The 144,179-nt window shown below is 36.4% G+C and overlaps 1 protein-coding gene across 2 annotated transcripts; it reads right to left on the reverse strand.

The window, feature by feature from the left end:
- Positions 1-16,419: 16,419 nt before the first annotated feature.
- UGT8 (UDP glycosyltransferase 8) lies at positions 16,420-102,175 on the reverse strand. 2 transcript variants are annotated; one of them, XM_003899114.3, is made up of 6 exons: positions 101,609-102,175; positions 72,806-73,629; positions 32,008-32,150; positions 30,410-30,486; positions 27,612-27,831; positions 16,420-19,064 (listed from the first exon to the last, which is right to left on the reverse strand). In XM_003899114.3, the coding sequence occupies exons 2-6, from the start codon at positions 73,625-73,627 to the stop codon at positions 18,701-18,703; spliced, it is 1,626 nt and encodes a 541-aa protein (XP_003899163.1). In that variant the 5' UTR covers positions 73,628-73,629; positions 101,609-102,175; the 3' UTR covers positions 16,420-18,700. The 2 variants fall into 2 exon arrangements, with proteins under 2 accessions (XP_003899163.1, XP_017814497.1); XM_017959008.2 differs by having other exon boundaries at positions 72,785-73,629.
- Positions 102,176-144,179: the final 42,004 nt, after the last annotated feature.

Below are 144,179 nucleotides of genomic sequence, written 5' to 3' on the forward strand. Positions count from 1 at the left end.
AAAGTGCTGGGATTACAGGCTTGAGCCACCGCACCCGGCCTAATAATCTATTTTTATTGGGTAGAGTAAGTAGGTTGATGTTCATCTGAATTGGCATACTTCCAAACTGAAAGAGATCAGGAAGGGAAAATTCATAATAGAATAAATAATTAATACATTCTCTTCAATATAGACTTTTTCTTTATAATGTGCTATCAAATATCACTTTGGGTATTAAATATTTTCCCTAAATGTGCTTTGTAGTATCTTTTTTTTTCAAGATAAAATGTAATATAATTGGAACCATTTTGATTAAGCATTTTTATTCTTCTTTTGAACACTCATTAATTATACTTTGCTTTCTAGGACCTGAATGATGTTTTTATTGCAAATTTCCCAACTTAATCTCTATGTTTTGGAGAATACGTGGACTATGACCAGGATGGAACATTTAAAGTCATATACTCAATCACTAACTCAATCCTTCCAAGAAAAATAAAAGAAATCATATATTCCAAGGCTGTCATATATAATGCCGACTCAAAATTATGATATTTCTGATAGGTTGATCATTGGTTATACTCATAATTTGCTTTAGTATGATATTCAGAAAAGGGTGGTCATGGTATATATTTAGGTCACTGCATATCTTCAGGTATATTTCCTGGCACACATTAGATATTCTGTATGTATCTGTTGAAGAAATGAATAAATGCATGAATAATACGTGGCAGTTTCATGAGAAGAGAGACTCTGGCTTTTTCTATACTAATCTCTAATTCTGCAAGTAATACCTATGCCATTTGAAATACTAATGATAGTAATATATTGGCAAATTTTAACATAGGGACATACCTTATTTTTGCAGCTTATACTTGCAGGTAAGCAGAGATTATTATAAACAATTCAGGAGTGAAGAAAATAAGACAGTTGACCAACTAGTCACAGCAACCTGAGATAAATTGAGAAAATAAGTTACTGTTTTTAACAAACCTTTCTTAGAAACTTTAATATGATATTCCATGTTCCTTATAACCCCAATATTTTATAGTATTCAAGTCCATGTTGACAAAATGTAGGGGTTGACAGAAATTGTCATACTTTTATATTGTTAACTTATATTTAAGGAAAGGATATCTATAAAATTCAGTTTTACCAACTAAGAGGATATATGAATTGCCCTGGGTTGCTCTCACACTTTATTGGGAATATCTCTTCTTAAACATTTACTTATTCAACAATATTTATTTAGCAAGTACCATGTGCCAGGCATTGCTCTGGTCACTGAGGACTCAGCATTTAAAGAAGATCTCTGCCTTCATGGAGATTGCCTTCTCATTGAGAGAAGTAAACATAAAAAAAGTAAAGAAAGAAATACAAAAGTAACATGATTTTAGGTAATAGTGAGAGTTATTAAGAAACGGCGATCCAATCATAAACCACTGGAGAAGGCCAATTTAAGTTGGTTAATCAGGAAAGGCTTCTCTGAAAAGGCATTTAGACAGGCTTGAAGGAGAAGAAAGGGCATCCACATGAAAATCTGAAGAAAACGTATTCCAGGAAAAGTGAACAGCACTGCAAAGGCCCCTCAAAGGAAACTGGCTCCACATATTTGAGAAAGAAAAAAGGTGCAGTAAGGCTGAAGTTTAGTGAGTAAAGAGAAATGTGGTAGAATATCAGATTGAAAATACAGGCAGTGGCAAGAACAGGTAGACACCAGTAGGCCTCGGTGGGATGCTTAGAAAACCCAAGCGTTTTGAGAGGGAAGTGAAATGACAGGTTATATGGTTTTTGAAGAGGGCTCTGGTTGTTGAGTAGAAACTTAATATTAGAAAGCCAAGGATAGAAGGTGGGAGATCCTCCAGGAGCTTTGTGCAGTAGGCCAGGCAAGAGATGAGCATCACTGGGGGTGGCAAGAGATGAAGTGTTTTAGGAAAACTTATAGTGGTAAAACCAACAGGACCTAAATATTTTATTGTATGTGACGACTGAGAAAAATACAGCAGTCGAAGTGTATAAGTAACTGGATAAATATTGGTATCATTTACAACATGGAAAAATCTTGGGGGAAATTATGGATTCTATTATGGTATTTTAAAGTTAAAATCCTTATTAGACTTAAAATAGAGATGACAAGTAGTCAAGTTGCGAGCTTGAGAGATACATGAGAGGTAGAGATATAAATTTGGGATGTTAATGTCCATATAATAATCAAAGACATGAGGCTCTATGAGATTATACGGGGAGGAAATTAAGACAGCCAAGAGAAGAGGGCCCAGCCCTGAGTCCTGCTTTATTTATAGGTCAGGCAGCAGAGTCACAGCGAGAAATCAAAACCGAAACAGTCATTGAAATAGGAGGGGGAACAGGAGAGTACCGCTTTTAAAAACAGTAACAGCTTTCATTTTTTGAGAAATATCATGCGCTAGGTACATTTAATACTGTTTATGTAGTAGTATTAACTCTTCCATCCTCACAACAGCCACATGATGTAGGTAAACATAGGTACTTATCTCCTTTTGTAGAAGAGGAGTCAAAGACAGAAAAATTAAGAAAAGCATTTTAAGAAAGAGGAAACTATGTCAAATATGCTGCAAGGTTGAGCTTGACTAAGATTAAAGACATAAAAGTGAATGTTTTATTTGGTAAGAGAGAGGACATTGGTGATTTCAGAAAAAAACAGGCTCAATAGGATGAATGTGAGAGTTCCACAAAAGTGTGCTTTATAAAAAATAGTAGTACCTTTCTGAGAAGTTTGCTATAAAAGAGAAAGAGAAAACATAAATTTGTTGGAAGGAGACACTATATTAATAATTTGTTTTCAAGATATGAGAGATACCAAGAAATATTTTTATTCTTCTGGCTATTATTCTATATATGGAAATAAATTACATAGGAAAAATAGTGATTAATTACTGTAGCAAAACCTTGAAAAACCAGAATGTGATCCAAACTATAAATGGAGAGGAACTAACTTTTTGTGGGTACTGAGATTGTGTATTTTAACAGGAATCTGGGCAAAAAGAATACAGATACTGAAGCAGGAAAGGTGGGTAGGTTTGATGGTGAGTATATGAGGATTTTCATGACTATTTCTATTGTCTGAAAGTAATATGATGGTCATCATTTGAGTATGAGAGGGAAGAGTACAGAAAGATTAATGGAAAAGGTTGGGTGCAGTGGCTCACACCTGTTATCTCAGCACTTTGTGAGGCTGAGGTGGAAGAATTGCTTGAGGACAGCAGTTTAAGATCAGCCTAAGCAACATGAGACCCTCATCTCTAAAAATGGTTAAAAAAAAAGAATTTGGGCATGGCGACACATGCTGGTAGTACCAGCTATTCAGGAGGCTGAAGCAGGAGGATCACTTGAGATCAGGAGGTTAAGGCTGCAGTGTACTATGACTGGACCACTTTATTCCAGCCTGGGTGACAGAGTAAGACTCTGTCTCAACAACAACAATTTAAAAAAAGATTAATGAATTAATGAAGATAATTTAAAAATATAAAATCTATTAAGAAAGGGTAAAGAGATGGATAGCAGTGTTGAGAGGCCATTTAAGATTGCAGTCACAGGTATAATGAGAAAACCAGTCAGCACTGTGGTGTTCTCTAGCAATATTCAGCTGTTCTGGTGCAGTGTGCAGTAGGCAGATAGCTGAGTTTTCCCAGGGAATTTTGATGAAGAACCACACCTGGGAGTTAGTGCAGTGATTAACCCAATATATACCATCTAGAAGTGTGCCTTTGCTGAACTAAAGCAAGATTTTCTTGTCTTCACTACCTGATTCTGAGCAGGAAAAAATACATTTTGTATGTATGATGCTTATAGAGCCATGACTCTCCCAAAGTCTGGTGATAGAATAGTGTTGTACTTAGCAAAGTCTGGGATTTCAATTTTAACTCATATTACATGAAATGAACCACAGCAAATTGTTCTTTCTAATTCTCTACCACGCTTAAAACTCCAGGGGGTCTTCCATTCTTCTGGCCTTCCATTTCCTTCACGCCACATGGTATTTTATATTTAGTCAAAATTTATCTTAGGGTTCTCAAATGATTACCTGTTGTTTGATTTCTTGAGCACTTAAAGTAATTCTTTTTATGTTTTTCATTGTTACCATGGCTCTTTTATCAAAGAGTTGGATTAAACAACCTTTGAGAATATTATTTGTACTAGAAATCTCAGCCTGGGCATTTTTCACACATCACACCTTCAAAAACCTCTTGTTGTCATACTTATCATTAGACAGTAGGGTCTTTGTGCCAAAGACCATGTCTTTTTCAGCTTGGTCTCCCACAACACATAGTCCTGTGCCTAGCACAGAGTGGGTGCTCAGTACATGTTTCTCTGAATGAACAAATAAATGTATTATCCTGCTGAGGAGTCTAAATAACATACACAGACAAACACTAAGCAAGAAGAGAGAAGAAAATGAAACATTAACATGTGAAAATAGGTAGGTTTTTAATTGTGTTTACAACAGAAAGAGCATGGAATTAAACATTCTGTTCCAGATTACTTGGTGAGATGACTATAAAGTGATAATTTAGACCTACAATTGTTTGCATGGACATACTATACCAAGAATGTGACTATTCATTTTCTCACATCTCTTAGACCAGGATTACTGATTGTGTTGTTTTCTTTGTAAAAGCTGTTCCAGGACCAGCATCAAAAGATACTAAAGACAGATTCTGCAATATTGAAAGAGAAATACAAGATAATTGTTTCATTCATAAAGAATCTTACAGGTAAGTTTCATGATTTAATAACAAAGTGGAATGTCCAAGCATATCATCTGAAAATAATGTAATAAGTATAAAGTAGTGTCTCCACATGACTTGCCTTATTCTAAATAATATTGATCCTTTAAATATTATCAAATACTATTATATAATTACTATATGACTGTATGTTGCCTGCTTTTGACAGGGATACAAGTTATTATTTTGAGCTTTCTCTACTGCGTTAAAATAACATATTTGTATGTGTTTCTGGTTTGGTTTTTTAAAATAACATCCTTGTTGAGCTCGAATTCACATCCCATATATTTTAACACATAGGTTGTATATGTCATATAAAATTAGTGAATTTATGCTTTAATTTGTAAGGGCAACAAGAAAGAAAGGCACTACTTAACAAATATTCAGAAACAAGTTTGCCTATGAAGGATCGAGAACAATTATTCCACTAGACTTTCTCCAGAAGATAATCAATTACTTAGTAAATCTCACAACCTCTATTGAAAATATCCTGTGCCAGACACTGAGGATAGGTCACTGAGCCTGACCGATGTGGTTCCTGATGTGGAAGAATTTAAAGCCCAGAAGGGGAGGGGGGAAATATATGTATATGCTTAGTACTCAGAGAAAGCTAGCAAGGGGGTCTTATTTGAGTCAGAGTGGCCAAGAGTTACAGGTAAATATATTTTGTCTCATCTTACACAAATTTAGCTTTATTTCTACCACAAATTCTCATCCTAAATTCTAACATATACAGATATAGAAGCAATAGGATAAATAATGAACCAAAATGCTTCTTCAGTTCATTCAGCAAACATTTTATGTGTGCTTCCCATGTCTTAGGTCTCTACTAGGTGCTGGGAATGAAAATTAAAAAGTCACTGACATGGTTTCTGCAGTGGAGAAACTAATATGTGAGCAATTATAATAAGGAGCCATGAGCACAGAAAACCAGAAGAAAATTTGGGAGCAGGGAGAATAACTCAGACTGAGAAGTCTTTCTCTAAAAGATAATACTAGGGTTATGATTTTAAGAGGAAACATTTGGTCAAGGAAAGGGTGAGGAGAGAAGTGGGAAGAGGAGAGGAAAAAGATGGTATGTAGTGGGAACTCAAGAAAGAAGCAGAGATACTAAAGCTTATGTTTATTAAAAATAGCATAATACATATGAGAAATTGCAAATGACTATATCGAGCAGGTAGGAAGTGTAGAAAGTAAAAAGAAATGAGTTTAGAGATGCAATTAAGCACCAAATAACGAAGGGTGTTATGTGCCAGTGTAGGTTTTATCTTACTGTGACTAGGGAACTACTTAAAGACCTTGAGTAATTATAAATAGAATGACCACATTTGCATGTGTACACAGATAATTCAATAAGTGGAAGGAAAATAGGTTGCAGGAAAGACAGCCTAGAAGCAGAGCAAATACTTAGGGAACAGTGGCAATAAGCCAGGAAAAACACGCTAACCAGCTGCATGAAGGCAACGGCAATAGAGCAGATACTCAAAAGAGACCAGGGAGGTAAACTAACAAAACTTTGTTACTGGTTGAAGATGGTGGGTGTGGAAGGCATCTAAGGTGACACAAGGATTTATTGGCTTGAGTGGTGGTATTAATTCTGGTGTCACTATTTAAGAGAGGAAATGAGGAAGAGGATGAGATTAGGGAAACAGAGACAAGAATAGACTGATATTATTCAGTGTATTATATGTGCCAGCCACTGTTCTTCTGCTACAGTTTTAATTCATCTTTATTTGCTGCTGAATTTCAAACATGAATCTCCAACCAGGCTTGCTTTTTTGAGTTCCAGATTTGTATATAAAAATGTCTCCTAGATATTTTCACTTGGATAGCTTGACAAAGAACTGCAGAGTAGAATCTGAAAAATGAGATTAGATTTAGGCACTAGAAGAGAAAGTGTGTGTGTCGTTAACTTTTTGCTATATTTTTTTTCACTGAAACTATAGAAAATAAGAAAAATAGGGGTATGGACACAAATAAGTTAGAAGTGGCAGCAAGATGAAGAAACACTTGCTTTGGGAATTACTTCTTTCAGTAAGTAGAAAAAGATAATCTGCTGAAATCAATGGAGGTAAATTGGCAAATTTAAAAAAAACTGAGGGGAAAATGGTGAAGGTTTGAAATAGCTATGGATAATAAGAGAGGGAGTCAAAATGGAAATATAAAATGGTGTGCAGGTATCATTGACAGTTCAACTAAGATGAGGACTTTGATCTGTGGGATTTCAATTTTAGTAGCACCAATCCACGTGGCTATTTGATTTCTGTAAAATTTCTTGAGTCCAGGTACAGGAATGGAGAACACAGGTGGTTGGGTTTATCCAGGATTAGACTTTTGCTTTGTGAGTGTAGCAGGAAAGTAGAGTCAAGTTTTGTGGGTGCAGACAATAGAATTATTTAAGTTAGAGATCAAAGGCCCAGAGCGATTATTAAATAGAATGTATCCAGGAGGAATCTTTTAGATTGACAGGGAAAAAAGGAGCAGTTATGAGCTGAACACCAATAGAGAATAATGGGAATGGGAACTGGGATATTAAGAGGCTAAGAACAGAGGGGAAATCTTAAGAGCAGAGTATTTCAGAAGTGGGGAGACCCTGGGTGATGCAAAGCCCCAGGTTTGGAATGGAGTTGCTCATTGAAGAGGGAAGGAAAAAGTCAAAGGCTTGGACAAAACCAAGGGAATCTGCTATTAATTTGTCAGATGGCCCACCCAGTGTTGGAAGGACTTTCAAGGCCACTAGTCCAGCCTCCTTAAACAGAAAAGTGTATTACATTGTGACCTTCAATAAATGTTGACCAAGGAGCAGGCATCCTGAGCATGAAATAGTCACCCATCATAGAACACCCTATGCAAATGATTGAGCTTAAGTTCTCTAAAGCAAGTATAAAATAAGTCAGTGATAACTTTGTTTTTTAATTTAAATATTTGCATACAGTAGTTTGTATTTCTTACTTTTGTTTTTAGAAGAAAATGGTTCACAGGATTTGAAGGGAAGGAGCTTTTGATTCCCTCTTGGACAAAAGAACTTCAGCAAAAGTCCTAGAGGGAGAAACAATACGGGATGTAACAAATGTTCTCTTAGAGTTGACATCTAAATGACTTTTCATTGTAGAGGCATGGAACCAATCTAAATTCTCCCACTTCATCTTGTGTTGCCTATCAGACAGTTAAATCTTATTGTTTTAATCTGCCTATAAATGTAGCTCTGGGCTTAATATGGAAACATTTTTTGAATATGGATTTTTAAAAAATCAATGTTTGCAGATTTTAATTTATTTGATTATACCATCATCTGCCTCTAGTGGAAGAAAATTCAAGGCTGTTTGCTTTCCTGGCCTCCTTTTCCCACTTTCTCTCCAAAACGAATCAGGATAAAGGAAGAAAAATCATTTTCTTTCATCCCTAAGGAGGAGGAGTATTGGTTATTGCCAGCTCCTAGGATATAATAGATTCAATGAGCTAGAATAATCTAATCAAATCTTTGTTAAAGGGGTTAGAAGGTACTGTATCTGCAGGAGCTCCACACACAAACCTGAAACTTTTCCTAATTCTATTACTTTACAGTCTGTGTTCTTTACCTGTTGACAGAGAAAATATATTGAATCTGAGAAGAGAGCTATTAAATTAATAGTCAAAATTACTTATTTTACCACACTTCATTATTGCTCTCAGTTCCTTCAGTCATACAGAAGTTTGGTTTACATATCCCTTTCGTTTTAAACATCTGGGAAGCTTTAGAAACCAAATTTGTTATAATTCTGGGATGTGGGTTTGGTATTTGGCATGTATAATTTTGCAAAATGGAGATTAATAAAAATAGAGTAATAACTACTCAAGCAAAACCAAAAATTGCAGGAAGAAGCAAGTGCTAATTGAATAATGTGTGTGGCTGCAGTTAAAATCCCTAAAAAATATAATATATGACATTTGGTTATTATATTTCTTATATAGTAACTTCTTAATGTAGTAATTTCTCTTTCTATACCAAAGACTCAACATTATATAGTAACCCATGCCATGCACACCTATGTAATTCATGACTGCCTAGATAATTGTAATATTATACTTACTCTGTCACTGTTATTTATTTTTCTTTTTTTTTTTTTTTTCTTTTTGAGATAGACTCTCACTTTGTTGCCCAGGCTGGAGTGCAGTGACACGATCCCAGCTCACCGCAACCTCTGCCTCCCAGGTTCAAGCGATTCTCCTGTCTCAGCCTCCCAAGTAGCTGGGATCACAGGCACCCACTGCCATACCCGGCTAATTTTGCATTTTTAGTACAGACGGGGTTTCACCATGTTGGCCAGGCTTGTCTTGAACTCCTCACCTCAGGTGATCAGCCCACTTTGACCTCCCAAAGTGCTGGGATTACAGGTGTGAACCACTGCACCCGGCCTGTCACTATTATCTTGAACACGCTGTCAGTCAGTACTCCTAGTCATTTATATTTATTTACTATGTTAAGTAAAAAATGTTTTATAAATTGTTGCAATTGCTGGATTCTTTTATTACCAGATCATATTCCTTTGCATATTTTAAGATGAAAAAATTCTCGTTTCTCTTCTGCAAACTAGCTAAGAAGAAGCTGTACACACTAAAACTGTTTGACAGATTTCCTAAGCCAAGCACAAGTAAGCTTGAGTGCTATCCTTTTGTCTATCTACAATTTAGCTTGAATAGAGAGCCTTTACGTTACATCAAATCATCTGTAACACAAGAAGCTTAACACCAGCTGTTTTGAAAGTTGTGCCATATGACCAGGTATCAAACATTCAGGAACACAAACAGGTATCTTGGGGAAAGTTACTGAATAGCTAATGCAAAGCAGATTGTGTTACAGTAATAAACTAAAGAGCCAAAAGTAAGACTGAGGTCAGTTAGAAAAGTTTTTTGTTGGTTTGTTTGTTTTTGTTTAGCATAGTGGTCACATCTGTTCATCATGTATACTCCTAGCAGAGCAAACTACCTGCAGTTCCCCAATGTGCCACACTCTTCCATAACTCAATGCCTTTGACCATAGGGTCATGCCTTCCAAAAATTACCTCTATCTATTTGTTTACCTGGTGAGCTTCTATTTTTTCTTTTTGACTCAACTGAAACAATCCCCACGTGGAAACTTCTCTCACTCTCCTCTGTTTCAATAGTACATTGTCTGTACCCATATTACAAAATATATTCCTTTGCTTATTGAAACTGCTTACTTGCTGGTTTTGTCCCCTGGAGGTCAGAAACTATCACTTCTTCATCCCTGCATTTCCAGTATCACATACAGAGCCTGGCACTTTGGAAACAGAAAACAATGTTTGTTTGTGTTTTAATAAAGGCAGTACTTAGAGCAGTGAGATCAAGAGAATAGTAAGAATACTGACAAAGGAATAGTATTTGGTGGTGTTATAAATGAAGAAACATATGATTTTGTATAAATTAATAAATTTTACTAACTTACGAGTGTAAGAAATATCAGTATGTTCAGAATTTTTAGCAACATAAGTAGGCATCTTTTGATATAATATTAAGAAATATTAGACAGAAGGTAGCAAATGAATGTAAACAAGGGAAGTGCAAAGACTGTGATAAAAAGGCCATTAAAATGTAGCCAGATGGAAGTTTTTTATAACAGTTTTAGGAGAGAAAGAAGATGCAACGAATATATAAAAAACTACACTACCAGCGAAGAAGAATATTCCATTATAGTGCTTATGTTAAGGAATGAGGCAAACAGAAAATGAAAACACTAGTTTATGATTAGATATAAAACATCATGAGAATACAGATCACAGAAGAAAAATTATTGAAGTAAATTATCAGATAATTCAAGTAGAATGAAGAAAAGAGGTAAACTGGATGTTGAAAGAAAGGAAAGGAACAACTGAAGTGGTAAAGGGATGTGCAATGAAAGTCAAGGTGGAAGCAAAGAATGATCTAGGAATGTTTGAGGACCAGAAAGAAGACCAGCCCCAGGAGGACAAAATGCTGTTCTTAAAGGTGTAGATGTTTGGGTTAACATTGAAAATTTGAGTTGAAATATAGCAAACTTTTTATTTTCATAGACCGTCAAGTCTTTTTCCATAGGCTGACAACAAAGCAAATGGATATCTAACTTACAATGAAATCCAGAGCCTTCTAGGAGCAGAGACACCAGAACAAGAACAACTGGAGCTATCTGATGCTGATAATAACAAGATGTGCTCCTACCTGTAACTAATAAGAGCATTTGGGCTGACTGGTAAGAGGATTCAAGGGCCGGAATATCAATAATGGTCAAGTGACAAGTAGTCTTGAACAGTGTTCTGTATTACAGCCCAAAATTAACAGGCAACCCACATTTTCAGTTATTAGTTTATAATTGAAATCTAAAACAAAAGTTTACAGAAAAACCTGAAAAGTAGCAATAAACATAGCATCTCAAGCCATACACAAGGAAAATTAGAGTTTAAAAAACTGACAGTCATTGCTTAATTGCACAAATAAATGGGTTATTTGCAGGCTATGGAAAGGCATATTGTTTAGTCTCCTTTTGTACTTGATAATAGGATTTTAGGATGACACTCTTAATACTGTTAAACTTTTTTTTTTTTTTTTTTTTTTTTGAGACAGAGTCTTGCTCTGTTGCCCAGGCTGGAGTGCAGTGGTGCGATCTCGGCTCACCGCAAACTCCACCTCCTAGGTACATGTCATTCTCCCACCTCAGCCTCCCAAGTAGCTGGGACTACAGGCACCTGCCACCACACCCGACTAATTTCTTTTTGTATTTTTTTTTAGTAGAGACGGGGTTTCACCATGTTAGCCAGGATGGTCTCGATCTCCTGACCTCACGTTCTGCCCGCCTCGGCCTCCCAAAGTACTGGGATTACAGGCGTGAGCCACCGCGTCCAACCAATACTGTTAAACTTTAAAGCCTGAGTATTCTAAAGTGGTGATGTAAGGCTACTACTCATTTAACAGAAATAAGAAATTAAAGCAACAGAAATAAGAAATTAAAGCAACATAACTTGCATGAAATTTTAAGGAATCTAAAATACCTTTTTAAATTGTACTATTTCCCCCATCTGCTTCTTTTCTATTTAGTTTTCACAGAATTTTTTGTGTAATTTGAACAGATTTACTGTGTATATCTATGGGCAGTTTCTTAACCAGTGAGGAAGAGCAAACATACTAGACCTGGCATCTGAAAGCTGGTAGATGAACAGAACACACGACTATAAAATGCAATTCCATGTCACCTAACGCTAAATGTATTTATGATTGGAGAACAAAAAAAATTAGTTAAATTTCTGTCATTTACCTCTGATATAAGAAATGATAGCCAGCAGAGAGATGTTCTGCACCTTCTGTCTTGATATGCACAAACATGTGAGTTGATGCCACCTACATTCCCAGTGGTATGGCCACATTCTCAGGTAGGACACCCATTCATGTTGAAATTTGCATCACTAGAACATGTATGACATAATACGGTCCATATGCCTATAGATGCCTAGATATTGCCAAAGTCTTGCACTTGCCAAATTCCACTGACATCTTTGGGCCTTACATTCAAGACCTTTAAAGATCTTTGCTTGATTTGTGCTCCTTCCCACCTTATCTCTGATGAAATAATAATTTAAAAAAAAAAGATGGATGACCATTCCAAAATATAGATTGCATAGCTGGGGGACCTACCTATCCAATTCAGATAAGCTTCTCCAGAATATCACTTAAATATACCAGGTGGAATAAAAATCCATTTTGAAAAGTATGAGAGGAATTCTGAGGTAGTTTTTGATCTGTAACCACTCACTGCTGCTTCCTTCCCAGGTTGTCCTTGCCTTTGCTATCCACACCTTTCTGCTCATTGTTATAGGAAAGACAATTACTGCTGCAATCCTAACTTAAGATACATTTTTTAATACCTGCCACCTATCTGTCTTGGGCTTTTCTCATGCTCCAGCAGACAGATGGCTGCAGTTCTAGCACATTTTAACACTGGGGATATGAGTGATGTCAAGTGAGATTTATAGAATCAGAGACAGCACTCTTTTCTGGTACAAAAGGGTCCTGTTAGGAGCACCAAGAATGAATGTTTTAGACAGGCTTCCACAGGGGAAAGCCAACGTCTCTATTTGTACAAGGCAATTGTCTAAAAATTTTAGCTGACCAAGTTGGGGATAAGAAGAGTATATGTGGCTTGATAGTGATCATTGAGCTATGCCCCAAATGGTTCATTCAGTGCCACATCCAGAGTGTTGTGCAGTGCCCTGAGAGAGTGCAAACTCATTCAGTGGTAGCCCTCCTCCCAATACCCATAAGAAGCACCATATGCACATCCATTGTTTTTGATCTTACATCCTAAAAGGCATTAATCTAGTACAGATAAAACTTTAAAAAAAAATGCTAGATATTTTCTTAGCTTACCTTTGTAAATTACAATGTTTGAGTTTATTGTATTTCCTCATTGTTAAAAAACAAAAGCATCTGGCTGGGCATGGTGGCTCACAGTTGTAATCCCAGCACTTTGGGAGGCTGAGGTGGGTAGATCACTGGAGGTGAGGAATTTGAGAAGAGCCTGGGCCTGGCCAACATGGTGAAACCCCATCTCTACTAAAAATACAAAAATTAGCTGGGGTGCGGTGGTGCACGTCTGTAGTCCCAGCTACTCATGAGGCTGAGGCAGGTAAATTGCTTGAACCTGCAGGGAGGAGGCTGCAGTGAGCCGAGATTGTGCCCTCCAGCCTGGGTAACAGAGTAAGACTCTGTCTCAAAAAAAAAAAAAAAAAAAAATCATTAGATACACATTAGATAGACAGGCACAATCTATGCACCATAAACCTGAAAAGGATAGGGCAGCTTGGAAAATACCTAAGGGTAATAGAAAACCCAAGAGAGGAAACTGAAAGCTTAGAAGCATGAAGATGGGAGAGAACAGGTAAGGAAGGTTGTGTCATGTCAGTAGGATGAAATCTGGACCTGGAGTATGGCATATTCAAATTCAAAATTAATTGCGCTTTCTCAAATGGTGCAACTGGTGTATCCATTCTCTTGGATTCATAAAATTTATTCAGAGGTACCCAAAGTAAATTTCTTTCCTGCCTTCATCTTTTGAGATTGCAAATGAGAAGAAATGTTATATATACTATAATCTAAGTGTGGTTTAAATTTGTAAATCTCAAAATGTTTTCCATTTTAGAGTTAGAAGATGGAAGTACAAGAAAGAAGAATACATCAAAGCAGTGACTTGATTTTATTTTGTAACAATTTCTTCCTATTTATTCCTAATATTTTAGCAAGAAGTGTTACAGGGGTAGATCTGGCCAATCTAAAACTTGCTAGTCCTTTTGAATTTTATTTAGTTTTAAAAAGATAGTTTTTGTTTCTTAAAAGACTTCAAAAATTTCATAATACTGTCATTCTTTTAAAAAAATTGAGAGAGCATTTTAAATTTTTTAAAAATCAAATTTCTAAAGAATTGCGAGGATAGTGTAAACGCTACACACATAAATATATGTAAATGGTATTAATAATACATATTTTTGTTCAACCTAATATATGTCTTTAGCATTTGTTTTTTCTGATGACTCAAACTTAATTGTTCACATTGGTATTTTAGGTACTCTTGCCCTGCCTTCTTACTCATAAGTTGAACCTCTCATTATACGTGGAGGGCAGAATCAAGATTGGAAGCAGAATTGAGAATCTTTAATATATCATAGCGTTGGGCTTTTCTGGATGCCTCGTCTCTGCCAGTTCCTTTTATAGACAAAATAAGTTACCCAGAGATATACATCCTTGCTAATTTGAAGTTTAATGTTATGCAATTTATCGAATGCATTTACATTCAAAAGTTTTCATTTTCTGCTAAAAGTAAAGAATATTCATGGCCTTCAGCCAAAGTTCTACAAGGGTAACTAAAGCAAAATTAGCATGAACGTATGAAATTCATCTTTTCAAACACATTAGATACTCTACTGCAGTGCTATGCTAAGTAAGAGTAATAGATCCCTCGATTAAAATATTACCTATTTGTATAACGAATCTCAACAAAACTTTTCTCTCTGCACTGCTTTTTAGTTATTTTTGACTTCAATGAAAATATCTTAATACTACGACTAAGCCTCATGGCTTAGTAGATATTATCTTTTTAAAAATATAGGTATTGGCCGGGCGCAGTGGCTCACACATCTCATCCCAGCACTTCGGAAGGCCGAGGCGGATGGATTACTTGAGGCCAAGAGTTGGAGAAGAGCCTAGCCCACATGGCAAAACCCCGTCTCTACTAAAAATACGACAATTACCCGGGCATGGTAGTGCATGCCTGTAATCCCAGCTAGTCGGGAGACTGAGGCAGGAGAATTGCTTGAACCCGGGAGGCGGAGGTTGCAGTGAGCTGGGATTGCGACACTGCACTCCAGCCTGGGCTACTGAGGGAGGTTCTGTCTCCAAATACATTAAGTAAGTAAGTAACTATTAAATTGGCACAGTGGAACTGAAGTCACCTCTGCTGTCAGGAATATGGAATAATCACTGCACAAAATAGGGTTACTGAAAAGTTAAAACTAATTGTAGATAGAAACTAACAGAAATAAAATACTTTTAATTCTATAAAATTCAGCAAGAACTTCAGGTTTTCCTGGTTAATAAATGAAAAACCTGAGATAATGTATTACCTGAGATTAATGTTGGATTCTATATTACTCTATTGAAAATAAGCTGCTGGTTTTATTTATAATAAGGAAGATCACTAGTCTTGCAGGATACAATATAAATGAATTATCTCTTACATCATGTCTGCCTTACCCAAAAGTGAAGGTATGGGTCATGTAAGTATTTTGTGCCTTTGGTTTCCATATTTTAAAAGCTAGGCGTCTTGGTACCAATACACCTTTCCTGCCCTGCTAACCCCAACTCAGCAACCCAAACACCCAAGTGATCGGGGATTTTTAACACTCTGTAGGACTTGCAGAAAAACGGCAATATAAATACTTTAATTGTGTGGATATCTAAGACCCTTCTAATTAAATTTGTTGGAAAAATGTTTTTGCTGTCAAAAATATCAATAGTATCTTCACATAAAATGCATGTCTTCAAAAGCTGGCTAAAATGTTACCATCTCAGAAGCATGATAAGCAGCTCTTTAATGCACATTTTAGAGAAGTTTCAATAATAGAACTCCTATAATTCTCAAACCTCATCATATGAAATGTAAAATTTTTCTATTTCAGACGTTTTTGATTATATTGATTGCAAATAACCATTCTCTAATGTGATTTTATATTTATAAGCTGGTTGAATTACTTAGAAGCTAGAATGAAATATGAATTATACTATCAGTAAAACAGATTGCTGGATTATCCCTTGAGGTTTTTCTTCAACTTATTTTGGTTCTTTCATTTATAAACCTTTTATTTTTGAAGTGGAGTTGTTCAGTTTTAGCAGTATTTGGGACTGAGAGAGAAGCTGAGTTTTGAAGAGAATCTCTAGCTTCAATCATAAACTATTACTTTAACCCAAACATTAGCTCTTTTCAACCCTGGACACCCAAATCCTGCCCCTATGGTCTATGTGGAGGGATAACAGAAGTTGCTACTATAGAGGAAAAATGTCTTAATTTTCATTTGTGTTTGATATAATGATAACCAGCTATGGGAATATTTTAATAGTTGCAGAAACTCTTTCTAAATAATAAATGAATAAATACTTTCTTGAAAACTTTACTTTATTATACAATCTAGCCCAAGTGTGGAAAATTTAAAAATCACCCTATTTACCAAAGCTATCTAACAACAATCTTGCTAGAAAAAATAAAAACCAACAATGATCAGTAAATACCTACACTTAACATTCTTACTTCTGGAACAGAATTTTAAGATCCATGTCCATGTCCTTGTAAGGTAAATCCCTCTGTTTAACAATTAAAAAAAAAAAGTCTCACATTTAATACATTGTTTGCACACTCATAAATACATACAAAAGCTGGGAGACCTGTCTTAGAAACATGTTTAAAATGAATATATATAATATTATGAAATCTGAATAAAAATTTTATTCCAACAACACTTCTCTATTTTAAATCATGTTTATTATTTAAGTTTTTATCACAGTGGAGATTAACTTATGCTTAATCATCCAATCAGTGCCTATTGTCAACTTAATCCAATTCCAAAAAAGTAAAATCAACTCATTCATACACTCTAAGTCCTCTTACTGTCCCACCATTCATTGCCTGTGTCTTTTTTCCCTTTTAACGGCAACATCGTAATAAGATTGTGAAAAGGTATAACTAATCGGTTTCTATGTATGTGTAATACCATTTCTTCAAGTATTCAGAGAGCAGTACATTTGTCTGCATTGTGCATTAGAAAACTACTTGTGACATTATTTCTAAGTGCAGGAGAGCAGCTCCTGGTGGGAGAGTAATGAAGTTGTTTGTCATAGTGTATGCCAAGGATTTACAGCACTGTAGAATTTTCACAACTCTTCCATGTTAGTGAGTAACATTAGGTAAATGTTGTATTTGCCTACTCTCAGCTATCGGATGTGGGATTTCAAACTACAAACAAATAAAGCATACACTCAACCAACAAGGGTAGTGCAAGTGCTAAGTAAACAGAATGACATGAAAGAAATTCATAGTTGCCAACTAGTGAATGCTTCAGCAGGGAGGCCCTGATTTTATGATGTCTGTGACTTGCATCCCTGTTCTCAAATGAATACTGTCACTGCTCCATGTCAGCCACAATGACCGGAAAAGGCTGCTGAGGTGAGGGTTGAGGGAATGAGGAGGATGATAGGAATTCATTTTCACAAAAAAGTGGTTCAATTTATCTGTCACATCTGTATATAGTGTAAAGTCTGATTTGTTAACAAGATCTCAGACGTCTCCAGACAAAGCAGGTACCAATATGGAAAACTGCAAATGTTTCATTTAAAGGAATTAAATGTTGGCACCTATGTAATATAGCTTGTGTGGCCTGGACAATAAAAGGGATCAGAAGATGGTTTTTTAAAAGTAAAACTTTGGAAATGTAACACCTGAACATTCAAAAGTTACATTATAGAAAAGCCATCAAACAGTTACATAAACATTCAACAATACAGTGGTGCTGTTTAAAAATGCCCTGGAAGCAATAATCTTCAGTACTTTGAATAAAGTCAGAATTTCATTGCTTTGTCTTAATTATGCATTTAACATATTGTTACTCATTAAAATTAAATAGAAAAAAACTATAAAATTCTTCCAGAGGAAAATTATTGGTAGTGGGAAAACAAAAGTAAAATGTGAAAACCAATGTATACATTTACTTAATTACATGTTTTTCCCCCAGAAGTGGACATACTCTATCAGAAAATAAAAACAAGGAAAACAACAACAACAACAAAAATAAAACAAAAATTACAAAAAAACTGTGCCATTTCCTTTTTTTTTTTCTTCCTCTGCATCCAGTTTTGGGGGAAAGTGTTCTTTCATAGTGGTGTTCTGAGTTCACACATATTAAATGGTAGAAAAGAAACATCTGGATCCTGACTATCCTTTTACTTTTTTCTTGAGTGTGTTGTGCCCTCAACAAATGTAACAAGCAGCCAGTAAAAATTCTCTTAATTAGGAGACACACACACACACAGACACACACACACACACAACCTTATTAAGAAAAATGCAACCATTCCTGATCCAGGACACACACATATGAAGATTTAAAACTAAGATCTGACACAGTCACTTAATTGATTTAAATAATTAAGGCTTCTAAAAGGTTCAGTGCCAAAACTCTCTACATCAGTATTTGAATAAAATACATTTTTGCATTTTAGGTTTGTGCTTTTTACAGCCATCTTAATTCCACAGAATTTCATTAGTAGATCTCATAAGGGCATGTTAGAATTGTTTACTGTTTTACTTTTAGTAGCTGTTAGATTAAATAATAGCAATAAAAATTCAATGAGTGAACCAATTTATTTCTATCACCTGGGCTGTTGGCTCATTTCACTTTCTTTTCATGTTTAATATGGCCATTTCTTTTGTACTTGCCATTGAGGATTCCATTGTGGTAATGTCCATTAACTGTGCTATGCTTATTTCTAGACCACAGACTTTTGATTTTTCTGTAGATAAATTTTGTCACCCAAGACAAGAGAAAGTAAAACAAGGCAGCACCAAGCAAAAGCACAAAGGCAATATCCAGTAAAAAATACTGACAAAAAGAGATTTGATGGACAGCGGCACGTAGGTGATGGGCTCCATTGTGACGAATAATATAATCTATCCAATAGATAGTTCGATTGACAGGGTGACCAGGTTGATCCTTGTGAATTTCCGAAAGCTTCTGGGCCCTCTGACGGTAGCTATGGAGAGGGGAACACAGAATGAAGAGGTTAATAATAAAGTTCTATATTTATGCATATCTTCACATAAAAGAGGGAAATAATAAAAACTATACTACTATTCTTTAGTAAGTACTTTGCATGTACAAACACTGTGTTAAGTGCTTTAAGCACATTATCTTATGTTAAACCAATAAAATATATTTTAAATTGGTGAGAAAAGTGAAAATCAGAGAGACTGAGTAACTTGATTATGTTACAAAGCAAGCACTGTGTTAAGTGCTTTAAGCACATTATCTTATGTTAACCCAATCAAATATATTTTAAATTGGTGAGAAAAGTGAAAATCAGAGACACTAAGCAACTTGATTATGTTACAAAGTTGAGACCCAGAATTTCTTGCCTCCAAACCCTTTGCTGTTTCCACACAACATTACATGTAGTTCTTCTCTCTACATACTTTTAAATAATATAAATCAACAAGTCTCAACCAAGATGGAAACTAAATTTATTAGATTCTGAAAGAAAGATGGAGAAAAAGATATAGAACTTCATTCTACCACTTTTTTAAGCAATATTTAATTTTGTCTTAATTTAAAATAACATTAAATATGGGGTGATGATACATTATTAAAGAGATAAAAAAGAGTTGAGAAACACCATGAAGTCAGATTTGATGTTATATGCAGTATTCATATACAGGTAATGTATGCATGTATATATATATATAAAGAAGACACCCTCTTAAATGATTGAAAGACCAAGGAAAATGGGGAATCACAAAGTAGTAAAATATAAGCATTTTATTTTAATCTAAAAACATGTGACTGCACATTCGTGTGCCAGTCTTTGACAAACAGCTAAAGCCCTCTTGCATGAATTCATGACTGAAGTTTGTATTGTTTAGACATAAGAAATAATTTCCACCTCCAGAGATACAAAATCTATCATGGAGGATATAGCACTACTGAGTTGTGCATTATAGAGGAACAAAAGATTGGACACATGTGAAGACTTGATAAAGCCAAGAGAAGAGTGTAAACTAAATCATAAAAGTGGGGGAGTAAGAATACACCCAGAACAAATTCATTTGGAAAAAGTATGAAGTTAAGTTAGAAATTAGATTGGAAGAAGATGAGTCTTCCCCATGGGTGTTCTGAATGACAAGATATAATAGCTTCTTTCTTAGAACCAAGGAGCCATTAGATCAGGGAGACTGGCTGTTAAAGCAGAGGGAAGATATTCGTGATGGAGAGTCCATTAAAAAGACCTCAAAAATGGCCAATGAGAGACTGACTAAAAAAATGGTGGTGGAATTAGACAGATAAAGGGAAATGGTGTAGTAGAAGAGTTTGCAGGAGTTAATAAGAGTGTGGATTAAATGTGAAGGGAAAGAGAGAGATCATATGTAACTGCAATGTTTCCAGCTTGAATGACTCACATGGCAGAGTTAATTAACAGAACACAGTAACACAGAACACAGGACATGCTGCTGTAAATGATTACAGTTTGGGCTATAATGAAAGGAAAGGCCGAGAGAGCCACTAGAAATGTGAGGATGGAGCTATGAGATTACAAAGCCTAATGAAAAATCTACTCAGATATTTGAGTTGATTTGATGAGCCCTTATTTTTTATGATTTCACTCTAGACCTAAACATTAAGTTTTAACAATTATGCAAACAAATTTGAGAGGCAGTGAACCGAATGTTGTTAGGAGTGAAAGAAAAAGCAAATTAACGTTATTACATAAGAATATGTAATTAACAGGCACCTTTTCTCTCTCATCAATGCCTCAGAAGAAAATTATGACCAGATAATAAATCTAGTTGTATTAAAAAGTATAAAAACCTCACCAAATATTAAAAGCCTATCCTCACTTGCTTTGTAATTTATCATAATTTCTAACTGATGGCAAAAGGGAAACTAGAAAGTTTCTACTACTCCATTTTATGAGAAAATGCTTATAGGGCGAAGGAGTATCTTTAAAATACAAAAATGAAACGTGACATCTTAGAAAATAAAATCCAACCTTCTATTTTAACAAAGATGGAAAAGGAGGATAAAAACAATCTTAAGTCTTCAGGTACCTTAATGTCACTGTGTATATAACCCTTTCTCTAGTGATGATTAAACAGATTAAACAGATGGTTTAATGGGAAATCTGATTTCTTGCACTCTTGAATAAATTATTAACTCATATGGAACTCCAATATGTTTACTTCGTCCTAGGTCACTAATTACCAGAAAAGCTCTTGACATCTGACTCAGCTTATCTGAACAGGGACTTTCACCAGTCAGACTCTTAGTCCCACCTAGGAGTAGATTCATAAAGCTGGATTGCTTACTAACCGATTTCATTTTGTATGACTATTCTGTTTAGAATAGGTCCATAGATCAACTGGAAAGGAATATTGGAGAATTCACAGATAAATTTTTGAGGGACAGGTATTTTCCATGCTGAAACTGGCCTCAAATTTAGTGTAGTGGCATTGTCCTATGAACACAGTTTATTTTACAACTCAAAATTCCTTCCAGTAAGTATATGAATATTGCAAAAAAAAAAAAATGGTGTGATTAAAATGGTCACTCCAGACAGCTCTACGTTATTCCAAGGGATCTCTTAGATAAAGCCCCTTTTAATAAAACAATTACCTTGTAAGGGGCTCACATGTACATTAAATTTTACAAAAGTATAAATATTTTCTATTAAAAGTTGACCACAGGTTGGATATGTGCTAAGTTAATAATCATCAACTCTCCATCTTTCTCTCTAATTTATTTTGTAATAATAAAAGCTTCAGATTCAAAATAATCCTCTCAAACAAATGAACAAAAAAGCAATAGGCTTTTATTAAATGAATCCAAAGCATTAGGAAGCAGAGATGTAAGATGTGTAATTTTACTTAAGTTGTGAATTTTTTAAAAAGGAATACTTTTTGGGGTTTTTGTTGTTGTCGTTATTTCTTCTAAAAAAAAGAAAATGGAATACGTGTGCAGAATGTGCAGGTTTGTTACATAGGTATACATGTGCCATGGTGGTTTGCCGCACCTACTGACCCATCCACTAAGTTCCCTCCCCTCACCCTCCACCCTCAACAGGTCCTGGTGTGTGTTCTTCCCCCTCTCTGTGTCCATATGTTTTCATTGTTCAACTCCCACTTACAAGTGAGAACATACGGTATTTGGTTTTCTGTTCCTGTGTTATGTGCTGAGGATGACTTCCAGCTTCATCCATGTCCCTGGAAAGGACATTACCTCTTTCCTTTTTAATGCTGTATAGTATTCCATGGTGTATATGTACCACATTTTCTTTATCCAGTCTATCACTGATGGGCATTTGGGTTGGTTCTATGTCTTTGCTATTATAATTGGACTGCAATAAACATATGTGTGCTTGTGTCTTTATAGCTGAATGATTTACATTCCTTTGAGTATATACCCAGTACTGGGATTGCTGGGTCAAATGGTATTTCTGGTTCTAGATCCCTGAGGAATTGTCATACTGTCTCCCACAATGGTTAAACTAATTTACATTCCCACCAACAGTGTAAAGCGTTCCTATTTCTCCGCAGTCTCACCAGCACCTATTGTTTCCTGACTTTTTAATAATCGCCATTCTGACTGGGCGTGAGATGGTATCTCACTGTGGTTTTGATTTGCATTTCTCTGATGATCAGTGATGTTGAGCTTTTTTACACGTTTTTTGGCCACATAAGTGTCTTCTTTTGAGAAGCCTCTGTTCATATCCTTTGCCCATTTTTTGATGGGGTTGTCTTCGTCTTGTAAATATGTTTAAGTTCCTTGTAAATTCTGGATATTAGACCTTTGTCAGATGGGTAGATTGCAAAAATTTTCTTCCATTCTGTAGGTTGCTTGTTCACCCTGATGACAGTTTCTTTTGCTGTACAGAAGCTTTAGTTTAATGAAATTCCATTTGTCAATTTGGGCTTTTGTTGCCATTGCTTTTGGTGTTTTAGCCATGAAGTCTTTGCCCATGCCTATGTCCTGAATGGTATTGCTTAAGTTGTCTTCTAGGGTTTTTATGGTTTTGGGTTTTACATTTAAGTCTTTAATCCATCTTGAGTTAATTTTTGTATAAGATGTAAGGAAGGGGTCCAGTTTCAGTTTTCTGCATATGGCTAGCCAGTTTTCTCAGCACCATTTACTGAATAGGAGATGCTTTCCCCATTGCTTGTTTTTGGCAAGTTTGTAGATTAGATGGTTGTAGATGTGTGGTGTAGTTTTTGAGGTCTCTGTTCTGCTCGATTGGTCTATATATCTGTTTCGGTACCAGTGCCATGCTATTTTAGTTACTGCAACCTTGTAGTATAGTTTGAAGTCAGGTAGCGTAATGCCTCCAGCTTTGTTTTTTTTGTTTTGTTTTGTTTTGGTTTGGGTTTTTTTTTGGTTGTTTTTGCTTAGGATTTTCTTGACTATATGGGGTCTTCTTTGATTCCATATGAAATTTAAATAGCTTTTTCTAATTCTGTAAATAATGTAAATGGTAGTTTGATGGGAATAGCATTGAATCTATAAATTACTTTGGGCAGTATAGCCATTTTCACAGTATTCATTTTTCCTATTCATGAAGATGGATTATTTTCAATCTGTTTGTGTCCTCGTTTATTTCCTTGAGCAGTGATTTGTAGTTCTCTTTGAAGAGGTCTTTCACATTCCTGGATAGCTGTATTCCTAGGTATTTTATTCTATTTGTAGTGATTGCTGAATGGGAGTTCATTCATGATTTGGCTCTCTGTTTGCCTATTGTTGGTGTAAAGGAATGCTTGTGATTTTTGCACAAGGATTTTGTATTCTAAGACTTTGCTGAAGTTCCTTTCAGTTCAATAAATTTGGGGGCTGAGACGATGGGGTTTTCTAAATATAAAATCATGTCATCTGCAAACAGAGACAATTTGACTTCCTCTCTTCCTATTTGAATCCTCCCTATTTCTTTCTCTTGCTTGATTGCCTTGGCCAGAATTTCCAAAACTATGTTGAATAGGAGTGGTGACAGAGGGCATCTTTGTCTTGTGCTGGTTTCCAAAGGGAATGCTTCCAGCTTTTGCCCATTCAGTATGATATTGGCTGTAGATCTGTCATAAATACCTCTTATTATTTTGAGATAAGTTCCATCAATACCTAGTTTATTAAGAGTTTTTTACATGAAGGGGTACTGAATTTTATCAAAGGCTTTTCTGTGTCTATTGAGATATTCATGTGGTTTTTTGTCTTTGGTTCTGGTTATGTGATAGATTACCTTTATAGATTTATATATGTTGAACCAGCCTTGCATCCCAGGGATAAAGCCAACTTGATCATAGTGGATAAGCTTTTTTTTTGAAGACGGAGTCTTGCTCTGTCGCCCAGGCTGGAGTGCAGTGGTGTAATCTCAGCTCACCGCAAGCTCTGCCTCCCAGGTTCACGCCATTCTCCTGCCTCAGCCTCCTGAGTAGCTGGGACTACAGGCGCCCACCACCACACCCAGTTAATTTTTTGTATTTTTAGTAGAGACGGGGGTTTCACCATGTTAGCCAGGATGGTCTTGATCTCCTGACCTCATGATCTGCCCGCCTCGTGCTGTTGGATTCAGTTTGCCAGGATTTTATTGAAGATTTTCACATTGATGTTCATCAGAGATATTGGCCTGAAGTTTTCTTTTTGTTGTTGTTGTTGTTGTGTCTTTCCAGTTTTCATATCAGGATAATGCTGGCTTCATAAAAGGAATCTTCTTTTACAGTATTAGTTACTTGGTTTAAACTAGAATATCTCGGACACAATATTAGTGAGGCAAACTAATATTTTCAATAATTATCACCTGTTAAATGTGGAATATTATCACATTTGAAACAAAGACAGACAAATGACTTCAGTTTATATAATGACTTTTAGCAAAGGACATGCTACACAAATCACTGGCATTTTTACATTGACTAAGACATCTTTCTATGTACAAAATCCTTTCGGTTAAATGTTTAAGGTTTTCAAGTTACGTAAGATTAACGCATTATCTGATATGCATACTTTTGGGAATGATATAAATTTATTCATGGCATAGAATAATGCTTAAATCAAGCACTTACATCTCTCCAATATTCTATAGCTGGAACCGCCATGTGACCTAAGATCGTAACCTGTTCTTGCTCTGATTCAGCTTGGTTCATGCCTCACAAAACACAGCTGGACTAACTACCTGTGAAAAACCTAGATTTTTGCTCTTTCCTTTTTAACCGACCCAATCTCAGCAGTTCTGCAACTGTTTCCCCATAATTCTACTTAGTGCTGTATTTTACAAACTTTCCTGAAAGGCTGCATGTATACACACACACACATACGTACACACATACATATGATACATATGTGATGTATATGTGTGTGCATATATATATACACATGAAAGAATATCATGTTTTGAAAAGCACGCCTTTAAAGAAAAACTATAGATAACAGAAGAAGGGATCTACTTAGGCAACCCTAGTTATGGAACACACTGCTTCCAACGGCAGAGCTGTATCCGGCACTGGATCCTTTCAGAGTCCAGAGTATGAAGGTCACCTCTGAGCTCACATAAAGGCAGTATAATGAACTTCAGTTGAATTTGGCATTTTATATGCAAGCATAATCCTTTTACATGAAATAATTTTTCTTATTATTGGTCGTTCCTTAGAATGTGGCAGTGTTTCTCAAGCCAATATTAAGCCATATCCCCTGGGCATAAAAAGAAAAAGCTTATACTCTTCTAATCTTTAATCTTTAATGCTATCGCAAATGCAAGATAAATTAAACATCATGTCTACAAATGAAGAAAACTGCTACTTTGTTTTAAAACTACACAGGCCAATTCTTCACCCTTTGAGACTCATTTGTGAACTAACTTAACTCAGGACCTATCAAGAATTTAAAAGCAAACATAAAGATTCTGCTTCATCATTCACCTGTGTAAATAAATCTCCGCATTTCTTTAATACTCAGTGCTAGGGAAACCCAGCAACACCAGGCTTACCATGCAGTACAAAGAGCACTGTCTTGGTAATCAGACAGTCCTGGCTTCTAATTTCGACTATGATTGCTGTTGTAAGCCAAATTACTTAAGTTCTCTGAATATCAAGTGCCTTGCCTATATAATGTGGATAATAAAAACTGTGATACATAGCTGTTATAAATATGAAAATGAAATAAGCACATAACATTTGACACAATGTAGATATCCAAAGATTGTTCACATTGCAGTTTCTCCCTCAGTTTGGAAGATCCTGGTAGAATATTATCTGGTGTCAACATGGCTGGTCAAATGACTGCTGTTTTTATTTTCTAAATTATAGAAAACATGCATAAAGCATTATCACAGGAATCTAAAGGATATTTCCATAACTTCATAATTTATTGACAATCTATTGAAAATAATTGGCTACTGACAATACACTGTGGTGTATATATTCATCAGCTTTAATGTTAATTGAAACTGTGTCCGGAATTGGTGGGTTCTTGGTCTCGCTGAATTCAAGAAAGAAGCCATGGACCCTCGCTGTGAGTGTTACAGTTCTTAAACATGGTGTGTCCGAAGTTTGTTCCTTTGGATGTTCAGATGTGTCCAGAGTTTCTTCCTTCTGGTGGATTTGTGGTCTCGCTGACTTCAGGAGTAAGCTGCAGACCTTCTCAGTGTTACAGCTCTTTAAAGGCAGCACCTCTGGAGTTGTTCATTCCTTCCGGTGGGTTCGTGGTCTCCCTGGCCTCAGGAGTGAAGCTGCAGACCTTTGCGGCGAGTGTTACAGTTCACAAAGGTGGCGCGTCCGGAGTTGTTCGTTCCTCTCGTCCAGAGCTGTTCGTCCCTCCCTGTGTGTTCGTGGTCTCGCTGGTTTCAGGGGCGAAGCTGCAAACCTTCCCGGTGAGTGTTACAGCTCATAAAGGTGGCGCAGACCCAAAGAGTGAGCAGCAGGAAGATTTAGTGTGAAGAGCTAAAGAACAGACCTTACACACACAGCAAAGGGACCCAAGCGGGTTGCCGCAGTTGGCTTGGGCAGCCTGCTTTTATTTCCTTATCTGATTCCGCCCACATCCTGTTGATTGGTCGACTTTACAGAGAGCTGATTGGTCCGTTTCAACAGGTGGCTGATTGATGCGTTTAAAAACCTTTAGCTAGACAAAGAGTCCTGACTGGTGCATTTACAATCCTTTGGCTAGACGGGAAAGTTCCTAAGTCCCCACCTGACCCAGAAGCCCAGACGGCTTGACTTCTCACTGGCACTCGCTGCGGGACATTGCGGGTACTCCGGCAGCCCAGAGGGAGCTCATCTCCGGATCAAGCCCAGCAGGCCTGGCTGCGGAGCCTGGGGCCAGCCCCGGGAGCGCCCTGTGCAGCCCGGGCTCCCGCCCGCACCTCTCCCTCCACACCTCCCCGCGAGCAGAGGGAGTCCGCTCCTGCCTTGGCCAGCCCCAGAGAGGGGCCTCCACAGCACAGCAGAGGGCTTAAGGGCTCCTAGAGTGCTTCAGCCAGAGCAGACACCGAGGCCCAAGAGGTGCCCAGAGCGAGTGAGGGCTGCTAGCACGTTGTCACCTCTCAAAACCTTACCTGGGATTATTGATAACCTTCACCAGTGCTTCATACAGCTCTTTTTCAGTAACTGTCTTCCATTCTAGTAATATTCCCATTCCTTTTGCCTGTACTCTAGTCATAGTATCATAATGGTCTCCAAAGAGTGGAATTCCCACTACAGGCACACCATGATACATAGTTTCAAAAATACTGTTCAAGCCACCATGGCTCAGGAAGGCTTTAATCTTTGAATGCCCTAAAGAAAGATGAAAAAGAAAACAACTTACAACAGTATTACTCTACAGAAGAGATTTTCCCAGAAATGTATTAAAATTGACACCACAGTAAACATGCATTTCAGATAAAGGATTCCTAAAGTGTAATTTCACTGATTCCTGTTCTACACCAATTAACATATTTGTTACATACATAATTGTCAGATTTTGATACATCAATTAAAAGTCATTTTTAGGTAGTTGAAATGTACATTACTATTTTTAACACAAACACTGCATGACTAACATATTTAAATGGCCAATAATTATTACGAAGCCAATGAAAGCAAGAAATGCCAAATACCAGAGTGAAAACATAGACATCTACTTTCTGGCTACTCAAATGTTTATCAACGTTAAAGTCAAAAACACTTTTTTAAACAAATGTAAAGAAAGGCTGGATTCCAGAAGTCAATGAAGAGTTTGTGTGCTTCTCCAAAAAGAAATGTTATAATCACTATTTACAACATTCAAGTTCTATCAGCATTAGTATTTCACAATTTTAGGGTTTAATTTTACATTTATGTGCTCAATCATGTAGAGATAAACATTTATAATCATTTGTAAGACATGAGACATCACATAATGTCTAGTTGTTATAGGAATAAAAGAGATAATTTGTCAAAATTAATGTGGAAATTCAAAACTTAGATTTGTTCTCCTGGTAAATGGCCTACATTTCCATAAAAGAGATCAAAAGTTTGGCATAAGAGTTGTAAAAACAAAACAAAACAAAACAAAAAACATTGTACCTAGGATATATGTTATTGGCCAGAAAGAAATTATACCTAGCTGAAATGTTGATCTTTTAAAATATACATGTGCCAGGTACAAAATTACTGTATGTGGGAACCATGGTCTCAATGGTGCTCCCGGAGTTCTTCCATCCTGAAGTCCAGTGGAACTGGTTAGTCAGTGTCTATAGCCCTTACCCACAGGTGGCTTCTCTGACTCTTAGGTCCAACTAAAGGATCTGCCCTAGAAGTGGATTTCAATCTTTATTTTTAGCAAAGACCCCTCTCTTTGAACAAAACCAACCACCAAGCCCAACAGTAAAAAATAAAGCCGAGCTGCTGTGTAAAGAGGAAGAGCTGGCTACGAGGGGAGGGGAAAGACATTCTCATCCTGGAAGAATCTTTTGATCATAGTTAGAAGCTATTAGAGGACTTACAAGGATCGTACCTATTGTTAAAAAAGATACTAATCTTGAAAAAGAGAGCTGACATTGAGAAGCCTAGAGCAGCTATGGACTTGAGGAGGGTGTTCAGGCATGGACCTTGTAGTAGAGCCTCACGGTCCAAAAAAAAAAAAAAAAGAAAAGAAAAAGAAAAACAAACAAACAAACATAAAACCCACACACAATAAAAGTTTAGATGTTCATACATAACAGTGTCACACTGTCGCACTGAGGTAGCTGATAGCCAGGTTATCTTATTTAAATTTCCTGCTTCTTTCTTATCTTCTAAGGAATCTAAGTCATAACAGTAAAGCCATTAAAGACTTAAAAATAAAAAAATACAAGTATCAAGAAAGGTAAATTGCCTTGTATTCTTTTTTCTTCAGTTTTAGCATTTATAGAATAGCATTATAATAAGCTAAATGAAAAGAAATTATATACATAAATAAAATTCTTTACTGGTTTTTAGTTATACAATTTAATTTGCTGCTTTTTAGGAGAATCACTATAGCTGTATTAAAATATAGTTTCGATGTCTTAAAAGTATAAGTTAAAATTAAAGCCACTTTTACATAACGTTAGGTGTATTATGGAAAAAATGGTGGTCAATATTTTCAAAATCAATCCCATTTTTATAATTTTTGTAATCAATAATATATTCAAGGATACTACGGCATTAACTTTTTCTAAAAATTTAATGAATAAAAATTTGCATTATTATTATCTGTGCTTGTTGAACACAGAGTTAAATTATCTAGATTCAAACACACTTAAAAGACATGCATATAATAATTACTATTTTAATTTTGAGAATCAGAATCCCCAAGATTAAATAATATAAAGTTCTTCAAAACTACCCAGTGATTTAGGACTAAACAGAGCAGATAATCTAATTAAAGTTAAAATAAATTGACTGTTCCTCTTGTCTTCCACTTCTTTTTGGTTTCAGACAAATGAATAACTTCTAATTTCTCTTGGTTCTCAGACCATCTGTAATAAATCTGTAACCTAAATCTACATTCTTATTGTTTTAACTGTTGTACTTTCACCTGATTACTCTAATTAGGTATAATCTTATTCACTATTAATTTATATAGTTTATTAAGTACATAGTTTCCAGATAATTAAAATTGGAGACTGGTCTAAAAATTTTAATATAGATGCCCAAATGTTTACATTTTACACACTCTTTTCTAGTAAATAAAGGTTTAAAATTTTGACCTCAAATTTAAGACTTGAAATACTGGATAAAAAACATAAAACTCTAACATTTACTACACACATACCGTATGAACCTCTCAAGTAAAAAAAAAAAAAAAAAAATCACATTTATGTAATTAAAACCTAACAACCAAGTAAGTAACCACAAATCATTTACTTACCAAGCAGGTCATTCTGTGGTAACCATTCTATGAGTTTAGTGTTGTTTCCTAGATTCTTTGGTTTGGGTCCTGAAAACCTAAAATGTACACCAGAAAATTAATCTTTTAAAAATCAAACCTTACTCATAGTATGTGCTCTCTGATTAAAGTATGAGATTTAAAATAAATGTTTGATGATCTTTTGTTGATATTCTTAAGAATGAAACCATGCTTTGGTAACAACAAATATTTGATTACGTTTCTTTTAAAAAACTTTTACTGGATGGAGGAAAAACAAGAAATAATTGGCTTACATAGAGATCTATTTTCCATTGGCTCCTCATACCTATACACATACAGAGATAGGGAAAAAAAAAAAACAAAAAAACAACCAAATAAACCTACACTAGAAGTCATTCCCCACAAACAGTCAGAAGCTGGAACAAGAAGGGGCAGGGAGGGCTGCCACTGCTATGGCAGTCCATATCCCTAATCCTTAACAACCCAAGCCTGAGGGAAGGCACAAGTGTTGAAAGAAATCAGAACGTCCTCTTCTTTAGCTTCACCAGAAATAAAAGTTTTGTGAGGCAAAGCACATATTATTAAGAGTGTTTTCTGCCTTATGTTAAAAGATAAAACATAAATATGCTTAACAACTAAGAGGGTGACAAAAGAGTCTGAACGGAGTAGACATAAACTGTCCTAAATGAAGCAGAAGTACTTTCTGGGGTTAAGCCTAATAGAGGAAACCCAATGGGACCAGATCTGAAGGGAAAAGTCCTGAAGAGTTAGAATAAAATAAATGTCACTGCATAGCTCAGCAGGGGGAGCTAACCCTTACTCATTTGTTATAAAGGGAAAATCTCTATTACTAAAAGCCTAATTGCAATGGCTTAAGGGGCACTTTCTTCTACTCATGGTAGTAACTATGGGACCAATGTTGTATCCCTAGAGTTCAACAGTGGTAGTATGTGCTCAATAAATACATGCTAAATAAAGTGTTCGTGTCTGAGTTTTCAACATTGGGTTGGAAATTCCAAAGACAGTCATGTGTTGGCAATGCCTTCCAAAAGAAGCTGTGGTCAATCTATGGTTCTGTCTTAAACTGTGTTAAATGGTAAGTGATTGTGTTTTTAAAGGTCAAGTTTGTTAAATAAAATAAATCAAAAATATATGTAAAGGAGACAAAGTGGGAGCCAAAAAGAGTCCATGGTATTTTAGGTATTTGTTAATCCATCATTTTCTTCCTCATTTCAAAACTGATTTGAAGGAGTATGTAAAAAAGCTGCAATTAAAACTAACTTTTAAAATCATAATAAATAATAAAAGAGTAAACGAGGGTGGAACTCTGAGGGAAACATAAATATTCATCTGACACACCGAAAAGTCATTCTGAATAATATCTTCTTTCTGTCCTATAGGTGAGAGGTTTCTTTATCCATCATAGAGCCTTATGAATTAATTCCTAAATTTCAATATGCTAAGAAACAAATGAAAGTCAAGGGCATCTTGCTAATCTTGCCAGAGAAACAATGTGCTGTGCTTTACTGGGACCTGTGGGCTAAACAAGGAGATATTGAATGTCAATAACAAAGAAACAATCTACATTATTACCTTACCTCCAAATCACTTTTTGAGGCAATCTCCCCAGAGCTCCTGCAAGTTTGTTAGCAATGTCTTCTGAGAGATACTTGACACCAGCTCCAAAAGACACCAAGACAAAGCCATGTTCATTAGCACCATTTACCCATCTTTGGAGATCCTGTAAATCAAAACACGGCAGTAAGTTTTACGAAGACCAATCTAGTTTGTAATTGGTGTTATTAACAGCCCAGTTAAAAAAAGAAACTTTTAAAGTAATTTTCTTAAACAATTAGAAAGTAAAGGATATATTTTCTTCTAAATAACTGCTTTTGTTTACAACATTTCATCTGATAATGCTAACCGAAATGAGGACATATAAACCACAACAAAAATAACTTAAAAAATAAGTAGCTAAAGGCTTAAAATCTCAGAAAAAGGGCAAAAATTGGAAATGATGATACATGGTCAGAAAAAAATCTGTATGCAGACACAAGCAAAAGATGTGGATTAAACATATGAAAAATCAATCATACTGGCAAAAATTTGTTAATGCATCGTTTACAAATTTCTGCCAGTATGATTGATTTGCATTGAAAATCAAATCAGTTCATTTTAAGAAATACCACCCTTACTTCATTTTATTGTATAGGCACAAGCTTGTTTTTAATGATGTCATCCCTTTGAATAAATCCTTGCCAAAGACACCCAGCTTTAGTTTCCCACAGGAAAACTAATAAAGCCAGGGCTCGTTGAGGAACACATTAATTCCATTGTAAGAATGATACACTTGCTGTCTATTGATGAGTCCTATGCCAAGTCACGAAAGCAGAAGCCTGACCCATTCTGTGTTCATAATGTGCAGAGTGAGCTGCCACAGTTATACATCATAGACCCCGCAGGTCTCTCACTCAGGAAGAATGAGTTATTGCCATGGTTGTGTCAGCCATGCTTCTGCATTTCGCACCACTTTGTAGCATAACCTTATTTGTAGCTAAGGAGTACTGCACAATAAGAAGTATCATCACGGCCAGGCATGGTGGCTCACGCCTGTAATCCCAGCACTTTGGGAGGCCAAGGCAGGCGCATCACGAGGTCAGGAGATGGAGACAATCCTGGCTAACACGGTGAAACCCCATCTCTACTAAAAATAAAAACAAACAAACAAACAAACAAAAAATAGCTGGGCATGGTGGCGGGTGCCTGTAGTCCCAGCTACTCGGGAGGCTAAGGCAGGAGAACCAGGGAGGTGGAGCTTGCAGTGAGCCAAGATTGTGCCACTGCACTCCAGCCTGAGCGACAGAGTGAGATTCTGTCTCAAAAAAAAAAAAAAAAAGCATCGTCACAATGGCATCACTGCACAGCTTAATTAATTATTTAATGGAACATTAAGCCTAAGTTTTCCTTCCTTTCCCTTTTCTATTCATTTTATCACCTAAAGAAATTTGTATTCTCTATTGTACTCAGCAAGTGATTGACCACATTTTATGTCCCCCAAAAATTAGCGAATAATGTCACTGCATGACCCAGAGTGATGACAGAAAGGAGGTACATCCTTCTAGCTACTGAATGAGTAAAATAGTCTACAATTATTTGGTAGGGAAGAAAATCTTACCAAAACATTGTATTTTCCAGGAAGCTCTATTTATAAATACAGATAATCCTTGACTTTATGATACTGTGAAAGCTATACTCCTTCAGTAGAGACTGTACTTCAAATTTTGAATTTTGATCTTTTCTAAGGCTGGTCATATGCCTGAACAGTGACAGTGAGCTGTAGCTCTTAGTAATGCAATCATGAGGGTGAAAGGCCAACACACAACTGTGTACTGTCTTGGCAGATGATTTTGTCCAAGTGTAGGCTAATGGAAGTGTTCTGAGCACATTTAACGTAGGCTAGGCTATGACGTCGGTATGTTAGGTGTATTAAACACATTTTGACTTAAAATATTTTCAACTTATGATATCCGGACAGAATCCCACTGTAAGTCAAAGAACATATGTATATAAAAGAAATACAGACTATATCAATTTTGAATTAAAACTTTTATATTCTGTTACATTTACCAAGAATATGTAACATGCTGAAAATTTAACAGTGTTATCCATAGATTGAAAGTAATAAACAAGAGCAGAATGATTTAAAATTTTATGTACAGTCCTAAGCTAGATGTACTTAAAATCAATATAAATGCTACACAGTAAAATCGTATGAATACATACGGTATATGTAAGTACCAAATATAAGCCTTTACTGATATGTAAAATAGTAGAAAAATTTATGTTCATCATGTTTCCTTCAGGAAAAAAAACTCAATACTTTTAGAAGACAATATTCCACTTGGCTTAGAAGGAAGAGTGGGAACCAAGGTGACATGCAAACTCCTATTTCCTGAGTTGGAGGAAAAAGGCCAGAACAGAGACAGTGAACAACTGGATGCCTTACTGTCCCTCGATGTAACCCCTCCCCATGATTTCTAATCTTCAGCCTAAATTCACAGAACATTTGGTGTGATGGATGCTCTATGAGAACATTGAAGGGGTTGGGTTTTGGATTCAGTTGGCAAGCAGGTGATTCTGGAGTCATGAACAAATGCAAGAGCCAGATGTGGAAGCGATTTTAAATTTGCTGCTCACGGCAAAACTTTGAAATTGGAACTTCACGAAAAGTATACTGATATCTTCCGGTGGGTTGGGAGGCCTCAGGATATCTTAGCCATATATAAAAATACAGGAATTTTGGAATTTAAGACCCAGTTATAAAAGGCAAATTTATTTAATAACAGCTCTTAGAAAACAAACTTCATGGTAAATGTGTTCAACACACACACACATACACACACACACACATAAATCCTAACTCCAGAAATGTAACATTTTTAGAAGTAAAAGTACTTCTGTTCCTGGTCAAATAACTTCTGCTCCTGGTCAAATACCAAATTTTAAAACTGGACTAAAGAATTCTTTTATAATAGCAACAAAATCCATAAAGACCTAAGAATAAACCTAACAGAAATATACCAAATATACATGAAGAAAACATGAAAACTTTACTAAAGGACAAAGAAGGAAGGAAACCTGAATAAATGGGGACAATGGAACATGATGACAGAGACAATCAGCTATCGACTGAAGAAAAAAATGCGAGGTTCTATCCCTCCTCTAGTAGCAGTCAAAGAGGGATTATAAGTTAAATTGGCTTATAATTTAAAAAAGACATTTTAAAAATCAACAAAATAATTAATAGTCTGACAGAAATATTTACAATACACATAATAAAGGACTAATACTAAAATAAAATAGGGGGAATGAAACCACAAACACCAGAAAACCAGAAAGCACCCAATTCACAGAAGAAAACTAAATGGTATAAACATTAAAAGAACCTTTGTTTCACATGACTAATCAGAGAAACAAATTCAAATTGTTTTCATATTGTCTATATAGTGCTCTGTCGATATGTAATATTTCATTAATATTTAATTCATTTTAAGGAATAGAACCTAGAATTTACCCTTTAAGTATTATTGTTTTGTAATTTTCTTGTAACTGTTTTTGTTTGTTTGCTGGAAGGATAAATGTCTTTTCTTAAATGGCCTCTGGGTTTACTGTTATTAGCAAGCCTTTTCCACTTCAAGATTATCTTTTAAATGGTCCATATTTTCTTTTCATAATTTTACAGTATAATTTCTTTAACGTTTTAATCTTTTAAACAATGAGGATTTATTTTGAAGGAAAGAATAACAATGACATCCATCTTTATTTTTAACCAAATTGTTAGCCAGTCTTCTCAACATTAGTTATTTAATACCTCATCATCTCAATTATTTGAAATGCCACCCTCACAGTCTGTTTCTGAATTATATTCTGTTCCAATGATCTATCCATCTCTGTGCCAGTGCCAAGAATTTTATTTTACATTTTTATATTTGGAATGTTAGATTTTATTACTTTTCATTTTGGGGATTCTGTTAGTTACTCTTATACTTAGTATATTTTTTAAGGACTCATCTTTTTTGTTAACTCATCAATGGTCATTTACTACCAGTACCACTACTTCTTAAGTTATGAATATTTGTGTATAAGGTACAGAATAAGCCTTCCATTTCACTCAATACAGGAATTTAGAAATTGCATCATCTTTTACAGTAGGCCAGCACTGCATGCACGTTTCTCCACTAGATGGCAGGACAGGAAAGGAGCAATGTCTGGGCTCAACCTGCTTACATGCCCAAACCCCGACTACCTATATGGGTATAGGGGAACCTACACCAAGGGGAAAAAGTGACATTTTCAAATTGAAAAGAAAATGATCACAATAAGGGACCAAATACTGAACCAGAAATCAGCAACACTCACAGGCGCTCTCCTCGCTACATTAGAATGAATAATTCCATTCCTATGCAACTTGAGTAACAGATGTCTACCTATACTTAGCTATAAAGTCTATGTTTTTGAAAAGACAACCTCACAATAAAAATAATCATTTTATCTTCTTGTAGGATTAAGTCATCTGTTTTAAGTCTTTTATGGGAAAAGTTAGCATAATAAGGAAATATGGATTAATATACATTCTATTCCCCATAATCAGATGCTATATGTTAAGTATTTGCATTTATTTTAATGATCATGATCTGGATAGACACTGATTTGTTTCTAGTATTGCCAGATTTCTTATCCTAGAGTAATTATATACCAAATGCCTTGACTGGACCACAGGAAGAATGAAGCAGTGAGGGGTGTGTTGTCCTCCCATGTCCCTTCATGTGGTGCTGTCCAGCATAAGCCGGTAAAACAGCCTAGCTCTGTGAGGCTGGAAACAGGGCAGAATAGAAGCTAAGCAATGTACCAGAGTGAGACTCGGGGAGCAACTACTCCCAAAATATAAAATTTTCATTATTTTCAGGTAATGTTTTGATATTAGGGACATCAAAGAATGGAAGATGGTGAAAAAATATTCAAAGAAGTGGAAAGTAAGATCTTGAAACTTTTAGAGAAGACAATCATTGGGTAGTGCCTTCTTAAAAATACACTCTGTAATCCCAGCACTTTGGGAGGCCAAGACGGGCGGATCACAAGGTCAGGAGATCGAAACCATTCTGGCTAATACGGTGAAACCCCGTCTCTACTAAAAAATACAAAAAAACTAGCCAGGCGAGGTGGCAGGCGCCTGTAGTCCCAGCTACTCGGGAAGCTGAGGCAGGAAAATGGCGTAAACCCGGGAGGCGGAGTTTGCAGTGAACTGAAATCTGGCCACTGCACTCCAGCCTGGGCAACAGAACCAGACTCTGCCCCCCCCCAAAAAAAATATATATATGTGTGTGTGTGTGTGTGTGTGTGTGTGTGTGTATATATATATACACACTCATCCCCCTATCCAAAAATAAACAAAAATTTTTTACTCATTGTGGTCAATGTAAAACATATCCCAATGCAAGAAAATCATAAGTAGCTTCTTAAAAATGAGCTTCAGAAACAATGCAAGAATAATTACAAGTTGAACGGTGCAAGCCCACCTCCATCCTTGCTATCCTGGATTATGAGGACATCAGAGTCTTTCAGACCTCTAGAGAGGATAACAGGTCTGAGGTGTGGGGACACACCAGGCTGTCATGTTTGCACTCCAGATCTCTCCTGATACCAGCCTGCAACCCAAACCCACTCCTTTCTCTCCCCCAAGAATGGGAGCCTTGAGAAGGGGCCAGCACAGTGGAGAAACCTATAACACTGCATCCTTTGTTGGCCCCATCCATTCTGAGGAAAAGAATGCCTGGACTGTGAGAGAATCCTACACAGAGATGATAATGGGAGATGAGGGGGGGTGGGTGTTGGAGTTCCTTTTCTTATTCTCAACACCAACATCAATAGGCCTCTTTTCCCATTTAATGTTTCTGATATAAAGAATGTTCTGCTTTAGTCAGGTGGGTTGCAAAGAATTTCATTCTGCTAAATTTAGTAGGTAAAATGATAGTGAACATTTTGATATAAAATGCTTTTTAAAAAAATCTTGGGATATCAAATGTGATCTCTGACTACTGCTAATATAGGTAACCAAGACTTATTAAACAAAACAAAACAAAAAGCACTTACAATATAAAGGTCACCATTCAAAATAAAAATGCACCAATCATTGTTTTCTCTGATTTGTTTGGCAAGAGGCTTGCTTCAAACCCCAATTCCACAATTTGCTGTATGATCTTAATTATGCCACCTGTTCTCTCTGAGGCCCAGCTTCCTCATCTCTAAAGATACTTACGATACTTTACAAGGACACTGCAGAGATTAAATGAGATTAAATATATAAAAGTGCTTTGTCAACTAAAAATTATGCTGTTCTTTTCCCTGGCCATGATATCTGATAAGTAATACACAGATTATGGACTGAAATGATAAACACATTGAGAAAAGGGAAAAAAAGTTCATTCTGCAACAAGATATTTTTTCTCAGTTATATTTGTTCACTATGTTTTAGATTTTTCAGAATAAAGCTGTTTAAAATACATAAATAAGAAGTAGTACAAAAAGTGTTTACATGCAGCATCAAATCTAGTTTTCCGTTTTTCAGAAAACTCAAATGATTTCCCAGATCATCTAGAAGGGTATAAACTACAATTATCCTACAAAAGTGATAAAGATCAATGTCAAGGCAATGGTTCTATTTTTTAAATCTCAAAAGATCCCTTTAACACAGTGAAAATTCAGGAGAATGAAATAAGCAACCAGAAGGGTGTATTCATTTCCACTGAGATTCTGCAGTATCGGTTTTTCTTCATTGTGAGCTTGATTAATTTTGCCAGTACAGTTACAATTAAAATAAGTAAGCAAAATTTGAAACCCTGAGTTGACTTTGAAAAGCTAAATTTTCAAGGTTCTTAAGACCTTCAAGGAGCTGAACACAAGCAGCAGGGACATCCTGAGGATATGATGATGGCAAGGTACTGAGGAGATATGGAAAGTAACCATGAGATAGAAAAAAAAAGACAGAAATAATAAACGGAGGTAAAACTCTCACCAGAAAAAAAAAAAAAATCACTACAGAAATGACATCTAAATCTTTCTTATGTTACAAAAGAAAACTGATGAATGGACTCGGAAACCCACCTAATTTGCTGGGTCACTATTTGATAAATGATTATTTGATAGCCATGACCAGCTGCTATGTGCCATATCTGACACTTGGGACATATCAAAACATAAATAAACAAATGTTCTGTCTTCAGAGAGTTTATATTTTTTAATGAGTCCATACCTAAAGTAAGTAGATATGGGAAAATGAAGAGCAGATAAAGTATTGAAACCTGGCCTCACACTCATCAGGTACCAATATTTTATCTACTCTTCATTCCCCCAAATGCAGCCTGTCATTGGGTACCTGAAACTTCCCCCGCCCCAGCACATCAGAATTATTTACCAAGATCGCAACAAAGTATCTCCTCTATTGTTCTCCCCTGTGTGACCTGTTCTTTCAACAGGGCACCTACCACACTTCTTGTAGCATGTGAGTTTATGCACAAGACTTTTGTTCTCCTAGGTGTGAGATGTAGTAGATGCTCAACACTTATTTATTTTCATAAATCAAGAAAGCTAACAGTAATCTAAATCTTTGAAAGGATAAACAATAAGTACACTGCTTTATTTTGCTGTTCAGTTAATTGGATACATAACACTGTCTTTTCCCTAGAAATTAAAACAATTGAGCACTTTAAAGAAATGTCTCCTTTTAAAAATCAAGCTTAGCTACTAAATTATGTGACCTACATAAACAAAAGAAAGGTAGACTTGCTAGCTAATCTGTCTGCCTTCCTTCTTTCCAGAAAAAAAAAAAAGCAAAAAGAAAACAACCAACATTTTTTTCATAATAATCAGTATTACGCCATAAAGACAGAGATTGATGAGAAATATTTACATAGCTTCCAATTCTGATTACCAAGATAAAATCAGTAATGTGACAGTGAAGAAGTCTTGTACGTAACGCCTGAATCAAATGATCAAAGTGGACATCATCAATAACGAAGCAAATCAAAATCATGTACCAGCTAATCAGATGCCATATGCAGAATATAGCACCCCTTCTGTGATATTCCTGTAAGGATGCATAACCTGAATCCAACTACGAGGAACATATGATAAACCCAAATTGAGGGACATTCTATACAACAGGCCGATATCCTTCAACAACATCACAATAATGAGAATCAAAGAAACACTGAATAAATGTTCAAGAAGAAGGAGCCTAAAGACACATAGCAAATAAAAGCCACAGATAATTCTAAACTGGATCCTTTCCTTATTAAGGACATTATTAGGGGATCTTACAAAATTTCATTGAGGTGTAAGACTTAGATGGTAGTAATATATCATTGTTCATTTCCTTATTTTGATGGTTTGTATTGCGATTATGTAGAAAAATGTCCTCAAGTGCACAAAATGTATATCAATGTTTTGGAGGGTGACAGGGTATCATATAGAAATCTTATTGTCAGATGGTTCTGCTGAAAAAGAACTTTGAACTGAGTTTGCAAATTTCCTGTAGACTTAATATTGTTTTAAAAATAATGTATTGGGGGATTGTTATATTACAAAAGAAAAATTAAATAAAAAGAATACAGCTTTCAATTTAACAATTCCACATGAGAAACATGGTTTACTATCAACAAGCATTACCATCAAGTAACAAATGCCACCACCTAGAATAAGCCCCTGGAATCAATAACCTTTGTTTCAAAACAACTTATGTGGACTCCCTTTTGTCTTTAAAAGCTTCCCCTTACTTCAGACCCCTCAGATGCATCCATGGTCTGCAACAGCATGCATATCCAGCATTGCAGACCCTTGCTATTTCCAAATAAACTGTTTTAGAGAAAACACACACAAAACAAACAAAAACAAATATCCCAGGATTCTGGATGATGCAAACTAAATAAATAAAAGTTTATTGTGGAAAAATCTAGATAATAGATTAATTTTTATTTTTAAATTTAAACTTCCCTCCATCAATTTCAGCATCTGGATAACATAATGAGCTGCAAGTTACTTCAAACAAACAAACAAACAAACAAAAAACCTAGATACCGGGAATTGGTAAGTGGTCTATTTGGTAAAAACAACGTAGAGAAATATAAATTATTAGTCATACTTGAAAATTATAAAGCCATAGAAAAAGACATAGGAATTATATTATGTGTCAGACTGTATGTTCCCATGAACAGCTAAAGTAGTATTTCCAGTCCCACATGTGCTTTCAGAATGTCCCCATCAAGAGGTGCTATGTCCACACTGTATAAACTTGGGCAGCTAAGCCTTGGTTGACTCACAACTTCTCTGTTCAATTGATTACAGAAGAAATAATCCTATGTGACTTCTTAGGTTAGATCATAACAAAAGATACACTTGACATCTACTTCTCTCTCTTGCAACACTCACCTTTCCTTTCCAACCACCATGCTATATCAGTAAAGAAAGCAACATGAAGACAAGAGTAGGTGTTACAGCTAATAGCTCAACTAAGGTCTCAGCCAACAGCTAATCTTAACTGCCAAACATGAGAATGAACAAGCCTGAGGATGATTCCAGCCTCTAGCTCTCAAATGTTCTAGCTGATTCCCCAGACAGTATAGAGCACGGAAAAGTAGTTCCTGCTATTCTGTCTGAATTCCTCACCTCTAGTAGGTATAATAGATGGTTGCTTAAACGTCACCAGGGTAGATTTTACAGCTCTAGGGACTGAAATGTCTCAATGCATCTTCATTTGGTTTCTTTCTCAAGAGTCATAAATGGATCTGAAAAACAGCACTAAGAGATCCACATGAGGTCCCTAACATTTTTTTTTTTCTCATAAAGATCAGGGAGAATAGAACATAACTGAATACCTACTTTGTGACTTTAAACCCATTCAGTTATCTCTTCTAAGACAATATGAGAGTGGATAAAGTTGAGGCCCAATAATAGCAAATAACCTATTTCTAATCCAATAACCTATGGTCCTCAACAACACTTCAACAAAGAAAATGTAATACTTATTGAGTATATTTCCAAAATAATTCTGGTAGCTATATTCCCTTTTGAAGTCCACTGATATTACCAACAAAGACAGAGAGCAGTGCAGATCTTGTTTAACCTGCATGCATATTCATTTAATCAATAATTCAATATCAGTTAACAAACTTTTACTGGTCACCTTCTATGTGCCAGGCACCAGGTGCCAGGAATATAAGAGAGCAAGATATAGTTTCCTCCTCAGAAGTTCATAGTCCATTTCAGATTCATGAGCTTTATTAACAGCACATTAATAATGCCTCTGCCCTATTTCCTAACTGAAGACTGGGGAAATAAAGAGCCTGAAAATAAATAATAAACTTTCCAAAAATGCACTTACATTAAATCTCTGTAAATTATAGCCCAGTTTTATCTTGATTTCAGAGTTGAATTTCTAAAGGAACAGTTTAGTGTTAGGCAATTAAAGGTTGCACACCAACATTTCCAAACCAATTAGAAATACATTTATAATCAGTTAAATTATGCCAAAAATTCATTGGCAACTAAAGAATCCATTCTTAATGAAAATTTCTCTTTTTCTAATGTAATATTGATATTTAGCATCTCTAAATTATACATCTGTATAGAGAAACAGTAAGTGCAGGACTTGGCTAAAACAGGTCAAGTTCACATAATTTCCAGGGTAAAACACTCAAGTAGATCCTTCCAGGTCAATGACAATATCAAAGTATACTTGAGTCAGCTTCTCTCAAATGCCTAATGTAGTATGTATAAAGCTAGACAAAGACTACAATATGCAATAAGGTCATATCCTATGACTATGACCTCATGGATATTTCCATTAGCTCTAGTGTTTCTATCTTATGAGCATAAACAGCATATATGTTCAAGGAAAGAGAAGTCTTTTAACTTTTATGGGGTAAGTGACTATATAGACTAGAAAACTAGGAACTGATCACCCCTTCTCCTCCATCTCACTCCCCACGTTTCATAATCTATTTCTACAACTATTCAGGAAGTAAACTCGTTTGCAACAAAGTCAATGATCCAGAAGGGTATAGGCAATGGTGCATTAATCCCAGGATGAGTGACTTGGTTATCTCAGGGAAAGGTTTTGTACCTTGGGCAGAAACATGTAGAGCCATGGTACAGTGACTGCTAGACTGTGTACTCTCCCATGTACTACCTCATATAAAAACAATTTAAAAATAAATCTTATTCTTTGCCTGCATAAACAATAAGATCAGAATAAGATAAAAATCCTAATTGGACCCAGCAAAGACTCCAACGTTAGAATAAACATCAGTTATCAAACAGAGCTATTTGGGGTTGCTATGACCCTCAGCCTCCCCTAAAGCAGCTGACCTGCCAAGAGCACTCCTTCATCTCATTATATTCTATAGAGCCAATTCTGTGGAACTAAAATTTGGATTTATCTGCTCTTCTAATCCTTCAATACCATGACTTCTTTCCATTAATACAATTTATCACTATTCTCACAGAGAAGTCTGTAATAGAAGTATATCTTCGAATAAGCAGCACAAAATGTACTTTCTCACCAGTTTCTTTTTATCTTAACTCCTAGTCCCTCTCAAAAAAGTTCACTTCCCAATGCCAACCAGTTTAGTTTAAAAGTCCTATTAAAATACTCTCCATTCAATGCCAATGCTCAAGTTCTCTACACTAGCTACTCAAAAAAAAAAATACCCATGAGAAAAATCTTGAAATTTTCATTGGTCCAACTACCATCTGACGTCCAAGGTCCTTCTGTTTCTAACTTTCTACTCTGACCAACACTACACTGTTCTACATTCCCTTAACTTATCCCACCCCGACCACTCTGATGACTTTGTTCACTCTGATTCCGTTTGTTAGAAGTACTTCCATCTACTGAAATTCAACAAGTCCTTCAAGCTCAGCTCAAATGCTACCTTCAACAGAGCCTTCCAGGTCAATTGAAATGCCACTTACTATATCAATTCATGTCTAATTATGCCAAATTTAAGAATTTATCTTATTTGACAGTACTTTATAGCTTCTTTGGTTCTGTTCATATTTGCACATGTGATAAAATTATTTGTATACATATGTCATCTTTTTTTGCAGACTATAAATTCCTTTAATTTCAAGGCATCCAAATAGTGTATTGCCCATAATTTGTGTACACTCAATAGTCATCTGATAGCTTATATTTAATTTTCATTGTTTGCTAAATCAAATCCATAAGAAATTCATCAACTTGTAAGAGTTTATTCAATAATTCATTTGTAAATCTTTTCAGAAATCTATGCACATTTTCCCAAAATGTTATTGCTATACATGATAATTTAGGATAAAGTTACACTTCAGTATTTCAGGTATATTTTGGATTGATGATTACTTCAAAAGACATTTGGAAGATACCTTAAGGTCCTGGGTACCACAAATTAATGTGCTTCTAATCCTGGGTGTCAGAGAATGGCAGACTCTCTGCATATGCTTAACAGTGAACATGTTAAACAGCGTATGAATCTAAGATATGTTTGTAACAGAGAGGGCAGGAGGAAAACCCATATCAGTGTATTTCAGCAAGAGGGCAGAAGTGGTGTATATAAGGAAAACTAGTTTGTTCTTGCTTTTAATCTTGAAATTGCCTTAAATTTCACATAAAATTAAAATGAGATGTGAGACTTCTATATTTACAAAAGAGAAACATGTCTAAAGAAAAAAGCTTAAGTAATAATTTCTAGAAAAGAACACTTGAAGTACTTGAAGTATTCCCAATTGTGGAAAAATGGAAAGAGCCAATCGTAATTTGTCAAGTCTTTTCAAGTCAAACTCTTTGCATATTTTCTTGGTGTAGTTTATTTTACTATGTAACTTCACAGGAAACTTGGTAAGAGATACTACTCACTAGAATGAAAATTGAAAAAAATGGGGAAGTAATTTTTCCCTGCTAAATTAACAGCTACAACGAAAACCTATGCTGGCAAAGATCTCAAATACCTTGTCAAGTTCTAAAAATCTGAGTCTAAGATTAGGCAATTGGAGAACACAAGTAAAGAAGGAATGCTAAGTAAAGTAGAGATCAGATCTTTCCAGGATCAATCAAGTAAGGAGTTTTTGAAAAGGTGAGTTTCAGGTAAGGAAGTCTATATTAGACACAGGAAATGGCAGGATGAAAGAGGACGTTTTGGGCAAAGGAAATGACATGTTCTATGAAAAAAAAAAAGGTGTTGCAGGATAGGAAAAAACTTGCATACCTGCAGAAGCAAAACCTTTGTATGAAAAAGCAAGAAAGGAATATATCAGTGAAAGAGTAGGTGGAAAGATGTTTGTTTGTTTTTTTGTTTTCTTTTGTTGTTGTTGTTTTTTTAACAAAGCCCTGAATTTATGAGTTCATTCTGGATTCCTGTAACCTGAAGCCTGATTCTAATAAACTGAATATGCCACAAAATAGATAAAAAACCAATGACCAAAAGTCAGAAACATCCCCAGGAAAACAATTCTTTCTAAGGAATGGGAAATCATAGTCATAATATTGGACTAAGTATCTCATAAAATATAAGAATACATATATTACACTTTAAATAAAAATTGACAAATTAACTTTAATATATTTGTTAGTTGTAGTAATAGACTGCTTCAGAAGATATGAGGTTTTAAAAAACAGCTCACACCCACTTATGGCTAGTGTTCCATTATTGGAATGCTTAGCATGTGGGAGTTATTTATGTCCTACTGCTCAAGTCATCACCAAGGTCTGATTTTCCACTCATGCAAAAATTCCAAAAATTGCAACCTCCGGTATAAATGGGTTAAATAGATACAAATGTGGAAAAATTCTTTAACAACTGCTATTTGCAAAACATTCCAGGAGGATAACATGCAGATAAGATGCTAGGAAAAGATCTCCAAGCTGGAGCCACTGCAAAAGATTTAGCACCTGAGGAGAGGAGAATCAATGATCCTAATACACTTCAAGTCCTCAGGGCAACTGCAGAATCGCTATGTGAGCTCAGGTTGGGTAAAATCTCTGCATACCAATGAAAGTGATTAAAAAACCCACTGATCCAAAACATTGCTGCTTTTAATTAGCAGGTCACATATAATTTTATATCAATGTTTATTGAATTTAAATAATCATATATAAATCAGTATTTCTCAAAGTGGAAAAACAACAAAGTATAACAAAGAATTAATACTATAAAGACATAAGATGAAATTTTAATTTTAATTCATAAAGTTTAAGGGTTTTTTTTTAACTAATAAAACAAACACAGATAGGTCATTGTGGAAGACACTTCCTCCACTTCCCTAGTAACAACTTCCAACTTTTAGCTGGGCATACTGCAGTCAGCTAAAGGCTACATTTTCTAGTCTTAGCTGAAGGTAAGTGTGGACACATGACTAGTCAATGTTCTGGCCAATGAGATGTAACAAAAATGCACCATCTGATGGCTAGAACACAGCAGCCATCTTGACTGTGGGGTTGAGTGTGGCACAGGGGACAGTAAAACAGAGTGTTGAAGGAGCCTGGGTCCCTACTGATTCTCAGCATTGTCATATCACCCTGGACTGCTTATCTCAGAACTTCCTTTATGTGACACAAAAATAAACTTCCACTGTGTATAGCTACTTACTTTTTTTTCAATTATGTGTGTTAAAACATAATCCTAATTGACGCAACCACAAAGAAGAATACAAAACAGGAGACTTCAAATAAATCAATAAATGTTCACGCTTCTGATTGACTATAATAAGGCTAGCCCAGTATCACTCAGATAGGCACACTGATTCCTCTCTGGTGTGAAGGTTTGAGAAGCACTGTAATGTAAATTATTAGTATAATACTAATTTCTGTGTCATTTGAGTTGCTTTAAAACTAGAATACTCTACCCACTCTACATTGGCACCTCTAGTACCCTAGGGATCAGAAATTGCATATCCAATATGCAATCCAATATTATCCCCAGCATCGTTAATTTTAAAGAAAAGCTAAAATTATATTGTGGTAGTAATTTATTTTCCAGTTGAAGAAATTGAAGCAAGTATTAAGTGCTAGGAAGTAATCAGAAGCAGAGTTAGAATTAAGCTCCAGTTCTATGCTGTAGTTCAGTGCCCTCCATCCCAAAATATCAGCATGGTCTTATACTCTATGAAATAATCTAGGCTATTCAAAGTCCCTCTGAAGGATAAAGTTAATAAATTGAAGCAATTTATAAGTTTTTATAAATTTGCTCAATGGTAAGAAATTATGTTGTATTATATTCCCCAAAGTTACATTTCTTTTTCTTCCCCTATATATTTGAAGGAAGGGACAAACAATGATATACATAAAGAAATCTTAATCAATTTTGCAACTGGTAAACACTTTGTAGTTTCTGGTCATTCTTTTCCTTCCTTTAAAAGAGTGTGTTTTATTGCAAAGGCATTAATCTACCCTAAACTCTGCAACTGAAGTTTTAAAAATATGTAAACAGCTTGTTCTTCATAAATATATTCTTATTTAATTATAATCCATGACAAAATTGAAATAAATCATATATACACCAAATCTAATATTTGTGCCATAATGGCAAGATTTAAAAAATGATGCCTTTCCCCAAAACTATTATAATACAGCCTAAACACCATTTATTAAGTATCCTGAATCTGATTTGACTGAAAAAGTAAATAATAGATTTTCTGTGTGTCAGACATCACATATTAATGATACTACTGAATATACATGCTCATGCTCACACCATTTACAACCCTTCCTTCCTCACCACAGACAAGAAGTGCATACTCTCCATTTCTCATATGCTTTTGAGTATTAATAAAGCACATAAATGTTATCACATACTGATCTGCTCGGAGTAAGCTCAAACATGTTGGAATGGCATTTTATCCTACACAATGAAGAGAAATAAAGGGAATCAAAACAAGGAATCTTTTATTATAGATTTGAAAAGTCAACTAGGCAAAAGACCTCAGAAGGTGGGTTGAATTAAGTGGGTTTTAGAGTCTTCAGGAAATAAGAAAATCTCTCTGGTAAACAGTACACTGAATTCATATCAACTAACCATAAAAATAAGCAAGAACACTACATTGCCCATGAACTGGAATATCTATCTATGTTCATAAAATGTCTTCCACAGTTCTGTCAATTAACAATCAAGAACAAGGACAACGTAATAAAAGGATATAAGGGACAGAGGCATGGTGATGCCTAAGAGCCAGCAGTCTGAGTTCAAATTCTGTCTTCTGCCCCTCACTGGCTGTGTAATATTCGCAAATTCCAGTACCCTAGGGTCACTTAGCCTCCTTCGACCTCATGTTCCTCAACTGAAAATGGAGATACAAGCAGTCCTTACCTTCTAGGGATGTTATGAGGCTTGAAAGAGCTAATTCTGGTGACTCATGCCTGTAATCCCAACACTTTCGGAGGCTGCGGTGGGTGGATCATTTGAGGTCAAGAGTTCGACACCAGTCTGGCCAATGTGGTGAAACCCTACCTCTACTACAAATACAAAAAAAATTAGCTTGGCATGAGGGCAGCTGAGTAGTCCCAGCTACTCAGGAGGCTGAGGCAGGAGAATTGCTTGAAGCTGGGAGACTGAGGTTGCAGTGGGCTGAGACAGCGCCACTGCACTCCAGCCTGGACAACAGAGTGAGACTTTAAAAAAAAAAAAAAAGCTAATTCATGTAAATTGTTTAGAATGGTAACTAGTATGCATTCAATGAGCATTGGCTATTATTATTTAACTGTCATTGTAAGTAATGACATAAAAGAAAATCAGAAATTATTACTATAGACCCTCAGGAAGGAAGCAGTTGACATCTTTTGTAACATCTCAGGCAATACCACTGGAGACTACTTACAAATTAAAGCTACAGTTGATATATTTTATAAAATCTCTACAGGTGTCAATATGACTTTCTAAAAAGAATAAATTATTTAACACTGAAATTGTCAATCTGTTTCTAGTTGCGTATACTTCTACAAACAGAAACAAACTGCTTTAGAATGAGGAGTTCAGACTAAATCCCAGTGATGGTAATACGCTTCTTTCCCTACATGAATAGTCATGGTTCTGAATTCCAAAAGATTTAGTTCTGTCTCAATCTCTGAAACTTCACAAAAGCCTGTCCCCAATGATTGTGGAAGTGCATTTCTGCAATACTGTGACTCCAACATGAAGGTGGCAGTGGCCTCAACAATTTGACCAAATTGAAACAAAAAATATTGTCATTTCTAGGCATATCAAAAAACACTACATCATATTCATGAATTATCAGCATCACATAGCATGGAAATCTATTTCAAGAGACTAGCCAAGATGCTTTCTCATCTCTGGTTTTGTGAGCGAATTAGACCTAATGCCCTATCCAAGGTGTCCATTGTGTTCAATGAATTAACTTCTCTTGAATGCATCTGGAAATGGTACTACCTCTATGTCATCTTTAGAAGAACTGAGAAAACAGTCATTCAGATCGTTTTTTGCAGGGTTTAATTCTCCTATGAAACCCCAGTTGTGAAATGCTACTTCTGGAAAATAATTTTTTCATTAAAACAGAAATTACGTCCATGATACTCTTGATGATTATTATCATAATGATGACAACTTCACTATTTATCACATTGTTTCTATGACATTGAGGCTGAAGTGTTTTAATATGCATATTATATATATATACACACACAGATATATGTATGTGTATATAGATATATATATATGTGTTCATCTGATATACCTTAAATTAGCAGCTTTTTTTCACAGTGAATTTCAAACAAATAAATAGCTGATGTTGCTCTTTTGTTCAAATAAGGATATCTGATTCAGGGTTCTTTTAATTAGCAATGAAAGTAAATGTATAATTTTTTTCTTCCCTGAAAGGCACTTTTGTTTTGTCACTAATCAATCCTCTGGAAGTTTTTCTTTAATTATCATATCACATATAAGTCTTGCAAAACAGTATATTTAAGTATATCCCCTGAGCTAATTCACTTTGAAAGATGAATAAATAGATACTCTGCAGTATTTCTTATTACATATACTACATAATATGGAAAGAGATACTGTGTCTCTGTGCAGTATCTATTTAATTGCTTACATCTGACTTCCTGCTTAAAAATGTACATTATTGTTTCATTCTCTCTTCTGTCCCTCCAGCCTAGACAAGCTCTATCTCATAGTGTGCACTCAATAAACATTTGCTAAATCAACAGTATCCTGAAATGTGTAAAATCTCCCTATTTCACTAATCTATCCCTATACAACTCAGATAAATAGAAGCCGTATATGTGTGTCATATCAAGGCACAAATCTAACAAATCTAGCCTTTGTGAAATTGTCGTTTCCCAGATGACAAGTCACCTTAAGGTCATTGGTATATATTCGATGACCACTTCTTTAGTATACGCAGGTTTTTCTATGATGACCATAAGATATTTTCCTTATTGTCTCTGTTTCTCTTTTCATCTTGTATAAAATATTAGAAATTTTAGTACACAGTTACCATTTGTGGTCTTTTTCTAACAATGTGACATATAAGCACAAAAATATTACGTGTAATATGGCATTATGAAAAAAATTTAATCATGCTGTTTTTGAGAGATCCAGAAAACAGGAAAATACTACTCATCTTCCAATACTTTTGTTTTAATGGTTTAGTCTGTTTTAAAGCCAAATTAACTCTATAGTGTCCAAAAACAGTGGTTAGAAATACAGGCATTCAAAAAGACCTGAGCTTGATATCTTGCTATGTGACTTGAATGAAGTTACTCATCTTCTCTTACCTGATAAGGAAAATTAGGTTGTCAATACTTCTTACACTTCACAGGATATTATGAGGATAAAATGAAATAATGCATATAAAGAACTCAACACTACTCCTCCTCATGGTAAGCACTCACCAACCAATCACCACTGGGATTGTTTCAAAGGGAACCTGGTAGTGAAACTCTTGATGCTTATCCTCATTCAATAAATTTTCCCATGGCTTGCTAACAACTTTTAACCAATATTTAGATTTGTTAATTTTTTTGCTCATTGAATGTTCTTCACCATAAACACAGCCTGAATTCCCCCTCAAAGTTTCCTTATATTTTTCAAACCTTGAAAATGGTTAGGAAGTCTGTCTGTGAATTGCATATGTAGAGTGTTATAATTAATTGTAGTATAAGAATATAGTAGAATTAATTACAGTCGAAGAAGCTGAAAGTAGCTTCAAGGAGCTAATAACCAGATTAGGAATATTAAGACACAAAGATTTGAATGTATAACTACATGTGAAAGTAATGCCTAAGAATTATAACTTAAGAGACAAGTGGACCACTTTCAGCTGTAGAGGGACCATGCAGAGATGCATGTTGACAACTCCATGCTCAACACACCCTGCAGATACGAGGCACTCAATAAGCATTAACTGAAAGAGATGAAGGATAGGTGGGATTTTAATAGGCATAAACCAAGAGATAGAACATTTTAGGCGGCAAAAGGCTTGAAAATGCACAGATCACAAATTATAAATTGTATTAATTCATCCATTCAGTGTATGTTTATGAAAGGACTATAATATACCAGGCTCAGGGAGACAAAGATGATAAAATAAGTGCCTACCTCAAGAGGTCTAAATGAGGGGCCACGAACTCATCCCAGTCCAAGGAGGGAAAGGCGAGTAAAATAATCATTGCAATTCAATGTGATATGCTAAAATAGGTTATAGGATTCAGAAAAAAAAACCAAAACCAAAAACAACAACAACAACAAAATCAAAGGGTCCAGGAAGCTTTCCAAATTAAGTGATGTTAAAAATGGGAAACAGATCAGTTTACCTGAAGTGAATAACTGTGAGGCATAAAATGAGAAGGATATCAATGAACAGGTAGGTCTGACTGCCAGTATCTGATATTCCTCATCTGGTTATTAGCTCCTTAAAGCTACTTTCAGCTTCTTCTATTATAATTAATTCTACTATATTCTTCTGCTATAATAAATTATAACACTCTACACATGCAATTCACAGACAGACACACTTCCTAACCATCTTCAAGGTTTGAAATATATAAAGAAACTTTGAGGGGGAATTCAGGCTGTGTTTAACATTATTTACACATGGGGTCCCAAAAGAATATTTCTCAAGAGAGAAATGACATAACAAGTGCTGTGTTATCTGCAGATTATTCAGTCATTGTTTTCAGTGTAGATTAGATTCAGAGAAGAAAGGCACCGTGGCTGAAGGGTAAAACCTGGAAAACAGGTTAGTAGGCACTGCAATTGTTCACATGTGAGGTCACAGCAATTTCCAGAAAATGAGAGTGGAAATAAAATGGAACAGAAAAATATAGATGACATTTCTAAGGAGGAACGACCAGTATTTGTTGAGACCAGAAAGAAAGAAGCACTGAGAGTTTGAGAAATGTGTATTTCATTTTTGATGTATTGTGCATTTTAAGAGATCTAAATAGAATATTTAAAAAATAATGCCTATGTCAGCCAAAGTGATTCCTTTCTCTAACTTTTATGTAATATGCTTAAAGTCTTAGTTTTTCCACCACCTGAGAAACTGACATAAAAATTACAAATGCATTTATTTGTCCAACAGATTCACTGAGTACCTACTGTGTATAATGCCAAATACATACTATGCTCAGCACTATCAGAAGGAAATACAGTTGGAGTGATTTATCTTTTGTTTGTGAAATATGATCTAAAACAATGCCCTAAAGTTATTTAAAGGCTAACAAGCATTAGCTTCACTCAGAAAAATGTGATAATATAATATTTTTTCTAATCCCCACAAGTTGCTCTTCATCAGTACCAAATGGAAAAGTACAAAACAATAACAACTTCTCCTGGTTACTATATGGCTCAGTGGTATTTTTTAAAGGATATTTCTATTCCTGCCTAAGTGTCCCAACTATAATTCAAGTGGCTTAATGGGGTGCATTATCATTCCCCAAACCTGTGTAACTATTAAAATTTAAACTTCTGTTTATAGTATTTCTTTCTGTTCTCCTGAATATGAGTGCCTAATTACCTAGAAACCACTGCCATTGATCCGCATCCAGACATTGTTTTTATAACTTAATATAAACAAAAAAGTCAGAGAGTATGTGACTGCGCATCTTAAGTCCTGGGCACTACTTACTTTCTTTTTTTTTTTTTTTTTTTTTACCTTGGACCTTCACCTACAATTATACAAACTAAAAAACATTAAAATAATAAGAACCAAAAAAGCCTCTGTTCTTCTTTCAAATATCTAAAAAAAGCTATTTCTCATTGTGGATAAAAATAATCCTTTAAAGGAGTAGTTGTTTCTAATTTTGTTCTGATTGAGGTATGACACTAATCAGAGACCACATAGCTGATCTCAGAGACCCATGGATAATAATTCACAAAATAAAAATACCATATTCTGCATTAAAAAGAATTTTTCTAAAATATTATCATTAAACAATTCCACCCTATTTATTTTCTATCACTTTCCCCTTAAGGGCCTTTAAAACAACAATTTTTTTGAAATACATTTTTCTCATATACCAAAAGAAAGCCAAATGATAAGCAAACAAATCCTATTACTTACAAACTAAAACAGCTACAAAAGAGAAAGACAAAATAAATAAAATGAGCTTTTATTTACTGCAGTGATGAGTGCTAGTTTGTTCAGCTGTCCATGCTGGGTGATTCAATATACAGCTGCTCATTCAAGTGAAAATATAGGAGGAGGATTCAAGAAGCAAAATAGTCACAGCCTGAGAAGTTGGTAAAAAAATATCAGGTTTATCTAAGCAGTCTCATATTGGACGAATACATCGAGAAAACTCTACCCCCCAAAATTGAAATCACATGTTAATCTTGCTACAAACTAAGAAATAGCTACTGCTCATTGAGGGCCTAATATGTGTTGAGCATGGCAGAAAATGGTGCTTTACTCACTTTATTATCCCATTTAAACTGCAAAACATCACTATAAAATAGATCATTTCCCTTAAAAATGAGAAGAGAAGACTCAGAAAGTCCCACTATCTCAAAGATACAAATCGCTTAAAAAACAAAAAGTGAACACAGGTTAATATACATTGAAAAAGTTCATGATCTTTCAGCCACACGTTGCTGCATCTGACCTTACAATTCTATTACATACAAAAGGGTCCTGTTAACAATTTTAACAAAAGGAGGCTGTTACTCAAGCATCTAGGTAGCACTAATTCCCATCTCAACTACTTTAGGATAATAAGCCCCCTTTCCTCTTTTTATTGATATTTATTTATATCCCTTTAATGTAAATTTCCAACTTAAAAACTATTGAATGTCAACTTGTAACATCTCAAATTCACTTTTAAAACTATCAGTCACGTTGATTTTATTTTCAGTACAGAGATATATGAAAAAATATAACGTTTACCAACTTTTCCTTTGTCTGTCAAAGTGTAAAAGGAAATGAGGAGATTAATTCAGGCAATAAAAATATTTTGATCTTATAATTTATTCAAGTTTGTTTCTATTTCAGGTTCCAAAAATCTAATATTTTTTTTTCTGTTCCAGTTTTCTCTCTCGTTTTTCTCCAGTTTACTACTGAGGTTTACTACATGGGTTACTACAGTCACTTTACTACAATGGTAAATTTCTCATTTTATGAATCAATAAATATCATCAATAGACTAGAGGTCTTCATATCACTGTAATCCTTGCCAGATAAACGTATATGAATAAACCTGTGTCTAGCATCCATTAGGGTTTATAGACACCACAGTTTTTTTTAAACTAACATATTATGAAAACTTTCTAGGTCTAACATTTTAAATTATGAAATAACTCTCTTACAGCATCCATGAATTGGAGTCTATGATTGGCTCATTCAGGGCAGTTACCAAACTCAAATTTAATATAATCAAAATTCCAAGTATTGCTCTGATTGTGGGAATAAAAACAAAGTGGAAGCGAACAAAGAGGGACAGATTTCTCCCATAGATGAAAGGGAAGGAGGAAGCTCCTAATGATGCTGTTATTTTAGGGTAACCTTGTCTATAAAGATAGTAATGCCACCAACAGTAGAGCTTTTGTGGTTCTTTTAGCAGCAATTGATTATCAAATGATAAAGATTCATTACAAATTATTAATTCAGACTTTAGCTTTAGCTTTTCTGAAGGCTATTAATTTTAACTATTAAATTTAGATATTGCCTGCCAGGTTTTTTTGAACACAGCACATTCAAAAGTTTAGTAGAACTTCTCCACAGAAATACTCTATGACAGATAACAATGACTAAAATGCCACAAGATCAGAGTTCACATAAGGTAAGACCAGCCTGTCCTTTTGGTGACATTTCCTAAGATAGGTCCTGATATGGTTTGGCTGTGTCCCCACCCAAATCTCATCTTGAATTCTCATGTCTTATGGGAAGGACCCGGTGGGAGGTAATTGAATCATGGGGACAAGTCTTTCCCGTGCTCTTCTCATGATAGTGAATAAGTCTCACAAGATCTGATGATTTTTAAAACAGGAGTTTTTCTGCACAATCTCTCTCTATGCCTGCCACCATTCACGTAAGATGTGACTTGCTCCTCCTTGCCTTCCACCACGGTTGTGAGGCTTCCCCAGCCACGTGGAACCGTTGGTTCTCCATTAAACCACTTTCCTTTGTAAACAGCCTAGTCTCAGGTATGTCTTTATCAGCAGTGTGAAAATGAACTAATACATGTCCTTTGGGGAGATTTCCTAGCATACGTCTTTGAATTAAATAAAATCCAGCTACCTTAGGGTACATCATATGTATTTTTTAACTTTAACACTTAAAAATCGCCTATCTTATTTTGGATGTCAGCTAGGGCCTACTTGAATCAATAGCTATAAATGTATTCCTCCTGAAAAATATAAGTAGAAACCTGAGAAACTTTTCTCTTCTGAAAAGCATATTTTTACATGAAAACTATCAATCTATAAAATCTTAACAGTAAAAAGGGAAATGCATTAAATATGACACTAAACTGAAGTCAACAATTGATGTTTCATGCACCCAATAAGGCATCCATCATCCTGATTCCAGTTCATTGCTTTCATGTGATCCCCTTCTCCTCCAAGCAAGCTCTGTTTCAGGAAGACAATGGTAGGCAACTAAGGAGAAGTAGGTTGACTGTGTGCCAAGTACTTAACACAATTTATTTTGTTTATTGTTTTACAAAAGAACAATTTTTCTCATTTCATGGATAAGTTGAGGTTTTGAGAAATTAAATCACTTTCCCAATGACTTACAACTAGTAATAGTAAACCCAGGATTACAACACAGGTTTGCCTTGTGTGTAAAACCTGTACTCATTCTAGTACCAATCAGCCTCCTTAGGTCATCTCAAACATGGTTTCCAAAAGGCACCCTGCTCAGTTGTTATGGAAAAGTAAAGAGACAATAAAAGAAGAAAAGGCAAAGCAAAGTAATGGGAAAGATTACAAAACACATATTCATTCCAAATTAAAGGCCAGCAAAGCTGCCTTTCATGGCACCACTTTCTAGATACATAATCCCATTCCAACTTTTGGCCTCAACTATGCCTAGGTTTAATGGGAATGTGAATGTCCTTATGTTAAACAAGAGAACCAGGGACATCAGAACACCTAGAAGATGAGGCTTGTAATGGCAGGTTCTTCGAGTATCTGACTGGAATAGGTCCTCATACTGAATACATATTTGCTGAGAGAACTGATGAATGAATGAAATGAGTGAATGGAGTCTGATAATGAGTATGGAAGAGAGCCAGAGACTGCTATTCTTTATTTCCATTTGGGTGTTCTTTCACAGATGGAAAGGACATTGGAATCACAGTGAGCTAGAAAACTTACAGATTGTAATCCCAGCACTTTGGGAGGCCAAGGCGGGCGGATCACAAGGTCAGGAGATCGAGACCATCCTGGCTAACACGGTGAAACCCCATCTTTACTAAAAATACAAAAAAAAATTAGCCGGGCATGGTGTCAGGCACCTGTAGTCCCAGCTACTCGGGAGGCTAAGGCAGGAGAATGGCGTGAACTCGGGAGGCGGAGCTTGCAGTGGGCCGAAATCGCGCCGCTGCCCTCCAGCCTGGGTGACAGAGCGAGACTCCATCTCAAAAAAAAAAAAAAAAAAAAAGAAAAGAAAACTTACAGATTGCCTGGAAGATCTTTGAGGGCTTTCAGGGCTATGGCATTTTATTTTGTATCTCCAGCATCTAATGGAGTCCCCTGCAGTTGATAGGCACTCAATAAATATTTTCCAATAAGTAATAGAATAAGCCAACAATATAGGTATAAAGGGCTGGGCATTTTCTTTTACAAGGATAAAGTAATATTCTCTGCTAAGATCCCCACCATGATAGGAAAGTCTGTGAGAAATCCTCAGTGAGCTTGGAATGGAAGCTAGAAAATCTTCTGCAGTAAGAGATATGTAAAAATACCAGTCAGGCCCAAGTACCAATGGGCCACAGCAGACCTACAAAACTTCGTGGAATCACAAAATGATGTAGGAAATTTATCACCCAAACAAGTAGCCAGTGGGAGGAATTAAACTTTCCAATAAAGCAGAGAACATTCAGCATAATCAAAGATCAGAATGACCTAAAATGTCACTCATGATAGGAGGAAGGAGGTCCTTGCTCTCTGTCACAGGAGATGAGTTTACAAGTGAGACAGTGCACAGTGTCTTTCATGTGGTGACCTTCAATAACTTACTATGGAAAGAAATGAAATGAGCAAAGAAAACAGAGGGAGGGAGGACGGATTGATGCTCCTAAAATTTGCCTCGTCTGGAGTTTTTCTTCCTACTCCTGTCAAGGAGCTTTAGTTACTGGGTTCTCCAGGGGGTCTTGTTGTCAGTTACCTAGTAAGCATTTTCTTAGCACAGATCCAGAAGTCAGGGATGGAAAAACTACAGAGGAACACCCTTGGAACTCTCATGTAAAAAGCGCATAATGACCCTGTTTGTTACTCCCAGGCCCTAATGTCATACTCTTCAGCACCCTATGCTTTCCTTCACAGCACTTCTAAATGTTGAGTAATGGGATTAGTAGTTTAATGAGGGCAAAAATCAAGTGCGTTCTGCTAAATCCTGTCTTCTCAGGAGCTAACACAGTCACTGGATTTAAATGAATACATGATTTACTATTTTTAAGTGTCATTTTTTGGTCTGATCATAATGATAAAAGGGTATTTTTTGCTGTTTTAAGTAAATAAAACAAGCACCACATGTCATTCTAAATGTATATCATATATGCATTCTATGGTAAAGTTAATTTCAAAAAATCTGCCAGAGGTTTAAAATATATTAATCTGGTAGAAAACATGTATGAGGTTACATATTTTAGCCTGTGATTCTGAAGGTTAGTTTAGCCCAAACTCTTTATTTTGCAAATGAATAAACTGGGCCTATCATGATGGATCTCTCTGTTCTGTCAGGTTATTAAATTGTCAGTATTCATTGCTTTCAGCATGCCTGCCTCAAAATGTACTTGCTGTTTTTAACCTTCATAGGCTTGGAAATAAAATAACCAAGCTGTTTAGCAGGTATATAATTGGAATAAATTAACTCTGTCTGATGAAGGCCTAAGGGCAGCTACTGTGAGTCAAGTCAATGTTAGTTCCTGGACATTTGGCATTGATTTTGGTCTCTCAAATGTCTTTGTGACTTTCTTTCTAGCTCTTGGTGTCATTCAGGTAAATGACACTTCCAGAAAAAGTCTGTTTATTACTGGAGTTAATAGAAGAAATGACACCAAAACTCTAGATCTTTGGTTTTCCATTAAATGTTCTCTTAAAAATGCAGTTCATTTTAGAAAATGATGTGTTATATTTTTAAAAATTCATCATATAGAGTTCCTACATAATGTTGCAATAAGCCCTTGGCCTTTGTAGCAATGCTCTGTAATTTATAGATACTTACAAATATTATTTCAATTGATCTTCAATGTTTTGATATGGACAAAAATATTACTTATCTCGTTTTACAAATAAGAAAGCTGCATCTGGAAAGTTCAGGTGACAAGTTCCACGATGCCAAAGTCAGTCAGTGGCTGACATGAGACTCAAACTCCAATCACTTGAATCCCAGAACTCTTCTGTTACCACATGGACAGGTTTGAAAATAATAATCAGCAAAACAGAGCTAGTCTACAAAGGCTAAAACGAAGTGTGTACTTACTGAATTTCAGGAAATCGCAACTTTGTTACTTCCCAAAATGTATATTTCTAAACAAGAACACACACTCAACAAAATATGTACAGTCTAAACAGCAACATGGGATGTGTCCGGCCTATTTTATTCTCAAACCAGAAAAGACATAATTAAACCTCCAGGAGGATGTTAAGCAACATGCCAGGCATTGTAGCATTCACTATTACCTGTGAACTCACAATGACTGTGAGAAGTCAGATGCAGCTGAAAATGCTGCCTTACCTCTTTCCTCAAAGTCTGAGCCATAATCACCTGTAGGAGTGGACCATAAAACTGGTATTAGGGGCATTCATATTGTGTCCTCTTAATCCTCTGGAACCATCACCTCTCTGACTTTTACTAACCAGATTATGCTGCTGGTATTGATTCTTCTGACTAATGCCTCACTGTCACTAGACCTCCAATTTCAGTATAAAATATTCACTACTCCTTGAAAGGTAATACGTTAAATTGCTATCAGTCATTAACATATAGTGCTGAATGAACGTCTTTGCCCTCATTCTTTGCTGCAGCTAAGTGTATCTGAGGTTTAGAAACAAAGTAGTTTAAGTTTAAGAAAATAAAAAGACAGAGAGAGACAGAGAAAGAGAGAGAGAGAGAGAGACAGAGAAGGGAATTTTGGAGCCTGAGCTACAATAAGGCTAACTGAGGATGCTACAGCTGGTTTCTGGCCACAGGGTTCCAATGTGGGGTAAAACAAAGCAGAGAGGAGAGGGCAGCGGGAAGTTTGGGGGAAGGCAGAGGGGGCAACCGAATGCTGAAATGGAGCAGAATAGAAGAAAGTGAAAAATAGAGAAATCAAAGGCTAAATAGAAACTTAATTTTGATAAGGTTGGCCATATTTTACAGACATCACAGATTTCTGTGAAAGGATATCAAGAAATTATTTCTAGTGAGTTAAAACATTTTGTTAAATATTGCGTGCTTTACACATTCAGCACAAATGGTTATTAATGAAATACTAATGCTTAAAGATTATTTATTTATGGTTCTCAAACAGAAATGGTATTGTATCAACTCCACTGGGTACGCTTTGTCCGGTTTGATTTTCTAATTAGCAATTCTTAGCATGATTAAATGCTAAATACACAGCTGTGTAAGGCTTCAGCTGGTAGTAACCAGTAGTGCCTAATACTGACTTTTTAAAGAGAATAACAAAAGTACTCAAATACTGGATATAAACCTTTTGAGGCCTTATTCCCTATTCAGCTGAAAGAAGTAATCAACATAAGCACTGATTGTATACAATACGTGAATAAAGCTGATATCTATGTATTATTTGTCATTTCTGTTAAAAAGTTATGTGGACTAGAGGGAAAATAAGCTTAGCTTAAATAATGTATTCAGTTGAAATCACATATAGAACATATTACATTGATTTCCAGTAAACTGTAATTTTAAAAGACTAAAGTTATTACTAAGCAAGTCTAGAGGGATAAACTATACCATCCATATCAAAACATTATCAGAATCCCATATGTTCTGAAAAATGAGCTTTTTTGTATTCATATGAAAAGTTGTATACAATCTAGTGCATAAATAACTTATCTTTTCATTTTTACATTATTTCTTCTTGTAACATCTAATGCTTCTAAAAATTGGAAACAAATTCTGTCTTCATAACAGGAAACTGACTCAAATTATACATCAGAATAAATTTCTGCTTTTTAAATTCGTAAAGATCTGGTAAACAAGCCTCATTTGAAGTTTTATTTACAAAGCAAGTTACTTAAAACTTAACTGAAATAACTGGATGTTTTTTATGAGGGGGGAAAGCATTTGAACTTTACCAAAATAAATTTGCAAAAGCTTGAAGCATTTTTCTACAATTTCAATTTTTTCCTTAAAATGTTTCTAAAGAAATATTTTACAAAATCTTTTCCACAAATTCTCTATCACAAAAAGCTGAAAGGTATAATTTTTAAAAGGTAAGAATATTATGTATACGGCTTGATGTGTTTCAAAATTCTCTTTAAAATTATAGTTGAAGAAAAAAAGTCTTTCAATAAAAATGGTAATTCAATTTTATTCCTTGGGGGGAAAATGTACTTTCTGTATTGTACAAAATCAAATAATATGGTGGCTTGAATTTATTTATTTTTTTTTTTTGAGACAGAATCTCACTCTGTCACCCAGGCTGGAGTGCAGTGGCATGATCTCAGCTCACTGCAATCTCCGCCTCCGGGCTTCAAGTGATTCTCCTGCCTCAGCCTCCTCAGTAGCTGGTATTACAGGCGTGTGCCACCATGCTCGGCTAATTTTTGTATTTTGAGTAGAGATGGGGTTTCATCTTGATGGCCAGGCTGGTCTCAAACTCCTGACCTCAAGTAATGGTGGCTTGAATTTTTAATCATTGGTTTTTAAAAAATAAATATTACTTGTCTTAAGGCTATTTCTAATTATTGATCATGGTTTACTAAAATAAAATCACAGCTTCACTAATACACAAATTGTAAAATTGATTCTTTTCTATGCCTCTCGCTTGTCCATCCTCTGCAAGATTCCATCTTTATGAATTATCAGAGATCTGCCAACTGTACTAGAAATAAGAACATTTTAAGAATAGAAGTCTGTATTTTAATATATGTATAAGGCTCAAAATGTTCTCTTTCACACCATCACTGAAGTGGAAGACACTTTAAAGACGGTCCAAGCCCTATCACTGACCCACTCACAATTTTGTGATAAAGAAAGATAAAGTGATCTTGCTAAGGACTAGATATTCACCTGGTTCCCAGTGAGTACTCTGTCACCTCTACCAATGGTCTGATGCTACAAATGTAAGTGGATTGTTAAAGGAGAGTATAAGTTTAGTCATTTATTACCATATATCTACTTAGCAACAACTGAAGTTGTCCAGTGACTAAGACCACAGGTATACATACCCACCTAACTCATGGAAACATCCAATTCACCAACGCTGATAATGGATGGACCTATGATACCACTTTTTCTAGTTACCCTTTATCCTTTCCTAGTCATGACTTCTCAGAATTCTTGGAGACTCCTCTTCCTCCTCTTCCTTAGAGAGTCTATAAGCCACTGCATTTATTTCCATGGCTTTCCTATAATCTTTTGGAAGGTAACTCTCACAACTGAATACCCGGCATTCACCTTTCCTATCAATTCCATGCTCACATGTTCAAACATCAATTTGACATTTGAATCCACTCATATACCCACAAGTTTTTCAAATTCAATATGCCCCCAGCTAAACAATGTATTTTTCTAAATAACTTCTTCATCCCTTACTCTTTTGCATTAAGGAAATGCCATCCACCAGTTGCTCAAGCAAGAAAACTGGGTTTTTTAGATCCGCCCGTCACTCAACTTCACCCCATTCAATTCTACCTCCCAAATATACTTGGAATTATACCACTTCTCACCATCTCTGCAGCCATCAATACACCTCTGAGCTACTGCGACATTCACCCAATTGATCCTGCCTGTCTCCTCTCTTCCCCTTTTATTGTTCTTTTTCCACAAAGCAACCCTGATCTTTTTTTTTTAGACAGAGTCTCACTATGTCCTCCAGGCTGGAATGCAGTGGCACCATCTGGGCTCACTGCAACCTCTGCCTCCTGGCTTCAAGCGATTCTCCTGCCTCAGCCTCCCGAGTAGCTGGGATTACAGGCACCCACCACCATGCTTGGCTAATTTTTGTATTTTTAGTAGACATGGGGTTTCACCATGTTGGTCAGGCTGGTCTCAAACTCCTGACTTCTTCATCTGCCCACTTTGGCTTCCCAAAGGGTTAAGATTACAGGTGTGAGCCACCACACCTGGCCCAGAGTGATCCTTTCTAAAAGTAAATCCAATCATATTAAAGCCCATCTACAGCCTCAGAAGGAAATTCAAACCTTGGACAGCACACAAGGCTTTGCATGATATCATCTCTGTTCATCTCTCTAAGGTCACCCCAGTCACTCTACCCTAGCTCCATGCCATCAGCTTCTCAATCCCCACTGATCTTCCTCAGTTCTTCAAAATGTAAAGTCTTTCCCACTTTGGGATGGGTGTTGGTTTCCTGGAATACTCTCCTTCCATCGGCTGTCTCCACCTTCTCAGGAGGCATTACTCTGATCACCTGAGAAGACTACTTATTTTCTATCGCTGCATTCTTTTGGCTTCTGTTACAGCACTTTAGCTTTGGAAATATGCATCCTATTAATTTGTTTACATCTTTATTATTTCCCCTATTAGACTAGAAGCAACACAAAAAAACTATCGATTTCACTTAACATTGCTAGCTCAGTGCCTGGCACATATTAGGTACCCAATAAATCTGCAATGAATGCATAACTAAATGGCCATCTATCCTTTTTAAGTGTGGCTATCTCTTTGTGGTTTGTAAAACCTTTTCAATGTTACACATGTGAAAAAGTTCTAAGAGGACTTTGTAGTGAAAAAAAGTCAAGTCTGTTTATCTGTTTCTCATCATGGCCTGAAAACACTAGTGGAGGAATTTAGTTAGCCTAAAGGTTTTAACAATATTTACCAAGCCAATTAAGTTGCTTTTCACTGATACAAAGTCTGGAAATTTATAGTGTAACAAAACTTTTATTCCATTTTTGCAAAATAAATTAGGCAACTGCATTGGCTTTTGCAACTTTGGATTACATTAATTCAAAACATATGCATTAAAACCTATACTATGTAAGCACTGTAGTAATAGGTATGCAAATGGGTGAGACATAAAAGTTGACTGACCTGAGATGCCTCCTCTCAAAGAGTATTGCTTCCTCCATTATTTGTTTCTGAAAGATTTAAAATTCCTTAGAACCTAATGTTTTCCTTAAAGATCTGTGCAAATCAAATCTTTTTAAATGCTATAAGAAGACCTTTTCTCTAAATCTAATTCAGCATAAAACAATTGAATAGACATTTATTAAGCAGTTACTATATTCAATGAAGTGTAGAACCAAGTCAGCTTACTTTGTAAAGTTTATTTTTACTCTATCACATATCCATGGAGGAAAAAAAGCGGAAGAAAATCCAGGGAAGCCAGGATCCACCTCATGGTCTTAAGTTTCCCCTCCTGCATTTGAACACCATAATTTTTCTGAAAATCTACCTGGTCAAAGGCCACCCTTATGAAATACAACATGTAAATGACCACTTTTATAGGAACTTCTTTGAAGTTTTAGGACAAAGGAAGACATGCTTGTCTGTCTCTTTTTCTCTCTCCTATATAATAGCATTTTCATCTCTCACAGCTCTTTCTAGAATGGATGCTCTGTTAACCAACTAATTAACTCTTTGTTTATATTAATCAGAATTCTTGAATCTTCTTCTAAAAGTGGTTCCTACAAATAGCAATAAATGCTGCTTTACAAAAATATACCCTGACAGAAGGCCAAAAGCGAATGGTGAAGATGAATTAAAACAGGGAAAAGAGTTGAAAGTTATTAGTTCTGAGGCCCTTACCTATTATTGACATGGCTGTACATGGCCATTCTATTTAGATCTATATCTTAAAGCAAGAATGGATCATTCAACAACATCATCTTAGTTTCACAAAATGGAACTGTAAGGTAATGAGCTGTTCAGATCTATGATGTAATCCAGGGCTTTTCTAGTTCTTGAAATCTAGATACATACCCATTTGTTTGGGTGCAATTTACACTAAAAATAACTTTCTAAAACAGAGAAAATATTTAATTACCAGAAAAATTATTCTCATACAAAATGCATTACATAATGCTGTTAAAATTTATGGATCACATGGATTGTGTGAGTTTAAATTAATGGTTCTCAAACAGTGGCTGGTCCTCTGACCAACAGTATCAGCATTACCAGGTAACATGGTACAAATGATTAGACCCACCCCAGATCTACTAAGTGGCCTACAATCATGTACTGACAAGAATTTCATGGAATTCTGATCTAAACAATACTGAGGAGAGTGAAGGAGAATACAAAGAATACAATGGGACATTACTTTTATTTTGTTGTTGTTTTTGTTGAGACGGAGTCTCACTCTGTTGCCCAGGCTAGAGTGCAGTGGCACAATCTCAGGTCACTGTGACCTCTGCCTCACGGGTTCTAGCAATTCTCCTGTTTCAGCCTCCCGAGTAGCTGGCACTAGAGGCATGCTGCACAACAACGCCCTCCTAATTTTTTTTGTATTTTTACTAGAGAAAGGGTTTCATCATGTTGGCCAGGCTGGTCTACAACTCCTGATCTCAGGTGATCCGCCTGCCCCAGCCTCCCAAAGTGCTGGAAATATAGGCATGAGCCACCGAGCCCTGCTGGGATATTACTTTTAATGACAAAAACCACAATTACTTTTGTACCAACCTAATAAATAATATAGGAAGAAGTTAGTATAAATATTGGGGTTGGTTGCTGAGTCTGAACCTTAGATCTTAGAAGAAACTACTAAGCCTTTTTTGGCATTTCTAGGTTACTGAGTCTAGTTCTTCAGGGTCTGATTGTGGAGGAGATTCAGTGTAATGCTGGGCTAGAAGGAAGGCAATCATTTATTTGCCTAGAGTTTTCCCCTAAACTCACTCAAAAATGAGAATCACAGAGTCAGGAGAATGGATAGGTGTGGAGCCAGCAGAATAGGGGACTTCTGTTGAAAAACAACAGTGTCCTACGTAAAGAAGCCAGCATTCTGATGAAGCTCCTCCCTTAATTCTTCTTTCTACCCTAGAGAAGACATATCTATCAATTTCTGTTCATTTCTTAAGAAACTCCAGGTGATCTAAGAACCACGTATGTCATACAATTGTCATCTTCCTTTTACTTCAGTGAGAAAAAGAATGGAAGAAAGAAAAAAAAAATCCCCAAGATGGAAACAGAAGTACCAGTGTCAACTGCCCGAATGAAGAGAGGTGAAACCATAGATACTCTATCCACTCCCCTGAGAACCATTCTTCTCTTCAGCATGTGGAAAATAAGAAGTGATCAGTGATTCCATACTCTTGGCTCACTGTAAGTTACAAGGGTTATTACAGCAATAATGAGAGTAATAACTGCCACAACCAGGTACTGTCGTGGCTCTCATATACCAAAAGTCCTCTGAAGTAAGTACTGACATCCTATCATCATTTTAATTAGGCTGACTCCTTTATCCAAAAGAGTCATATGAAGATAAGACTAAAAGTCAGGGCCATTTGACTAAAAAAGTCCATGTTTTTCCACTTTGGTATTTTGTACAACAAAGAACAATACCTGGAAAGGTGAGATAAAATTTTTCATAAACAAAGCCAGAAAATAGGTAGTTTGTCTTCAGTGCCACTGATTTGTCACAAGCTCTTGCTTACAACATCCTGTCAAAATCTGAGCTCAGAAATAGATCTGATAAACCCTTTGGCAGTAGAAATTTAAATTTCATAAATAGACCTGTTTGGCTTAGAATAAGAGTATTTGTGAAGAATATCATCCCCCAAAACTGGTGTCAACAGTAATTTAATTGAAAAAACTGTCATTTCTAAAAATTATCAGTTAAAAATATTTCCCTTAAAAATATTGCCAGTGTTTGACTTAATACCTAAATGAACAATTCTTTAGGGCTTATTAAAGCTTAAAAACTTAATGTGTGCTGGGGTTAAAATCATGTCAGATCTTGCAATATCAATTCAAAACAAGTTTGTTTGATTCCGTTCATATATTGGATCTCCTATCATATCAGGAAATCCTTATAAGCCCATATGCTTATAGAAGCAGATGATAAGCTACTAAAAGCTACAATGCTGCTTAGAAAATTTCTGTATCAGTGAACTGAACAGTTAAGTCATTGATAGTTTCAACGGTGCTTGATTTATTTACTTCCTGGATAGATTTCTTTAGAAAGGTAATTTGGTTTCTTACTACAAAATAATAACAAAATACATGATTAACCTATAAAGCTTCTGCAAAAACATTTCACATTAATGAGTTCCCTTAGAGAATTTATTTTTTCTGACAAACTATCACTTAACAGTTCATTAAATATTAAACTTTTACTGAGTGCCAACCATTTTTTAGGCATTCAGGCTATAGAGTATCAACCTTCTGAGGTACTCACATTCTAGTTAAGAGAGCCATCTAACAAATAAACAGAAAGTACTATCGTTTCTGAACTCAGAATTAGTAACTGGAATGAAATTATTAGTTTCTTCTAGACATTGTCACCTTCAATTTTCTGACCCCCACATAGCTAACAACATAACATAGTACTACTATACAGATGAAGCTTTACATCTCCAGCTTTAAATTTCATAAGATAACAAATTGCATATGTAATTATTAATAAAATGGCCTTAATTTTCCACAGCTGCTGCAAACCTGATGCAAGTCTTTAAGCCCCAAGGACCCTAGTCCCATATCCAAGCCTAGAGACTTCATTCATTAATGGTGAAATCAGCTTTCAATCACCATATGTAATAAGAAGTAATGGCTTCTATGTTCATCAAGGAATATCAAGTATGGAAAGTCACTATTTTGTTTCTTCGTTTCATTTTTCTTCTCATAAACTCACCTGCTCACAAGTGGCTAATCTAACGACTCTGTTGCTCAATCTCTCATTGTCCCCAAGATCCTTCTCTGAGGGACTTCCAGGAAATGACAAAATGACAAACAGTGAATATCTCCTGGTCCAGTCCTTGGTCCCATGTGTTTTCTTATCTGTTTATCTCTTATGTCTCCCCAAGACTATGCTTTCTTAAATAAAAATGTCTCCACAACTGGTGAAATTAAGATGCCCTTAATACTCCTAATGTGGAAATATAGCATCTCTGAAGAGCATCAAATGAGTGCCATGCTGCCTCAATTCATCTTCCAAGACGGCAATAGCTGGCTTGACTTTCAATACTGTCCCTGTTTATACACATATTTAGAAGACAGAAAAGACTATTTTAGTTTACAATTGGGTAATGTATGGTTATCTTCTTTTCTCACTAATATTACAGTGGCTATTCTAATTCATTAAAATAACTTACTACCAGCTGAGGCAGTGGCTCATACCTGTAATCTCAGCACTTTGATAAGCCAAAGTGGCCGGATCACTTGAGGTCAGGAGTTCAAGACTAGCTGGCCAACATACCGAAACCCTGTCTCTACTAAAAATATAAAAATTAACTAGGTGTGGTGACACACACCTGTAATCCCAGCTACTTGGGAGGGCGAGGCAGGAGAATTGCTTGAACCCAAGAGGCAGAGGCTGCAGTGAGTGGAAATCATGCCACTGCTCTTCAGCCTGGGTGACATTGTGAGACTCCATCTCAAAAAATTAAAAAAAAAATTAGAAAACCAACAACTTAGCACGGATTTTTGGGTTGCTTAATGGCTGGGACAGTATACAGACACAAATTTGGAACAAACAGATGATAGTTATAATATTAATATTATTGCACTAACTCTATCACCTATTTTTGGCAACTATTTCTATTTGATACAGTTCATTAAATATTAAACTTTTATTGAGTACCAACCATTTTTCAGGCACTCGGGTTATAGAGTATCAACCTTCTGAGGTACTCACATTCTAGTTAAGAGAGCCATGTAAAACAAATAAACAACAACAACAAAAACAGTACAACAATAACAAACAGTAGTTAAAGTGCGATCAGGTGCTACGAGAGTTCAGGGCTGCAGAAGTTGAAAAATGGCAGAGAGTAATTGCCTGGCAGCCTAGGCCGTTTCAGCCAATGGGAAATCATCTAAAAAGTATCACTGAAACATTTACTTTTTAATAACTATTAGATTCCCTAAGTAAACATGTACTATTCTTTGGTGGATCATCTGCTAATAAAATTAATAAAAATTAAAATAACTTTCTAATTAGGTGTCATTATTTCATTCACATTTAATATTTAAAGGATCTATGTGGCCAGGAGTAGTGGCTCAGGCCTGTAATCTCAGCCCTTTGGGAGGCCGAGGTGGGCAGATCACAAAGTCACGAGATCGAGACCACCCTGGCTAACATGGTGAAACCCCATCTCTACTAAAAATAGGAAAAATTAGCTGGGTATGGTGGCACCTGCTTGTAGTCCCAGCTACCTTAGAGGCTGAGGCAGGAGAATCACTTGAACATGGCAGGCAGAGGTTGTAGTGAGCCGAGATCATGCCACTGCACTCCAGCCTAGGTGATAAGAGTGAGAGATTCCATCTCAGAAGAAAAAAAAAAAAAAAGAATCTATTCAAATAGGGGCCTGTCTACAGACCTCCTTCTTGATCAAAGCATTTTTATTTTTTGATCTTTGTCCATGTTCTCTACTGGCCTGCAATGATAGAGTAGGTAAACCACTATATGAATGTGATCCAACCCAGAATTCTTCCCCTTAGTCCACCATCGTTTAAAGACTCCTATTAGAGGCAGCCAGGTAGTAGATGATAAGTTGTTTTTCCAGGCAGATTTCTAACATGCATTTTAAAATGATTTCTACTATCAAGGCACACAATTTCTTCACTCTACACTGACACAACATTTTGTAATCAAAAGCATTTGAATTTAGGCTGATTTAGTTTATCAAATCTCTGAAGCATAATTAAGAGTCCATATGGTTTCATTTGACTTGAGTATTAAGCACTGACAATCTTTGAGAGATATAAAACAAATAAGATTCAAAAAACTGCTGTCTCTGCATGGTTTTATACAAAATTATAAGTAAGTAAATGACTAAAATGAGTGACAAGAGATGCAATCACCTTGGAAAAACACCTAATAAACAGCAAAAGAACCCACATTACACCTGACTTTGCCACAGACTATCTGTGTGGTCTTTGATGAAGTCTTTGTACCTACTATGTGAAAAATGGATGGACTATTCACTATCTCTATTCTACCTACTTTAAAGGAAATAATAAATAAAATGAATGGAGCCAAACTATATGCTCTCTACAGGATTTCCTTAGGATCAAACATTGTGAAAGCTTATTTAAAAAGTCCATTATAAATTTTCTCCACCCTTTCATCCCAGGTTGTGAAATTCAGTCCCACTGTCCAATCATTTACAGACATCTGGAAAACCTAATCTATGCTCAGTGTAAGATACCAAGGCAATTAACAATTAAGCTGCTATATGTGAATCATGTGTTCTATGCAGCTACTTTTTGGGCCCTCCTGTGTTATTGTCACAACAATGCCCTGTAAATAATACAAGCATTTGAGAAACTCAATAACTTTTAGAATGAAAAGGTACAGTTTATTATTTCAAATAAATCTAGTAGAAAAATCTCACTGGGAACACACGTTCATAAGCACATAAAACCACACCAGAATAAGGAATACCCGAAAGAGTACTGCACATCATTCTTCAAAATACTCTCAGCTCAAAAACTACAAATAACATTCTGAAATGAAAACAGTCCTTCACAATGATAACCTAAAAGACTTCCTGTAATAATAATACACGTATCTATGTCCACATACTATATATAACACATGCACACATGCCATGTCTGTGCGTGCAACCAAACTAAATGGCACAAAGCAAACTTAGTAAATGAAAAACGCATTTCAAAAGAACCACCACAAATAGCCCAGAGGAAAAACAAGAAAGAAGTCCACAAAGAAAGTCAAGCCAATGTCAAATGAGAAATTATGGCAAATTAAAGGATATTTTGAGTAATACCTTATGTCGAGCACCAAAAACCACTAAAAAGATGCTTTTCATGTAAAACAAAATAGTGACACTAGTAAGGAAATCTGTGTGCAGAGGAATCCACGAGAGAAAAAAATGCTTGGATGGTAGAAAAAAAAAATTCCCACATGCTATGCATCTTTTTGAAAGGTAGAGTATTGAAAATAAAACATATTTTCCTATACTTATACTGCGTCATTCAAGTTGCTGCAACTCGAGACAAATGTACAGCAGGAACTGGAAGGAAAGAAAAGGCAATCAGGACATTCTTTTTCTTTTTTTTACAGGGTCTTACTCTGACAACTAGGCTGGAGTCTAGTGGTGTGATCTCAGCTCACTGTAGCCTCGACCTCCTGAACTCAAGTGATCCTCCCACCTCTGCCTCTTGAGTAGCTGGGACTACCGACATGTGTCACCATACCCAGCTAATTTTTATTTTTTGTAGAGACAAGGTTTCACTATGTTATTGAGGCTGGTCTCAAATTCCTGGACTCAAGTGATCCTCCTGCCTTGGCCTTCCAAAGTGCTGGGATTACAGGCATGAGCCACCATGTCTGGCTCCTTTTCATCATATACTTCTTCAATCAACTGACTGACGAAGAGAGATAGCACCCAGATGAAAACCAAAGGGAGCTGGCAGAAGGGTAGTGTTCTAGTTGGGAAAAGATGACGACCTAGAGAGAACAAGGAAGATTTGTGTAACATTTTAAATGACTCAGTTAAGGAAAAGACACACCTGATTACCAAATTTTTCAGAAGCTGCTTCTAAAATCTGATGTTAGCTACCTTTAGGAAGGTGACTCTGACAGAGAAGGTTTGAGGATTCAAAACGAGCTTGGATAAATTCATGAATGGCTAAGATAAGCTGAGATTAATCCCTATCCTTTACAGTTGACGTCAGAGAGAACAAGTGTGCCCTCATAGCCTACAGTGGCTGCATATATTTGAAATGTTGTGGGTGTACAGGCCATTTCTATGTTTCCATGTTACATGAAATATATCCATATATTATTTATTAAATATAACTCTAATGGCCATATTAGAAAAGCCTACAGGTTGTATATTTCTAATCACCTTATTGCCTCATGACAAAATTCAGTCATGTGATTATCCTCATCTATATTAGAAAATCTGGATTTACTCTTCACCGAGGCCCTGACAGAACTTTTAGTATGTAGTACCAGAGTTAGAAATCAATAATTTAGCAAAATTGTTTTGAGTGGCTATTTCCAGAGGTAGGATTAAAAGTAGTTTGAATAGAGAGAGTCCTGCAACAAGCCCTCCACTTCCTAGTAAATGGGATTTGATGTTGAGGTTAAATTGAGAGATTCAATCTGAGGTTAGAAAACTCACTACGACAATAAATATGTGTATGGCTTCTGCTAGTGTGGGATACTTAATAAAAAACAAGGATGGTGAACAGAATACCAAGGGATTTACTGATGGCTCAACCAATAAAAAGAATTTAAGTTTGACATAGAGAACAGAGTTTCTTAAAGTTCCATTGATTCCATCATTAAAATGAAATTGCAATAGAGCATGCTTTCCTCAAAACCATTACATGTACTTACTAGCTTAAGTTAACCGACTCCCTACTTCGACGGAAGTTACCACCTCACTTTCATTACTGGGCATAAACTAGTGGTAATAACCTCCCAGAGAAGAACCTCTATTCACTTGTTTTATATTTACTTGAGTTCACTAAACCGAAGCTAAACATATATACCTGTAATTGTGCTATTTGGGGTAGAACTGAGGGGATTTTGTGTGTAATTAAAGGTAAAAATCACTTATACTCATTAAAACTAACCAATTCACTATATTCTCCTCACATACTATAATTATTACTTAATCAGAAAACTACTTCCCAGCCAGTCTATTGACTATATGGCAGAGCGGTCTCTTCAGTATTACAGAAATGCTCATTCAAAGCAGAAATGTTTCCCAGGCAAGTGGTGGACCCAAATAAAGGGACTTTGGAGGCCCCATGTCCTAATCACCTTTTAGAGTACTGTATATATACAATAACAAATCGTATCACTTCCAAAAGTCAAAATTTACTTTTACATTAAAAAAGAATTACCAAGGAATTCAGCAAACCTACTTCTGGTAGTGGGCTGGCCGGTTTGGTTAGGATTCCTCCTACATAAACAACATTAGGCAGAGTGGGTCTTGGGAATTCCAGTGCTACATCAGTACACAGCATCCACAGGCTGGACCCATGAACCAAATCATACATGGACTTCTCCGGCAGCAGGTTGTACTTCTGCATTATCCTTTCGTATTTGGGAAGAACCAAAAAGCTGACCCCTAATCTGGAAATGAGGTAAACACCGGTATTTTTCATCCTTTGCAGCAAGTTCATGCGGTCTGTGAGGAGTGAGTTAAACTCTGGGACGTATGCTAATGGAGCAGGAGCACCCACTTCAGCAGGATACCAAAGGCCAGTGGAAAATACAGCATATTTAACTCCTAAAAGATGAGCTATCACAAATCCACACATATCATTAGGGTCCACCAGCAGCAGGTCAAACTTTTCTTTCTTCAGACCCTGGATCAGGGCATGGTTGCCAACCATCATGTCACAGTTCTTAGTATAGTGATCCAGTATGTCAAACAGTTCAATTGCTGTCAATCTCCCAGAGAAAATATTCCGCATCTTGGACTGTAGGAAAGCATCTGAGGTGGTACTGTTAAAGATCCCTGGGTAGCGCTGCAGGCTGTAATGATTAGATGGGGCGATGTCTCTGCCTTCAGAGAGGAGGAACACTGTATGGTGGCCTCTCTCGTGCAAGGCTGAGGCTAGCGTCTTGAAAATGTACATATGGCTTTCAAACATAATTGGCGGCACGATGATGATTTTGGCAGCCTTCACTATCCCAACAGCACTCCACAGGAGCATGAAATATGGAGTGTAAGACTTCATAGCTGTAACAACAACCAGAAAACAACTTAAAACAAAATACAATGCTCACCATTCAAAACAAGCAGTCACAAAGCATTTTTCCCCAAAAACATCTGATCTAATACTTTGTCTAAAAAAAATTCACTATTAAAAATTATCCTGACTATTGTTCTAATTACCGCCTTATTTTTGAAAGATCAATTATGTTTAAGTATAGAATTGAAAGCAAAGTTGACATAAACTGAAATATATTAAAAATGGATCTATTTGGGAAGAAAACTGCATTAGTTAACTGTTTTCAAACATTTGAAATAACATTTTGATAAGGTTGAATAACACATAATATATCTTTTTGGAAGGAGATCTATGAAACATCTATGGAACATCTGTTCATCTTCTAACTGAATGTCATTGTTAATCCCAGGAAGAAGAGCTGACCTTTATAATTTCCAGGTGTATGAGCATGTGCCTCTTATTTAAATCATTTTAATTAAACAGTTACATTTGCAGTTATAATCAAAGCATACCAAAGAAAGATTGTTTTAGAAAATAATTATTTTGAATGGTAGTTTGGTGATTCTGCAGAAAAGACTTTTTTCCAGAAAAAAAAATGATCTTTAACATATATTTTCCCTTTACCTAAATACCATAAGTATTTAGGTAGCAATCTATATTTATGTATCCTAGCAATCTCTATTTATGTAATCTAGGTCAATTTGCTGATACATTTCAGGGCATTATGTAAAAGAGAAACTTATAATAGAAAAACTCAAGAGGGTTAATAGATCTCAGTAAATACTTATTTAAAAAGGACTGATGAATGATTATCTCTCAGATCACACTTGCTATGTTGTACCTTTAACTCAGGTGCAAATGTCAAGTCAGATGATGCCTGTACACTTGAGGGCTGGTACTTCTCCTACTTTTTCATGTTAATAGATATGTGTAATAAAGTTGTCTTCTATTGTTTTTAGAGATAAATATACTATACATGGGGACCATAGAGTGTGCAAATACACCCACTAACCTATTCAATATAATTAATTCTTAGACTCTAAATTAGACTCCCAAATAGATCTAAACAATCACTCAAGCCAACTGGACACATTTCAAAAAACTCAAATTAGATTTATACACACATCACCAAACTGATATCTATTTTTACCCCTTAAAATACATTAACCCTCCTATTTGTATAATTCCTACCATCTAAATGCAATTTTAAAAACTATACCTTCTCAACATTCAAACACTGCAAGCAACCTAAATAAACCAATAGCAGGCAACTAATGGATTCTTCCAATAACAAGTGTGAACTCTAAAATACATATATATCCAGATTTTTTTTCCTCTCCTACTCTAAGGAAAGTTTCAAACTATTTGAAAGTTGAAATTATACCATTAAGAATAAGTAAAAGTAATGCATATTACAAACATATAATATAAATGTCACTTACATTATTATAAGGGCTTAAAAATAATTAACTTTGGAGAAGATACTGATTCTATAGTAAGTTTACTCTACAATTACAAGATCAGTAAAGAAAGAAAATTAAGGGGCCTATCTTAGAAAAACCTTCCAAATCTTTATTCTACTGTACTGCCTCACCTATGTATCTCTCCAATGTTGCCTTCTCAAAAATCTGAAGAAGGAAAAATGAGAGATTTTACAAGGAAATATTATCAACTCCAGGGATGAGACTAATGCCAATACAGGTAGGTGTTCCAGCAGCTACTGCCCACTGCTGTCACTTCTTGCATATTGGAGAGGAGACTACTTGATGACGGAACAATGGTAGAAAACTGCTCTCCCCACTGGGTTCTGGATCTAGCTGAGCAGACCACAGGCATACTCTGTTCAGCTACAGTTAAAACTACTTAATCTATCATAAGTAACTTAAAACAAAAATGATCATAGAGAACAAATCCTTTCACTGTGTTTTTGTTTAATTCTTCCTTTTTAATATTTTATTTCAGTAATTACTAAAAAGTAAAAAGAAATTGCATAATTTTTTAATGAACAACTGCTTATATTTTAGAATAGCACTGTCAAAGAGAACTTTCTGTAATGTCAAATATGTTCTATGTCCTCACTGTCCACTATAGTATCCCCTATCCATGTGTGGCTACTGAACAGTTGAAAATGTGGCTGGTATGACTGAGGAACTGAAACAAATATTATGTAGTTTTGCTATATGTTGCTAGTGGCTACCATACTAGAATAAAGTTTTAAAGTATACAGATTCTAAAAGTTACTGTTCAGAAATACGAATACTTATGTGACAAAATACCATCTAAAAATCATACCTACTAGTTTTTCATACATCTTCATTTAACAATACTGATTACCAAGAGACAGCTATCATTTACACAAGCATGACATTCTACTGTTAAAACACAAAATTAAACAGCACTTTAATCTCATAAATACCACTGTACAGAATGACTAACACAACTAGCAACAAACACTGAGATTCTTGCTAGTCTATAATTACTTGACTATGTCTACTGAAAACATGATTTGCTGACATAATTATTGTATCACATCCTAATTTTAATATTTTGCTTTTAAAACCTTTACAGTTAGGGGTTTCACTTACAAGGTAGGATACCGTACCATAATTTCTTACCAAAATATAAGCACTTACAATATCTGTTCATCAAAATAACCAAATAAGCATTCATTGATTCATACATTGGTACCGAAGTACCTGATGCCACACAAAAATGTTTACAGTTTAATTATGACCTATCATTTTCAATATATGACTTATGGTAGCACTTGACATTTAAAATGCCAACAATATGGATTTTTTAAATAGAAGGTTAAAAAATGCTATGTCTATAGTTTTTTGCATAATAACACCAGGACAGGGTTGAATGAGACTTTAAAGGTTGAATGAGATTTTAAGTGTAGTAACAGCCAAGCAATCAACTAAAGCATGAATCTACTCTTACCAATGCTTGTCAAACCTGAAGGCTAGTGACAACTGAAAATTTCCCCTATTATTTTTATTATTTAACATACTTCTCAATGTAATAAGAAATAAAGGAGGTGTAAAGATAAGAAATCAGGAAACAAGACTTACTGAGTATTAAAAGATTTTCTTCACAGGAAACTCTAAAGAATTAACAAGGCAAACTAGTAAGAAAGGTCAAGATTCCCAGTTACCACATACGCCTCCCCCAACAGCTTTGATCACCAGAAATAAGTATTTATATGTTAATCTATTTATTTTTCAGAAAGACACTGGGAGTTATTCAAAAATAATACCCCAAATGACAGAAATCTTTATTTTTATGAAGCTTGCATTCTATTGGAAAGAGAGAGAAAATAAAGAAAATAAACAAAAGTACCTACTATATAGCCATTTGAAAAATATTACCAAAATAAAAAGACCTTCTATATCCATTTCTTAAATATAAAAATTTTAGCTGTTGATTTTAATTAACTTAAGAATCTGAATGTTCTATTTGGTTTGAGACTATAAAAAAATTAAGGAAGTATTTATCGGTATTTTAATGTGGTGATGTTGTTGTTGTTGTTGTTGTTGTAGAACAGATTTCTTTTTTAATATAATGACTGTGTACATGGGCAACTGAAAATACGGAAAACCCCCAAATTAATGTTTTAACAAATTACAAGCTGTTACTAAAGACCATATGCCTGGATTAAAAAAAAATAGTCCAATAGATGAAGTCTCTCATTCAACCTAGCAGTTTAACCAATTTCTCTTTTCATAAAAGTTGCACATTACAGTGGTATAAATTTATCTTTTTTAACACTTCACATAAAAACATGTGCACCCTCTCCTTCTACATTTAATCATTAGTAGTCTCTAAAATGGTAAAATAAAATTGAATTTATATTAGCAAATGAAAGTGCAAGTTTGTACAGGTAGGCTCAGCAGCAAAAGTGAAGAAGAAGAATGAAAGATGAAAAGCTGACAGATGCCATGCAGAGCAAGGACTTCCATGAAGGTCCATGTCCTGTGTGCCAAACACAGTCAACATTCCATCATTTTCTCATCGCTCTTAAATGAGCAAAACCAAATTCTTTTTCTATTGAAAGAAATATTAAATCTTTATTTTCCCCAACATAATTTGTGATCAGGTAAGGCAAAGATAAGTCCACCATCACTGGGGATAGCACCAACATACAGACTTCAGAAATAGCCCTGAATCATCAGTGACATTCTCTCGTGGTAACATCAGAAGGAATGCAGCTAACAAATTAAATCTGTAATGTTGCCACATTGTTCTAATTTATTTGATTAGTTTATCTGGAAAAACTTTATAAATACATTATGTAAGAGAGCAGTAAATTATTTTCTTGCTTTGAAAAAAAAGATTTTTCATATTTTAAAACATTTTAGTCTGCTTTTGCAAAAGGAGTTGCAAGAAAAACGTGACAGCTGGGTTTGCAGAATGTCCATGTACAAGTTGTATTTATAAGAACCTGGTAATCTGCCTATAATTTGCTTCTACAAATAGAGCTCTTTGCAATAATATTTAAACAAACGGGCTTAAACTCTTCCCCTATTCATTCTACTTGTAGAGCAAAGAGGTACTTATTTTTCAAGTATTATAAAACGTAAAAATTTTTTTGCCAATTTTACATTTTAAGCTTTCAAGACCAAAAAAATCATGCCTAGTCAGCCCATTTCTTTTATAATCAAATTCTCTTGTCTTTTAAAGAATGCAGAAAAATATTGATTGCAAAGAAGGAGCACACTGGAAAAAGCCATTTTAAAGTATTGAAGAATGAGACGTATTTCTTTTTTCCTATTGATGAAAATTATTAGAAAAGCTATCCAGTCTGTCGTCTTTAGCTAGTTTTAACAAATATTTTCAAAATGACGACCAAGAACTCTTTAAAATACAGAAATAAATGTTGAATTTCATCAACAGTGTAACTGTTTTCTGCACCTAAAGTTTACACGTTTGTTCAGAAGGAAATACAAAGAATGTTAAAGGGAATCAATATTATACTCATTATTTAATCATTCGTTATTTTGAACTTGTTCAGTAACTTACTATGTAAGAATTATAAAACTTCTGAGAAACCAAAGAAAACATGACTAAGAACTGTGTATAATATAGACATAAAATGTTCTCAAATATAGTACAGACCTAAAACTATCATGAACTCCTAGTAACAAATCCCTTCAAAGGTAACAAAATGATTCTCAAGTCTATCTGAAAAACGAAATTGTAAACAAGCAAGAAAACATGGGAAACTGAGGAATAATCAGTAGGCTTGCATTTTCAGTTACTAAAATATACTACAATGTTACATTAAAATAAGGTTAAATCAAAATAATCTAGTGATGGTAGAAGAAGAAAGTTGGACCAATGCCAAAAAGAAGGCCCCAAATATGTACATATGTTTGTGATGTTTGCATATAGTATGTATTGTACATGAATATATATTACAGTAAACATTGACATTTCAAATCAGTGGAGAATGAGCAAATCATTCCAATAACTGGATTGCTCACTTTTTAAAACTTTGAAAAGAAGTTAGGAACTTATTTCAAACCATGAAACAAAACAAATTTCAGACCAGTTCAAGAGTTAAATAAAATAAATAAATAAATCTACAAAATAATAGAAAAGTTAGTGAAAATGTGTAGTACTTAAGCAAGGAAGAGTTTTCTAAATCAAAATCTCAAACAACAATCTAAATGTAGACACTGACAGACTTGAATACATTAAAAATGTAGGGACATCAAGAGAAGGAGAAGACAAGCCACAGATTAGGAGAAGTTATTTGGAAAAAGGTATGTCTGATAAAGGAGTGTTATCCAAAATACACGAAGAGCTCTTAAAACTCAACAATTTTTTAAAAACCCAATTTTTAAAAAATGGATCAAAGGCCTTCACTGACACCACACCACAAAATGTAGACAGGTGGCAAATAAGGATATGCTCTATAACATATCTCATTAAAGAAATGCAAATTACAACTATGAAATACCATTATACACCATTAAAATGGTCAAAATCCAGAAAGCTGACATATTGCTGACAAGGATCTGGAGCAACAGGAACTCTCATTCATTGTTAGTGGAAATGCAAAATGGTACAGCCACTTTGGAAGACAGTGTGGTTGTCATACAAAACTAAACATATTCTTATCACACTCCTACAATCATGCTCCTCGGTATTTACCCAAAGAAGATAAAAAATGTCCACATTAAAACCTGCACACAGATATTTATAGCAGCATTACCAAATTGACAAAACTTGGAAACAACCAAGTAGGTGAATGAATTAATAAACTGGTATAGCAGACAATAGATTATGTTTAGCGCTAAAAATGAAATGGGCTATTAAGCCATGAAAAGACATGGAGGAACCTTAAATGCATATTACTAAGTAAAAGAAGTCAATCCGAAATAGCTACATACTATTATGTTGGCACAAAAGTAATTGTAGTTTTTGCCATTACTTTTAATGCTTTTTGCCCAATCTAATACATAATTTTACACCAACCTAATATATGATTCCAACTATGAAGACATTCTGGAAAAGGCAAAAATATAGAGCTCACAACAAGATTAGTGGTTGCCAAGGGTTAGCGGGTAAGGGAGAGACACACAGAAGAGCACAGAGGATTTTTTAGGGCAGTGAAACTGCTATGTATGATACTATAATGGTGGATATATGTCATTATACATGCATCCAACCCCATTAAATGTACAACACCAAGAACGGACCCTAATATAAACTATGGACTTTGGATGATAACAATGGGTCAGTGTAGGTTCATTGACTGTAATAAATGTACCACTCCAGTGCAGAATATCCATATTGCAGGAGTTTGTGCATGTGAAAAAAGGGAGTACTTGGAAAATCTCTGTATTTTCTACTCAATTTTTCTGTGAACCAAAAACTACTCTAAAATTAAAGTTAATTAATTGTTTTAAAAGGCTTTCATGCAAGCAGCCCATAATATTTATCTTGGAGTTTTATATAATTATATAAGTATCTTATTTTCATTATATAATTTATTATAATTAGAAAAGGTAATATAATTATCTTATATTTTAATACAATTATGTTATTATAACAGCCTACATTATTTATATTAAAGCAACCTGAAAAATATTCAATAGAAAGAAAACTAAGCAATACAAATAAAATATGAAGACATATCAAATGCACCATAAACAAATATAATGACAAATGATATCCTAGAAATACAACCTGTAACATACATAATAGATACTTAACTTCCTTAAGTATTCTCCTGAATTCATTTAGTGCAGGAGAGGATTATTACCATCTGCAAATCTTGAAGATATGTTAAATTCTCAACAACTGGGATTGATTAAATAGATTGTCATTCATTCATATAATGCAGCCACTAAAATAATCTTATAAAAAGAATACGGCATAACATATTCAAGATTTAATGTTGACTGAAAATTAGGATACTAAACATTATACATATCATGTAGCACTTTGCAAAATATATACATGTGTACATATATGGGAATAGTACTTGCCAAAATAGTATGATTTTTCTCTGGATAGTGTGAATTACAAGGGTTTTAACTTTTTCCTTCTATGTATTCACAAAGGAATTCACAGTGGGCATGTGTTACTCTTATTGAAATAAAAATACTATTTTAAAGTAACATATGATAAAAAATACCTCATTCACAATAACAATAAAGGGTACAACATACCTTTTACATTACCAATATAGACTATTTGTTGGCTATAACATGGCCAGACTTCCCCTGAAGATAGATACACAGGAATATTTTCTAAATGTATAGAAACACTTTTGTTTTCATGAAAGAAAATATTCTAAAATAGTTCATCTTTCCCATGTTATAAATAGACTGATGGGTTTCCTTCAGATCCTACTGGATGATTTGTTGTGTTTTGTTCGGAATTTAATCAAAATTATACCTATGTTCACTGGAAAAATATAAAAACGAGAGAATACATTTTTTAAAAAGAAACAGTAATGATTTGGAATATTCATCTAAATCTTAAAACATATTTTTAAAACCCAGTAATTAAAAACTGGAACTAGTCCAAAAATTCTACATGAAATCAATGGATCAGTGTAGGAAGCCTATTGGAATTCCCTGAATAAATATAAACATAATATATGATGAAGGAAGTACCACATATAGGTGAGGAAAGAATAACTTATTCGACAGTGTTAAAAATTTGCTTTATATTTGAAACATAAAATCACTACATGTTTTACCTTAAACTTTCCTTAAAGTAAATTGAATAGCATAGTGTTAAAAGTTTTTTAGATAAATCCATTAAAAATGTTTAGTTTTAAAGAATTATCTGGAAAGAGAAAAAAATTAAGAATAAAGCAAAGAAAACAATCGCTTTTACAAATAATAGTTTTAATTGCATACTCATTAATATTTATGGAATGTTTAGAACATCTGGAGCAGTCAGAGGTTTCCAGTTTAAAACGGCAGATTAAAAAAGGTGTTTCCTTTCCTTTTCTCCCAAAGCTCCATTGCAAATTTGAGTGAAGAATATAAAAGAAAATAAATACACACTAGTTCTGAGAAGTGGTATCAGGCATTGACAGGGTTACAGCGGAATGATTGAACAAATGAACAAATTAGACTTGTCTCTTATAAAACCGGCAAGGATGTTATTTTTAGTGATAATGCTCAACTCTTGCAAAGGCACAGTGTAGTCTTAAGAAGTTGGTGAGGCCAGGTGCGGTGGCTCAAGCCTGTAATCCCAGCACTTTGGAAGGCCGAGACCGGCGGATCACGAGGTCAGGAGAGCGAGACCATCCTGGCTAACACAGTGAAACCCCGTCTCTACTAAAAATACAAAAAACTAGCTGGGCGAGGTGGCGGGCGCCTGTAGACCCAGCTACTCGGGAGGCTGAGGCAGGAGAATGGCGTGAACCCGGGAGGCGGAGCTTGCAGTGAGCTGAGATCGGTCACTGCACTCCAGCCTGGGCGACAGAGCGAGACTCTGTCTCAAGGGGGAAAAGAAAAAAAAAAAAAAAGTTGTTGGTGAAAATGTAAACTCGTGTAAATGTTCTGAAATGCAACTGACATATTATTTTATAACACTACAGAAATACCAATACTTATGTACAAAAATGTCCATTGCATTCATAGCCAACAGCAAACAGCCAGAAATCACTATAAAGCCAGCAGTAGATTAATTTAATTACAGTATGTTTTTTCATGACGGAAAATCATAGAACTATGAAAAATCATGTTTGAAAATAATTTTAATATCAGAAAATACTTGTAACATAACACTAAGATCAGAAATAAAATTATGTATATGATATATACATATTGTATATATAAAGAGATTATAATGACAACGAAGTAAAGATGAAACTGATAACAGTTTAAGGTTGTGGACTTGAGCAATTTTCTTTCCTTTTCTTACGTTTTTCAGGAGTTTCAAAGATTTCTACCAAAAGTAGATAATTCTTATAACAGCTATCAGCTGGCACATCCCTGGAGCTGGAGCCTTACTCTCATCCTCCCTTTGGAGTTAAGCATCTTAAAACATCACTCTCTATTTGCTGGTCTCCACTTACTCCTCAAATGTTTACAGTCAGCCTTTGAATCCTCCACAATTCTAACCAAATTCTTATTGTTAAGAGCACTAACGCTTCCCAATATTCACACAAATGCCCATTTTCCACTTATCTGTTCGGACTTCCCTTTAACACTAGCCACTAGTGATTCTCTCTTCCTCTAAATTCTCTCTTGGCTTCTGGGATACTACTACTACTTGACTACAAGATTCTGGCAGTGGAGTAATATACTGCCAGAATCTTGAAGAAAATCCAAAATTCAAAGAATGTACACAAATTTGAAGACTATACACAAGCTGCATATCAGTCTACCCTTTTTTCTTTTTTCTTTTTTTTTTTTTTTTGTTTGAGAGGGAGTCTCGCGCTGTCGCCCAGGCTGGAGTGCAGTGGCCGGATCTCAGCTCACTGCAAGCCCCGCCTCCCGGGTTTGCGCCATTCTCCTGCCTCAGCCTCCCAAGTCGCAGGGACTGCAGGCGCCCGCCACCTCGCGAGGCTAGTTTTTTGTATTTTTTAGTAGAGACGGGGTTTCACTGTGTTAGCCAGGATGGTCTCGATCTCCTGAGCTCATGATCCGCCCGTCTTGGCCTCCCAAAGTGCTGGGATTACAGGCTTGAGCCACTGCGCCCGGCCCCCTTTTATCTTCCTATTAAAAATTATTTCTATGCTTGCTTTCAAGACAGAACGCCAAAAGTATTTTAATAGGTATGTCTACCACTCACCATAGGGAAGCCATTTAACATTTCAGTATGAATTAATTTGGGCAAAACAGTAAGAATATCAGGATACTGGTGGTACTATACTTAAATGTCGTACATTCAAAATGTTCATCTGTAAAAGTGATTTCTCCAAGGCCAAAGGAAGGGCTTCTTTGTTTGTTTGTTTTGTTTGAGACGGAGTCTTGCTCTGTCACCCAAGCTGGAGTACAATGGCACAATCTCGGCTCACTACAACCTTCACCTCCCGGGTTCAAGCAATTCTCCTGCCTGCCTCAGCTTCCTAAGTAGCTGGGATTACAGGTGCACACCACCATGCTCAACTAATTTTTGTATTTTTTTTTAGTGGAGACAGGGTTTCACCATGTTAGCCAGGCTGGTCTCGAACTCCTGACCTTGTGATCTCCCTGCCTCAGCCTCCCAAAGTGCTGAGATTACAGGCATGAGCCACCACGCGTGGCCTAAAGGAAAGGTTTTAAACCATTAGTGCTCCAGAAAACAAGTTAGATTAGCTACAATGCTCCTGTGCCTAGGTATCAATGGTTCATATATGCTGAAATTTGATAAAGGAACACCCTAATATACTATTGATATATTTTAAAGATGAAAATAGACTTTTATAAAGCCCCTGTATTTCCCATTTTTCCAAAGAGACTAAAGCTAAAATACCAGAGTTTAATACCATATGTGACTCCGGTAACATTACTTTCTTTTTTTTTGGAATACAGTAACTCTCTTTATTTTGTATTTTTATTTTTAACTCTTAAGTTCAGGGGTACATATGCAGGTTTGTTACATAGGTAAACTTGTGTCACGGGGATTTGTTGTACAGATTATTTCATCACCTAGGTATTAAGCCGAGTAGTCAACTATTTTTCCTGATCCTCCCCCACCTCCCATCCTCCACCCTTGCTATTTAAAAAAAAGTGGGGAATCACCTTTTTCTACCACTTGAAAGAATCATTCCTCTCGTTTCTGCAATTTAAGAGCTGCTCATTGTTAATAACTCTGAACTGGAAAGCATTAATGTGTATGAACCATTGAACCATATAAGAAAAAAATGACAAGCACATAAACTACATGAAATAAGTTGATTTTTGAGAGTCTGTCATCCCAGCGTCTCAGCAATTCATTATTTTAAACAAGAATTAATCAAAGTATCTTTGCATTAAAGGAAAAACAAAATAAGTGCTTATGGAAAATATAAAATCATTTCTATATATGGTGAATTATATTTAGAAAAATGAAGGGGGTGATTTAGTTTAAAGCAGATAATGTAATCTGAAAGGGCTGAGGTTCTCAGTACTTTTAAGTTTCCCTGGCATTTACTATTATGTAGACTGCAATAATGTGAGCAAATGCACCAATCAATTGCCACAAGAGGTCAAACTTTGTACTATATAGAATATTGTAAGAGAAACCTCATCTCTCTTCAAAGCACCTCCTACAAGTAAGCCTTGGAAAATGCCATCCAGCAAAATAAAAATAAATAAATATGGATTCAGTTAAATAAATATTCATTGAGTATCATTACTGGTGCTTTTAAATAAATATAAATTTTATTTTAAAAATATTTTTTTCTGCCTTTCCCTAGTATGACTTAAGCTCCATAAAGGTAGGGATTTTAGTTAAACTTGGTAATTGCTTTATTCTCATTGCCTAACTAAGTAGTAAGCACTCAACATTTATTTACTGAGTAAATGACTGCAATTATTATTTTGAAACAGGATATATAGATGAACCACATGCATCTCCACTATCAGCCCCACTTTTTTCTTTAATTGTAAATAAATGAACCTTCTAATTATATGAATTTTCTTACTTTTGAACAAAATTCTGAATCAAAAGCTTTTGCTTGAGGTACTAAAGTTATTTACATAACTCAACTACAGAGAAAATTTCTGGGCTAATGTGTACTACAGGTGGAAGAAGAAAGTAGCAAATAAAAGTACTGATTTCACTACAGCTTTTCCTTGAATCTGGGGTCTTTCATTTTACACATTCACAGTAGCGTTATAAATGACCAACAGAACTGCCTTTACCTTTAGTAATAACAAAAAGTATGAAAGGAAACTAGAATTTAAATGCTAGGCATAGGCACATGAAAGACAGCTGTGGCCTTTGTTGTTTCTTCCAGTAATGGAATCCACCCTACTTTAGTTTGGCTTAAGCCAAAAAGGCAAAAGACAATTTTTCTCTACCTCTGTAATAGCTGGTTTTAGTTACATAAATAAGTTCTACTCAATGAGAGTGAAATGGAAGCAGAATTGCTATGTGCAATTTCTAATGTATGCCCTTGGAGTTTCACTTTTCACTTGCCTGCCAGCTGGAATGAGACATGGTAATGATTAACATCCTGGACCATACAGACAGAATTATAAACCAGAAAAGGTTTAACAACAAAGACACTTGGGTCCTGAGACTGTGAAACCATAAAACCAGCCCTGCCTGCTTATGCCCAAATTATTGTGTGTGAAGTAACTGAGCTACCTTTTCTAAGTCACTGAAGCCCTAGGGGAACTCAGGATCCTGGTTTGCCTAGAACTGGGGGTGGGGGGGGGGTAGTTTCCCAGGATGTGGGACTTTCAGTGCTAAAACTGGGAAAGTCTTGGGCACACGGGGACAAGCTGGTCACCCTATAGCTTTGACTTAACATACAAGTATCAATAAACAGCAGATGTTTTTAATTGCTACATGCCTTCCCTGCATTACCAGCTTTCTAAACATTAACTCACTTCATACTGAGATCACATGAAGGCAAGAAAGTGGCCCCCACTTTACAGATAATAAGACTGAGAGGATGAAAACTTGACAAAGATCTAGTATCTAGTAAACTAATGTACTCATATCCCACTACGTGAAGGGAGAAAGAAAAGAAAGCTTAAAAAAAAATTGTTAACTGTGGACCAACTGCGGAAAAATCCAGCTTTATATCTACTTGGTTGTTAAATAGCCCAGGTTTTAAACATGTATCTTTCATCTGTAGGCAATTCTTGTTAATCTTAAGTTACTTATGGTGACTATTAGCAAGTAAACTACTAAAAGCAAAGAATCTCTTAAAATAACATTGTAGAATGGGAACATGTTGATTTCAGGTAGGAGAAGAAATAATTCAGAAAATTGAGGCCACCTGTTGTTGGTTAAAAGTGCCTCCTGCCCAAACAACAAACAAACAAACAAACAAACAAACAAAAAAAAGGTCGGGCACCTTGAGAGTACAATCTGGGTAAAAACCTCACACTGACAGAACTCAGTTTGGCTGTCAGTAGTTAATAAATATAGGTAGCTCTAGATTTTCAAAACCCTCCACATTACTAAATATTTTTCATTCCATCAGAAAAAGTAAAGAAATTTATGTGTATAGAAGCCCACAGCTTAACTGCAGAAATAAAACTGAAAAATGCTGAATGCAAAGGAAAAAGGAATTTGGTTCCATTTCACAAACTTAATGAAATAAATTAATCCAAAGTTCCCTGTCAGAAGTTTTTGATAAAAATTTCTAACACTATCACTTTTGCTTTTAAAATATTGCTTTGCCTGATAACAAAAGCAATATTTTAAAAGAGCATAATGAAAAATATTGTATTACTATTCCATTCCTTACACTAGTATGTCATCTTATGAAAAATAAGATGAATAGAAATCTCTACAAGTATTACAGAGACAGACCTTTCTTTACACACATGAAATACTGAACGGAAGAGACCATTAGGAATACCACTCAAAAAATTCAATTTTGCACCTGGAACATTCATAAGTGCCAAGAGGAATACAAAAGAACTTCTTATGAAGGAGAGGTTATAAAGAAAGTTGTTGTTGCTGTTGTACCATTCCAAGCTAGGTGCACTTAACACTTCTTCAACACAAGTATCTGCAGTTATCTCTTTTCAGACATCTACAGTACAGGTGGTGAAGCTGTAATGAGAAACTCAACCCTATTCGCTTATCAGTGATAGCTGGCTTAGGCCCACCTGGGGAGTTTCTCTGCAAGCACTAAACAGGAAGGTAAGATAAAAACAAAAATATAGTGAGAAAATAAAAATAAGATAATACGAATATCAACAGACTGCACTCAGTACCTTGTACATAGTATGTATCCAATTAATGCTTGATGATGGTGATTAAATTTAACTATTTAGAACACAAACATATAATCACATAATGAAGTTGTTTTCAAATTCTGGCATCCAGAAGAATCACTTCAAGTACTTACTAAAAATACAGGTTCCAAAGTCACCTCAGCAAATAAGCTGTTATGGAGTCTAGGGAAAAACCCAAGAATCTGCATATTTAGTAAGCAGCTGGGGATATTTGTGCAATTCTCCACTGGATTGACAGATAAGGATCTACTACTCGCTACTTATGTGCAATAAGAGAAATATAGCTAATACAATGAAAGTAATGTGGATCCAACTATCAAGACCTGAATTAAAGCTCAATTATCTTGGGAATTTAGAAAAGCATAATGCACACAGCCCCAGATTCCCAGGAACTCAGAATAAACAATTCCAAACAACTTTCTGTTTAAATTTCTGAATACAAAGTACCAGCAGTCTCTCAGGAGCACATGAATAGTTTTAGTACTTAATAAGTAGTAAAGACATATAGTAGTTCCTTTCATTTTTATTTTGTTTAATAGTCAACTTCCCCATTATTACTTAATTAATTAAATTCTAAACTAATTTGAAGTAGTGTGTTAGTAAAGTATTATCAAGATCGATTTAGATAGATAATTAAAATAATTGCTAATGCATATATAAAATGTTGGGGTTTTTTGGACATATATGGTACTTGGTAACCTAAGACTATCTTTTCAGTTAGCTCACAGTTCAATTAGTTTAAATTATAAAGATATCATTTTAAGTGACATATAATGAAAAGAAAAATAAAATGATTGCAGCATGCAGCTATGGTTCCGCAAATCAGTAGCCTTTGTCATTTAGGCCAAGTCATTTAATTTAGGTCCCTAATTTTCTTCACCTGTCTGGTGGGGCTATGAAATTAATTTAAAATATTCCTTACTATTCTAAAACTTACTGGGAAAAAAAGGGTTTAATAATAGGTTTAATGAGATTGATATCTTTGGTTCATCAAAAGTAGTTAAGGTCAAATCAATAAATTCTAAGAAACAAAATGAAAGGAAAAAGAATTTACCTTGATTTTAAATTTTAAGTTATAGAGAATCATTAATGTAAGACACACTTTATAGGGATACTATTAAAATATAAATTGTGATTCAGTACATGTAGGGTGGGGCCCCATCATACCTATTTATGAAACAAGCTCTCTAGTGATATGGGACTACTGGTGCTTGGAGTGCATTTTGAATAAGCAAAGATTTACAGCAAAACCATGAGGCTGAATAAAGAGTAATGAAATGATCAATAACATGGTTAAGCAAATCAACAATACCAATAACCTATTGGAAAAGAATATTTTTAAATTAAACATACATGAAAGGACAATTTGCTTAAAATAATAAAAGAACCTAATAGATCTAATGGGCAATTTTTTAAATGAACCGATATGTGGTAGATGCGCCAATCTTTGAACATATGGCTATAGTCCAACTGCACATAATAATCACCTGGGAAGCTTTGGAAAAATAGAGATGCCTGAAAACCTGCCATCTACAACGAAGTTCAATCAAATAAGAATTTCTGGGGATGAGGCCTAGGACTAAAGGTTTTGGACTTTTTTCAATCCTCTTCCCCTTTATTCCCTGTGATTAAAAATTAAGAAAATCTAGGCTACACTTACACAATGTCATAGCAAAGTATACCAAAATAAACAACTAATTCAATCCTGTTTTTTTTTTAATAAACTGAGAAATGTATAGGTTTATCTCAACTAAAAATATTTGTTGATGCCTCAATAACCAATTAGTAAGTAAAATAAGATACGAGTTTAGTTTATAAAACTAACCCGGAAAGCATTTTAAAATCTAAACTTAATTTTTCTTTTGTCCTTAAGATGATCAGAATTTTTTCGTTTTGTGAGAAAAGTGAATTCACGAGATATCTATAAGAGGGTCTAAAACTTCAGCACGCCTCACAATCACCTGGGGGGCTTGTTAAAACACACACTGTGGGGCCTGCCCTCATGGTTTCTGATTTTACAGATCTGGGATGAGTCCAAGAATTTCCATTTCTAACAAGTTACCAGGCAACACTGATGTTTCTGTTCCAGAAACCAAATTTAGACAATAAGGATAAAAGTTTGTAATTTTTTAAAAATGCAATTTTCCTTTTTAATAAAGAAAACAGTGGTATTAAAACACTTATGTCTTGATCACATACCTCATTTTAAAATATATATATATGTGTATATATATATCTATATATGTAAATATGTGTCTTCTAAGTATCTATGATTATACAGGTAAGAATGTATAGTTTTGTGTCTTCTAATATCTATGTGTATATACATATACGTATTTATATCCATATATATGTGTATCCTAAAGAATAAGATATGGTTTTCTTTTTTTTTTTTTTTTTTTTTTTTTTTTTTTTTTTTGGAGACGGAGTCTCGCTCTGTCGCCCAGGCTGGAGTGCAGTGGCCGGATCTCAGCTCACTGCAAGCTCCGCCTCCTGGGTTTACGCCATTCTCCTGCCTCAGCCTCCCGAGTAGCTGGGACTATAGGCGCCCGCCACCTCGCCCGGCTAGTTTTTTGTATTTTTTTAGTAGAGATGGGGTTTCACCGTGTTAGCCAGGATGGTCTCGATCTCCTGACCTCGTGATCCGCCCCTCTCGGCCTCCCAAAGTGCTGGGATTACAGGCTTGAGCCACCGCGCCCGGCCCTAAGATATGGTTTTCTATTTCTACAATTCCCCAAGACTAGACTGGTACAGTTATCTCCACGCATCTGCATCATGTGATAAACATTCAGCAAACAATATGGAAATTCTTTGTTTTGATTCTGATCCCACCTTTACACAAGTGAGAAAAGTTTCATAAATCATACAACTGAGATTATCTGAGGCTTTACAGTCTAACATGTATACATTTTCTTTTAAAAAATACAAAAACAATGATTGATGTTTTAAAATGTTTGTCAGTACTCTTCATAATTCTCTTTTATTGGGATTTTAATTAGAATACAGCAAGTGAATCTGGTGAATATCCAGATCAAATTTTCATCTTCTCCTGCAATGAAACATATTCACATGTAGGAGAAACAGCTTCAACACAACATTACTAGAGATTCTTAAGGCTACAGTAATGTAGAATCACAAAAGATCATGGGATTCTTTCCGCCACTAATGAAGATATCCTTTCTTTACTATCACTAGTTTAAATGTATTTTTAACATTATTAAGAGTCACAAAATAAATTTTCATGTAATGTATCAAACATGTTTTCAGGACAAAACTGGCCAAATATAAACAAGCAAATTAGAACAAGAAACAAAATTCTAGGTATTTTCCTATTCAATTATTTGAACATCTTCACAGGTGAACAAATAACAAACTTCCCTATTTTATAAAATTCTACCATCATCACTAGGACAAGGTTGTATTAGATAGGTTGAGTATTAGATAAAAAACAGCAGTTTTATTATTCCCCAGAAGTGGAAAAATGTTGGTAGTTTCTGCAGAAAAACAGAATGAATTTATCTAATGTTCCTTTACTAACAGGTAAGAATGTACAGTTTTGCGTCTTCTAAGTATCTATGATTATAACAGATATTCACCACAATGAGGCAAGTCCAGAGAAAGTCTTTTGCATATCATTGCCATTGTCTTGTGAAAATTAGATAAATATACTTAAACATTGACACGATATATTTGTGCCAAAATGATACTAAAATTTCAAAAGCCAAACTATTATCTGACATATGGCAGTGACAATTTTGGAGAATGTTTATATGGTACAGATAGAAGATGCTGGATTAGGACCTAGGAAATCTGAATGCTAGTTCCGACTCTGCCAGCGAATAATTGAACTAGCTGTGTAATGCGAGACAACCACCCCATAAAGACTTTGCCCCTTTCACTACAAATGAGGGGTTTGAAATCACCTACCTTTAGTTTTTAAATTGTGACTCATTTATTTTTTTAATGAAAATATGTTTTTTGACAAACTAAAGATACCATTCAACCATGTCTGAATATCTTACCTCTGATCAATAGTGTTTGTCCAAGGTGCATGAGGAGACAAGAGACTGCACCCTCTAAGAGTTCATACTCTCCTTAGAGGCAGAATGAAACCTAATTGTTAACATGAATATATGTACAAATCAAAGTCACAGAAAAGTGACAGAGACTGGGAAGCCACAGTCTAAGGTGGGACTTGAGTGTCAAAACCTTGGGTGAGAATTTAGAAGTGCAGAAGAAAAAAAAGGCAGGACATCTCAAGAGGGGGGATATCCTGAAATGAATGCCCCAGTGGGTAAATAGAATAGAATCCTATTGAGGAGTATGAGCAAATAAATAAGTCTGATCAGAAAGCAGCTAGACAATAGAAAGCCTCGAAAGCCAGGCTAAAAATTTTAGATCTCCATGTGAAAATAAACGCATAGTCAAATCACACTCGAAGGCAAGTGGGTCAGTAAGGACAAGTGACTGATGGTTATGGGCAGTGGGAGGTGATGGAAGGTCAAGGTAATGGTGAAAAACAGTCATTTAACACCAACGGTGAAGAAGTGATGCAGAACTACACCAAGACATCAGGAGGTGAATGGAAAGTCTCAGGCATGGGAAGAAGGTCTTCATGAAGGACATAGCGATCAAATTAGAAATAGATTAGCTATAAAGGGTAAAAAAGAGTGAATTCCACAACACCAAAATCTGTCTTTGAAGACTGAGACAAATGGGGATGTCAGATCTGAGTTAGGAAGTTGAGCTGGGAACTCTAAGCTCTTGAGAGTATAGAAGAAATCACAATTAGAAGTACGGATTTGTGAATCATCTATATATAAGTAAAAATCCAATCTATGAGCATCAAGAACTACACCAAAAGACTGAGATCAGAGAAGAGGAGAGGTGCTGGGACAAAAGATGTTATTAAAAATGCCAGGAAGGAAGAAGAGGCACAACCAAAGATCAGATGGGGAGTCTCACCATTACAGATGAGAAAGGGGAAGGGACTCTCAAGGAGCAGGAAAGAAGCATGGAGCAGAGGAGGAGATTACTGAGGACTACAGTGAAATTACTTAAAGGTAATTTCAGTGGGATCAAGGTTCAGCATCCCCAGAACACGAGGCAGGTGGTGAGCTGTAGTTCAAGAACTTGCTCTAGGCAAGAAGCTTTAGTTTTAACACCAAATTCCCCGGACTAGATTGTCATTTTGACTCAAACGGTTACTTGGGACTCTATCAAGTTATGAGCTGTAAAATGCTACTACCTATAGGGCAATGCTCCAGGAGCAGAATGAGGACTAAACAGTAGAAATATATGTGTAAGAGATTTGCAAACTACAATAATGCTGTATGAATCTAACACTTTACTAGGGGAAACCAAGTAGTATCTCTAATATAAGATTAGTGTCAGAGATGGTTAACTGTAACAGTTTCCCACCAATATTCCTAGCAAACTTCAGCCCTGCCCTGGCAAGGTGTTCCCTATTTTGGATGTTGAGGACCACAGGCATGTGGGGGGTTTTGTCAGTTTTAATTAAATTCATTCTCAGATCAATACCATGGTTTCCTGCTATAACACACTCAGTTTACATAAAGCCCAAATATGACACTGAAACACTATTCTTTTCTTCTTGAGTTTTTTTTCTCCAATATTTTTCCCTTCCTTCTCCCCATCTTGTCCTTATCCCCTGCTTCTAACTTACTTCCCCTTACAGTTTCTCTGACTCTCACTTTATCTCCATTAAGATACATTCTCACAAATGTCTACAAAGTATTTTCAAAACAGGAGAAAATAAAGTCAGTGATCAGCATGAACATTCCTTAAAACAGTTTTATTCTTGGCCTTTATCCATACATTTCACCATTTTTCCCTCCTTTTGAATAGACAGGTAAACCTGTTTGACTAGTTTTCCCCTAAGAGCTGCTCCCCAGATTGGCTTGGTGAGAACAACTCAATAGGGACACCAGCACAAATGCAAAATCTATGTAAAACACAAGGGCCTTCTTCATGAAAAGAACCCAGAGGAAGGGCCTGCTGCGGAGCACTAACGGCCTAGTCTTAGGACAGCTCTCTCAAAGCAGGAAGACACCACCACTGAATCACTCATTCCGTTGCTAGTAAAAACAATTTTTTAAATTAAAATTTAATTCTTCCTGTTGATGCCTCTGAATAATGGATATTATGAGAATGAGGTAGAATCAGATTAAGACTTAAGTGTAGAAGTTTAACAAATTCCAACAGATGAGACTATATTCAAGATGTGTTATAGAAGTGTGTCCAAGTTTGTTGTTGTTGTTGTGTGTGTGTGTGTGTGTCTGCTTAATTAAGCCCTTTAAAAAATTTGAATTTGCAAAACAGGTATTAATAATCAAAATAGGATTTTTTTCTATGGTAAATTGTATGTTGCTATTCCTCTAAATAGCAAAGTCCCTGGGTATATTTAATATATAATGTGCTTTAATGTCACTATCCACAATTTTTTTTCTGTAAACTATTTCTAACATACAGAAAAATATAAAGATGAACATAACAAACATCTGTATGCCCATCACTTAACATTTAAGAAATGTTAAATGTTTGCCCTATTTTCTTAAATTCTATAAATATGACTCCATTTATAAAAGCTGAATTTATATACAGCTTTTCAGGAACCTATTAGAGAACATACAGCATGTTTACGCACTTGATTCTACTTTGTAAATTCATTTAAACTTAATGTTTCACTTGGAAGAAAATTAGCCCCATAGTTTTTACTTATTAAAGCAAGTTATAGCTAATGTAATAACTAAAAAGTCATGATTTGGTGTCTTGAAGTATTTTGAATATTAAATTTCTTCAAAACAATTAAAAAGCACAAAATGATTTCACAAATATTTTGTTATATAATATTCTCAAATCAAGCAAATATTTACCAAATCAGATATGAATGTAAATGTCTTTAATGAACTGGACTCCTTGCAGATGCATTTCTGTTACTTACATCAAGTCAATGGAAATAGATTATACCTTCAAAATAAAATCAATACAGTGATTACTCCAAATTAACAATTCAGATACATAGTACAACGCTACAAGCAAACTATTTCTGAAATGTTCCTACTATGCATCTTTCCATCTAATCTAAATATTTTAATATTTACACGAATGTCCATTCAGAGAATACGAACTACACTGTCCTAGATATCCTGCCATTCATAAACCAAAGGTACTATTTTTATTTTGGCTACGCACTTCTAAATGCTTACCTAAGTGTGGCATTCTGTATAAGTCAATTTCAACTTGGTATCTGTTATCTCTGTAAGGGAGTGCTGAGCATGGCAATATACAGTCTAAAACTGAGTTGGTGAATATATAACATGTAACTAGAAGAAATCCTAAACTGAAAATCACCTGCTCAGATTACTATGCTTTACAAATAACAGGACCATAAATCATGAAGGACTAAGCACAGTGGGGGAAAAAATAAAAGCACCGAAACGCAACTGTAAAATAGAGAGGTGCTGATAACAAAGAGTGTGGCTAGCGATTTTCAGGTAAAGAATATAATCAAATATTAAAACTACAGATAAAAAATTCATTTCATCTTAAAAATATGGAACATCTGATTTTGTTTTGTTCAACAAATATGTAATGAGACAACAATTATTTATAATATGCCTTATAACCTATTAGTAAACAGTATGTTCAATTGTTGATTCCCACACCAGTGCAAAGATGTAAACATTTTCTCAAATTATGCATTAATTACAGAGTAATAAAATTATATACATATTAAAATAGAAATCTAATTTAAAATGTTTATCTCTAATATAAAGCATCACTTCATTCAAACAGAAAATCCTAGGAAAAAATTAGGTATATTTAAATATTACCATAGTAATCTAAATTTGACAAAAAAGAAGCAAACAAACCTCTACAAATCAGTCCTTCCCCTATCACACAGGCTAATAATTATTTTTCACATGTTGATTTTTAAGACCTATGAGGTATAGAAGTTTCTTAGGAATCATCAAATATTAAATTACATTTTGTTAAATTTTGAAATCATCTGTTTGTTTTCTGAGTTTGTTTTCAGCTACTACTAAAATGAATAATCAACGTCCTTATAGATTACCTAAGGAACTAGAACACACTTAAAATACTAAGAGTACTTTAAACAGGACATTAGAAACCTGTAGGTTTAATTACCGGGTGCTTTATAAACACAATCCTCCAGACTGGTGGAAGCATGGATTGTCCTGAGAAACCCAACATCTCTGCAACGCTCTTGAGGCAATTTCCACTCTCTCTTCAAGGACTTTGTTCAATTGACTCCATCTGCTCCCTTCAAAATTTTCAATGGCTGCTATTCTACTGGCTTTAAAAAAGTTAAAAGTATGATCAAGTTTTCATCTTAAACATGTATTTTCAATCAATCTCCGTGAATTCTGAGAGCGAGTACTTGTGAAAGCAAAAATGACTACGGACCTTCTAAACACAAATTCAAGTCCTGGTTTCCATAAAACAGTTAGCATTTGTTAAACACAAACCAGTAACCTCCCAGGCATTGTGCTTGACAGCTTTTATCTCATCCGATCCTCCTTGCAGTAGCCCTATAATGTAGGTGCTTCTCACCCCATTTGGAAAATGAGGAAATGAAACTAAATTGTGAGCTCAAGGTCACAGAGCTATTCGGGGCTTGGGACGGGGTGGGAACCGAGACTGTCTAATATCCCTCATTTCAGTACCTGACCTTCTCACTTTCTGAAATTTTCTCATTTTTCAGCTGCTTTTAAAAGTTACACCCCCCTAATTCTCCTCTTGCCTCTTGTTCTGTACCTTCTCATTTTTCTTTATTGCTCCCTATTTCTCTACCTATTAAATTTTAGGATCTCCCCAGGCCTCTGTTTCCCTATTAACTTTTGGTACTTGCCCTGGAAAACCTATCAACTTTCATGGTTTATAATTACCTATACACTGAAAAATCCTAAATGTTTCTGTGTGTCTATCCTTTTATCTACCCACCATTTATCTACCTGCCTATTTAGCCCAGAACCTCGCTGCTCAGAACTCACATGCAATGATTCATTGGACACACATCTCCAGTTCGATTTTCTATAAGCACTTCATGTTCTACATGTCTAAAACTGAACTATCACGCTTGCTCTCAAATCTGGATCTCCTTTTAAGTTCCTATCCCATCCTCCTATACCACCCACTCGCAATCCTCCACCAAATCGGTCACCTAATCTTAGAGGTTCTACCACCTGAATATCATTGTAACCAAACCCTTTTCTTCATCCCACTGCAAACACTTTGGTACAAGGACCTCAAACTCTCTTACCAAGGCCACCGCAATACCTTCTAAACTACCATTCAAATCTCACGTTCCTCAGATCCCTCCTTCTAGATTGCTCTAAGAGCTGTTTTCTCATCACATCACTCCTTAGTTTAAAACAACCTTGAACTGAAAATAGTTCATACTCCTGAGGATGGCAAACAGCCCTCCACGATCTTGCTCCTGCCTCCATTGATTCATTTTTTATGTCACCCTCTAAGAAACCCTCAAATCTCCCATTCCCACACAGAATTGACCACTTCCAACTTTCTGCTCAGGGTACTGTGTGTATATCTCTATCATGGCACTTATAGAACAGTCAGCACTATACTGCAGATATTGAAAATAGCCTGTTTCCTTCTTATCTCCCCCTTTTAAGCCTAGAGCCCTCCCAGGGCCTTAACTGTATGCACATCCCCAGAGCACAGTGCTTGGCACATAGTATACTTTCAACAAATATTTGTTGAATAAAAGAATGAATGTTTATGAAATGCTTCAGTTTAAGGAGATATGATTACCGCTGTTTTCAAGACCAAATTAAATCATTTTAATCATATTTATTATGTACCTCCTCCATAAGTACATTTGCAAAATAATATTTAAATAATTAACGTAGCCTCAAGTAGCAGGGTTCTCAAATAATACTTCTTATTCCGGACTTCCAGGGTAGAAAAATATTAACTACACTACATTATGGTTAGTAAGTTTCAATGGCAGAAAGTAATATGTAAAATATCCTAGTATACATATTCCTAAACAAAGACAATCTGGGCCTATCATAAAAAAGTAAATCTTTTTTAAGGGCTGCTTCAGTTTCTCAGAAACACCAAGCTTTTCCAGAAGACTTAACTGTCTGAAATTAAGACACCCTCCTAAAGATCTCATACACAAATTTTTCTATAAAAAATACATTAAAACCTTTTGTATAGAGGCCACCCTTCTGGAAACCTAAACATTTCAGTTCTCAATTCAAACCACAAATAAAGCACGTAAACAGAAAGTATCTGTCACAAAGTTTACAGGATTTATACTCAGGCAATAGCCCACATCATTTAATGGAAAACAAAAGACAACAGATAATATAGCAGCAGGGCCCGCTCACGGTCTGACAGCAGCAGAAAGTGATAGCCGATAACAGAAAGAGGACCCAGAAAAAAAAAACATAAAAAGAAGAATGGTACTTCTGTCTCCATTCTAGTATTTCAACCCAGCAGGCTGAGACCATTTACTATAAACAAAAACAGCTCTATACACCTCAGCGAATAGCACTATTCAATTCTTTATGAATTCATAAAGACAACCCAAAAAGAAAGAATAACTTACATCCAATATTCTCCAAGGGAACAAGGAAGACAGTAAGATTTAGAAATTGCTTGTGGGTTACAATGGCTCATTTTTTTTTTTTTAAGTTTCAGTAATTAATGGTGTGAAGAGTCAGCTACCTAGAAAATGTGCTTATGTAAATAAGTACCGTTGCAGATGATGTCAAATAAATGGGATACCTTGCATAAATAATCAAAAGTTCTCACTCTCCAAGTGTATCTTAGAAATTCCCAGGTGTATGTTGGAAAATCCTAGCATGAATAAAAAGCAACAAATTGATATTACTTGATAAACAGGCGCATGATTTTAAAAAGGATTTGAGGATTGAAGGTGGGATTTTCAGCAATGTTTAAACGGTAATGAAACTGACAGTTGTTCATAAGGTGCAATAAAATGTTTTAATTTAAATTATTGGGAAATGTAAACTGTCAAAATCTTTAAACAAAAAGTAGTTTTTATCCAAAAAAAATTGATAAGCATCTTTATTTACTATATTGGTTTATTTATTTTAAGATGCATACCAAGCTTAAATACAACAAGCACAGTCCTCCAGAAATCTTAGATTTAAAAAGAGTTTGAATCTGTATAGAAGTATTGCCTGGAAAAAGGCAGAAGTATAGTTTTGGCTCAGTTATGCCCAACCTCCTAATGGAGAATCAAGCTTTTACTAAATATCGGGGCACTATGATTTACTGTAGTTTATAAAGACTCGTATAATACTAAGACACACAACACTAGATGTCAACTTAACCTTGTAGGTGGCAGGCAAATCATACAATACTAGAGTGTTTTTACCTGGCATTATCTAGAATAGTTGCTGAACACAGACACATTCCTAAAGCAAAACCTCAAAACACCAAGAGATAGTTTCTATAGGAGAAAACTAAGCTGGCTAAGATTTAATTCAATTAACACAAACTTCTGGTCTCCTTTACTATATAACATTGAGATGCATGACTCTTTAAAATCTCCTGGGGACAAAGTGCGGTTACTCTTAACACTATTAAAATATTGGTTAAAGATAACTATTGGGGCCAGGAGCGGTGGCTCAAGCCTGTAATCCCAGCACTTTGGGAGGCTGGGACGGGCGGATCACGAGGTCAGGAGATCGAGACCATCCTGGCTAACACGGTGAAACTCCGTCTCTACTAAAAAATACAAAAAAAAAAAAAAAAAAAAAAAAAAACTAGCCGGGCGAGGTGACAGGCGCCTGTAGTCCCAGCTACTCGGGAGGCTGAGGCAGGAGAATGGCGTAAACCCGGGAGGCGGAGCTTGCAGTAAGCTGAGATCCGGCCACTGCACTCCAGCCTGGGCGACAGAGCGAGACTCCGTCTCAAAAAAAAAAAAAAGATAACTATTAGGTACTGGGCTTAATAACTGAGTGATGAAATAATGTGTACAACAAACCCCCGTGACATGTGTTTACCTATGTAACAACCCCAAAACCTAAAATAAACGTTTTTTAAAAAGAAGAGAAAAAAAGACACTGTCTGTCCTTCCTCCAAATTTTTTTCTGGGGATACGTCAGAAGCACGCCAATTCTGAATGAATATAGACGTTTTTGAACATGAAATTATCAGAAATTATAACAACGATTTGGCATCTAGCCAAACTGCTAACATTCACGATACTGATCCTGAAGAACTGGTAGTACAAGGTAACAGCCTGAGGGGACTGAAGATTTTTGGAGTATTTGGAGTAGTGTGGGTTTTTTTCTAATTTTTACCAATAGGACCCACCAGAAATAAAAGACTCTATCGTCACTGTTAACACTGGCTCATAATAAAGGTGATTCTCCAGAGCACGCCTGGTTTGATACAGCCACCCACTCCTTCCCTTGGCGACATTCTCCGCTGAGAACGCCTAGTTAGCGCAATCCAGCCATTCACATTAGTTCTCAGGACGCTCTCAGAAGTTCTCTACCCTCTCTCCTCTCCCCGCCTAGATGCTGAAAGGTGATGGGAACTCGCGGTACAGGTACAAAGGCTATTCCTTTCCTAAGGGAGTGCTGCACAATGGCACGTTTACCGTACTCAATTTTATAAATCCTCAATTAAACCAGCGAGTTTGCATATAGAGAGTGGGTACCCGGCCCGCCTCCTCGGATTGTCCTTCTGCCCCGACGCACTGCATCTACTTGCACTCTCCGATGCGGTTTGCCTCCTTCAAATCCAAAACACACATCCCAAGCTCCCTCGCCGCTCCTCCAGTCCGTGGAAGGCGCCCTTCTTTTTGCCAGCAGCGCGTCCTTCTCTCCCCGCCCGCAGGCGCTCACCTCTTCTCTAATCCCAGGGGCCCACACAGGCTTCTCTAATACAAGGGCACCCCGTACCACTCCCAGATCGGCGCGGGGACCCGTGAAACCCTGCCACCACTGTACACTGTCCATTGTCGAGGGTCGCGAGGGCACGCGGAAACGGCGGGCCCCGAAAGGTCTCAGCGAGCTTGTACAGCCCTGAGACATTCACCACCCCCAACACATCCCGCTCTTGTTCCTCCTTAGGGGGAAGAGTAAGGGGGAGTTGAAGAGGTTCCGAAGCTCCTCCTGGTCCCCCATCTCTATCCCTGCCGTGGCAGCTGGCTCCGGCCTCTGGGCGCCGCGGTGCCCATCCCTTCAGGGGTCAAGTACAAGGCCCTCGGCCGAATCGCCTCCCTGTTATACCCTCCCCTCTGCCTTGAACGCACATACGCGAGAGAACCCTCAAACGGATGCCATATGGGAGAAACAGGATTGCGGGCGCTAACAGGGGCCAGCTTAAAAAGATCTCCTTCACATCCCCTCAACCCCTAGCCTTTCTCCCTACCCCGTCAGCCCCCTCTATCCACTCCTAATTTCCTCAGCCCAACCCCATCTGTGCTTTCTAATTCCTACCCCCCCACCCCCCGCCCTGGATAGCAGCCATTCGCCCAGCACTCACCTCAGGGAGCAAACAACGCCCCTCTCCTCCACCCAGCCCGCCCCTCTTCCGCCCGCTGGAACGGCGTGTTCCCTCCGCTCACCTCGTCTCTTGGCTGCCCCGCGCGAGTTTGAGTGTGTCTCTGCCGCGTAATTGTATCCGGGACAGAAGGGACCCGTGTTTGTGCGCTGAATCAGGTGTCGCCGCCTTCGGTGGTTCAGGGGCGTAAGGGAGGCTTCAGAGTTAGCGTGTTCACTAAGGAGGACTCTCTGGGTTCACAGTTGATAGCAATGCTTTAACCGTGTCCTCCCTCGGGTCCGCAGCGCGCCTGCTCGTCCACAGCTCCCCGCGGGCGGCCAGGCCCCCCGCCCCCCAGCCGCGCCCCGCCCTACGCGCGGCAAGCAGAGTTGAAGCGCGCCGCTGTCCTTCCGCACTTGGCTCAGCGGGGCACGACACGGGCCGCCACGCGCTCAGCCTAGCATCACTCGCCTCGGACTGCGAGCGCCTCCAGCTCCCCCGGCTGGGGCATGGATGCAGACGCGCTTTCGTACCACGCGCTCGCAGGCTGGGCGAGGGGCAGAGCGCTGGGATCCGGCCAGTCGCCCGCTGAGCGCGGTTGGCTTGCAGGCTGGGACTTTTAGCTAGCCCACTGGGAGCTCGAGTTGCGAACTCTGATACCGGCACGTGGCCCCGCCCACTGTTCTCTCTCTGCGAGGCGTGTCCCGCGCCCTTTCCGCCACCACCCACGTAGTCCCTGTGCCCGCCTTTTATCATCAAGGCAGTTCAGTGAGCTTTGCGAGTTGATATCGCGCGTTTTCTCACCTTCCTACCTTTCCTGCCTCACTCTTGCTGAATCTATTCAAAAGTTATACTTGGACAAGCGGATGGAGGAGTCTGGAAAATGAAGAGGGTGATGCTTAGGTGAGCAGGTACCTGCACTGCCGCCAACCCAGGCTTCAATTCTGGCTCTCTTGAAGCGGAAAGCCTTAAAAAACGGGAGTTTGGGGATACCGAAAAAAAGTAAATAGGGTTGCTGGACTGAATAACATCCCTCCTCTCAGGCTCCTGCTGAAAGGGCCATTCATGCTTTGCCTGGTTGAGCCTGTGGCGACTTTATTCTGACGAATCTGCCTTTGCCAGAGGCATAACCTTGCCAAGTTGGCGTCTTGTCCAGCAAGCAACTGTGCCCAAGGCTTGCTGGAGCAGCCTCTCTGTGGCGCCTCAGACCTTTGAGCGCCTTTGAGCGCCTGAGGTAGATTGTGAGTTTCATGAACACTGAGAAAGTCTAAGAGTGTGCGTGTGTGAGATATTATATATAATATACATAATTTTTATATTATATATAACGTTATATATAATATATATAATTTTTATATTATATATAACGTTATATATAACGTGAACTGAATTGTTTATTGTTTATGTTTCATGTCGAGCGTAAATTCCAGAAGCTAAGATGCTGCCACAGCACACAAACGTTATGTGTTTAAACGTTGGAAATCAAAAATGCCATGTTGGGTCGTTCTTTCCTTGTTCAAAAGTGAGATTCAGAAATAGATTGGGATTTTCTGCCCTTAGATAAGAAAACGGAAATTATATTTTACTGTATATGTTATCAGTTAGTGATAAATAAAAAAAACTAATATACACTGCTGTTATTATAAAATCCATATGCCCAAGAATGTTCACTGATGGAGAGATCTTCAAATGCCATTTCAAAAAAGATAATGCACTTTTCTTTGCAGATTAGAAATTTGAACATATTCCGTGTGCAAAATGCAGGGAATATTTTCACAGCCTTTGTACCTGATCTAAGGAGATTACCATATTCTCTATTTATTTCTTATTTAAATTGCACTAGAAAACCTAAAGTAAATGAAATGTAACATAATAAAGAAAAGAGAATTTAGACATGTACTTTAAAAGCTTTATTTCTCAAGGATCAAACTTCAGTTTCAAGCTACTGTTTTGATGATGCATATGTAAATTCTTGGTTAAAACTTGATCATTAGCAATTAAAACAACTTTTTTCTTTTATTTTACAAAAATCTTTAAAATTGTTTTGCCACATCCTTGTCCTTAAAATGGTGTTAACTGATCATTGTGTAAGGTTTTTGTCAGATTTTTGGATAGAAAAGGAGTGTATATTATGTATAGATATGTCCATGTTTGTTGTTTCTCTGATCTATCTGTTGTTGTCCACATTAAATAATGATTATTGAATTTCTCACAGCTCTACACAGTAAGGGTGTTCCATAAGGTAAAACAAGTTTAGTCAATCATCGTATGAATAGTTGAAATACACTTTTGGAGTTTGAAATGATAAAAGCAAGAAATCAGTGAGGTTCACTTCACTGCCTCACTCCACTTTTCCTTTTTTTAATGCTCCCACCTTTAATTGTTAACATTATTGATTAAGTAGTAGAATAAATGAATAATGGAAACATTTACTACTTGTCTTTAAGGAAGGCTGCATATTTTTCATATTTAATGCATCCTTCAAGTTCCCATACAGATTAAACAAGAGTCTCCCTGTCATCTTTAGGTTGTAGAATGTTGAATGGGACAGCATAGGCTGTAGTGAGAAAGTTTCAGCCAATGTGGGGTATGCTATTAAAATTCTCTCATTATTTATATGGACCCTATATATCAGTATTCTCAATTGGTTTTTTTTTTTTTTTTCCCAGAAATACTTGTTATAATCATTCACCGCATATAACTTTATTGGAAAATATAAACAACCATATGCGAGATATTATATAAGCTTTGTAATCGTTCACCATTAACTCTGGGATCAGACTCCCTAGAATTTGAAGAAGGAATTAATGAAATCAACTACAAACTAATAGTAGTAGTAATAGAAATTTTTAAATCCTCTTAAAGTTGCTGCAAAGTGTGACCACCCCCTTACACTCAAGTTAAAGGGGAATATTAACAGCCTGTCTTGTCTCTGTGGACAGTGGACCTAAACTATACTCCCCAACTCCAAATTCCTCAAGTTTATTACAGGCCAGCAAGCTCCTGCACGGCTGCAGTCATAAGACTGATAAGTTTGGGTTGCAAGATATGTTTTTCTCAAGATGTAAGAAAAGTTGTAATGCTTGATTAACTGCCTTTGTTTCTCGCTTTTGTAACTTGCTTCCAGCCTCACGTAGTTCCTGCCTTAAGATGTTTAAAAGTAAGAAAAACCCTTTGTTCGGAGCTCAGACTTTCTGGACATATGTCCAGCTGGGCCAGTAATCACTTTAACAGACTCTCCTGAACCGTTTTCAGTCTCTCCAGTCTTTGATTGTCTGTAACATTTCTGGGAGCTCGTCTGGGATTGGAGACGGCAGATTTTCTCTCCTTTGCCTGTAGACTAGAGCCCCAGGACACAGGAAATCTGGGGTCCTTGGTGCCTCCACGAGAGTTTCAGTCCGGAAAGAGAACTGCCCTCCCACATTCTGGGGCCTTCCCCCAACAGCACAAATGGAACCGGTGGAAAGGGTTGCAGGACACTCACGGGAGCAGTGCGCAGACATCTGAACCACGTTAAGGTTTGGGTCCTAATGCAAGAACCGTCCCATAAGGACAGAAGGGGAGCCTGATCACTTCCCAGGGCATGATGACTAGTCTGACCCAAGGGGACTGGGACAATGGAAGAGTCCCATTGATTCAGACGAAACTTGTACCCTAACCGACATCAAATGTGAGTGGGGCTCGCAAGTTGGTCAGAAAGGAAAACCAGTCCAGGGACAGGGGAGGTGTGTGAAAGTGTGTGAAAGAGACACTCGGGAGAGACCAACGCAGGGCATGATGTGGGGAGGCACAGATCTCATAGCGTGGACTGTGTGCTCTGAGGCAAGTGTGGGAAAAACCAGACCTAGAACACTGCATACAGTCCATAGGACCAGCTCTGGCTGCAGCTAGCTGTAAGAGGAATTAAGGCACTCTCCTGGCTAAGCAGCATCCGAGTCTCCCATGATAGGACCCAGTCTGGTGGATCCAAGAGTGAAAGTGAGAGTGAAGGCATGCCATGAGGGAGGAAATGGGAGGAAAAGCATCAAAGCCTGCTCCACTGGAGTGCATGCTGAAAAACTTTTAAAAAGGTTTTAATGGTGATTACAGGGTTAAGCTAACTCCACAGAAACCGAGAACCCTTTGTGAGATAAACCAGCTGTCTTTTAATGTAGGGTGGCCAGCCGAGGGGACAATAGACAAGGAGATAATTGGCCGAGTGTTTCAGGTGGTCACCGGGCTTGGAGAACAGCTCAGGCACCCAGATCAGTTCCTGTATATAGACTCCTGGCTAAATGTAATTCAGACCCACCCTCAGTGGCTGCAGACCTGCTTTGAGGCCTACTGTAAGACTCTAATGGCCTGGACAAAACCAGGAACCATAGAAAAAGACTGCAAGGCATCAGAAAAAGAAAAGAAGTCATAGGAAAAGCAGAAAAAACCTGTCCTACAGGCCCCACCTGAAGACTTAGAAAGTCCACCCCCCTATGCACCAATTTATCCATCCCTGGCAAGGCTTAGACAGGAGGCTGCCCCAGCTGCCTCCGGAGGTTCAGACTCAGAAGAAAGCATCCCTCAGGGCAACACCACACAGAGAGAAGTCAGAGCCATTGCCTGAAAAGCCAAAGGAGGAATTCCAGGGGGATGAGGTTGGCCACCTTGGGTCGGGTCGTGCCCGAGCAATGCAGATGCCCCTCTGAGAAACATGGGGACACATTTATTTGAATGCACAGAATAAAGTCCAAGGGGGAGAATGGCTCTTCATTTATCAGCCCTTCTCTACTACTGATCTCTGAAATTGGAGACAACATACTCCCTCCTATACAGAAAAGCCTCAGGCTCTTATAGATCTAATGCAGCCCATTTTCCTAACTCACAATCCTACCTGGGCTGATTGCAAACAACTCTGTCATTATTTAATACGGTAGAGCACCGAAGAGTTATACAAGCCGCTTTCCAGAGGCAGGAGAACAATGTGCCTGCAGGCACAGGAGATATCAAGCAGTATGCCCAACGAGTACTCCTAATAGAGGCTGACCCAGGCTGGGACCCTAACCAGGCTCAAGGGCTACAAAGTTTGCAGCGGTATTGAGAGGCACTCCTAAATGGAATAAAGGCTGGAGGGGAAAAGGCCACCAATATCAGAAAGGTCTGAGGTCAGCCAGAGGCCAGATGAAAGTCCCAGTGAAGAGACTCTGCGAGGCTTATCGGCTTTATATGCCATTTGACCCTGAGGCTGCTGAAAAACAGTACATGGTAAATATGGCATTTGTAGGGCAGGCCCAGGGAAACACCAGGCATAAATTGCAGAAATTAGAAACTCCACAGGTGTGAGTGCTACTCACTTACTAAACTGGCTACGAAGGTGTACATTAACCGAGATCTGGAGGCAAAGAGATCAGGAGGCAAAGAAGGAAGCTAATTGGAAGCTTAAGGAAAGGCAGATTTGCTAGCAGCAGCCTGCACAGGAAGGGAAACTTACTTTGCAAGGAGGTGTGGGTGCATTCGTGATAAAGGCCAGTCTGGACAGGGATATAAGAGCTGGCCGAGGCTAGAAAAAGATTAATGTGCATGGTGCAAAAGGAAAGGACTCTGAAAGGATGAATGTAAGGAGAATAAGGAAAATGGTCAGGACCATAGTATAAGAAAGCCACCGGCCAAGGGCTACTGCACCTGGGAAAAACCCACAACCTTCTGGGTCTGCTGTGGACGGCAGGATATAAAGTGTCAGGAAAAAAGGCTCAAATCTGCTTTAAAAGTGTCCAGTATTTAGGCTTCTGTATAAGCCAAGGGAAAAGATGGCTCGGTGATGAATGAAAGCAGGCTGTTTGTGCGCTTCCTACTCCAACCGCCCTGCGCCAGATAACAAAGTTCCTAGAGGCAGCAGGGTTCTTCTGCATTTGGACCCTAAATTTCTTGCTCATGGCTAAGCCATTATATGAAGCCACAAAGAAGGGCAAAAGGAACCTCTCCTATGGGGAAAAGAGCAGGACATGGCCTTCAAAGAAATCAAGAAGACTTTGATCCAGGCCCCGGCATTAGGACTGCCAGACATGACAAAGCCTTTTTACCTGTATGTTCATGAAAGTAAAGGAATCTTGGTACAAATACTAGGGTCATGGTATTGGCACATGGCTTATTAGTCCAATTAACTAGACTTTGTGGCTATGGGATGGCCACCCTGTTTCAAGGCATTGGCAGCCACTGCCCTGTTAGCAGAAGATGCTAACAAGCTCAAATTAGGACAAAGGTTGATAATTCGGGTGCCCCACACGGTCGTCACCCTGATGGAGCAGGGGGGACATTACTGGTTTTCTAATCCTAGGATGTTAAGATATCAAGGGCTTTTGTGTGAAAACCCGTGCATAACCTTGGATATTGTGAATACTCTAAATCCAGCCACACTGCTGCCAATAGAATGGGCAGAGCATGGAAAGTCCCCGTTGTTTGGCCCAGGGTATGACAGTTGTGTGGAAATGGTGGATGAGGTTTTCTCAAGCTGAAAAGACTTAAACGACCAGCCCTTAAAAGACTCAGATGTCAAATACTTTACTGCTGGGAACAGCTTCATATCTGAAGGTGTCATATGGGCTGGATATGCAGTGGTAACACTGAATTCAGTATCTGAAGCCCACCCTCTGCTAGTCGGAACTTTGACCCAAATTGCTGAGCTAATAACTCTCACTAGAGCATTGCTCTTGGCAAAAGGACAATCAGTAAACATCTATACTGACTCAAGATATGTTTTTGCTACTTTGCATGCCCATGGAGCCATATATAAGGAAAGAGGGTTATTAACTACTGAAGGAAAGGGAATGAAAAATCAAAAGGAAATAGAGCAGCTCTTAGAAGCCGTAAGGGCTCCAAAAGAAGTAGCAGTCATCTATTGCAAAGGGCATCAAACAGAAGGAGGTGATAAGGCTAGAGGAAACAGAAAGATGGACAGAGAAGCCAAAAGAGCTGCAATGACAGAGGTAACTAAGAAAGAAGAGGAAACCCTTACCGTGCCTTTACTGGAGCTCCCCTTACAGAACTCCCTAACTACTCCTCTAATGAAAAGGCTTGGTTTGAGCAGCAGAGTGGAAGTTAGTGGCTTGAGCAGGAGAGTGGAAGTTACCAGAAAGGAGGTTTGTGGAAGTTCTCCGATGGGAGGCTAGCCATCCCAGAAGCAATAGAAGCCCCCAACACCCCGACCCCAGTTCATAAAGCAGTTTCATCAGGGATCGCATATGGGGAAAACTGCATTACAGACTCTTGTAGGATGGCATTTCTATGTGCCACGTCTAACTGGCCATCACTTGAACCATTTGTGAGCCACAGCAGGGGCCAACACAGCCCCCAGGGATTCAAGAAACTGAAGCTACACCTTGTGAAAACCTGCTTGTGGACTTTACCGAGCTGCCTCGAGCTGGAGGCTACCGGTACATGCTAATGTTTGTCTGTACTTTCTCAGGATAGGTTGAGGCATTTCCCACCAGGACAGAGAAAGCTCAGGAAGTAACCAGGATCTTACTAAAGGATATTATTCCTAGATTTGGACTATGTCTAACTTTAGAATCTGACAATGGCCCAGGATTTGTGGCAGAAAATAGTACAACAGCTAATGCAGATGTTAAAAATCAAGTGGAAACTGCATACAGCTTATCGCCCACAGAGTTCTGGAAAAGTTGAAAAAATGAACCGGACATTCAAACAGCTGTTAAAGAAGTTTTGCCAGGAAACTTATCTAAGGTGGGATCAGGTGCTGCCCATGGTCCTTCTCTGAGTCAGGTGCATCCCTACTAAATTAACTGGGTATTCACCCTATGAGATAGTGTTTGGCTGACCACCCGCAATCATAACTCAGATAAAAGGTGATTAAAGCGAGACTCTGTCTCAAAAATAAAAAAAGAAAAGAAAAAAAGAAATTGGGGAATTAACCTTAAGAAGGAAAATGCAAGCCTTAGGTGATGCCATGCAGGAAATACAAGGGTGGGTAAGAAAAAGAATACCTGTTAGCCTCACAGATGCAGTACATCCCTTCCAACCTGAAGATTCTGTCTAGGTCAAGTGATGAAACCTAACCACTTTAGGGACTTTATGGGATAGTCCCCATTTTGTGATCTTGTCTACCACCACTGCTGTTAAAGTTGCAGGTATCACACTTTGGGTTCATCATAGCCAGCTGAAACCAGCAGCAGCCACTGCCCGGGACCAGTGGACCAGTCAACAAAATCCAGACCACCCGACACAGCTGATTTTGTAGTGAAACCAAGCCACAGCTAACAAGGACAGCTGCCCTGCTCCAATCACACCAGAAGCTGGTTGGTCCACGCACAACTGAAGCTTGAGAAAACATCAAGCCCTGCTCTAGTCACACAACCGGATGCTGACTGGTCTACTCACGGCCAAAGCCTGAGGAAGTCAATGATAGATAAGTAAATGTGGATTGAATTTACAAACATAGTTATACTCCTACTTGTACTGATTATTTTGCTGTCATGTTATCTTTGCAAATGCTGCCAAGCTTGTTGCCCAGAAGGGTGCCCATGCATAGTATAAGTTTAATCATATTAGCAATACTGAAGCCACTGACACTTTCACCTATGGTTATAAAAGGGGAGCAGGATGACTGTCATCACTGTATGATAGAAGCCTGGTCCAGAAAAGGTGTGACTAAAACTCTGTTATACCAGACCTACTATGAGTGTACAGGGACTCATACAGAAACTTGTCTATAACCAGACTAGTTACTCAGTCTGTGATCCTGGAAACGGGCAGCCCAAAGTATGTTATGACCCAGAGTTCTTGTCCTATGACTTCTGGTTTGAAGTCCAAATTGGCAAACCCCTAATGCCACCATACACAAACCCCACAGAAACCGGGGTCAGTAAACTTGTAAACAAAATGGAATTATTCCCTTATTTGTATAAAGAGACTATCTTCATGCATTTTGATGCCTGCCAAGCTGCACATCTCAAAACTAAATAATATTGGGACTATCTGTAAAAATCTAGGACAAGAAAAAGTCAGCAGCAGAGCCGCCAAGGCCATAATAGGAGAGTCCAAAAAAGACTGCTGATCATGATAATCAGTGGACCACACATGAATTTAATCAGCACCTATACACAGGAAGGGTTGCTCTATTTGCCAGCCAAGAGGCGAATATAGGGTACACGACTGGAATGTGCAACCCACTCAATCTGACAATACTAAAGCCAAATATGCCTTTCTGGACTGAAGGGCATAAAGGGTTACTAACTTTTGATCAGGCGGGAGCTCTCCTAGGACTTGGTATTCCTCTAGTCATCACAAAGAAAATCCAAAGGACCCAAATTCAAGTTAGTCCAATACAACAGTTGAGGTTTTATAAATCTTTCAACGAACACTTTAATCCTGAAGTATCAGAAATTCAAATTCCTCCTATATTAGCTGAAAATCTGCTTGCCCAGCTAGCCAAAAGTATTGCTAATAATTTAGGAGTTACTTCATGTTATGTATATGGAGGTACTAATATGGGAGATCAATGGCCCTGGGATGTCAGAGAATTGATGCCACAAGACAATTTTACCTTTCCTGAATTTGTTACAAAATTCAATGCAAATCCAAGTGTTTGGCTATTAAGGAACCCCATCATCACAAAATACTGTATCACCCACTGGGGCAAGGCCTTTCAGAACCAGGCAGGGGAAACAACTTGCCTAGGTCAACAATATTTTGAAGAATCCGAGAACAGAACACAATGGAGAAGCTTTACAGACAATTCCTCTGTATCAAATTTTAATCCTTTTTTGCAGTTCCCAACACTAAATCAATCATGGTACCAATTAGATCCTCCAACTGTTTGGAGAGCACCTGCAGGGTTATATTGGATCTGTGGAGTGAAGGCTTATCAATTACTACCCAATAAATGGACAGGGGCATGTGTATTAGGAAAAATACAGCCATCCTTTTTCCTACTCCCACTGCAGCAAGGGGAAAATCTAAGCTGTCCAGTCTATGATGAAGGCAGGAAAAGAGTCAGAAGAAATGTGTTTACAAAAATAAGTACTGTGGAAAAAATAAATACTAACATTAAAAAGGACATTGAAATGGGGAACTGGAAAAATAATGAATGCTCCCCTGAAAGAATTATCAAATACTATGGACCTGCCACCTGGGCCCAGGATGTGTCATGAGGATACCGTACACCTATTTATATGTTAAACCACATCATAAGGTTGCCAGCAGTTCTGGAAATTATTGTCAATGAAACAGTCCGAGCCTTGGACTTGCTAGCCCTACAGGTGATCCAGATGAGAGATATCATTTATCAGAACAGGTTAGCACCGGATTATCTTTTAGCTTCAGAAGGAGGAGTTTGTGGAAAACTTAATCTAACAAATTGCTGCTTGATGACAATGGAAAAGCTACATTTGTGTTGAGCACCAAAAGGGGGGAATGAAAAAGGAATTAATGAAATCAACTATAAACTAATAGTAGTAGTAACAGATATTTTAAAATCCTCTTAAAGTTGCTGCAAAGTGTGACACCATCCCCCCATCCCCGGCCTTACACTCAAAAGAGAATATTAACAGGCTGTTTTGTCTCTGTTGACAGTGGACCTTATCTATACTCCCCAACTCCAAATTCTTCAAGTTTACTACAGGCCAGTGAGCTCCTGAATGGCTGCAGGGTCACAAGACCGTTAAGTTTAGGTTGCGAGACATGTCTTTCTCAAGACGTAAAAAATGTTGTAATGCTTGATTAACTGCCTTTGTTTCTCACTTCTGTAACTTGCTTCCCGACTCACGTAGTTCCCACCTTAAGATGTTTAAAAGTAGGAAAAGCCGTTTGTTTGGGGCTTGGACTTTCTGGACATATGTCTGGCTGGGCTGGTGATGACCTTAATAGACTCTCCTGAACCTTTCTTGGTCTCTCTGGTCTCTGATTGTCCCGCAACAAATTGAACTTGTGCCTCACAATTTGTTAGCTGTGTGATTTTTTGCCATGTTACCTAACTTCTCTGTGTTTTGATTTCTTTATCTGTGAAATGAATATTATAATAATGCCTACTTCATAAAGCAGGACATAGCCCCTTGGCACCTAGTAGTGCTCAATACATGTTAACAGCATTCTCTATCTACAACTTTAACTGGTGATGGAGAAAGTTATCCAGCTTTCTAAGTTTTGTTGGGGTTGTTATATTTACTGGCAGATTTATATGGGGATTTTTCTATTACTGGAGGCAGCACAGCATAATGGAAAATGTCCTTTTTTTAAGCTTTCTTGCTACCTTTTTTTGACTGCAGTACTGATTTTTCATACAGTGTTCTGACAAGACCAAGTTCTTCTAATACTTTGCCTTTTATTATAGTAAGTAACCTAGTGTTTCTTTAAAACAGTTCTTACATTCATTTTATTCATCTCACTAGCTGTACTGCATTCATCCGTCTAGCAAATGTTTGTTAAACACCCAATTTATGCTCAATTTTAATAAACACTGTAGAGAATTTGCTCCCTTAATCCCCAACAAAAATTATTTCATTGATTCTGCCCTTAACAAGCTGGGGAAAGAAGTATCTTACAAACATTTTGAAAAAAAAATAAGTATATAATCATACTGTAATTAAATGTAATCAACTATCAAACATGTAATAAAAACAAGTAGTGAGAAAGAAGAGAAGGTGAGATTAATATTAGCTAGACTTGTTAGACAAAGGATATTGGGAAAGATTGTACTTGACCAGGGCATGAAGAACAGGTAAGTTTTTTAGTTCTTCAAGAACTAAAGGATATTTTGTCTGAGAATAAAATAATGTATTAGTAATACTTCTTGGGCAATTTTATAAATCAAGTGAATAAACCTACTACCGTAAAATACATAATATTACAATTTTAAAAGTACCTTCTATATATTAAACTTGAAATATATTGCTTTGTTAAATTGTACTTTTCATACTGTTTCAATCCAAATGAATAAACAGTTGAGCACCTATAGGTGTAGGCCCTGCTAGATAGTCCAGCCACAGATATGAATGTGTCATGATCCTCTGATCCCCAAGGAACTCAGAATTGTGGGAAATAAGGGTAAATATATTATACATGTAAAAATAGAAGATGATGAAAGCATGGAAGTAATACAGAGGAAGTAAGATAATTGTGTGAGAAAGTTTCAGAAGACTTCACAAATAATTGACACTGGAACAGTGTTTTGAAGGATGAATAAAAGTTCTATAAGTCAAAAAAAGAAGGAAAATTCAATTAGAGGGAATAATTTAGTTATTACATTTCCCACTCTAGTGAACTTCATCCATTTTTGTCCATAGTTACCTTAAAATATTTTGACTCAAACATTTTCTGATAAAATTACTTACATTGATTTTTTTTCTCATTTTCAAGTAGAAATAGTAGAGACATTACCTGCTGACAAAATAATATATGAATGAGAGAGTAGACCATAAGATCGATAGATACATATATTATAATACATGTATACATCTTTTTGTGGAAGAAGAATGCAGAAATGGGAATAGGTTTTGTTTGGTTTGGTTGTTTTTTTCCAATTTTTATTTTAGATTCAGGAGGTACAAGTACAAGTTTCTTACATGGGGATATTGTGTGATGCTGAGGTTTAGGGTATGATGATGTTGGTAGTTTGATAGGAATAGCACTGAATCTGCAAATTGCTTTAGGTGTATGGCCATTTTAATGGTATCAATTTTTCCAATCCACGAGCATGGAATGTTTATCCATTTGTGTGTGTCATTTGTAATTTCTTTTAGCAGTGTTGTGTAGTTCTCTTTTCACCTCCTTGGTTAGATGTATTCCAGATATTTTATTCTGTGTGTTTGTGTCTATTATATGTAGGATTGCATTATTGGTTTGGCTCTAAGCTTGAATGTCATTGGTGTAGAGACATGCTACTGATTTTTGTACAGTGATTTTGTATCCTGAAAATTTACTGAAATCAGGAATAGGTTTAAAATGAAGACTTCTTGAAAAAGAATACTAGAGAAAAAAGAGTATGCTGAAAGCTCTACATGAGTTTTCGGCATTTTATGGTAAATGCAAAGTGTTTTAAAAAGTTTTTTGTGTGTTCAGATATTAAACTACTTGCAAGAATATACTTTTGTAATGTCATGATTAATGAATACTTTAAAAGTAATATACAAATTTTCCTTTAATACTTTCAAAAATGATACCTCCTAAAATAAATTATTAATGGTACAGTTTTACATCAAATGACCCTGTAATGTAGACCGTGTAAAGTAGAATAGAGCAGAATGGATTTAAATTCAATCATAGAAATATGAGTGGCTGTACATTCCAACACCCTTTGCTAACAGATCCAACTATTTGAATATATTGTGATGGGGCACCTTATAACTCTGACAACATCACTGACTTCACAAACCAGCTCTGCTCTTTGAGCTCTTTAAATGTGATTGTCTGTTTTGGAGACCTGAGGAACATAGAGCATCTAAATGTACACAAAGATTCATTAGGTCTAATTTGATGCTGTTCTCCATAATAATAATGATAAAAATTATGTCTTCTGCATTGAATTCTAAGTAGTGTTTTCCAGATGCAATTACTGTGTAATTTTAATTATAAAAATCCTTGAGGTAGGTACTGTTATTATCCCTGCTTAAGGTAAAGTAGCAGAGGGTTTAGGAATAAAACTTATCTAAGATCACTGCTTGAAAGTTGCAAAACTGAGAACTGAATTGAGGTCTGTTTGAGTCAATGATCACGCCCTGAGCTATACAGGCCATTAAGACTGGATCTCTCAGCACAGTATAAATCTTGGTGGGAGGAAAGGTTGAAGAGCATGAATCCAACCTGGCCATTTGAGAAACCCTACAAATTTGAGAAGCACATAATCCCAGACTGCCTTGTTATGTCTCCTTTTTTACCCCAGAACAACTGCTTTATAAATAAGTCACAGTCCAAAAATGTCCATGATAATTGGGCCTTAATTTCCTATACATCCAGGTTTAATATTGTGCCATATTTTGTTTTAATTCCCATTTCCTGCAGATTCTGGCTTGCTATATTTATAAGAACACTAAACCTGATAGTAAACAGAATGAAGATTGTGCACAAAGTCCATATGATAACAAAATGCACCATCACATCTTCACCTTCTCTTTTTGCTCTTTCCTTCTTTCTTTCCCATCATCTCTTATTTTCTTCCAAACTCCAGTTTCTTGCTTTCAGTTTTAACTATATACTTCAAATTTATAAGCCATACACCACGGCAAATTTTTATATGTGTTCATTTATTTCATTTCTGATAATTTGTTATATTTTGTTAGGCATTAAAAACTACATTAGAAAATGTTGATCCATGGATCAAATGTTGATAGAGAAGGATGGGAGGAGCAAAAAGGGATTTCTAGATCTTTGAAAATGATAGAGATAGCTGTATTGCCTGACAACTTCTAGACTCTCATTAAATATTTTATAAACTGTCTAAAGGAATATCTCATAAAGGATCAAACCAAAAAAGCTCATATTTTTAATAATTTTAATTACATGATTATAGACATCATGTAGACATATAGATATCTATATGTCCTTCTAAAGCAATATGTATTTTCATGATTAGAAAATAGCATCAGTGAAACTCTGCTCTCTAATCTAGTACCTAGTAGTTGAATCTTTTTAAACAATTTCAAAAACTTCATGATGAACTCTGGTGAGTTGTAGGAAATACATGGAAATAGAAAGTCTATCTTATATAACCCTTAAACCTTTCAGGACTGGAAAGTTTGCTATACTGGATTGTTAAATAGCCTATATTGAGTCCCTGATAATTCAAGACCGATCAAGATTTTAAAAGAGAATACTACATGAGGTCAAAGTTAAGGCTATGCCCAAAACACAGCTTTCTTCCCCCTCATTTTGTGGGTGTTACTTACTATTATAGCCTCTCTGTGTTTGGGCTGTAATACCTCCTGAGAATAAAGAGCTTCATAATATAATACCTTAGTATCACCATAATTTATTTTATTTATGTAAATAAATTGCAAGCTCCAGGAAATACAAAGTAGTTCTAATATTGCAGCACTAGGTGAATAAGGTCACAACATCCTCTTTTTATTTTATAGATGCTAATCTTCACCCAGATTTTCTGTTAATTGTCAACTTCTATGGCAGCTCTCAGTTCTATTAAGCATAATTCAAAAATATCAAAACTTTCTGACCTATATCATATACCCCCCAGTACCATGGTTTCTGTGCTTCCCAAAGCAAACAGTTTCTCACATAGTCAACTTACCCTTTTTTGTTTGCTTGTTCCGTGAGAGAGTTTCTCTCTGTCACCCAGGCTGGAGGGCAGTGGCATGATCTCGGCTCACTGCAACCTCCACCTCCCAGGTTCAAGCAATTTTCCTGCCTCAGCCTCTCGAGTACTGGGATTACAGGCTCCCGCCACTGTGCCTAGCTAGTTTTTGTATTTTTAGTAGAGACGAGATTTTACCATGTTGGCCAGGCTGGTCTCAAACTCCTGACCTCATGATCTACCTGCCTCAGCCTCCCAAAGGCTGGGATTACAGGCTGGAGCCACTGAGCCCGACCTAGTCAACCTAGTCTTATTGGAAAGTTCTGTGGTTTAAACGTGTCCCCCAAAAGTTCATGTGTTCAAAACCTAATCCACGGTGCAACAATGTTAAGAGGTGGGGCCTAATAGGAGGTGATTGAGTCATGAGGGCAGAGCTTTTATGGATGGATTAATGTTGTTGTCTCAGGAGTCGGGGAGTTATAAAATGAGTTTGGCTCCTGGTGTCTCTTTAGCATGTGCTTGCTTGCCCTTTTACCCTTCTGCCTTGCCCTTTTACCCTTCTGCCATGAGATAATGAAGCAAGGAGCCCTTCAACTGATGCAGCTTCCCAATCTTAAACTTCTCTTCCTCCAGAACTTTGAGCTAAGTAAATGTCTCTTCTTTCTAAATTACCCAGTCTTTGGTATTCTGTTATAGCAACAGAAAATGGACTAAGGAAGGTTAAGGAAGACCTCAAAATCCACTATTATTTTTAGGGCAATACCCTCTGCTTTTTAGCATAAAAAACAGCTTGTATTAGTTTTAAGAAAGAAGTAAGGGGCTTGCCCTGGCAGATTGGTATAAGCAATATTTTGTGGCCATGATTTCACTTAGTTATCTTAAAATAATGATGCTTAAGTAGTGACTTTCTTGGGTCGGGCTTTAGATCCCAGATGAAACTATTAAGTATATATTTGTTTGTACATGGCAGTCCCAAGCCTGATCCTCCCTTGGTCCGCAAAGAAAGTAGTTTCTGTATCCATGAGAAACAATAAGCACTATGGACTTTGCCCCTAGTGTTCAGACTTACTATGTTATCTGTGTGTATTTTACCTTATGATTGGAATCTCATTGTGAGTATCTCCATTACTTTGTTTTTCATTCATTGCCTCCCTTAGTTTCTGTAATAAAGAACTATGGCATAGTAAACAAACTGTCTAAAGGAATATTCCACATAAAAGGGCAAGCTAGGTAGAAAAAACCTGGCCAATAATAGTATAATTCTGTTACATAAGAACATCAGTTTGCATATGTTTTTCCAAGGTGTAATCAGAATTTGAGGTTCTTACTGTAAACCAGATACAGACTACTTTTACAAATTGGTTTTTTAAATGTGAGGGCTACAGAACCTCCATCCTAAGCTGATTGCACTGAATGATTGCTGACCTGCATCCTTCTAGGGTGAAGTCCCCAGGAGACAAGCAAAAGACCCTTGGTCATGGCCACTTCTAAGGTCCTTTCCTCTGCTACCTCCAAGTTGAGGAAGGAACATATACCCTGAAATTGTTCAAGAGCTACAACAGGCTGCCCAGGAGTTTCAAGCCACAATCTCCAGCCAGCAGTCAAAGGGGACAGAAGTCCACAATTTCAGAGCATTGAGAGGGCACACAGCTGCAACTATGAGGAAAGAAAGGGGAGCCACACAACCAAGCAAGAGTCTACCAACAGACCAGTATACCTAAGCTCCCCCTACTGGATCACATCCCAAAGCTTCAACTCCAAATATACCTCGCTAACATACCCCACTGTGAAACCAAAGACAACAAGTCAGTGATAGTCAAATAAAGACCCTGCAAAAAGCATTGGCCCTGTGAAAATATCCAGACAAAAAGACTATTGACTGTACTCAATCTGTGCTTCAGTTAAAGGAACACCCACATGGAGAGGTGAGAAAGAACCAATGTAAGAACTGTAGTAATGCAAATGGCCAGAGTGTGGTATCATCTCCAAGCAACTGCACCAGTTCTCCAACAAGAGTTCTTAACTAGGCTGAGCTGGCTGAAGTGACAAAAATAGAATTCAGAATATGGATAGAAATGAAGATCAAAATTCAGGAGAACAGCAAAACTCAATCCAAGGAAACTAAGAATCACAATAAAATGATACAGGAGCTGAAGGACAAATTAGCCAATATAAAAAAGAACCTAATGAATCTGACAAAGCTGAAAAACACAACAAAAGTATTACACAATGCAATCACAAGTATTAACTACAGAATAGACCAAGCTGAGGAAAGAATCTCAGAACGTGAAGACTGGCTCTCTGAAATAAGACCCTCAGGCAAAAAAAAATAAATAAAAAAGAATGAAGAGGAATGAGCAAAACCTCTGAGAATTATGGGATTATGTAAACAGGCCAAACCTATGAAGCACTGGCATTGTTGAAAGGGAGGGGAGAAAGCAAACAACTTGCAAAATGTATTTTAGAATATCGTCTATGAAAAACTTTCCAAACTTGCTAGAGAAGCCAACAGTCAAATTCAGGAAATACAGAGAACCCCTGCAAGATTCTACACAAGATCATCCCCAATATATGTAATTATCAGATTTTCCAAGTTTGAAATGAAAGAAAGAATGTTAAAGGCAGCTATAGAAAAAGGACAGGTCACTTACAAAGGGAACCACATCAGGCTAACGTTGACCTGTCAACAGAAACCCTGCAAGCCAGAAAAGATTGGGGACCTACATTCAGCGTTCTTAATGAAAAACAGAAATTTCATATCCTGCCAAACTAAACTTCCTAAGTGATGGAGAAATAAGATCCTTTTCAGGTAAGCAAACATTCAAGGAGTTTGTTACCACCAGATCTGCTTTACAAGAGATTTTGAAAAGGACACTAAATATAGAAAGGAAAGATCACTACCAGCTAATACAAAAACATACTTAAATACACAGACCAGTGACACTATAAAGCAACCACACAAACCAGAATAACCAGCTAACAACACAATGATAGGATCAAATTTACACATATCTACACTAAGCTTGAATGTAAATAGTCTAAATGCCCCAGTTAAAAGGCACAGCGTGGCAAGCTGGGTAAAAAAGCAAGACCCAATGGTACACTGTCTTCCGGAGATCCATCTCACATGTAATGACACCCATAGGCTCAGAGTAAAGTGAAGGAGGGAAATCTACCAGCAAATCGAAAACAGAAAAAAAGCAGGAGTTGCAATCCTAATTTCAGACAAAACAGAGTTTAAATGAACAAAGATCAATAAAGGCATTACATAATGGTAAAGGGATGAATTCGACAAGAAGACCTAACTATCCTAAATATATATGCACCTAACACAGGAGCAGCTAGATTCATAAAGGAAGTTCTTAGAGATCTACAAAGAGATCTAGACTACCACATAATAATAATGACAGATTTAAAGACTCCACTGACAGTATTAGACAGATCATCAAGCCAGAAAATTAACAAAGATATTCAGAACCTGAACTCAACCTTGGACCAAATGGATCTGATAGACCTGTACAGAACTCTTCACCAAACAACAACAGAATGTACATTCATCTCATTGCCTCTTGGCACATATTCTAAAATCTACCACATAATTGAACGTAAAACACTCCTCAGCAAATGCAAAGGAACTGAAATGCAAATGTGTTGTGTGAATCACACCAAACACATTATAAGACCACAAAATAAAAGTAGAAGTCAAGACTAGGAAAATTGTTCAAAACCATGCAATTACATCTAAATTAACAATATGCTCCTGAATAACTTTAGGATAAATAATGAAATTAAGGCAGAAATCAAGAAGTTATTTGAAACTAATGAGAATAAAGACCCAAGATAACAAAATCTCCAGGATACGGCTAAAGTAGTGCTAAGAGGGAAATTCGTATCTCTAAATGCCCAAACAGTTAGAAAGATCTTGAATTAATAACCTAACATCACAACTGAAAGAATTAGAGAAGCAAGAACATATCAACCCCAAATCCAACAGAAGACAAGAAATAACCAAAATCAGAGATAAACTGAGGGAAAATGAGACATAAAAACCGTTCTGAAGATCAGCAAATCCAGGAGTTGATTTTCTGAAAAAATTAATAAGATAGGCTGCTAGCTAGAATAATAAAGAAAAGAGAAGATCCAAACAAATGGAATTAGAAATGATGAAGGGGATGTTAATACTGACCCCACAGAAATAAAAATAACCATCAAAAACTACTGTGAACACCTCTATGCACACAAAATAGAAAACTTAGAAGAGGTGGATAAATTCCTGGACTCATAAACCTTCCCAAGACTGATCCAGGAAAAAACAGATTCCCAGAACAGAAAAATAATGAGCTCCGTAATTGAATCAATAATAGCCTACCAACCAAAAGAAACCCAGGACCAGAAGGATGCATAACCAAATTCTTCCAGACATATAAATAAGAGCTGGTATAATTTCTACTGAAACTATTCCAAAAAATTGAGGAGGAGGGACTCATGTGTAGCTTTATTCTATGAGACCAGTCTCATCCTGTTACCAAAACCTGTCAGAGACCCAGCAAAAAAATAAAACTCTGTGCCAGTATCTTTGATGAACACTGATGCAAAAATTCTCAACAAAATATTCTCAAACCAAATCCAGCAGCACATCAAAAAGCTCATTCACCACGATCAAGTTGGTTGCATTCCCAGGATGCAAGGTTAGTTCAACATATGCAAATCAATAAATGTGATTCTTCATATAAACAGCTGAGGGTTTATGAGGCCAACATCATACTGATACCAAAGCCTGGCAGAAGATACAACAAAAAAAAGAGAATTTTAGACCAATATCTTTGATGAACATCGATGCAAAAATCCTCAATAAAATACTGGCAAACCAAATCCAGCAGCGCATCAAAAAGCTTATCCACCATGATCAAGTGGGCTTCATCCCTGGGATGCAAGTCTGGTTCAACATACGCAAATCAATAAACGTAATCCAGCATAAATAGAACCAAAGACAAAAACCACATGATTATCTCAATAGATGCAGAAAAGGCCTTTGACAAAATTCAACAGCACTTCATGCTAAAAACTCTCAGTAAATTCGGTATTGATGAAACGTATCTCAAAATAATAAGAGCTATTTATGACAAACCATAGCCAATATCATACTGAATGGGCAAAAACTGGAAGCATTCCCTTTGAAAACTGGCACAAGACAAGGATGCCCTCTCTCACCACACCTATTCAACATAGTGTTGGAAGTTCTGGCTCAGGCAATCGAGCAAGAGAAAGAAATACAGGGTATTCAGTTAGGAAAAGAAGAAGTCGAATTGTCCCTCTTTGCAGATGACATGATTATATATTTAGAAAACCCCATTGTCTCAGCCCAAAATCTCCTTAAGCTGATAAGAAACTTCAGCAAAGTCTCAGGATACAAAATCAATGTGCAAAAATCACAAGCATTCTTATACACCAGTAACAGAGAAACAGAGAGGCAAATCATGAATGAACTCCCATTCACAATAGCTTCAAAGGGAATAAAATACCTAGGAATCCAACTTACAAGGGATGTAAAGGACCTCTTCAAGGAGAACTACAAACCACTGCTCAGTGAAATAAAAGAGGACACAAACAAATGGAAGAACATACCATGCTCATGGATAGGAAGAATCAATATTGTGAAAATGGCCATACTGCCCAATGTAATTTATAGATTCAGTGCCATCCCCATTAATCTACCAATGACTTTCTTCACAGAATTGCAAAAAACTGCTTTAAAGTTCATACGGAACCAAAAAAGACCCCACATTGCCAAGACAATCCTAAGTCAAAAGAACAAAGCTGGAGGCATCACGCTACCTGACTTCAAACTATACTACAAGGCTGCAGTAACCAAAACAGCATGGTACTGGTACCAAAACAGAGATATAGACCAATGGAACAGAACAGAGCCCTCAGAAATAATACCACACATCTACAGCCATCTGATCTTTAACAAACCTGACAAAAACAAGAAATGGGGAAAGGATTCCCTATTTAATAAATGGTGCTGGGAAAATTGGCTAGCCATAAGTAGAAAGCTGAAACTGGATCCTTTCTTTACTCCTTATGTGAAAATTAATTCAAGATGGATTAGAAACTTAAATGTTAGACCTAAAACCATAAAAACCCTAGAAGAAAACCTAAGTAATACCATTCAGGACATAGGCATGTGCAAGGACTTCATGTCTAAAACAACAAAAGCAATGGCAACAAAAGCCAAAATTGACAAATGGGATCTAATTAAACTAAAGAGTTTCTGCACAGCAAAAGAAACTACTATCAGAGTGAACAGGCAACCTACAGAATGGGAGAAAATTTTTGCAATCTACTCATCTGACAAAGGGCTAATATCCAGAACCTATAAAGAACTCAATCAAATTTACAAGAAAACAAACAACCCCATCAAAAAGTGGACAAAGGATATGAACAGACATTTCTCAAAAGAAGACATTCATACAGCCAACAGACACACGAAAAAATGCTCATCATCACTGGCCATCAGAGAAATGCAAATCAAAACCACAATGAGATACCATCTCACACCAGTTAGAATGGCAATCATTAAAAAATCAGGAAACAGGTGCTGGAGAGGATGTGGAGACATAGGAACACTTTTACACTGTTAGTGGGACTATAAACTAGTTCGACTATTGTAGAAAACAGTGTGGTGATTCCTCAAGGATCTAGAACTAGAAATACCATTTGACCCAGCCATCCCATTACTGGGGATATACCCAAAGGATTATAAGTCTTGCTGCTATAAAGACACATGCACACGTATGTTTATTGCAGCACTATTCACAGTAGCAAAGACTTGGAATCAACCCAAATGTCCATCAGTGACAGACTGGATTAAGAAAATGTGGCACATATACACCACGGAATACTATGCAGCCATAAAAAAGGATGAGTTTGTGTCCTTTGTAGGGACATGGATACAGCTGGAAACCATCATTCTCAGCAAACTATCGCAAGAATAGAAAACCAAATACCGCATGTTCTCATAGGTGGGAATTGAACAATGAGATCACTTGGACATAGGAAGGGGAACATCACACACCGGGTCCTATTGTGGGGAGGGGAGAGGGGAGGGATAGCATTAGGAGATATACCTAATGTAAATGACGAATTAATGGGTACAGCACACCAACATGGCACATGTATACATATGTAAAAAACCTTCACGTTGTGCACATGTACCCTAGAACTTAAAGTATAATAATAAAAATATTTTTAAAAAATCAGCACATGTACCCTGAACCTAAAATGAGAGTTAAAAAAAAAAAAAAAACTGATGGCTAATTAAAAGATGCCCCTTATTATGTTTATCTAATCTGCATTTTTTAGACCAAAAATAATCCTCTCTTCCAGGTCATCTTCTCCAAAGCATTTCGTTAAAAACATGCCTGCCATTGAACATACCTAGGATTTCAGAAATCTGTCCTAGCACAGATCAAGTGAAAATTTTAACAAAACACAGATGGAATAAGATGACTTCGTAAGTTTATGCTTTCATGTAACCTTTCTATTCCAAATAAAATTGAAGAATGATTTAAAAATGAAAAAATAAGAGAAATTAAGAAATGAGGTAAACATTTTCATGAACTAGAAATAAAACACAAATGCAAAGCAGGGAACCAAGCTGAAGCCAAGGGCTGTGACTTCTGGGACAGGACATAGATGGTGATTTTGGGATTAATGGTGCCTGTAGCAGATGGACCCTAAGGTGATTCGATGATTCTCACCCCCTGGCATTCATGCCTTCTGTAATTCTCACCTTATGTATGTACTTGGAATCTGTGACTTGCTTCTAGTCACTAGAATATGGTAAAGGTTTGATATGGTTTGGCTGTGTCCCCACCCAAATCTCATCTTGAATTGTAGTTCCTGTAATCTTCACGTATCATGGGATGGTAATTGAATCCTGGAGGGGGTTAACCTCATGCTGCTGTTCTCATGATAGTAAGTGAGTTCTCACAAGAGCTGAAGATTTTATAAGAGGCTTTTCCCTCTTTGCTCAGTATTTTTCCTTCCTGTCATCATGTGAAGAAGGACATATTTTCTTCCTTTTCTACCATGATTATAAGGATAATTGTGAGATAATGAATGTGTGTTGTTTTAATGTGCTGAGTTGGTGTTATATGTTATATGAGAATACCTAATACAGTACCTTACACAAGAAAAGGATCAAGGCCAGGTTCACTGCTTGAAATCAGGGCAGGACCAGCACACCCACACATGTGAACAGTGTTTGAATAAAAGGGCTGGTTACCTGGTTAAATAGAAAACTATGGCTATAGAGAAGTATGAGAACTCAAAACCAGGAATTGAGTCAAGTTGATAGTAGCAGCTGGATCTTTGAACTCCCTCCCCACACCTATCGGTACCCTTAAAAATGCTGTTATAGGTAGGGCATGGTGGCTCACACCTGTAATCTCAGTGTTTTGGGAAGCTGAGGCAGGAGGACTGCTTGAGCTCAAGTTTGAGGTTACAGTGAGCTATGAGCTATGAACTATGATCATGCCATTGCACTTCTAAGCAACAGAGCAAGACCCAGTCTCTAAACAAAAAAAGAAAAAGTTATAAAACTTGATTCTGGATTGGTGGATCAGGAGTAGCAAGTGACAGCAATTTCAGGCACTTGAAAACTATTAGTCTAGGAAGGTGAGACCAAATAAAAGGAAATCATTCCCTCCAGTTGAAAGACGACCTATACCTAAATTCAAAGACTAATGAAAAACGCTACTGCTAAGAAAGGCAAGCAAAAACCACAGTGCCCTAGCATGAATTCCTTGCAGGAGAAATTAATTGAACGGAAGTTATGCTTAATTAAAAGTCACTAGAATTTGAAGGCAGAAATATGTCCTAATGAAAGTTTGAGCATGAAAATGAAAATGGAAATCTTAAAAATAAAAGTTCATTATATGGAATAAATTCTACACATTTATGAAGAGAAATTAGTAAACTTGAAGATGAGAAATTCAATCAAGATGGAGGAAAGGAACACACACAGACACACACACACATCAAAAGAATATATTGACTCAATGATATATGTAACTGGAGTTTCAGAAGAAAAGACAGAAGGAAATATCAAAAGAAATATAAAATAGTAACTAAGAATTTTCCAGAATAAAGGAAAGAGTAGGTCCTCAGATGTTAACTAGTATCTACTTTTCACTAGATAGAGCAAACAGCACCTACTAGAAGAGAAAAGGTCATCAGTGATCCCTGAGGAGACTTGAAAAGTTTTAAATTCCCAGGCACTACCCCAGATTCACCAAATTAGAAAGAAATACACCAAAAAAACTCCAGTCTTCCTCCCCAAAATTGATAACCCCAATCTAATCATGAAAAAAAATCATCAGATAACCATCAATAGAATATTCCACAAAATATCTGCCCAGTATTCCTAAAACTCTGTCAAGTCATCAAAGAAAGAGAAAAAGAGAGAAAGACAGAAGAGAGAAGAAAAGAGGGAGGGAGGGAGGGAGGGAGGAATGGAAGGAGGGAAGGAGGGAGGGAGGGAGGGTATAAGAAACTTGCATACAGAGCAACCCAAGGAGGCATGATGACTAAATGCAATGTATCCTGAATGGGATCCAAGAACAGAAAAAGGATATTAGATTAAAAAGTAAGAAAAGGTGAATAAAGTATGGATTTAGTTAATAATCATGGATTAATATTGGTTAATTAATTTTAATAAATATACCACATCAATGTAAATAATAAGATGTTAATTATAAGAGGTGATAAATGTGAGGTATATTGGAGCCTTGTGCTATTTTAACTAGTATTCTGTAAATCTAAAACTATTCAAGTTATTTTAATTATTAAAAATAGAAGCTTTCAATTTTATTTTGATTATCAGCCAGACTTAGATTTATTTTATCCCATCATGTTACAGATGAGAAAACGAAGACACTTTAATTGTAAGTAGTCACCTGATTCTAATAATTTTAGAGATAATATAATAGTTATTAAATTATAATTGTAAATTGTGATTACAATTTTTTTTAAATACCTTAGAATTAAACATAATTTGTATTCTAGACTTTTAACTAAACCATAGCAATATAACAGTTGTGGTTTAATTGCAACAAATGTTTATTTTAAAGCCCTTAAAATGGTACTGAGAAATGATGTGGATTTCAAAATCTGCCCCCATTAGTATTAAATAAAGTAAATAAAAATCATCCTTATTGGGTTTTTGTTGTTTTGTTGTTGTTGTTGTTTTTATTTATTTATTTATTTATTTTTACAGAGTCTCACTCTGTCTGTTGCCCAGGCTGGAGTGTGCAGTGGCATGATCTTAGCTCACTGCAACCTCGGCCTCCCGAGTTCAAGCAATTCTCCTGCCTCAGCCTCCCAAGTAGCTAGGACTACAGATGTGCACCACCACTCCCAGCTAATTTTTGTATTTTTAGTAGAGATGGGGTTTCACTATGTTGGCCAGGATGGTCTCGAACTCCTGACCTCAGGTGATCCACCCACCTCAGCCTCCAAAAGTGCTGGGATTACAGGTGTGAGCCACCACACCCTGCCTGAAAAGCATCCATTTTTAAAAGAATAGGAATTTATTTTCTGTTTCCTCTTTTCTCCTTAAGTCCCCCCTTCTTAAGTATTTCTTAACGTTTTCTACTTTTCTTCACACACACTTCCTGGTAGTTTTCCTAGAAGGGAATCATCTCCACACACAAGTTCTCATCCCACCCATCACACTTACAACATACTTTATTGAAACTGATTTTTCTTATTATCTCCGTCCTCTAACATGCCTCCCTTTATATCTGGCTAGCTCACAGAGACAGCTATCTCTAGTGAAAAGAGCTTTGGAATTTTACAGTGGTACTGTCCCTTACTAAGTATGTGTGAACTTAAGTATATCACATACAGCCTTTGCCTCAGTTTTCCAACTTGCAAAATGGCTACAGGATTCCCACTTCACAGGGGTATTGTAAAGATTAAATGAAGTAGCTCATGTATGAGAATATTCTAAAGTATCTGGTATATTATGGATGTAAGTCACCAAATTCCACTTCTGAGAATACTTTGCAGTTTCTAAGGAAATCCATACACCAGCTGTCCCCAACCTTTTTGGCACCAGGGATCAGTTTCCTGGAAGACAATTTTTCCATGGACAGGGGCTGGGGGGTGGGGGATAGTTCTGGGATAAAACTGTTCCCCCTCAGATCATCAGGCATTAGTTAGATTCTCATAAGGAGTATGCAACCCAGATCCCTCGCATGTACAGTTCACAATAGGGTTCCTGCTCCTATGAGAATCTAATGCTGCTTCTCATCTGACAGGAGGCGGAGCTCAGCAGGTAATGCTGCCTATTTAAATGTGTCATAATAGACCCCATGTTTTTCATTAGACCTGCTGCTGTCAAAGATAACACTCCTACATGATAAACTTCATAATATAAAATAATTGCCTAGGTTTTAGAAGCAATATAGATTACATAGATCCACAATTGCATATCTGAGCATGGATTTGGCCCACACATTGGTAGCAACAACGAAAACATTATAGATTATATAATCATCGTAGTTGTCACAGCCCTTCACAAGTTAAGTAGTTTGCTTTGCTGTGTAAATGTGTTAATTACCGAAGTAATTAGAAAACCATAAAGTTATTTAGAACTTTAGATGTTCACTTAGAAGTCATACAAGTAAAATTTATGAAAATTACCCTGGAGGAGTAGTAGTGTAGTTTTCTTAACAAAATGGTTGGATTTGATTTTAACTACACTTAAAAGAAGGGAAATCGGTCCACAAAGAAAGTTAGTATCAGTGAGTATGCCTTCCAGATGTGGAGCTACTCTTCTTTTTAACTTAAATATATGACAATAATAGGTAAATATAAAATAGTGAAGGATGACCAGATATTTTGAAAGTATAACTGACATAGGATCTTGGTGTATTATATTTATATTAATTTGATGAATATTTATTGTACCCCAGTGTAAAATGTTTCCATAACAGATTGTTTGCCTTTGGCCTGTTGCATTTTCCTACTTCGTTTTCCAAAAAAAAGTTATTTTAACTTTCCTATTTATATTGTAATTTAACACACACACACGTACACACATGCACATATGTATATAACACAGCACATCACTCTGGGCATAGATGTATTTTTAATCACAAGGACCCTAAGTTTGTGCCTTGTCTACACATTACTTCTCTTAATATGGTAGAAATGTATGAAGAATTGGAAACTGTACTAAATTGAACATTTCTGAAAAACTGCATCTTACTCTGACTTTTACCAAGGAAGATGTTTAGCACATGCTTATTTATTGACCTGATCTGGCCTGGAAGATAAGCACCCTCTCTCTGCATTCTCTCTACTTGTACAATTTTAGAAAAAAACTTTTCTTCTTTTTGAGTCTTTTTCTCCATTCGATTAATGAACAGTTTATGGATTTTCTGTATTTTCTATGAGTAGCCCTATTTTGCAATTGTATACTGACTCTGCTGAAATTGACATCAAGAATCTCTGTGTTTTCCAATTATTCACCCCAAAGCTAGTTTCTGCTCAACACATACTTACACACATGTAGACACATTTATATTTTGGCATCCTTCCTTTCATGGTAGAAAATATTATAAAAATACTCTCTTGCCCCCTTTTTGAAAACCTCTTTAATTGTTTTTTTAAGTTTACCAGTTAAATTGTCACTGAATGAGATTTCACGTATGAAGTCCAAACACATTGCCTTGCACGTAAAACTCCATAAGTTGTGATGATGATGATTATTATTAGCACTCACCCATTTTAGGAAAAAATAAAATAATCAAGTGGAAATGAAGAATCACAAATTTATAACCTTACTATCTTCCTTTATATGTATATAATTAAATAATATCCATGTTTAGAAAGGCAAGTATCTGCTCAGTTACTTCTCAACAGCCATTTCAGGTGGTGAGAACTACTCAAGAAAGAAAGACGAGGAATTACTGTCGATCCTGATGACTTGAAATACCTGAGCTACATCAAGACTTTTACACCAAAGAAGAATAGAAGGAGGAAATACATAATAACTGCTTTTAAGAAATAGACAACCAATTTATTAAGCATTTATTTTGCAGACTCTGTTTTATTGCAATAGTAGTTTTTACCTGAATTAGGTTAGTATGTGGATCTAAATCTGGACACTTTCTTCTGTTGCACTGGTATCTTTGCTTGTCTTGTACCTGTATTACATTGTTTTAGTCACTTTGGCCTCATCATTTTTCTTTTCTTCTTAATACAGTTTGATTACACAAAGTGTAAAGAATTATCATCATTATGTTATCATTATTTCTCATGTGTATATGGATACATTCTCTTATTTAATGATATCATGCAAGGTACTGGTCCCCCAGGGAAGACCAAATAGCTTTGAAAGCCTTGTCTCAGGAGTCATTTGTAGAATCACTGAAGGCAGCCTGATGATAAATCTCACATGTATTTTATAAAGAAATAGTAGTCTAGGCCAAAGTTTGCCTTATTGGCTCAGAGAATATGAGATAATTAAAAGCAGGTGTGGAATTGAACTAAGAGGCTATGTTTCCTGGCCAATGATATTACCCAACAAATAACATCATGTATACAAATTAAATACAAAAATTTAATTTATCTTTTATAATTGTTATTTCAATTGTAAATAGAAGTCAGGAACATCTGGAGTCATTTCACACTGAAATGATAACTCTGCTGATATGTTCATAATAATAGTTATTTCATCTCTGTAACACAATGGATGTAGAAAGCCAAAAAAAAAAAAAAAAGAGGGATAAAAAATGATGCAATGGGTTTGAATCATCACTCCTTAAGTCTTGTAGGTAGGAATGCACAGCTATTGGTGAAAGTGCTATATATAATATATATAGCATGTATATTATATATGACATGTGTATATATGTGTGTGAAAGGATTTTGAAAGTATATAATACACACACACATGCACACACACTAGATTAACAGCATTCCATTCTTTTCCATTCTCACTTTGTAATCTCTGTTCCAATTTGTCAAGGTGTTCAGCTCAGTGTGAAACAGAATTAATTAACCAGACACACCTGAGCCATAACAATGCAAAACTACAGAACTGTACTTCTCAACAAGTGTATATTGAGTCTTGACTCAGCACCCCACTGAGTTCTTGAGAAGGACTGAAAAGAAGCGTATGAGATTGTCCTAGTCCTTTCAAGAAATAGGACTAAACATTCTCACTGTGCAATATGAAGATCTTTAATATGTTCCGTGAATACCAGCTTCTCCATTGTCACTAATGTTGCCAAACCTTGGTTTGTAAATTCTTCATTTTTAATTTTAAAAGGTAAGTAGTATGTCTCTCTTCTCTGCAAACTTTGCCTGACTCACTTTAGTTCTCTTTTCTTCAGAAATTATCCTCTGAGCCCTTCTCAGGGTTGGTTGTTCATCTCTACTATATATATCTTTACAGTTCTCCTAGTCTGGTCCTTATGCTGCTTTAATGTAATTGCTTAGTTGTTTGTATCCTCAAGCTAAACTGTAAATTTTATAATGACAAATATATGTACATAATGGGAAAATGATGAATTAATGAATGATAGTTGACTTTCAAATTCCTGTTGTTTGAAATGTGCATATTAATTTCCAGGCATGTTACTGTAAATCCAATACTTTTTAGTTCAGAAATTAAGAACTGAGCTACAATATAATCAGAAGATTTTGCTTAAATAATCAAGTCACTATCTTGCTATATGAAGCAAATAAAATGTGTGGTTGTTAACATTTGTTACATACTGCTATGCCTGGTAGCACACTAAGCAGTTTACTTCAATGTCAAATTTACTTCTCACAGTAACTTCATGATGTTAACGTTGTTCCCATATTATACCTGGGGCCAATTTATTTTATCAAGCATAAGTAGCCAAAGGTCATATAGCTATTAAGTAATAGGGTCAGGTGCTAAATTTAACCTATCTTCCAGTCCCAGCTCTTATCTTCCATGCAATATACTTCTTGTCATTATGCTACCCGCATTAATTATTAACCTATATCCCAGCTTCAAAATACCTTTCTCTCCTCATCTGGCTTTGAAATTCTAAGGCTGGAAAGCCACATTTCTGCTTTTCTAGCTGGATCTATGCTAGGCTTTGCCAAGAGGGGGTGCAAGAGGGTGACTGCAAGACTGGAGGTGGAAGCCAGGAGACTTTCCGGGCTGCTTCCCGTGGGTTTCCTGTATTCTTCTTATCTGGTTGTGCTCCCACTGGGCATATATTAGCCGGGCATAGTTCCCCAATGAAGCAGCAGAAGTCCTTTTTGTAATTGCATAAGAATCTAGTTTGCAGTTTTCCAACACTTGCAGAACCAGCTTTATCAAGCTCCTCTCCTTAGAGAGCCAGGTCTCACTCCTGCAGGAACCCTCCCCTAAGGTGCTCAATTTCAAGGAATCACTCTCTTTGTTCTGACGTAATTAACAACTTCACACATAGGAGCAGTCTCTTCTGAGTGGATCTTGACCCACACCAACTCATACATACAGCTATTAAGTGATACATAAAGAAACTGAAGTTGGGCCAGTCTCCCAACCACAGCTGTTATTTATTGTGAAAGATTCTTACCACTGTGCTAACATATGCCATATTCCACTTGTTTGTCATCATTTTCTAAATAAATAATAGTAGGAGGTAGAACAGCAAAGAAGTAAATTAACAAAAACAAGTTTAAAGCTTAGAAACTCTCAAATTTAAATCTAGTATTGTTCATACAATCGCATGTGTTTCTTTAAACAGTCTTTTCAATTCTAATATAGCCATATAGATAGATATAAAACTGGATATATGACTATAACATAGGTAATACATAGCCATATATAAATAGATATCTAGCTAGCTATATAGTGACTATATTATTAAAACATATAAAATGTAGCCAATATATCTCTCTATATAGTCATATAGAGGGAGAGATACAGATATCCAGCTGGCTAGCCACTAATTTGGGCTTTCAGGTGTCTAAAGCGGTGGTCAGAAACATAACTTTTCACATCTACAATGGATAATTGGAATGTCTATACTTTTTTCTATCCAGAATAAATGCCATAAAGAAATTTGTGAATTTTCTATTTTCAGATTTAAAACTACTAGATTGTTGTGTTTGCTGCTGCTGCTCCTATTATTTTCCACACCACTGCAATTGTAAATATAAGTGAATTTGTTTTTCAAGTTCTTATTTGGAGAATTTTAACAAGTGATAGATATGACTTTCATTTCATCAGCAAATATTTTAATCACTTATATGCAAGGTACTGTGCCAAGTGCTAGTTTTATAATGCAAATAAGACAGAATATGCAGTTCCTGCCCTGCCCTTATGGTCTAACTGGGTAGACATGGTTACAAAGTGAGTACTTTATAGAGTATTTAATTTAATGTTTATGTATTAGCTTTTGGGGTTATTTTTTGGAGGAAGAGTGAGAATAAGAAAGTACCTCTTAATATACAAGATAGCGTGAAAGGAAAATAAACTTGGGACACCAAAATCACTGAGCGAAAGGAAAAAGTCAAGCTGGCAACTGCTTAGGGCAAACCTGCCTCACATTCTATTCAAAGTTAGCCCTCTGCTCACTGAGATAAGTGCATATCTGACTGCCTCCTTTGGAAAGGCTAGTTAGAAACTCAAAAGAATGCAGCCCTTTGTCTCTTATCTACCTATGACCTGGAAGTCCCCTCCCTACTTTGAGTTGTCCTGCCTTTGCTTCCAGTTGCCTTGCCTTTGCCTTTTCGGACTATTGATTGATGTCTCATGTTTTCTTAAAATGTATAAAACCAAGCTGTGCCCCAACCACCTTGGGCGCATGTTGTCAGGACCTCCTAAGGCTGTGGCACAGGCATGCATTCTTAACCTTGGCAAAATAAACTTTCTAAATTGACTGGGACCTGTCTCAGATATTCAGGGTTCATTTGGTAACCATGAAGAGATTCTGAGTGGAGACGCCCCTGACCTTTGAAAAATCTCCTATGGGTGCTTGGTACCAACTTGAGCTAACCTTACAGCTCAAGCCAGTAGGACAGTTTGCTGAGGCCTGAAAGCACCCCCTCCAGAGAATCCTTGTTCTCCCAAAATTTGTAATGTTTATTTTACTGTACAATTCTTTTTTTTTTTTTTTTTTTTTGGAGTTTTACTTGTTTCCGACAAGGAAGGCAGGTTTTCCTGCCTCCATTGATATAGAAGGCAGGGCTCCTTGTCACACCCCATCCTCAAACCTGTAACCTAAGCCCTAAGTGAAAACAGCTGACCCTGATACAGAAGGCTCCCGGCTACACTCCACACTGAAGCCTGGGACCTAGGCCTTATGTGAAAGCAACTGACCCCATTTTTCCAAATGATTGCCCTTTAGACCCACCCCGCCCCCTATTGTGTGCCCATACTGCCAGCCCAACTGGCAGAAGAAAGCCATAGCAACACCAGCAGCTGAGCCTCAGGGATACAAGCTGCTGAACATCCGGGATAAAAGTGACTGAGCAGTGAGCAGAGAAATAACTGAGTGTCGGAGACTATGGATAAGGATGGCTAACTTCAGACGGTGCAGCTTTGGAGAGGAACCTGGCCAGAGATGGCTGGCTTCAGAGAAAAATCACCTTCTTCCTGCACCATCTCCTAAAGCTAATGAGAAGCTCAAAAGAATGCAGCTATCATCTCTCAAGTACCTGTGACCTAGAAGCCCCCTTCCCAGTTCGACTTGTCCCATTTTACATATGTTGACTGATGCCACGTCTCTCTAAAATGTATAAAACCAAGTCTCTTGAGGCTGCATCACGGGCATGTGTCTTCAACGTTGGAAAAATAAACTTTCTAAATTAACTGAGACCTGTCTCAAATTTTCAGGGTTTACAAATTTACTGTTGGCTAAATCTTCTGAGTTATTGGCAAAAATACCTATGTATTTAACTTTGAGGCTCTTACTTAGGCTTAGGTAAGCACCTGATGTTCACGGACTATTAAAAACGTGTTTAACAAGGAAATAACTAACTTTAAATGATAGTGTCTAGTATCTCAGTTTACAGAAGTAATCTAGATAATCTGATAAAAGTAAAAGAACTGAGTACAGAGAATGGGCTAACACTTTAGGTAAACTTTTTGTATAAATTAAAATCTTAAAAATGTTGATGCTCATTTAATATCTGCATCATTTCCGATTAAGGGTTATGATATGGGCAACCATGTTTCTAAAGTTGTGGTTTTGTTATTATCTAAAAATGGCCATGTCTGATGGTTCAGAATTTCTTGCTTTTTAGGGTTTCACTAAAGTTTTAGGTTACATTTTAAGGAAACAAATTCTACTTAATACATAATTCTGTATACCAAACGTGTCAGAAAAGGTTATGTTATTAGTGAGGAAAATAATAATTTTGTCTAATTCAAAAGTTATCTAATAATTCAAATTACAGATTTGAAAAGGTTATTTATGAAACAATGTAGTAACAGACCCAAAGGTGTGGAGAAATATGTGGAAAATGTTTAGATAATAAAATACTCTTTAAAACAAAATAGAAAATTGGAGACATTTGGCTAATTAACATTTTGTAGTTAAAGCTCTGAGTCTTGATAAAAATAAAATAAGAAGTATTGTTTAAAAAAATGTATCAGTAGTTTGGCAATTCTTTTTGTAAATAGAGTTAAGAAAGAAGCTGGATTTAGTGTGGAGGCAAATTTCATATATATACTTGTGTTGCTTTGCACTATGTTTACTGTTTTGCATGGATAGTTCCAGCACCGGAGTACTTATTGATCATGCACCTACAGCGAATTTCTTAATTGCACAGGATATATGATACTGGTAAACTTGAGGATATTGAATTGTGTATCAGGAATAAAATACTCATTATGTGAGTTTTTAAGGGTCCTGGATAATACCATAGCCTCCAGGGTAGATTGAGTAGGAAAAATTTAGGTTGGATTCCTGTTTGTTTTGGCTTCTAGTTTTCATTCATTTGCTGTTTATTCTTTGGCTTTGCCTATGTACACAGATATAAAACCATATATATTTATGGTTTTAGGCTTCCTGACACTTTGTGTATAAAACCATATATATAAACACCAAAAGCAACAGCAACAAAAGCCAAAATTGACAGATGGGATCTAATTAAACTAAAGAGCTTCTGCACAGCAAAAGAAACTACCATCAGAGTGAACAGGGAGCCTATAGAATGGGAGAAAATTTTTTCAATCTACTCATCTGACAAAGGGCTAATATCCAGAACCTACAAAGAGCTCAAACAAATTCACAAGAAAAAAACAAACAACCTCATCAAAAAGTGGACAAAGGATATGAACAGACACTTCTCAAAAGAAGACATTCATACAGCCAACAGACACATGAAAAAAAATGCTCATCATCACTGGCCATCAGAGAAATGCAAATCAAAACCACAATGAGATACCATCTCACACCAGTTAGAATGGCAATCATTAAAAAGTCAGGAAACAATAGGTGCTGGAGAGGATGTGGAGAAATAGGAACACTTTTACACTGTTGGTGCGATTGTAAACTAGTTCAACCATTGTGGTGTTAAAACAGTACGGCAATTCCTCAAGGATCTAGAGCTAGAAATACCATATGACCCAGCCATCCCATTACTGGGTATATACCCAAAGGATTATAAGTCATGCTGCTATAAAGACACATGCACATGTATGTTTATTGTGGCACTATTCACAATAGCAAAGACTTGGAATCAACCCAAATGTCCATCAGTAACGGACTGGATTAAGAAAATGTGGCACATATACACCATGAAATACTATGCAGCCATAAAAAAGGATGAGTTCGTGTCCTTTGTAGGGATATGGATACAGCTGGAAACCATCATTCTCAGCAAACTGTCTCAAGAACAGAAAACCAAACACCGCATGTTCTCACTCATAGGTGGGAATTGAACAATGAGATCACTTGGACACAGGAAGGGGAACATCACACACCGGGGCCTATTGTGGGGACAGCGGAGGAGGGAGGGATGGCATTGGGAGTTATACCTGATGTAAATGATGAGTTGATGGGTGCTGGCAAGTTGATAGGTGCAGCACACCAACATGGCACATGTATACATGTGTAACAAACCTGCACATTGTGCACATGTACCCTAAATCTTAAAGTATAATAATAAAAAAAACCAATATATATATGGTTTTCTGTGTGTGTGTGTGTGTGTGTGTGTGTGTGTGTGTGTGTGTGTATGTAATTTATTTTCCAGTGGAAGGTCTTTATTTGGTTCTGTGAATATTTTGTTTCCTATGCATTTCCAGCAAGTCATCATTTGTTCCACTTATCTGGAATTCCTAGGCTACCTTCATCAGGCCCCACAGGTATTGATGGAACACACCAGCTTTTTAACCTTAAATTAACTTTTTGGATTTTAGGCTTCCTGATACTTTAAGTGTGTTGAGTATACTTTTGTAAACATAATTTGAGTCATATTTCTCTCTCTAATTTCTCCAAAATTTGTAAACTATTTGTGAATATTCTTAATTCATGGCAATGTATTTGTTTGCATACAGTTTAGCATGATCACTAAGGCTGCTCAGGGGGAGAGAACTCAGAAACCTGGCATGCCGGCAAAAGGGTAAAAATTTCTTACCAGTAAGACTCTCGCCTCTCTCTCTCTGTGCAAACTGGTTAAATAAATAATAAAAGGTACTGTTACTGTTTATCTCCTCTGTATAATTTTGATTAATTAAGAAAAAAGAATTCTGAGGCTAATGTTAAACTGTAGTGAATATGTTGTGTTTTGTATGTCTTTCTGTATTGCTCTGTTATAAAGAGGGACATCTTAGGATAAAATGCATGCCTATGACCTTATCAGCCCTCTGTTCAAGACGGCCCAGCAAACTGGCCAGCCACATTCTTGGGAGATTGACCTTGTAACCATGTGGCTGTGTTTTCTCTTTTTACAATGGTAACCAGGTTTGGGGTTCAATTTCTGACTTAGGGAACAATTCCTTTATCTTCTATCTGTCTGTATTTAAATGTGTTATAGGTGTAATATGAAAGAACTTTAGTTAATTGGTTTAATAATAAGAGCTTCAATCAAATATTTTGTCTGAAAAGTGTAATGCCTTTTATTTAGTTCCTGTGACTTAAGTAATCTTTAAAAAATAAAGTTTTAAAAATTATTAGTAAAATAAAAATCTTCAAAAATGTAAACCTTTCATTTAAATTATGCAGGTCAGATATTAGGTTTGCTAAATGCTTTAAGGTCATAAACTACTACTTTGACTTTTAAAAAATTATTCAATGTATTTTAGAGCATTAGATTTTAAATAAAGCCTGGGGACATAGGAAATTAGCCTTGCCCCCTAGCTATGCAGAGAAGGTTACCAAAAAAAAGAAGCTTTATATAAGAAAGCATCTTGTATGGTAAATTTTTGTCTTAAAGTAAAATAATTGGTTGTTTAAAAGAGGGATGTTTAGGACAAGTCAAAAACTCCAGGTGTGTCATAGATAGTCTATGTAAGTTGTGGAAGAATTTATGAAAGAGAATTTATGCAAGAAATGTTGTACAACTTAAAGGTGATTTGGCCTCATGAATGCTTCAAAAATGTTGCTATGACTCTTAACTGTACAATGTGCCTGCTTTACAGCTAGGTAAAGCCTGGGACACATGGAGGTAGACACTGGAAAGAGTCAGAACTTATCTGCACTTCTGTCTGAGACCTAGGCTCCACACCTAATACATAATTCAAGTCCCGAACTTAACAAGGTTTTGACCAAAAGTAAAAGTTGCTAAGAGTTGACATTGAAACATGTAATTGAGACTACTGACGAAACAGTTTTACATGCAATGTGTGTAATAAAAGTGAAATGTAATTTTGTAAAAGATTATAAGAAGACATGGGAATGTGGATTTGTTGTTGTTATTGTTTTTGCCTAAAGGGTTAAAGGATTGTTTTAAATTAGGGTAAAGCTAAATGTTTGAACAAGTTGTGGAAGGTTTTAAAAGAAAAATTAATTCTTGTAAAACACTATGTGTGTGAACATACTGACTAAATTTAAAAGCTCATTTTCTGGTTTCTCCATAAATTGAACATTGAAATAAAAGCACAAACAGGGTTTTCTTAAAGCACTGATCTTCTCTTTAACAAAAATTTGTAAAGGGTTATAAAAAGTTTCTGAGAATCTCACCTTATGATGATACTGATTAAAATTGGAAAGATTTGTCTATAAGGTTTTATTAAAAATTGGAACTGACATTGGGTACACTAATTCAAGAGTAAAATTTGGCTTTCTCTCTTGAACAAGATTTTCATGTAATATTAAAAGATAATGAAATATACTTGTTTGCCTTTTGAATAAAGTAGCAAAAATAAATAAATAAAAGGAAAGGCAAGAGACCAATTGTTTGGAAAGCTAAGTCTTCTTCCTCTGTCAATGAGTAAAGGTTTTTGCCTTTTAAATTTTTGAGTCATCATTTTGGCTAAATGAATGACTTATGGTAACCTGGAATTCTATTTCATAATATCAATGTTTTAAACGTTTAACATATTTAATAGGCCTCCCAAAATCAAATTTCAGCTTCAAAATAGTCTTTTCTGACCTCTAACTTTGAGATACTACAGAAGGCTCTTGAAACATCCAAAAGAGAGGTAAAAGGATTATTTGACATGTTATAAGGGAAGCATTGTCCAAAAAAAAGTTTAATCTTCAGGTTATATTTTAGTCAATGATATTAATATATTTTACAAAATCGTATGGGATTCCTGAAATTCTAATATGTCTGAGTACATGCTATCAATTCTAATTATGGTTATTATGTTAAGTTATTGTAAACTACAGAAATAACCAATTTCCTTGTATAAAACTAGTAATCCAAGTAGAACAAAAAATTAATTGAATACCAAGAAAATATGTTGTCAGATTATCATGTTAAACCAGCAGATATGGAAATTGTTTAGATATACAATTTGAATGAACTCCACGGTCTAGGTCAAATTACCTTGATAATCCATCAGTTATCAGTGCTATGCACCTAACTTGGTAAAACAACGGGTGTTCACGAGGATACAAGTCTGATGTTATTTAAGCATGGACTCATGGAGAACCAGGATGGTCACCTTGTCCTTCCTGAGTCCTTAAAGCTTTTGTTATTAAAAGTTCTGCATTCCATGACTCATGGAAAAAATAAAATGATCCAAAATGAACATATTTTTGTAGTTACCTATAATTTGTTAAAATAGTTGATAACCAATGTTTGGTCTCATCTTCCTGGGAAAACAATCAAAGCTTCAGGTACATTTGGTCACCTGATGGGCCATTTAAATATTTTATATAAGAATTTCATTCAATTGACATTTTCAGTGCACGTTTTCTTTAATAAAAGCTTTCCCATGCAAGAAGGCTGATGTTGGCTGGGCATGGTGGCTCACACCTGTAATCCTAGCACTTTGGGAGGCCAAGGCAGGCAGATCGCAAGGTCAGGAGATCGAGACCATCCTGGCTAACACGGTGAAACCCCATCTCTACTAAAAATACAAAAAATTAGCTGGGTCTCATGGCATACGTCTATACTGCCAGCTACTGGGGAGGCTGAGGAAGGAGAATTGCTTGAAACCAGGAGGTGGAAGTTGCATTGAGCCAAGACCACACCATTGCACTCCAGCCTAGGAGACAGAGTGAGACTTCATGTCAAAAAAAAAAAAAAAAAAAAAAAAAAGAAAGAAAGACTGATGTTGTAACAGTAGATTATTATGCTACAAAGTAGTATTTTCATTAAATAAAGAAGTCCCTTATGACTGAAGACAACCCCTTCACAATCTAGAAACCAAAGATTTTATCTTCTGAGAACATCAGAGAAGGACTGTCCTTGATATCCACACTACAACAAAACTCAGGACCTTAAACCTTGGGTTCATAATCTCACAATTGAGCAGTGTCCGGTCACACTCTTGGGACTGTACACCCACTGGAACCCTTAAGGTAAAGCTAATCAGGAAAGTTACACCCCAGAAGAAGATGGCATCCTTGATGTGAACAGCTTTTCCCAAGATCATGGGTCAAGACTTCTCTACTATTAGGAGACTTATCTTTGAATATTTTTTCCTTTCTTATGCCTCTATGAGCAATAGAAGTGGAAAAGGGGTCTGTTTTGTGGACTTATAGGGTACATTTTTATTTGTGAAGGAGTTTTCAGCCAGCCTATGTATGGATAACCTTATAATCAATCAGAAACAGAACATTGGTTCACTCCTCTAAACCCACATCATGGGTTAAAGAGAACATTGCCAAGTGGCCTTCACTCTTCTAGAAGGGCATCATTTGTTAGGTTGTTTTTCCATAGTTTGGAGTAAAAGAAGCAATGATTAGAAATCTATCCTTTGTGATAGGCTTTATAGAAGATTCTACTGTAAAGGCTACAGTTACACAACAGATTTTAAATTCTCTTGTGAATGTTATGATAGAATTGGCTGAACAGAGAAGTATCTGTGCAGCTGCTGGCACTCATGACCTATGGAGAAAACATTAGATATTACAGATATTCAGTCATAGTGTACAAAGTAAATGACTTTGTAACTTTTTTCATTATCTTCATTTACATAGACTGTATGACAAATAATAAATGGAAGACTTTAAAGGGTATTTAAATCCCAGAAAATGGATTGATGAAGCCACTGCTTACTTAAGTGAGTAGACTCTTTATTTAACTCATTCTTTGATCTATTTAATTTTAGAAGGTTTGGTTTATGGGGACCCTGGGTATGAAGCATACTCCAAACTCTTGGTATTATCCTCCTGATAATCACAATAATAGTCTCCCTGGTGCATTGTATTCTCTCAAAGGTTTTAAATGTTTGCATACAGTGACCTCTAGAATGTCAAATGGTATCTCTTTAACTAGAATGACAAGAGCTGAAAGAAGTGTGTGACCATGAGGATGTAATAATCTATGAAAGGCATGCTGAGACTAGAAACCCAAAATGATGGTAACCAAGAGTGGCCCTGAGGCCCTAAGTTTTGGTCACACTCTCACCTAAGTGAGAACCTGACCAAAAAGGAGGAATTTTTAAAAACAATTATGAGAGGTCATTGTTTTGGACTGAGATTATGCACTAGGCCCCAACACCCCAAACCTAAACCAAAATGGAGTTGTTGATGCTAAGACTTTAAGGAAACACATAGATCCTAGAATAGACCACAGACTAGATTTTGCTTTTCTCCTGCAAATCTCTATAACAAACATTCCTGACAGTGTAGGTATCCACTCCCTTAAGTCTCCATTAAATTTTTTAACCAAATTCAATTCCTCTCACCTAGAGACCATCAAGCTTCAGATGATCATGCAATAAGTGTTCCAGCCAGTTTCAGGTGAAAACACCACCCCTGGCCATCAAGGAACTACCCTGACTCCACTAGACAGGGCAGGGCAAGAGTTTCATCATCTCCAATAGGTAGGTACTACACCCCAAGCCAGCATGAAGCTGTTACAGAAGGAAGACCATCAGTTTTTCCATCTTCCATAAAGATTTATGGGAATCACATCTCTCACGGGGAAAAAAGAAAGGCAGGAGAATAGGGTCTGGAGGCAGGGAACATAAGGTTGATTCACACTGACTTCCTAAAACTGATTTAAATGGAAACATTTTTTATTTAAATGGAAACACTTCAGCTATAACAGGAAATACCCTCTCCATTTACATAGGGCATACACCAAGTAAATGATTTTGTAATTTTAGTTCATCCTCTTCATTTACATAGGTTGTACAACAAGCAACCAATGGAAAAGTCCAGAGGATATTTAAACCCCAGAAAATTCTGTAGTGGGTCTCTTGAGCCCCTATGCTTGGGCCCACTCCTACCCTGTGGAGTGTACTTTTTGTTTTCAATAAATCTCTGCTGTTATTGCTTCATGCTTTCCTTCCTTTGTGTGTGCATTTTGTCCAGTTCCTTGTTCAAGATGCCAATAACCTGGACACCTTCAACTGGTAACACCAGCACACTTCAGTGTACTTCGCAAAAGCCTTAGGCCACAGATCAGTTCCTCCTCTTAAGAAAAAAAAAAAAAAAAAGAAAGAAAGGAAAAAGAAAGAAAGAAGGAAAGAAAGAAAAAGTGGGAAACAAATAATCTAAGAGTGAAAACTAGAATGATCCCTTTTCACCATTCCATTAGTTTTATGGCACCTCTACTTGCTAGAGTCAGTGTAAAATGGAAATATTAAGGTCTTTGTGCACATTTACTTCAAGAAAAAAGAGCCCTGAGGTCAGCCTACACACTGTAGAGTTCTAAGCCCTCTTTTTCTCTATTTTCTTTCTGCCTGCTTTAAAGCTGCTGTTACTTTGCTACTGAGATAAAAATTACTCTTTGGACCCAACTGCTTTTTTTTCTTGCAAACTGATTAATCTGTATTAATATCTCATGACTAGATTTCTGAAATAAAAGTTATAAGGTATTTCTGTGTGAGTGTGTGTGTGTATATATATCTTTAAAAGGCCTTTATGATATATTTTTTAAGACAGGTTCTCACTCTGTCGCCCAGACTGGAGTGCAGTGGCATGATCTCGGCTCACCACAACCTCTGCCTCCCAGTCTTAAGCAATTCTCCCATCTCAGTCTCCTGAGTAGCTAGTATTACAGGCTTGCACCACTACCGCCCAGCTAATCTTTATATTTTTAGTGGAGATAAGGTTTCCTCACATTGGCCAGGCTGGTTTTGAACTCCTGATCTCAAATGATCCATGTGCCTCAGTCTCCCAAACTGCTGCGATTAGAGGCATGAGCCACTGTGCCTGGCCGATTTACTTAACTTTATGTTTAACTGGCAATTAAATCAGTTTTAATTTCCCTCTAGCATATCAGACATTTTCTCCCTGTAGTTTGATATGTAAATTTTCCTATCTGATTTTTCACCTAAGAGTTGCTTCCTTCAATGTACGATTTCAGGGCTATCTAGCTGTCAATTGCCTAGGGTAATTAAACAGATTATCAAGCATTCGAAAGTCTACAATTTAAAAAACAGAGGTCTTATGAATCTATAAGATGTTTTTCTATCACCATGTCTAATACATCTATGTATCTATGTGTTGTGTACACAATGCTTCACTACTGAAAATACATTAAAAAATCTCTAATTAATTGGCTTAAGAAAAAGCACTTAAATACTTTATTAGGAATAAAGAAAAGACTAGTCAAATGCTTTTTCAAGCTTGTGTGACTTAATTGAAACCTTTAATAAATAAGCTATCTTTAAAATTATTTGTGAAGTAATATTAGAAGTGTCTTAAAAATTGCCAGCATACATTTTATTTTCATTTATTGATAAAGTGATTTCATACTTATCTCTGCCAAATACTACATTTTACAATAGTGATGTTATCTCTAGGAGCAATTTGAGAAGGTCTGGAGTCTTGAAGCCTCCAGCTGCATAAGTCCTGGACCATAATTTCTA

The sequence above is a fragment of the Papio anubis genome, chromosome 3 (genome assembly GCF_008728515.1).
Source record: "Papio anubis isolate 15944 chromosome 3, Panubis1.0, whole genome shotgun sequence".
Lineage (NCBI taxonomy): Eukaryota > Metazoa > Chordata > Mammalia > Primates > Cercopithecidae > Papio > Papio anubis.

Excerpts from the sequence above, each read along its gene's own strand:
- UGT8 (XM_017959008.2), bottom strand. The coding sequence starts at position 73,627 with ATGAAGTCTTACACTCCATATTTCATGCTCCTGTGGAGTGCTGTTGGG. Across the intron at positions 32,151-72,784 it reads TAGGTTTGCTGAATTCCTTG|GATCTCCAAAGATGGGTAAA; the intron begins GTAATTCTTTTT and ends TTTGATTTACAG. Across the intron at positions 27,832-30,409 it reads ACCACAGAATGACCTGCTTG|GGCATTCAAAGATTAAAGCC; the intron begins GTAAGTAAATGA and ends ATCTTTCTTTAG.